Source organism: Asterias rubens, chromosome 5 (genome assembly GCF_902459465.1).
Source record: "Asterias rubens chromosome 5, eAstRub1.3, whole genome shotgun sequence".
Classification (NCBI taxonomy): Eukaryota; Metazoa; Echinodermata; class Asteroidea; order Forcipulatida; family Asteriidae; genus Asterias; species Asterias rubens.
In genome coordinates, this window is record NC_047066.1 from 2460792 (window position 1) to 2604970 (window position 144179).

At 39.0% G+C, this 144179-nt stretch overlaps 6 protein-coding genes across 8 annotated transcripts; 3 read left to right on the plus strand and 3 right to left on the minus strand.

Annotated features, from left to right (window-relative positions):
* The first annotated feature begins 34197 nt into the window (after positions 1–34197).
* Positions 34198–42938, plus strand: LOC117290653 (ketosamine-3-kinase-like). Its single transcript, XM_033772171.1, has 7 exons — positions 34198–34303; positions 35380–35568; positions 36297–36484; positions 37974–38133; positions 38732–38927; positions 39937–40111; positions 40610–42938. Exons 2-7 carry the CDS (start codon positions 35428–35430, stop codon positions 40671–40673), a joined length of 924 nt encoding a protein of 307 aa, XP_033628062.1. The 5' UTR covers positions 34198–34303; positions 35380–35427; the 3' UTR covers positions 40674–42938.
* Positions 42939–48738: 5800 nt separating this feature from the next.
* LOC117290539 lies at positions 48739–76197 on the plus strand. The gene is made up of 4 exons (XM_033771971.1): positions 48739–48904; positions 51515–51661; positions 71953–74526; positions 75681–76197. The coding sequence occupies exons 2-4, from the start codon at positions 51559–51561 to the stop codon at positions 75965–75967; spliced, it is 2964 nt and encodes a 987-aa protein (XP_033627862.1). The 5' UTR covers positions 48739–48904; positions 51515–51558; the 3' UTR covers positions 75968–76197.
* Positions 75854–94609, minus strand: LOC117290540 (microprocessor complex subunit DGCR8-like). Of its 3 annotated transcripts, XR_004519049.1 has the most exons (17): positions 93910–94609; positions 92791–92933; positions 92046–92217; positions 91370–91462; positions 90447–90516; positions 89875–89947; positions 89460–89520; positions 88122–88223; positions 87615–87713; positions 86973–87064; positions 85819–85919; positions 84508–84607; positions 82497–82553; positions 81173–81256; positions 79759–79872; positions 78417–78541; positions 75854–75941 (listed from the first exon to the last, which is right to left on the minus strand). XR_004519049.1 is itself a non-coding variant. In XM_033771974.1 (16 exons), the coding sequence occupies exons 1-16, from the start codon at positions 94433–94435 to the stop codon at positions 78518–78520; spliced, it is 1908 nt and encodes a 635-aa protein (XP_033627865.1). In that variant the 5' UTR covers positions 94436–94609; the 3' UTR covers positions 77527–78517. The 3 variants fall into 3 exon arrangements, 2 of the variants coding, with proteins under 2 accessions (XP_033627865.1, XP_033627864.1); XM_033771974.1 differs by lacking the exon at positions 75854–75941 and having other exon boundaries at positions 77527–78541; positions 91370–91459; XM_033771973.1 differs by lacking the exon at positions 75854–75941 and having other exon boundaries at positions 77527–78541.
* Positions 94610–99182: 4573 nt separating this feature from the next.
* Positions 99183–101974, minus strand: LOC117290831. Its single transcript, XM_033772389.1, has 2 exons — positions 101825–101974; positions 99183–100834 (listed from the first exon to the last, which is right to left on the minus strand). The coding sequence occupies exons 1-2, from the start codon at positions 101850–101852 to the stop codon at positions 99285–99287; spliced, it is 1578 nt and encodes a 525-aa protein (XP_033628280.1). The 5' UTR covers positions 101853–101974; the 3' UTR covers positions 99183–99284.
* Positions 101975–104137: 2163 nt separating this feature from the next.
* Positions 104138–105340, minus strand: LOC117290073 (ryncolin-1-like). The gene is made up of 2 exons (XM_033771321.1): positions 105289–105340; positions 104138–104925 (listed from the first exon to the last, which is right to left on the minus strand). The coding sequence occupies exons 1-2, from the start codon at positions 105338–105340 to the stop codon at positions 104138–104140; spliced, it is 840 nt and encodes a 279-aa protein (XP_033627212.1).
* A 2635-nt stretch (positions 105341–107975) lies between these two features.
* LOC117289879 (39S ribosomal protein L50, mitochondrial-like) lies at positions 107976–114311 on the plus strand. The gene is made up of 4 exons (XM_033771068.1): positions 107976–108074; positions 110785–110972; positions 111644–111785; positions 113594–114311. Exons 1-4 carry the CDS (start codon positions 107997–107999, stop codon positions 113876–113878), a joined length of 693 nt encoding a protein of 230 aa, XP_033626959.1. The 5' UTR covers positions 107976–107996; the 3' UTR covers positions 113879–114311.
* The last annotated feature ends 29868 nt before the right edge of the window (positions 114312–144179 follow it).

Sequence of the window (144179 nt, forward strand, 5' to 3'; positions counted from 1 at the left end):
AGTGCTAAGTTTATATTCTCATAAATGTCGGATGGGTTATGTCTATGTTTGAATTAATTGTTATTCCATAACTCATTCATTATGCAAGCCGTCTACCCACTTTAACACGTCGGCTGGGGATAAACCGCGGCGCGATGAAGTGCGGGGACGAGATGCTCGAGTGGGACTCTTTTAAAGGCAGTGGACATTGGTTATTACTCAAAATAATTGTTAGGATACAAACTTACTGGGTGACGAGCAATGGCGAGCTGTTGATAGTAAACGACATTGTGAAAAACACCCCCCCCCCCCACCCTGAAGTAGCGTAGTTTTTGAGAAAGAGGTATATTCTCATTCAAATAATAAAATACCTCGACTAAAGCCTTTTACTATGCTCCCGAAAAAAACACAAAGGGTGTTTTCTCTAACATTATTCTCTTGCAAATTCGGTAATCAATATGAGCCAATATTTTCACAGATTTGTTATTTTATGCATAATGTAGGGATACACCAAGTGAGAATATTGGTTTTTGAAAACTACCAGACGGGTCCAGTGCCTTTAACAGTAGAATGTCACGAATATAAAAGATTATCTCGAGAGAATCAGTTTATATCCATCCTTTATCTTTCAAAAATCCCAAAACATATTCGTATAGGTGTGGTCACATTTGAACCCGAAAAATAAGGAAATGGATAATGTTTTCCTGTTATTTAGTCAAAACATTTATGAGTTTAGATTGCATTGATAATTGGGTCTAGAAATAATCTTGGTGCCGGGACAGTTCGTCAGACAGAATAATTTCTCCTAAAGATTGGCACTGATATGAACTTAATCTATTTCAATAATCATTGTCTCAAATGTTCAAATGTACTCTCTATTTAATTCTCAAGACTTTGTTTAGCGCTGTGTTAAAGACACTGAACACTATTCGTAATTGTCAAAGACCAGTCTTCTCATTTGGTGTATCTAAACATATGCACACAAAAAAACCTGTGAAAAAGCGAACTCGTTGGTCGTCGAAGTTACGAGATAATAACGGAAGAAAAATCACCCTTGCGGAGTTGTGCTTTCAGATGCTTGATTTCGGGACCTCCAAATCTAATTCTGAGGTCTCGAAATCAAATTCAAAGATTTTAGTGGAAAATTACATTTTTTTTTCGAGAACTACGTTACTTCAGAGGGAGCCGTTTCTCACAATGTTTTATACTATCAACAGCTCGCCATTGCTTGTTACCAAGTAAGTTTTTATGCTAACAATTGTTTTGAGTAATTACCATTAGTGTCCACTGCCTTTAATCGTTATCGACGAGTAATAATGCTCTGTATTCGTATTGCATTGTTTTGTACCGGCGAGCTTTCAGATAAAAACTAAACATTCATATCTCCACACCAATCAAGTCCTTTGTCTTGTCAAAGATTTTTCAATTATTTTGAAAAAATAGTTGCCAAAACATCAAATAACCTAATCACACACATCACAAAATGAAGCAACACCACAGTGTCAGACCATGGAGGTATCTGTTTGTATAATAGCTCCATGGATGTTCAGACCTTGATGCAACTTGTACCGTTGGGTATTTCGACACCTTTACAAATTAGAAATATTGGATGGCGTTATAGCATCATTGAAAACTGTCAGACACTCGCCATCTACATTGATTGTGCTATACTTGTTGAGAACATTTTTGTCGCCATAATACACACGTGCAATTCACTCTCCAATTGTTTTCCATGCTGTTTCTTCTTTCTTTCTTAAAGGGTGTATGAGTACTTATAGGACACAAAACACAATGTCCACACATTTACACAGTTTGAAGATAATGATGGTAGAAACTTTCTCTTAGAATATTGCTTGCTGATTGCTGAGGCGCTGCCGGTTTTGAGATGTTTTCTCGCCTAAGGAGACGAAGATTATTATATCATGTACAACGTATTTACGAGACTCTCCTAAAAAAATGCTTTGTGATTGTCATGTTTCTTTCTCAAAAACTTGACGACTTATGAAGCTGAAACTTCTACAGGTAATTCAAACTTGATCTACAGAAGGTATCAAATCCATTTAAAGGGTGTGTATACCTTTGGTAACTACTCAAAAAATGAAAGACCATGGACTCTTTCGTGGTATAGAAGCACTGCGGCTGTTGATAGAACATTTTGAGAAATGCTTTCCCGTCAAAGGAATGCGGATTTTGAGAAAGGAATTAAAAACGTGTTCATTCTGGAAAACGTTTCATGCAGAAATGTTTGTCCGATTGTGTATAACGTTAACGATTATTATTTCATGCGTGGACATAACCGTTTCAGTTTTTCGGCGTAATAAAAAAAAAACGCTACAAACTTTTAAAATGAAATGTTCACAGATTAGTATATTTCTACATTCATATGAGGATTAAAACTCTCGAAGGATTCTAAAAAACACACAAACGTATTTGTTGCCTTTAAAGGGAAGGTAGCATTGGCAATTGAAAAAGACCTGTGTTCTCGCTTGGTGTATCCCAAACACAAGCATACAATAACAAGCCTGTGAAAATTTGGCCTAAATTGGTCATCGAATTTGCGAGAATATGATGAGAGAAAAAAAACACCCTTGTTGGAGGAATTTGTGTGCCTTCAGTAAAGAATAAAAGACGTCTGGCTAGAAGTCTTTTATTATTTTAGTGAGAAATTCCCTCTTTCTAAAACTCTATGCTACTTCAGAGGGAGCCGTTTCTCACAATGTTTTGTATCAACAGCTCTCCAACGCTCGTTACCAAGTCAGTTTTTAAGTTAATATTAATTTGTTGTGAGTAATTACCAAACATCTTCCCTTTAACGTCGGCAGTCCTAACAGTAATAAGAAACAAGACATACATATACATTCGTCTCGGATTTTCAATTGCGGTTGCATCTTCATTGACGATACCGTCTTTGTTTCTATGCGGTATGACAGACCAATCTTGACAGTTTGAGGTCAATTTCTGTCCACTATTATAAAGGATGGGTTTGTATGACACATCGCAAACGTCCACAGTTTTACGTTTGACTTACACGGTTTGAGGATATTGATGGTAGAAAGCTTCCTTTTAAATGTTACTTGCTGAGGGGATGTAGTTTTTGAGAAATGAGTAAAACAGTTTTACGAAAATTGTTTTAGAATGTACAACGCGTTTACGTGACTCTGCTGAAAACATTGCTATGTTTTTTTTCCTTCACTTTTGTGATTAAAAACATGAAAATATTTCGGGCGTCTTACATAATATTCGTATTCGTGTAATATTTTTTGACATTCACGTTGTAATCTGGGCCCAGTTCCATAGAGCTGCTATTCGCTTAGCATGAATTTACTTCCTTGATAAAAACAGGGTAACCAACCAATTAATTTCCATTTGTTGCATATTACTTGTTACTGGTATTCAGCTGTTGCTTGCTTAGTCTGAAAATCACGTAGAAATTAGGTTGATAATCTTGTTCAGGCACTGAACACTATTGGTAATTGTTAAAGACCAGTCTTCTCACTTGGTGTATCTCAAACTATGGATAAATTAACAAATCTGTGAAAATCTGGACTCAATGGTTATCGAATTTGCAAAATAATAAATAGAAAAACACCCTTGTTGCACAAAATTATGTGACCGTGTGCTTTTCAGATGCATAATAAAAGGGTTCACAGGCCTGACGTATTTTAATATTTGAGTGAGAAATCTCTTTCTCAAAAACTATAATACTTCAGAGGGAGCCGTTTCACACAATGTTTTATATTATCAACAGCTTTCCATTGCTCGATTAATTTTTATTTTAACAATTACATTGAGCAATTACCAATAGTTTCCAGCCGTCGATTTCACCAAACTCTTCCTAACTTAAGACTAATCTTAGGACTTAGGACGAGTCCCAACCCTGCACTGTAGCATGCGGACCTTAAGATTAATCCTAAGTTAATAAGACGAGTTACTCGTCCTAACTCGAGATAAGACGAGTCCTAACTCGTTGTGAAATCAACCCCTGTGCCTTTAAGATGCATGTCAAGAAAACTATTTAATACGTTGCGGATCATCGAGTTAATTTTTAAGAACAAACCACCACTTTATCAATTCCTCATCCCGGGGCCGCAAGAAATGCAAAAAAGGAAGACAAGTAATTGTTTTGCCTCCCCATCTGCTCTCCGACCTCCTCGCAATCAAGCCACTAATTACAGTCGTTTGTCCAACAACATTACACTACTAATCCGTCAAATGGTGAAGGACTTTTTTTGTTTTGCTTGCTTGAAAAGCTTCGATGTGTAATCCCACCCCCAATGGGAACCATCGCACTGTAATATTAGTCATGCTTGACTACAAGTGACGAACGACAAATAAACTACTGAATAATACACATATCTCACTGGTGACACACTGAAAGGGGGCAGGAGGTGTGAGTTACATGTCATTTTTAGTCCTTAAAGGGGAAGTATACCACATTTTAAAAAGAAAATTATTAGTAAAAAAAAAGAAACAAACAAATCTTTAAATCAACAAATCAATTAGTCAATAAAACAATCAATACATCAATCAATCAATCGATTAATAAACCAATCACTCAATAAAATGATGGTATTGGCCAAATGACCAGGCACTAATGTATAGAGCATTATTGATGTGTTAAACAATAATGGAGTTAAACAATTAACGAATATCTACATACTAAATAAGTAAAGCAAATTAAATGTGTGTAGCATGAGGTTTATTGTAAAACCATCTATCTGTGAAACATTTCCCTCTGAAATTAAGTCATATTCGATAAAACTTGTCTGAAAACCATAAAACAACGCAACAGCTGATTCTGTTTGTTAAAACCAAAATTAAGGACATTGTGTTCGCAGTCTGAAAATGTGAATTGAAAGTTACACACATCAGATAATTACTAACGAAAGCATAATGTGTTGTTTATGGAAGGATCTAAGGTCTTATTTGAAAACACTATTTAAAATACACATTTTGAACAAATTAAAAAGTAAGAACGTGTATTTTTTAGGACGCCATGTGGTAATACGTACCAATAAGCCCTAACCTGTGGAAAAATGCAGCGTAGCTTTGACATAACTCAAAAATGAGTGTCAATCTGCTGAAGCCAATTCAGCAATTGGCACTTGCTAGTTCTAAACATCGATCCAAAAAAGATGGATTGTACATGACGTCATTGACCACAATCTTTGGAAAAATGCCGGCAATGCGAGGGTTTACTAAATGAGTTCCAACTTTGGTTTGAGTCGCGTCAAGTCTTTTACATTTGTCCAATGATGCACGAACTCCTTCGTGCAGCACGTGTTATTGTCGGAAAACGCCTTTTGTTGTGGTCCAAAAAATGATTGGTGTGCACGAACAGAGTGACGTAAGGCTGTGCGACGTCATGTGCTATACCAACCTGCGACTCTCTCCACCCTTTGCCATTGTGTGTTGTATTGCCTACGATAATTCCCACGTGGGTTAATGATGTTTTCAAATTGCATGACGTGACGTCATGTGCTATCTATACCCATGACCTCGCGCCTCTCCACGCTATGCCACTGTGGGCAAATAAGATTTCCTAGTTCCCACGTGAGTATATCTTGTTTTTCAAATTGAAGTCTTGGCGGTTATTGAAGAAAATATTATTTAAAAAAAATCCAATAAATAGACATGAACAAACCAGTCATCAAAGTGGGCGAAATTTTTTGGTTGCGAAGGTAAAATTTAGGTTATCACTCAAAATTGTAATTGCAATACAAAATATACTTGGGTAAAAGTACAAGCTAATTGACAGTACAAAGCATTTTGAGACTCATTTCATTTTGAAGTCATGTGGTTATGGAAAAAGATATCAGTTGTTATCCCCCTTAATTTGAATCTGAGAAGCGTTACTGACAGGAACGTATCTTAGGCACGTTGTGTATTCCGATTACGGATTATAAGTCTGCGTGGACATAATCTCTCCGGATTTTTTGCGATATCTTCAAAACGCAACCACAACACGTAATTAAAATAATCAAAGGCATACTTTCCCTTTAAGTTGCAACAGTAGCATTGTCAAATTGCATTGATAAACATCAGACAATAGAAGCTCTGAATCACTTTCAAAGACAATCGGCGAAGGACATTTTGAGAGGCAAAGTGTAAACCATTTTGCGAAAGTTCACTCAAATCTAACATTTTGATAAAAAAGGCTTTCGTTGAAGGACCAAAGTGTTGTCTTCCTGAGTGCTGTTAGAAAAATTGGTAGTCGGGTGGACGCGGTGGTAGCTTTCTTCGCCTTCCACCTCTAGGACCCCGGTTCAAAAACCGCCAATGGCTCTATAATATATGTAGAATAGGTTTTCAGTCCCTACTGCGTGGGTTTTCATTTGAATAATTCTCTGGTGTTTCCTCCAACTTATAAAACTAAAACTAAAACTTCACTGTAAACAATATATTAGTCAAAACAACACTAATTAGTCGTATGAGACATGATTTTGACTAACTTACATCAAAATCATGTCTCATATGACTAATTAGCGTTGTTTTGACTAATATGTTTTTACAGTGTTCCTTCTTTGTTTCCTCTCAATTTGGGTTATTGGTTCGACTGTTCGCCTGTTCGCATGTGATTGTTAAACCAAGAGTCATTGGTTTCACAACCAGAATTAATGAAATTGAAACGAGATTGGAGTTGAATCCCCCCCCCATCTCCCACCCCATCCCGACAATGGAGGAAATGAGGATTTCTATAACTTGGAAAACCAGTCTGTATTCAAAACGAAACATTGTTGTCAATCACTGTACTCCTGAATCATAGCTATTTAAAAATAGATGGTGACGTGATACTGTGAAAGACAAAAGTTATTTCGGTCGGAACAAAAATACCTTTTAATTTGCCACCACTCTACGTCTTCCCTCCTTCATTTTCTCACCTTTATTTTTTTAATCATCAGTTGTTTGGCTCTGTCTGGTGTGAAAATCCCTATTACGTTCCCACCCATCCAATGGAACAATTACACAACTAGAACCGTATATGGGATGGTGATTTGCTAATGGGCAGCCCGCCTCGGGTAGTGTGGGGGACACTGCTTGTTATCAATTTTTGATGTCAGTTTCCGGCACCCGCGTAATGAATTTATTACTCCTTTGTAAAAGAGGCAACCCTTTCATCGGTTCACGAACCTTCCCTGCTAAAGGGGTTTCGGGAATTATGCGAATTACCGCATCGTTTTGAAAATGTGTATGGACGACACGCGCGATCCGCCCACCCACTGCTGGAGCACAATCACGGGGGGCTCCAGAGGCCTAACACCTTTCTGGTCCACAATTTGCCTTCTTCTGTTAAGCTTCAGGAATATCTAGCTTTCAGATCCACCTTTTTACCAAATCAATCAATCAAAGTTACAAATATGAAATATTGTAATAAAACACAAAATATGTGTATATTATTAGTAGTGAATTTTGAAAATGTTCCGGTCATTGAATTTTACGTCAGAACCTTTGTTCAGATTCGCCAAAACTCAACCCGTTCTTTGAAGTTTTTTTAAAGCTTTGGAAGACGTTGTGTGCTTTCGGCCAATCAGATTCATGGATTTGCTGACAATATTTGGACGAACAAAAACCACTACGTTGACAAAAGACAAGTCAATCGAATTAACAAATGGGAAATAATGGTAATTAACAGGTTGAACATTTATTTATCGAGTTTGGAAATGTTTCGGTTAATGAGTTTTATGTCAGTAGCTTGTTTATAGTCAGGTTTGCCAAACACACCCGCCGGATAAACTTTGTTATTATTATTATTATTATTTTTTTTTTAGCTTTGGGATTCTTTGGGTGACAGCTGTCGAAGAAGTTGGACGATTAAAATACGTGGAAGCAACAAAAGTTGATCTCAAATTTACATACAATTTAGACGGTCTAATGATGATGATAGTAGAAAACATCCCTTGGAATATTTCTGTCTTAAATGTCATATTGATAAGAAATAAATAATGTTCTTTCGCGTTTGGAGTTTATCGCTCATTTATCGTTTCATTCTTTTTGGGGGGAATCGATGTCATGCACAAAAATGTGTAATCATTTTTTTTTTCTCGTGACCCAGATGCCCGATGGATCTCAAACTTCTACAGGTTTGTCAGTTGATGTAAATGGTGGATTACATGAAGTGCTTACACTGCCAGAAACTTTTTTTTTTTTTTTTTTTTTAAAGTTAATATCAGTTACTGTATTGTTCAAATTATTCTACCAGGTCATGCTCTGATGCTTTCCCAAACTAATACAATTCAATCATTTTACAGAAAAATCCTTACAATGGCCCAAATTCATCCAGCCAGAACCGATTCCGTCATGTTCCTTGAATATATGAATTCCATTTTAGCTTTGGTGTACTTTGAATGCACAGCTATTGACCAATCAGATTCACGGATTCACTGAGAAGTGGGACGCGGTCAACATATACGTGGAAAGATGATAAGTCAATCAAAATGACAATAATGGGAAATAAATGGCAATAAACTATAGATATAATTGATGTGTATATTTAAATAATACTTTCAGAAAATGTTTCAGTCAATTATTTGTACGTCAGAAGCTTGTTTCTAGTCTAAACAAACATAGTTGTCACTCACTCACTCAGCCGGTCGCCCACTACAGTCGGGCTCGAGTCTGGCTTTTCAAAGTAACACTAATAACAACGATATTTGTAAAGCGCCTAATGCAAAAAGCCTTCAAGCGCATAAAGAAAAAAAATAATATTACAATGAGAGAAAGATACATATTACAAATAGGCACAGATTACAAATAAGTTTTTAACAGAGACTAAAATACACTGTACATTATTAGTAATTGTCAGTCTTCTCAGTTGGTGTATCTCAATATATGCATAAAATAAAAAATTTGAGCTCAATCGGTCGTCGAAGTTGAAAGATAATAATAAAAGAAAAAAACACCCTTGTCACACGAAGTTGTGTGCTTTCAGATGTTTGATTTCGAGACCTCACATTCTAAATCTGAAGTATCGAGATCAAATTCGTGGAATTCTTGCTCGATAACTACTTCACTTCAGAGGGAGCCGTTTCTCACAATGTTTTATACTACCAACCTCTCCCCATTACTCGCTACCAAGTAAGGTTTTATGATAATAATTATTTTTAGTAATTACCAGTAGTGTCCACTGCCTTGTTAGAGTAATACAACTAGCTTGGCAAATATGCATGGAAAGCCTATTCCAACGAAAAGGTGTGTCATATGAAAAAGAAGCTCTAGTTGATAACATGACTGTTGAGATGATCGTGAAGTCCACGATAAATAAGATAAATAAGCAGGAGATTGACATGTTTGTCAAGCAATTCGGTCCTTCTCCAGAAGACGATCAGAGCATACTGATCGAAACGTCGAGTTGAAACCAACGGTCTTTTTAGAACCACCCCAACACATTTAGAGATAGTAATTACATGGTGTTACCGCAATCCTTTCCACATCGTATTCCCACCATGCAAAGTTTCAAATCATACTATTTCGGTCTTGATTCTGCACCGGTCCTTTAGCCGCACCCCGGCGCGCCTTGGATACCTCTTGGGACGCCAAATCGACAATGGTTTCAATTTGTTGAGGTAAACAAGGGGAAAGTGTCCCACCCTTCAAAAAAGGGGGCCGTGTTCCCGTCCCCCCTTAGAATTTGATGCCCGTTACGGGACACATGGTTTGGTGTCACACAGTGCGATACTTGACGCCCATGATGCATGTGTCCTCGGTATGCAGGTCGACAAACGTGGTATGAAGGCAGTGGACACTATTGGTTTACTCAAAGTTAGCATAAAAATTACTTGGTATTGAGTATTGGGGAGAGGTCGATATATAGTATGAAACATTGTGAGAAAGGGCTCCCTCTGACGTAACGTAGTTTTAGAGAAAGAAGTTATTTTCAACGAATTTAAGTTTTCGTTATTATTAACGAATTTGATTTCGAGACCTCAGATTTAGATTTTTGGGATGAGGTCCCGAAATCAAGCATCTGAAAGCACACAACTTGCGTGACAAGGGTGTTTTTTTTCTTCCATTATTTTCTCGCAACTTCGATGACCAATTGCGTTAAAACTTTCACAGGTTTGTAATTTTATGCATGTTGTTAATTAATAAATGATATCTGTATTTATAAAGGGGCCAAATTGCCAAAGGATGCACATATTAGGGCCTTTTCAGTTTACAGTAGCTAATTATGTGATTTTTATTTTCGAGAAAGACTCTGCTATAGGGTCAAAACGTAAGACCAAATCCAAAGCATGACGATGATGTGCAATGTGATACACATTCTATTCATAATATTTTTACCAAATATAACAAGATAATTTCTTATGTGTTCAGGTATAGTGAATACACACTGTGATAACATACTTTCATAGGTAACTATAATAAGTGTTCCAGCACATAGGTAAGCAGAGCCATGAAATTAGATCCATGGGCGCCGCCATTTTGATTAAGAAGGAAAACACGCTGCCGACCAGCTACAGAATAGGGGAAAAAGAATCGCATCATCTTCAAGATAAACATTGTATAGTTTAACACATCACGGATGGATGTCTACATAATGTCACTAGACTCAGCAATGTATGCCGTTTCAGATCTGTACTTAGCAAGTAATGCTCGCTCAGACAACGCGATACGTGTATAGACCAAGGTTGCAGAAGGTACATACCCACTCAAAAACTACACCCCATCCCAGCGATGAAGTGGGCTCAGTCACCATCCAAACCCACGCATTCGACACCCTTAAAGAATTCCTTCATCCCACTTGAGTAAAAATCAATATTAGTTTTACTTATAACATTGCATGAGCTTAAAGGAACGTTACATAATTGGTAAGACAAAAAAAAACGTCAAGATCACAGATTTACGTAAAACTTACACGGTCTAACGATGTTGATAGTAGAAAGCATCCCTTGTAATATTTATGACTGAAATGTCATATTTGATGAGATATTATAATTTCCCGAATGGAGTTTATCGTTTACTGGGCGTTTTATTAATTTTTTTGGCATCGATGTCACGCAAAAATGTAATCATGTTTTTTTTAAACTACTTTTCGTGACCCAAATGGCCGATCGGTCTCCAACTTGTACAGGTTTGTCAGTTTACGTGTATATGGTGGATTACACAAAGTGCGTACACTGCAAGCTTACTGTTCGGTTAGCAAAAACCAATTCTGTAATGTTCCTTTAAGGTGTCCTTTCACTTGAACGCGAGATGCGTGCCTTCCTGATCGACAATGGGGTGTTGCGGGGGATAAGGGGTCCCCAAGAGCATTGAGAGAGAATCAACTGCATTCAGTTATATTTAGCGTAAGATACATACGTATAATAATATTCGACCCCAAAAAGGCTAAAGTCCACAATTGGTATAGGGCTACAAGACGAACAAATTATTATTTAATGTGAATTGAACTCAGGGGAGCTGAAGGTAAAAAAAAAACAGTCAGGATTGTAGGATGGAAAACATGCACCGGGCAAGGAGTTCCACAGAGATGCAGTACGTGGAATAAAGCTGTTGGATGACTCATTGTTCTACATCTCAGCAAATCAAGAGTGATTGGTAAATGACAACTTCAAGTCCCAACGTAGATTACAACTCTTTATATTTAAATGTTTTATTACATGATTGGGTGGAGCTGACCGGATAGTCGCAGGCAGTGTTCATGTAGCGTGTGATCAACTAATACATGCAATAATAAAGTTGTGAAGTTTTGAGTTTAAGGGCACTGGACACTATTGGTAATTATTTAAAAGTGGCATATAAACTGACTTAACAACAAGCAGTGGAGAGCTGTTGGTAGTGAAACACATTGTGGGAAACAGCTCCCTCTGAAGTAACGTAGTTTTCGAGAAAGAAGTCATTGTCAACTAATATGTTTGGTTTTGATTTCGAGACCTCAGACTTAGATTTTGAGGTCCAGAATTCAAGCATCTGAAAGCACCGACTTACTGTGACAAGGGTGTTACTTTTCCATTATCTCGCAACTTCGACAACCTAATTGAGTTCAAATTTTCACAGGTTTGTTATTTTGTGTGGAGAGATACACCAAATGAGAGGACTGGTCTACTATGACAATTACTGAAGGTGTCCAGTGTCTTTAAGACGGTGATTCGGGAGAAAATGGTTAAGAAAACCATGAACAATTTGCAGCAAAAAACACACATAATATCCGTTATTTTGGAACCGAAATCAGCTGTTGGGTTGTTTTAAGTTTTCAGGAAGAGCTTTCTCAAATATGAATACAATTCAGAAGGAAATATTTAACAATCAGTGAGCTTTCAGACTAAAATTAAACATTGATGTTTTTAATCTAGACCAATTACCAAGACATAGCATGAAACGAGCAGGAGTAAATATTGACACAAATCAATTCTGTTTCATTACATGCATTCCAATTAACCCATATTTCCCTAATTGATTTAGTTTTAGCTGTTATTAAAGGCAGTGGACACTATTGGTAATTACTCAAAATAATTATTAGCATAAAACCTTACTTGGTAACGAGTAATGGGGAGAGGTTGATAGTAAAACACTCTGAAGGGACATAGTTTTCGAGACAAAAAAAAAGTAATTTTCCACGAATTTGATTTTCAAGACCTCAAGATTTAGAATTTGAGGCTCGAAATCATTCATCTAAAAGCACACAACTTTGTGTGACAAGGGTGTTTTTCCCCCGTTATTATTTCGCAACTTCGACGACCAATTGAGCTCAAATGTTCACAGGTTGGTTTGCATAATGTTAAGATACACCAAGTGAGAAGACTGGTCTTTGACAACCCCAAAGGTGACCAGTGTCTTTAAACCAAAATTCGTTTTCGTTTGAGCATGATTTCCCTTTTCTCACTCAGGTTTGTGTCAGTCATTATGACATTTCATTCAAGACTAAATTCGATTGATAACCTTTCTTCAGTTAAATATTTACTACCTTTGTATACCTATTTATAATTCATGAAATGGAATGATCATCCATCTTTCTGTTGTATGTTTTTTTCCGAAATTGATAGATTTTTGCGGCTTAATGAATTTGAGTGATATTTTGATCAGTGAATGCTAAAATGCTGACATTGAAATCCTCCTTTTGACAAATGAATGCTAATGCAGTGTAACATTTTTCAAACGAAAATGATTGAGCTTGTGTCATGTTTGTTGAAATAGTCAGGGTAATATATTTACATGCTCTATTTTCTTTGTACTTTGATCTCACCGTTCCTCCCCAAATTGGCCCCAATTACTTAAGCATTTATTTATTTATTTATTTCAACAAAACCTCCAAAAATTGAGAAGTTAAAAATACATTTACAATTAAAGGTACATCCACACATGACCCCCAGACCGTCTTGACAAAGTATGAAACAAAGGGAGTGTCAGAACGATCTGAGTAGCCGACCGATAGTACCAAGAACATCACATTCAAGAAACTGATTACGAAACAAAAATATTTTTTGACCCTATCACAAATACCATGATCGACAGAGTCTACATTTTTATATTATCAGAGTTAAAAGGGGAGTTACCTTAATCCCAATTCACGTTTAATTATACAATTAGTCATACGGTGTCGATTCGACCATCAGATTGGACGCCGGGCCGAAGCTGCCGCCTGTTTTATCACAAACACTGATTGCCTAGTGGAAGGTTTTTATTCCTATGTTTTTCAATTCAATAGGGGACTTTCGAGACACTTACCAGGACAAATCCATTTTCTCGGTAATGTGCGCGTGCTCAGAACAATTAAACAATGGAAGTTTACCTGGTAAGTCTGCTGCCACCTAGCGTTCCAAAGTCTCCCAATGGAAACTTTTGGAGACTCTAGGTGGCCGCAATTTTTTCAGGTCAACCCATTGCTCTTAGAAATGTAAGCATGCTCAGAATAACGTAAACAAAAGTTTGTTTACACCTAGCGTTCAAAAGTCCCCCTTTCATACCATTTCCTTTACAACTTCACATCCCATTCTATAACGATTAACAAATGCAAATGGCGTCATTTTATTTGAGCATGCACCCTCGCCTACAGGTAAAAATGAGTTTGTTCCTTTGTTAATCCCGTACGTATTGCGTCTACATCTGCGCGTTTCGATTGTTTCATAACGCTTTACTTGTAATTTTCCGAAGAATATCCAATTTAAACTTTTTTTTAAAGAAGTGGTTTGTAATTGTTTCGCGAAAGAAATAATAGTAGTTGTAGACAGTTTCATAAAGTCGCAAATAAAACTCACGAAGTGTTCTCAAATAAAAATACCGTCGCGACGACATCGTGAGAAAAATTTACCAACCGGGTCGATGTCCCTTTAGGGTATCCGTAGTCTAATAACTAGCGACAAGTGCACAATAAAGTAATAATTATATCGTGAAGATTATCAGTTTCTCTGATGTACTCCCCTCCCTTCTGGTCTAAGAATTATGTATGCAAGATAATAAGTGAAAGTGCTTCTACATCACAGAGAGGTATACGTGCACGGAATAGCCAGAGCAAAAACCTACACGATATTAGCTTGTGCTCGTATATCAAAGTTGCCACTGTCGTAGTAGTGCTTTTCAATAAGGGAATCAATGTGTGGTAAAGAGGTTTTCAACTAGTGGTTTAAAGGCAGTGGACACTATTGGTAATTACTGAAAATAATTATCAGCATAAAACCTCACTTGGTAACGTGTAATGGGGAGAGGTTGATACTATAAACATTGTGAGAAACGGCTCCCTCTGAAGTGACATAGTTTTTGAGAAAGAAGTAATTTTCAGTAATTTGATTTCGAGACCTCAAGTTTAGAATTTGGGGTCTGCATCAAAAAGCACACAACTTTGTGTGACAAGGGTATTTTTTATTTAATTCATATCTCGCAATTTCAATGACCAATTGAGCTCAAATTTGCACAGGTTTGTTATTTTATGCATATGTTGAGATACACCAAGTGAGAAGACTGGTCATTGACAATTACCAATAGTGTCCACTGTCTTTAAACCCGCCAAGGCCTGGTTCTTGATAATTTTACCGAGACGAAATACCTTTTTGGTCAAAAAGTAAAATAAATGCAAAAATTATAATTGTTCAATGATTTCTTTCAACACAACACCCCTCCAGCTATGAAATGGTAAGGCCCTCAGGTAAACAACTCCTTATAAGGAGATTGCATTGCGCGTCGCGCGTATCGCGTGATGTTGCACATCATTCTGCTCCAGCCGTTGCTCTCGCGACCAATAGGAATGAAGAAACTGTCTTACAAGCACAGGTGCAAGCTTGCATGTCACGCCCATGTTTCAACACTTTATACTGGTGTGATATCACCCGTTTAAACACACCCACGTGACGCCCTCTCTACCAATCAGAGTGGATCAAATGTCTTAAGTAATTATGAATGGGAAATTGCTTCTAAATCTATTTAAAAAAAGGGAATCCTTTAAGGCACTGGACACGTTTGGTATAAATTTGTCACTTGGCTCTTCTCACTTGGCTATCCCAACATATGCATACAATAACCATCTGTAAAAATTTGGGCTCACTTAGTCAGAATAATGGAAGAAAAAACACCCTTGTTGCACAACTTTGTGCGCTTTCAGATACACCACAAAAGCTTCAGCTGATATTTTACCTCTTTCTTAAGAACTGTTACTTCAGAGGGAGGCGTTTCCCACAAGGTGTTAGTCCTACTATCAACGCCTCTACTCTCAATTGCGCGTTACCAAGTTAGTTTGTATGCTTTACAGTTGTTTTGAGTATTATAACTTATAGTGTCCAGGAACATGTTTGAGGATGGCAATTCTTATGTGCAAAAAAAAAAAAATTGCCTACGGGTTTTGTCTTCTGCGAAACACCTACACACTTTAATAAGCTGAAAGCTGAGCCACTTTTACCGCCTTTCATGTTGAGTACCTACACGTCGACTTTGCTTAGTCGGGGCAGACTCTGGCTGCCTTATGCACCATCAAGAACAGATCCGGTCAAATTGACAATTCTAGGAATTTGTTTCAAAGTGCCGAAAGGGGAAACAAGGGGCAAGGAGCAGTAACCCCTATACCTGGGTACAAGTCGTTACAGGGCAGGACTAATGAAGACATAGATTAATATTTCAGTACAACATTTAATTGTGTTTAATGTGTGCATTAATGGGTTTCTGTGAAAGCTGTTACATGGTAAACTTTTCAATTTCTGATTGCATGCTGTTTTTCTAAACTATTTATTCTCATTCAGGACAAATTAATGCAATTTATAAAAGCAAATCTGCCGGAAATGTAGATGTAAATTAGCCATTGACAAGGGAACAAGGAGAGTTCATTGAGCAGACGTACACAGTGCCTCGTTGAAACAAAGGCTTTGACTTCTCAGAACTCGACCGTAATGTGTATAGCACATATTTTTAAAGGGGCTAACGGAGCCTAGCCCTAAGCCAAAACACAAAGTCGTGGTTTCGAAAAGGGACATGTCCTGGATTATGTTATCTACGTTGTCCTAGGACACCGTGTTTGATTTAGTAGGTTTGACAGCGAGCTGCTCGTAGTACGAAACATTGCAAGGAACGGCTCCATTTGAACGTAGTTTTTGAGAAAGATGTATTTTCTCAGTAAAATATCAAAGGATTTCAGGCTTAAAGGCAGTGGACACTATTGGTTATTACTCAAAAAAATTATCAGCAAAAAAACCCACTTTGTAACGAGTAATGAGGAGAGGTTGATGGTATAAAACATTGTGAGAAACGGCTCCCTCTGAAGTGACGGAGTTATTGAGAAAGAAGTTTTTTCCACGAATTTGATTTCGAGACCTCAAGTTTAGAATTTGAGGTCTTGAAACCAAGCATCTGAAAGCACACAACTTCGTGTGACAAGGGTGTTTTTTCTTTCACAGTTATCTCGCAACTCCGACAACCAATCGAGCTAAAATTTTCACAGGTTTGTTATTTTATGCATAATGTTGAGATACACCAAGTAAGAAGACTAGTCTTTGACAATTACTAATAGTGTCCATGTCTTTAAAGCCCTTTAAGCTATCTGAAGGTACACATTGTGCAACAATAGTATTTCTTCTTTTATTGCAACTTTGATGACAAATAGTCCTCATGTTAACAGAGTTGTTATTTAATGCATATTTTGGGGTACACCGTGTGAGTACGGGTATTTGACAATTTACCAAATGTGCCCACAGGGCCTTTAAAACAAAGTATTTGTGCACCTAAGTTAGTTTTATTCATACATTAAAGGGAAGGTACGTTTGGCAACTACTCAAAACAAATATTAACTTAAAAACTGATTTGGTAACAAGCATTGGAGAGCTGTTGATAGTATAAAACATTGTGGGAAACGACTACTAACGTAGTTTTTGAGTAAGGGGTAATTTCTCCCTAAAATAATACTAGAAGTCTTTTATTCTTATCTGAAACCACACAATTTCGTACAACAAGAGGAGTTTTTTCTTTCATCATTTTCTTGCAACTTCGATGACCAATTGAGCCCAAATTTTCACAGGCTTGTTATTTTATGGTTGTGATGGGATACACCAAGTTAGAAGACTGGTCTTTGACAATTACCAAACGTATACCTTCCCTTTAACGCAATCAAGAATCAACTCGTCTGAAAGTCAATGTCCTTAAGAGCCTAAGTCCCATTAGCTTCGCTCATGAGTTAGTCTGACAGGGCACTAAGATCATCCCAACCTAGTCTATTACATACCCGGAAACCTTGTGGGCGGTAAGGATAGGTGAAGAACCTTTATAGTTTACATAAGAAAGATGAATTATTCTTAGCAATCTGACTCTTAGCGAATCAATTATAACCCTTCACATCAAACATCCACTTCCATTCACTCTTTCAAAACATCTCTCAAAACATACCTCATGTCGAAAGATCCGTTATTTGTGTTTAATCTGTATTTTTTTTAAACAATTTTTAAAAGTTTATTTTCTATTAGCATTTTTGTGAATATAGTGCGCTTTATAGAACGTCGTTTTTATAAAAGTTCACATAAGATTAGCGCAGTATAGTTTTAACTAGCATTAATAAATACCTTGGACGGTTTCAAGTGTCTGATTGGTCAAAACCCGGTCACGTGTGGGAGTGTTAACGGTGGTATAAAGACCGGCTTTGGAAAATAGCGAATAAGTGGCCACTAAATCAGCATACATTGTGTAAACCTTGCGCGTTGAACCTTGCGCGTTGCACTGTATCGCACGCTTATTTATCACCCCTGTAAGTTTCATTGCAACTTCGCGCACTTACGCGTACGCGCGCTGAAAATGTATCAATTTTGAGTACGCGGGTGTTACATTTGCGCGCGTATAAACTTACGCCGAGCTCATGCGCGCGTCTTAATGCACAAGGAACAGCTATCGTCCAATCATTTGCCTCAGTTGACCCCAGTGAAGGCGCTGAACAGATCATTATTTAAAAGAGTAACTGGTCTCAAAGATCAGTAATGTGATTAACGCACGAAAGAGATGGGAACCATCAAAAGCTCAAATATGGCCCCTGAACATGTCTGGAAGTACCGCTGAGAGAAAAAGTCACACAATTTAATTCGCTAAAAAGGGTATTTATTAATGGGAATAACAGTGTTCGTACCCGGTCTTCACTGCGTGGTAATGACCTTGGTTGGTGGTTGGCGCTGTTAACGGACCTCGCCTCCGGCTCGGTCCGTTAACAGCGCCCGCCTCCGGCTCGGTCCGTTAACAGCGCCAGCCACCAACCCGGTCATTACCACGCAGTGAAGACCGGGTACTCGCACTGTTATTCCCTAATTGGTGGCCTTTCATAAACAAAAATGTTGTATATACCGCCATTCCATCACAATGACACGGAATCCGGGACACATTGACACGGATTCCGGGTCAAACTGACCCAGAAATGGGTCTGGCCCACTGAGACCAAGATCCGGGTCAATTCTGACCCGGGTGTAGTTAGAGATGCACTGCAGTTGCCTCCAGGTTGCTTGTAAAAGTTACCTCATATGACAAGGCCCCTATATAGCAATACAGAAACTTTCGATTGTATAAAGCATTTTTGAGAATCATTTCATTTCGAAGTAAGCAATACGGAAACACCTTTTGAAATGACATTTTCACAGGTTAGTTTTGTCGTATAATAATATTACATTGCTTTACAAAAATAGAATGGTGAACAAAAAACAGGTTTCCTTCCCTTTAGTGCACGATATATACAATACTTAATGAAGATGAAGAGGTAAGAACCTCTGTCGTTTCGGGTGGAAAATCTTTCTCTGACCGGACGGGGGGCAATGTGTGTGTAATTGGGCAAGTGGTGACATTTCAAATTGGGGGCACTCGGGTCATTACGTACAGGGGCGCTGCGCCAGTAAGCATCACTGAAAAAGGAACCCTAACGTCTTTGGACATCTGCTGACTGGAGAAAATGTTAAACAGTAAACTTTATCTTGTCGTCACACACACAATCTATTTGTGCATCCCTGTTTATACTTCTTTTGTTCAACTCCTTCACCGTGTTTTGGTGAACCATTTAAAGATTTTTCTTCCTGACAAATTTATACCATTAGTCTGAATTTCTTGGACACAAACCAAGCGATACCCCAAACCTTTCGATAAGTGTGATGGTTGGTCAACCTAATTGTTTATGGTCAGTTGTTGATTGATGTGTGGATTAATTTGTGGGTGGACACCTATCGTTGTTTCTAGTCGTATAGGCTCCTTCGGTTTGTTTTACCTCTTGATCTGTAGCGCATCGTTTTCAAATTCTGTCCATGGGGTCATTAGCCAGAGGCCGATTTCATAGAGCTACTCATAGGCAAATAATACCGCACAATTAATTGTTATGACCGGGATTCGAACCAACCCTCAACTGCTTACAAAACCAGTGGATAGACAACTGTTGGTAAGGAATGGCCAACGGGTTTTGTTTCACAGTTGACAATAAATAAATAGTTCACGGAAAAATTTACTCACAATTGCTTAGTTCGTCATACAAAAAAAACTTAGTCAATAAATAATCATCGTAATTATTCAGAACTTTATAAGAAGTGGAATAAATCATTGCCTACAAATGTAGGTTGCAAAGTTGTTGATATTTTAAATTTATAATAAATATATGTATATGATTACATATCATTTGCACCTCTAAAAACACTTGCTTAATTGTAAAAGCAAAATAAACCCTGGTCAGCAGAATACACTGTCACTATAACCAACGTAGGTAATCAATCCAAGGCCCAATTGACTGCAAAGCTGCAATTGTACACATTCATGATAGAAATAAAGTCATGGTTGATCGGTTAATGTGGACATAGCTTCCGCCGCTAGCATGAGGTAATACTTCCATTATAAATACATCATCTTAAACCTTTGAGTTGATTAGAAAAACAATTGATATTGTATGTTGCATGGTTAATGACCGGAACAAGTGTACTTCTCATTTTTCAATCGAGGTTTGCTGTGCAGTTGCAGACTGACAAGTGTCAAAACGATTGGCTTGGACATTAAAAATTTACATTGTATTGCTGAATTCGTCATTTATCTCTAAGTCAATATGCAAAATCATACCCATCCATTTAATTCTTCAGTGTTATTGACAACAAATAAGAGTTCGTCCTCCACTATAATGTTTTAAATTTGATTTCACCGTGATGTTTATAATAAGTTGAGATTGAAACTCATTGACACCATGCACATAAATCTCTTTTGTATGTAGTGGTGGATACGAAATGAACTTTTGTTGACAATTTTACAGTTGTCAAACCACAGGTTCTTCTCATCGGGTATATGGATGTCACCGCTAACATCATTTGATTGCATTCCCACCGTACACAGTTTTAAATCCTATTATGTTACTTTGTCATTACAAGCCTTTTCAGTCGAATAACATGTTCTACATAATTTCTTTAAAGACACTGTAATTGTCAAAGACCAGTCTTCTCACTTGGTGTATCTTAATCTATGCACAAAATATTGATCGTCGAAGTTGGGAGATAATAATAAAAGAAAAAACACCCCTGTCACACGAAGTTGTGTGCGTTCAAAGTGCTTGATTTCGAGACCTCAAAATCTAATTCTGAGGTATCGAAATCAAATTTGTGGAAAATTACTTCTTTCTCAAAAACGACATTACTGCTTCAGAGGGAGCCATTCTCACAATGTTTTATACTATCAGCTCCCCATTGCCTGTATAGTTTTTATGCTAACAATTATTATGAGTAATTACCAATAGTGTCCACTCGGAATTCAGAGTGATTGGCATCAAACATTAGGATTCGAACCCGTGCAGTCTCAGTAATGTAGCTAAAGACATAAAATGCAGTCTGAACCTAATGTAGCTTCAACCTTGTTCCTAAATTTACCCCAGACTTAGTATGTATATGCCTTGTGCATAAGAATGTAGGTTTGACCAAAAGTAGCCTCAACAGTATACCTTAATGTATAGCCCTGACAACACGGACAGCCTTAACCTTGTACCCAAATGTAGCCCTGACAAATTGTAGCCTCAACCTTGTAACCTTAATGTAGCTCTGGCCTATAGCCTCGACCTCGTACCTTAATGTAGCCTGGTCTAATGTAGGCTCATCATTGTATGTAGCCATGATAGGGTAGCCTCAACCTTGTACCTTAATGTAGCCCTGGCCTAATGTAGCCTCAACCTTGTACCTTAATGTAGCATTGGCCTAATGTAGACTCAAACCCGTACCTTAATGTGGCCTGGCCTAATGTAGGCTCATCATTGTATGTAGCCTCGACAGTGTAACCTCAACCTTGTGCCTTAATGTAGCCCTGGCCTAATGTAGCCTCAACCTCGTACCTTAATGTAGCCCTGGTCTAATGTAGCCTCAACCTCGTACCTTAATGTGACCTGGCCTAATGTACGCTCATCATTGTATGTAGCCCCGACAGTGTAGCCTCAACCTTGTACCTTAATGTAGCCCTGGCCTAATGTAGCCTCAACCTCGTACCTTAATGTAACATTGGCCTAATGTAGACTCAACCTCGTACCTTAATGTGACCTGGCCTAATGTAGGCTCATCATTGTATGTAGCCCCGACAGTGTAACCTCAACCTTGTACCTTAATGTAGCCCTGGCCTAAAGTAGCCTCAACCTCGTACCTTAATGTAGCCCTGGTCTAATGTAGCCTCAACCTCGTACCTTAATGTGACCTGGCCTAATGTAGGCTCATCATTGTATGTAGCCCCGACAGTGTAACCTCAACCTTGTACCTTAATGTAGCCCTGGCCTTATGTAGCCTCAACCTCGTACCTTAATGTAGCCCTGGTATAATGTAGGCTCATCATTGTACGTAGCCCTGGCAGTGTAACCTCAACCTTGTGCCTAAATGTAGACCAGACCTGTGATAGGCTCAACCTTGTACCTAATAGGGTAGACCTAAATGTAGCCCCAATTATGTACATCGAATTGCAGAGTCGGGGCTGCATTTAGCTACATGGTCCGACAACCCAAAGTGGCTGTTGAACAAGTTATACAGTGCAATCAACATACAACAAAATAAGATTTTATGTTTTTCTTTCATTGAGCTGTCTACAAATCATGCATGCAGGAAGTCAAGGATTAAGTGGCTCTTTGTGATAGAGTAGACACAGAGAACAATTAATTAGCTAATTAATCCGGTCAAGTGGAGTGTGTTTGACCACTAGGGACACAAATGAATGATTGCTCATCGGTTGGCGAATAGCTTGGGCAACAAGTGATCTTTGCCGCTCCCCAATATTTTTTCAATTATTAAGGAAATTGAGTTTACAGGAGAGTCAACAGATTTTAATTGCAAAAAAAAAACAATCAGTTTGAATATCCTTATATATTTATGGTGATTTTCACAATGATTCCCCAAAAGCCCCAATTCGTCATCACTTACGTTACATCTTTTGTGAGAGCTCCGTTTTGCATAGCCGCTTTGTTACAATAACGGAGCATTATCCAACAGATGACGTCAGAGTATTGTTTGACGCACGCCGTCAACGGCAGATATTTGCCAAGGGTTTCAAAAATATGAGTTTGAAATTTGACTTGTTAACGATAATTAATAAGGGAATCAATGTGTGGTGAAGAGGTTTTCAACTAGTGGTTTAATCCCAACGAGGCCTGGTTTTAATTGCTAGTTTTACCGAGACGAAGTCGAGGTAAATTATCAAGAACCAGGCCTCGGTGGGTTTAAACCATCTAGTTGAAAACTGATTCAACACACTTTGATTCCCATTCATAAATACCTTTTCGGTAAAAAACATCAACATTTTTTAATCAAAAAGTAAAATAAACGCAGAAATTATAATTGTTCAATGATTTCTTTCAACACAACATCCCTCCAGCTATGAAATGGTAATAAGGCCCTCGGGTAAACAACTCCTTATAAGGGAATGCTGTGCGCGTCGCGCGTATCGCGTGATGTGGCACAACTGTCTCGGCCGTTGCTCTCGACCAATAGGAATGAAGAAACTGTCCTATAAGCACAGGTGCAAGCTCGCGTGTCACGCCCATGTCTCACCACTTTTTGCTGGTCATAAACAAAGGTTTATACACCCTCACGTGACGCACTGTCCACCAATAGGAATAGCGAAACTGTCTGAGGTATTTATGAATACTAATTTATTTAGGTGGAAGAATGTGAAAGTTACAATTAAATAGTGCTCCCATATTCGGTACCTTTTGGAGCGGAGGACAAAACTAAAATGGAAAATAAAAGGACTCCTAAGAGAAACTCTTATAACTTGGGTGCTCCACAAGTAATTTTGTGTAGAAAGTCTACGGAAACTTTTTAAACTTTAGTGACAATGGAAAGAACAAAAGATGTTTTATAGGGATGCATATTTGAGAATGTGACTGCAGCTGTTTAAAAGTCTCCTCATAGTCGGTGGTGATTTAAAAAGAGATCTTTATCTCATTTATTTATATAGGTTGCCCCCCCCCTCCATTTTCGGCAAATAAAGGGTCACTTTATACCAGTCCTGTTTTGTTTTCCTCATTTAAAAAAAAAAAAAAAATCACGCGGAATCGAAATCTATCAAAACGGTCCTTTAATTAATTTTTGATTGGTTTGATGTTTTTTGCTTTTTTCATTTGTAAACATCTTATGCTGATTTTTATATGTTGTGCACTTTTATCAATGTTTCTTTTTTTCTTTTTTCTTTTTTTTCTTTTTTACAAAAACAATTTTTTATTAAATAGGCCACAAAATTAAATATTAAGTTAGTCGATAAGTAAATATACGATATAATATAATAAATACAAAATCTTGAAAAAATATTTTTGATTCTTGATAACGAAAGAGCTTTGTTAACGAAAGCAATATTTTGTTGCGGTAGTTTCAGTTATGTTGTTGTTGTTGATAGTTACGACCATCAAAACATCTTAAAAATGCAATTTAATTGTTACATAACCCAGTGATTGATTTTTACGTACTTGTTAAGTTACCTCAAGAGAACTGGCCTTATAGCGACATCATTAAAAATAGGATTAAGGTGAATGAAATGGGATTAAAGGCAAATGGCAAATCATCTTGTTTATGTCACAAACATTTCCAGGGTTATGTTTAAGTCAACATCCTCGCTCCCGTACTTTGCATTCGACCCCTTAAGGGTACTAGGGCATCTTTGGTAATTGTCAAGGACCAGTATTCTCACTTGGTGTATCCCAACATATGCAGGAAATAACAGACCTGTGAAAATTTTGGCTCAAATGGTCTTTGAAGTTGCAAGAGAACAATGTAAGGAAAAAAAACCACCCTTATTGCACAGATTAAAAGGCTTCATCAAGGCCTAACTCTGAATTGAGTGAGGATAAGCCCATTTCTCAAAAACTAGAATTTACTTCAGAGAGAGCCATTTTTCACAATGTTGAATAATATCAATAGCTCTTCACTGCTCGTTACCAAGTGAGTTTTTATGCTAACAATTATTTTGAGTAATTACCAATAGTGTTCAGTGCCTGTAATGCTCGATAAAGAGTCATTGAAAGTATACACACGTATTATTAAAATACTCAATCATAGGAAATGTGGGAGGGGGAAGCGGTGCCGCATTATTGACGGATGATAAAGCAGTCGGCTTTTAAAGCTCTTGTCAATAACACTTATTGACGAGTATCTGTATAACTGGGAGCATTAAAGCTCATTATTCTAAAAGCCACAAAATAAATTACCACTTTCTCCCCGATGAACTGACAAAACAGTAACACCTTGTTCAATCAGTAGGTCCATTAGCAATTGTGCTCCTAGATAATTAATTTCCACGCTGTAAGTAGACAACCGTTTACACGACATTCAAAGCTGATACTTGATGTGAGTTATTACCAATATAAATTCAATTCTGTAAGTCAATGAAAAATTTATTTTTTACAGAAATAAGTCATGGTATGTTTTTTGTTTGTTCATGACGGTTGTGTTTATGGACCGCATGGTAGCATGCAGACCTTGTACCTTGGGGTGGTCAGCTTCAAGGGCTTCGGAAACCCTATTGGTTAAACTTATTTTAAGTCTTGTAAGAATACCATCAACTGGTGACCAGTCATAGGAGTACGATCCGGGGTTTGGGGGGGGGGGGGCAGAAGCCTTTGCAGGGGCTACCTGCCCTTCTAAATTCGGTCAAAAAGGGGGGGGGGATTAATTAGATAAAGCAAGCAGGAGAAATCGGTACCTATGTTTTGTGTGGGAAATCGACCCCTCTGCCCTCCCCTTACCACCCCCCCCCCTTTAACCGAAGAGTCACCATGCTCAAAGCCACGAAATTAAAGTCATCAATGCCCAAGCAAGATTTTGTTTTCGATGCAACTTCGGTGCTGCATTTCATCATTTATTCATGGCCCTAAATGTTTAAATTTATTCAACACATTTTCAGAGTCACATAAATTCAATAGTCATATTTTCCCCTTCGAAACAATAGTAGGGGTTCACATGTTATATCAAAAAGTGTTTAAATGGTGTTTGAATCTTTGCATGGTGTGAAGAACAAGAGGTACCTATACATACAACCAGGTACAATATCTCCTTTGGAGCGTTGGCCCTGAGTTCTCGAATTCAATTCAAATATTTGAGTGAGAAATTACTTTTTTCCCAAAAACTACGTTGAGACGGAGAGCCGTTTCTCAAAATGTTTTATACTATCAACAGCTCTACATTGCCCGTACCAAGTAAGTTTTTATGCTTAACAATTATTTTGATTAATTACCAATAGTGTCCTGCCGTCGATTTCACAAAGAGTTAGGACTCGGCTTATCTCGAATTAGGACGAGTAACTCGTCCTAACTTAGGATTAATCTTAAGGTCTGCATGCTACAGTGCAGGGTTGGGACTCGTCCACAGGGTTGAGACTCGTCCAAAGATTAATCCTAAGTTAGGAAGAGTTTTGTGAAATCAACGGCAGTGCCTTTAGGCCTAAAGCGGGGTATCTGTATCTCTTTTGAAAATCTATTGATATCGGGGAAAACTCATACAAATGGGATATTGCCAAGTTTCCAACCCACCAAAGTCCACTACCAATTTATAAATAAAACATAATTACTCGAGTAAAGACATATACATTACGTTATTAATTCAGTAGTTTCCGCATGAAATTAATTACTGACGGTGATATGTATGACATGACATAAACAAAAGCTTAAATATTGTTGTCATTCTGTAACAATTAACAATGAAAGATATTAAGATATTGTTTTTAAACAAAAAAATTATGATATTGAAACAGTATTCTGACGCAAGCTCAATATTTCTAAATATAAACAGGTTATGAGATCGCATTCAAATTTATCAGAATCCGTTGCCCTTATAACCAAAATGATTAGATTTACAGTTTATAAAAAGGACAATATTAGCCTAACACTGAGTGTAACTTGAAACTGCAGAAATTTGGGTTGTGGGGGTGTGGGGGCGGGAACACAATGTCTATATCTGGTTGCGACAACCGATATAATCGGATTTGAATCAAATCTTGGCACTCGTTCATTTTATGAATGACTTATTTTACGCAACTTACTCCGAATTGGCATTTCTCCAAGATGTCTTTGACTATCACTTAATTTTCATACAGGCCTACATATTTTGTTATGAATGACTTTCGAGTAGACCTTGGACGGGAACGGGGCTGTTTGTCGTACGGCACTCGTCCATGTTCATTTTATGAATGACTTATTTTACGCTACTTACTCCGACTTGGCATTTCTCCAAGATTTGCTTGATTAACACTTATACTTTTAGGCCTACATATTTTTTATGAATGACATTTCGAGTAGACCTTGGACGGGCCTGTGTTTTTATGAATGGACGCAGTCCGTATTGATTTGTCACGCCGTGTTGCTGTCGACGTTTCCCCGTCATGTGTTTATTAAAGCAAATTGGAAGGCCTAACGCGAAGCGAGAGAAATCGATGGCGTTGTAACCCAGTTTGCTCCAACGGCTAAAACGCCAAGAGCTTATTTGTCTTAAACAGAGAAGCGCATGACATGAAAGGGTCTGCTGAGGGAAGAATCAAAACATCTTAGACTCATCCATGAGGGATAAGACATCAATACAGTCTGAAGATTCTGAGCTTCTTCGGAGATTCGTGGAATTTGGGTTCATGTAAGGGGCAGACATGTTTTCATCACGTGCGTTGACGGGGAAGAATATGCACAGACAGTTGCGGTGAAACTATGGACACTTTTCAGAGAGGAACAATGAGTTTGAAACTTAATTTCTATTTAAAGGCAGTGGACACTATTGGTAATTACTCAAAATAATTATTAGCATAAAACCTTACTTGGTAACGAGTAATGGGGAGAGGTTGATCGTGTAAAACATTGTGAGAAACGGCTCCCTCTGAAGTAACGTTGTTTTCTAAAAAAGAAGTCCACGAATTTAATTTCGAGACCTCAGTTTTAGAATCTGAGGTCTCGAAATCAAGCATCTAAAAGCACCCAACTTTGTGTGACAAGGGTGTTTTTTCTGTCATTATTATCTCGTTACTTTGACGACTGATTGAGCTCAAATTTCCACATTATTGTTGTTTTATGCATATGTTGAGATACACCGAGTAAGAAGACTGGTCTTTGACAATTACCAAAAATGTCCAGTGTTTTAAAAGGTGGGGGAGGCCCTGGTCAATTAACACGTCCGTTCTCATTTGCATTTATAACTGACATACAGATCCTTGTCATTTGATTGGTGGAGCTTACTTTACGTGACATTCACTATTAGTAATTACTCCCATCCGCACCGCCGATCAAATAGACCTATTCGCCCACGGGGAATAGCATTTCCCATTCAACAGTTAGGATCATCCTTGTTCCCAATGTTTTTGAGCAGTACAGCGCCGCCGCGCCACTGCTAAAACAAAGGAGCACCTGTGCAAAAGGTTGTGATCCGATTTGTGCATTGTTGCCGCTACCGCGGCGCTATATGATTTTTGGTTGTCAATAATTTGTGTGATTTTTCATAATGTTATACTTTTAAAATACATCAAATGACAAGGATCTATATGTTAGTTATATAAAACTTCGCCTCGTGAAATGGAACAGTCCAAATTTTACCTTGCGATAATATTCCTCCCATTCCACTCTGAGCCACTCAATATTGTATATTAGTGCTCTTGATATGTCATTTACTGTTTCTGTAATTTACTCTTAACCGAAGAGGAAAACAAGTAATACTGTATGCGTTTTTTTAGAACAAAGTGGTTTTCAAAACATATAAAAGTTACTGCTCCCCTTGTACCTTTTATGTCTTAAATTTTGAATGGGTGACTTTGGGAGGCACGGACATCAACTTTGATGACCGATTATGCTCAACTATTCACAGGTTTGTTATGTTATGCATTATGTTGAGATACACCAAGTGAGAAGACTGGTCTTTGACAATTACCAATAGTGTCCGGTGTCTTTAAATATAAACAAACCAGAATATAGTCACATTGTTTTATAATATCAACAGCTATCCATTGCTCGTAATACCAAGCAAGTTGCCAGAATGCTAACAATAAATTTTGTAAGTAATTACGATAGTGTCCAGTGCCTTTAATGGCACAAAAAGAATGAACACCTTTTTTGACTCGTACTTTGGAAGGTCAAGGGGAATGTAATTTAAATTGATGAGCGCGGAGGAGAATCTTGAGGTTCAATTCAGTTTCTTCTCGGTCAGCTCATAGACACTAATGACTGTACGGTCGAATACACACAGGTTTAAGGGCCTTAGTGTCCGGAGTGGTCAGTCAAAGGGTCATTATTGTTAGATTACTCCCTTCCAATGAGTATCAGGAAATATTATACTTCATTATTGTCATCTTAATGGTTTATCAGAGGATTATTTTGAGGTTTTGTGTCTGGGTTAATGAAGTAATCCACTCCCAATCAGATTTTGTTAAGATCTTTTGTCTCTTGAGGTTTACGTTTGGGTTCAGAATGAAGAATTTGATACATTGATGATTTCCGGAAGCGAGTTCCGAAAGAGCAAAGCCACTTCTAATCATACAAGTAGGCCTATACTCAATATTGTGCACGAGTTGTTATTGGGTGCAACGTTCGTACACCTTTAAGAATAAGAAAGGAACTTTATTATGACGACTTTTCAGAGGAAGATATTTCACAGGTGTTTTTTATATCCATTTCAATCATGTATAAAGGTCATGTCACATAAGGCAATTTACAAGCAATCGGTTAAAGGCAGTCTTCAATAAAAAAAAATACAAAAAAACACAAAAAAAAACATTCACATTTCAGCTTTCTCGTCATTTTCTTGGGGATAATAGTGAGTTACAGCTATAGAAGATTTGGTCTCTTGTGCTACCGAAGTATTGATTTTGCGTACAGCGCAAGTGGTTGTCTGAAAATGATCGTGTATTTTACCTTTGCAGGCGCTGGACACCTTTGACAATTGTCAAAGAACAGTCTTTTCAATTGTTGTACCACAGCATAAATATGCATAAATTAACAATTTAATTATTTATGAAAACTTTGACTCAATCGGTCATCGCAGTTGCAAGCTTAAAGAAAAAACACCCTTGTTGCACAATGAATTTAGATGTGTGCTTTCAGATGCCTAAAAAGGGCTTCAGGCTTGAGTGAGCCGTTTCTCACAATGTTTTAATCTACTGTCCATTGCTCGTTTCCAAGTTAGTTTCTACGATAACAATTATTATTAGTAATTACTAATAGTGTCGAGTGTCTTTAACAGTGCAGTTGGTTGCCCCCAAGTTGCCTGAACAAAATTGTGTGAGATGGCCATCAATACTTTGAAAGATTGTTTCCAACATCCAACTTGCATACAAGAACACGGAACCGCTTCAACCTCGGTTGAAAATTTACATGATGACAGTATTACACGTACTTTCCAATCAATTATTATTCCCATGGGAAATGTACACGAGCTATGTATGATGCAAAATGAAGTTTGTGCGCAAAGGCGCGGGCCTTTGGGAAATGATACCTAATTGGTAGCATGTAGAGTTTTTATAAGGAGGATGGGCGGGGTGGGGTACGACATCATCATCGTTGACAGTACCGGTAATGATTGCTAGTTGTCAGTACCGTTTCTGAATAATTGTTGTTTAATTACTTGGAAATGTTTTCTAGTCATGATAGCCAAAGAGCCATTGAAACTACATTTCCCTGTAACCCATACTTAGGGCTGGAAACAAAACAAAGACAGACGATGAAAAATAAGTGCCCCCCCCCCCCATCCCAACCCCCTCCTTTCAAGTATCGCCAATGGGGGCACACCCACGTATATAGCAATTACAAAATCACATTCTTAATTATTTTTGACAAGTTGCTCCTGGTGGCGATTAAAGGAACACGTTGCCTTGGATCGGTCGAGTTGGTCTTTGAAAAGCGTTTGTAACCGTTTGATATAAAATGCATATGGTTAGAAAGATGTTTTAAAACTTTGACTCCCATAAATGGCCGACCGTGTTTGTCGACAAAGTAAAAGGAAACCACGCAATTTCGAGTGATACTTGTGTGGATCATTATATTCTACTTTTAAAAGAATCAACTTTTTTTCAAAGACCAACTCGACCGATCCAAGGCAACATGTTCCTTTAAACCATTTCTTAATATTAAAACTGCTCATTGTTCGAATGGTCTACACATTTTGAGAGCCCGTTGTCAAAGCTTTCTGACGTGAAATATCCGGCAAATTCAACGCTAGCCGTCGGCGTAAATAAGGTGAGGTTGAATTTCTTTGATTGTTTGGGAATTCACTGAAGGACTTATTGCAATAATGACCTTTCAATGGCAAGGAGGCCTATTTCTGACAATAATGGTTATTTTAAAATGGCCTAACTGGCTGTGTGTGAAAACAGGTTTGTTTTTTACGTTGTGGCATTGTGTGTTCTATTACTATATATTATAAATTCGTAAAGTTATTATACAGTACAGGATTTGTAACTGTAAAAAAAGGCCATCATTGTTCCTTTATAGTCTGCAAGCTGACTGATTGTGAAGTTCTTATAATTCCTATTATGTTATGTGAAATATTCCCTAAAATTAGGTCATATTCGAGAAAACTTAACCTGAAAAAGGAATCCTTTAAACAAAATCGTAAAATGTTTGTTTTGAGGATGGCAATTCAAGAAAGAAAAATTCATGTCGGCCAAGTCATTCACTCCATCTGATGTGGATTTATGACCGCCTATTCAAAGTCAAACAAAAGTATAAAATGTATTATATACGTGATATATGAGTCAATTATGTGGTCATCACACTACAAATGAGAATATAAAAAAAAAAAATAAAAAAAAAAAAGAAAAGAATGGATAACGTTTATGTTGATGGATTTAGTTTCTGACAACCTGTGGCAAATGTGATCAGATATCTTTGTATTATTCATCCGGTCTAATTTCCTAGAAGTTTGTTCACTGTTTTTCAGAAAGTACATCATATAAAATTATAAATACAGCGGGAGGTAATTATTATTATTATTAAAAAAAAAAAATACAACTAAATAAACAACGCTTAAAAAAAAGAAGAAGTAAGAACTGTAAAGGTTAATGTGTAGCAGCCATGTGTGTTCAATCATCTTGCATAGAATTGCACTGACATAATAGGTTACTGCCCTATCTTAAAGACACTGGACACCTTTGGTATTGTCAAGACCAGTCTTCTCACTTGGTGTCTCATGCAAATGCATAAAATAAACCTGTGAAAATTAGAGCTCAATTGGTCGTCGAAGTTGCGAGATAGTAATGGAAGAAAAATCACCATTGTCACACGAAGTTGTGTGCTTTCAGATGTTTGATTTCGGGACCTCAAAATTTAATTCCGAGGTCTCGAAATCAAATTCAAATATTTTAGTGGAAAATAATACTTCTTTCTCGAAAACTACGTTACTTCAGAGAGAGCCGTTTCTCACAATGTTTTATACTATCAAAACCTCTCCATTGCTCATTACCAAGAAAGTTGTTATGCTAACAGGTTTTTTGGAGGAATTACCAATAGAGTCCAGTGCCTTTAAAGATACCGTCGCAAAATCCTACTAAAAGACACAAAACAATCCAAGTTTCTGCCGTGAAGTGGGGAGGGGAGGGGATATCACCACGCCCCACTCAATACTCCACTGAGTGTCACAGAAAGTTCACACAAATTAATTCACTGCGGGTTTTACAAAATTTTCTACGATGCGCCTTGTCTACCCTAGGATTGATAGCATCCTCTAAACAAATTTAGACCTATTTGTATAGAAAGGTAATTTATTAATGAAGTTGTCAGCCTCACCGGAAATTTAATTTGGTGAAATGAAGCGAAGTGGAAACAATAACGATTTGCGTTACATTAAATATAACACCATTTCATGTTTTTTTATGGATGGCTTCGTTGATTATTCCTGGTAATGGCGATAGATTGATTTACTGACAAAAGTGTGATGAGAGGGGCACTCAACAAGTCAGTCGGCAAGCGCCTTACATTTCAACCCTCTTTAGAAAAAAATCCCGTTGAGATCATATTTAAAAAAACGTTTTTGCTGACGACGAAAAATCTAGACTTATACCTCAACCACGCTCTTCTCAAAATATTGTTTTTTGTAACGATATAAAATCAAGGTCACCAGAAACACAGTTACACAATCTTTCTGAAGACACACCGTTCGAAACGTCGAGACGAAACCTTGTGCCCACCCCAGCCTTCATTAAATTTGTATCGTAGAATATTATAAGGCCACCAGAGATAATATAGTTACACAATCTTTCTGAAGACATACCGTTCGAAACGTCGAGACGAAACCTTGTACCCCCCCCCCAGCCTTCATTAAATTTGTATTATAGAAAATTATATGGTTATCAGAGATATAGTTACACAAACTTTCTGAAGACGTACCGTTAACGTCAAGGCGAAACCTTGGACCCACCCCAGCCTTTATTTATTTTTTATCGTAGAATATTATACGGTCATCAGAAATAATATGGTTACACAATCTTTCTGAAGATATACCGTGCGAAACGCAGCCTTCATTAGCTAGACGAAATTGGTTTCACACGGTTTTCACCTGCGCGCAAACCATTTTTACCTGTTACGTAATATTGTGATTTGCGATCAAATCATTTTTAACACCCACCCACTCTTCCTTCCTGTAAAATGAGGAGAAAATAATTGTACAGAACTGTAAATCCATGTTGGAAACGACGTTATCCCCAGGGCTTCGAAAACTGTTTCGGTTGTTGGTCGTTGGTCCGGTTCTGCTGTTCAGACTGAACGATTGTGAGCTCGGTTACGACGTCAGAAACAATTATTGGTTACAGTCGCCAAAACGCATCCCATTCTAGTCTGGATTGGCGACCCTGTAGTATTGTATTAATCACCGATAGAGGGCGCTACATCGCAAATAAGATACGCGGATGACGCGCGATTATTTTTAAGCGTGTGGGGGATGAGGTGTATGCTGGTCTAGCTATATACTTGAATGCTACGGTATCACCATAGTGGAAATTGGTACTAAGTACGCTGTTTATCGACTCCTTCGCTGTGTGATAATGACGTCAAGGACGTGGGATATTCCTGTAGGCTCACATAACGGAGATAAGAAGACTTTGTTGTCAGTTAATTATAAAATATTGGCAGGTAGCCTTCAGTTTCCAAGTTGTTTTGTGTCTATGTTATATAGCTACTTTTCAACAGGGCCAAAATTGGAGCAGAAATTGACCCAGGGACCAAAATGTTACTTGCACTTATAAAGACGATTCACTCCACATTCCACATAGAGACTAGACTGAAAAACAGTTATTGTGGTATTACGGGCGTCTTTCCAATCCTTTGTTGAGCCTTTGTATTATTATCGTAGGCCTATAACTTGAATTGTAATGTTATTTCGTCAACAGAGGGCGCTGCAGGCGTTTGTTGACATTCGTGTCAAAAGTCAGTCAAAGCCGGCCCGGTGGCTCGGTCTACACGGATGAATGGGGATCGGTTCTACCTCCGCATCCGCAAATCCTGCGGGGTGTAAGTTTCTGACCTTTTTATTTATGAGTTGTCAAGCAGTCATGACCCATGACCCATGGGGACAAGTTGTCGTTATGTTGTCGTTGTCGTATAGGTTCGATCGCTCACGTCACGTTCGTAGGCCTATCCAATAAATAATTATAAATACGGCGGATCAGTAATTATTATATTCATAACTACTTATATACATGTATGATGTAGTACTGTTCATAAAAGTTGCGATAACGTACCCTGCTGCCGTCGGCAGGAGGGTACGTTATCACAACTATGTTCATATTCATAACATCCATTGGGGGTTGGAGGGGGAGGGGGTTAAGTTACAATAACACTATGTAAAAAATGGTATGGTGTAACTGGGAAGGCATGCACTGTACTCCTCTATTTGAAATTTGACTTCTTTGGCTATGGTCATTTAAACTTGCTCTGTAGTATGTTGTATTCATGGAGGTTTGGGATAATTTTCCGTATGGCGCATTTTTACAAAAAGGGATATCTCATTGAGGTAAATCAGATACTATATTATTTTATATCGCATGAAAAAGTGGTGGCGCCATACGGAAACTTTTCCGAGGTTTGTTTCTTTAGCTTATGTGCCCCTCTTTACTGCATTGGGTTCGCGTTGATAAGGGCAGTATTTCAGCGGGTGGCGCTTCCAATGGCAATGATTGTCAAGTTCCGACTTGAACTTGTTTATTGATGAGGCATTAATGGCGATTTCAGAAAGGTCATTCCAAAGTTCGTTCCGCTATATCGTCTCCCCGAACGATAGGGGAACGAACCTCCTCATACTGTTTGTCACAGTCACACTCAAAGTCAAAATGTGTATATTTATTATAAAACTAAAAAGAAAGTGCAGCGCACCAGTTACAACACTTGGCACTCTGGGTCTGGTATGGAACCAAGTCAGTCATTCCGCTATCGTCTCCACATGGATGGGGAAGGTAGCTGTTTGAACCTTGTAGTAACTACAGTTCTAGGAGTACCCCTGCCCCACCCTGTCCCCCTCTAGGTACTTAGTGGATTACGCCACTGAGATTTAACTTTGAAACTTTGTCGATCAAATTGTTTACAACTAGACATGAGTTAGTGCTTCCTCCGTGAAGAGAAACAATCCACAAGAAAGCATGGAAGATCTCCTCAAGAAAGAACTGGGTCTGAGTTTTGTCAAGAAGAGCGGAAGTTCAGCAGGGGGATGTATAAACAGCGGCCAAGGGTACGAGACAGATCAAGGAAAGATCTTTGTTAAGATGAATGAAAAGAAAGAGGTATTTATTTATATTTTGTGTGAATGAAACCAAGGATGCCTTATATTAAGTGAACTTAATCACTGAACAAGTAGCTCGCTAGCCTGAAGAACCCGTAAAAAAGGTTGCTTCGATTAGCTTCCCTGTGTCGACCCTGCGGTGCTCACTCGGGTGAGCCCCTGACAAGAGCTAATCGAACGATCACACTTGCCCTCTCGTGGTGACGTCCATGTACCTGGGGCCAGCCCCCAATTCTAGTGACCCACTCCACAAGCAGGGCACTTGGGGCTGACCCGGGTGAGCCCCTGGGAAGCTAATCGAACACACCCTATGTGAACCAGAAACAATGGGGTTAATCTCTACTCTTCCAAGATAGTTGTTCCAGGTTCATTTACATGCATGCACTACCAATCCTATTACACGGGACCTGCAGGTTTAATGGTGAGGCAGATATACATGGTAAAGCATCTTGCTCAAGGACACAAGTGCCACGACCGAGACTCAAACCCAGACTCTGCTGATCAGAAAAACACCATAGCTTGAGTCCTGTTCTCTTAATCGCTCGACCACAACATGCCACAATGTGGGGAATGAACATCGGGGATAAAGAATACTATTTGGTTTTACCCTCTCTGTATACTCAGTACTTTCCAGAGTTCTGTGAGAAAAAAAATCACAGGCATTTTACTTGTAACATTGTTTAATGTTACTGAAGTGGTTGCCTTACCGTTGTTTTTCTATCCTTGCAGACAAGACGTATGTTCGACGGTGAGCTTGCAAGCTTAAAGGCAATCCTAGCTTCTTCCACCGTTAAAGCCCCTAAGCCCATGAAGGTTCTCCCTCACCCAACATCAGAGGGCGCTATACTAGTCACGGAATACCTAGACATGACAGGGTTGAGTTCTCAGGCTGCAAAGCTGGGTGAGCAACTCGCCAGGTTCGCTCTATACAAGTCAGCTTTCCTTTAAGACCCTGGACACTATTGGTAAGGTCAAAGACCAGTCTTCCCACTGGGGTATCTCAACATGCATAAAATGAAAAGCCTGTGAAAGTTTGAGCTCAATTGGTCGTCAAAGTTGCGAGATAATAGTGGAAGAAAAAACACCCTTGTCACTTGAAGTTGTGTGCTTTCAGATGCTTGATTTCGAGACCTCAAAATCTAATTCTGAGGTCTCGAAATCAAATTTGTGGAAAATTACTTCTTTCTCGAAAACTATGTTTCTTCAGAGGGAGCTATTTCTCACAATGTTTTATACTATCAACAGGCAGCTCTCCATTACTCGTACCAAGTAAGTTTTATTTTTGCTATCAATAAATATATTTTGGAGTAATTACCAATAGTGTCCACTGCCTTTCCAATTGACTAATACAGTAGGGAGTGAGGATGCCAATACCAATCCTCTTGATGAAATAATACCATCGGGAAATACAGTCTAAGTAGTTTGGGGTAGCATTTTAAAATCACTCTTAGTTTCTGTCAGGGTCTGTCACATTTGGAGCACCATAGTTTCAGTTGACCTGTGACCTGTGTGTCTTTATAAACGACACTCTCAATTCCCGCACATGACTCTCCCCTGTTTTGGGGGGACATGGCTTCTGTTGCCCTGTCATAAAAAATGGCAAAATGGCCTTGCACTCTCCAAGCTGAAATTGCAGGCCTGCTAGTACATATTGCGAATGCGGCGATCAAAATATGTACATTAGACAAATATGACAGCATCCTTAACAGCAAAATGTAACTAATTCATTGATGAGATTTACACGCTTAGGCTGTATTTATAATATGTTTTTTTTACCCATACACTGATTTGAGTTAAGCACTGTATACTCAAGTTCCGAGTTCTTTGAAAAAAATCGACAGGCAAATCACTCAGGTGGGACTCGGACCCGCACCTTTTGCATTGCTAGAGTAGTTGTCTTGCCATTAAACCACCAAGCTAGCTCGATGGCTGTATTGTTTTAAGTGAAAACAAGAATGGGAAGGAAATTACTCTTCCGAAAAACAGTCTTAGGTATTAAAGGATTTGGGTACTTTTTCAAAATGTCCATAGATTTACATTAAACTTACAGGGTTTGAAGAAAATGATAGTGGAAAGCTTCCCTTCAAATCTTACTAACTGAGGTGCTGTAGTTTTTGAGAAATGAGTAAAACATCGTCATGAAAATACGTTTGTAAATGATTAAAAAGAAATTCGTCTCATGAGACAAAAATTATTTTCATTACGTTGTTTTACTCATTTCCCCAAAACTACAGCACCTCAGCACGTAATATTTTCAGGGAAGCTTTCTACTATCATTATCTTCAAACTGTGTAAGTTTAGTGTAAATCTGTGGACATTGTGTTTTTTGTCCTACAAAAGTTACATAGACCCTTTTAACATTTAAAATATTGCTTGGTAACGGGCACTCCATTGTTTTTTGTATAGGATGCATCTGTTCAATGGAGAACTCATAAGGCAGAAGGGAATGACAGAGCAGCGAGTCGGAGTGGGGTCTGACGAGGGTTGCGTCACCCAGTTTGGTTTCCCTATCACCACCTGCTGTGGATTCATCCCACAGGACAATGAATGGAGCAGTGATTGGGTGGTAGGTTTATATCATTACAACAACAATTTGTGAGGCATTCGAAAGGGTTTTTCCCGGGCCCCCTCGCAGAGACATTTTCTTGTATGTGGCCTGTCGTAGCCGAGCGGTCTATTCCACGAACTCAAACTCTGGTGATTTTGATCAGCAAATTACATCATATTGTTAGAAATGTAAAACACAAACTCCCTCTGGACATCTGTGTGGGCGGGCAGTGGGCGGATCCATTTTTGTTTCACACCTGATGTTAAAGCTTGAAATTTCATACTGCAACTGTATGGCCATTTGCACATCAATGCTGCTATTCTTTTTGTTTCACGTTAAAGAATCTGTTAAATGCATACTTTCAGCATAATGCGCACTTTTGTTCATGTGTTCTGTAACACACAAACCATCATTTGCACAATGTGCAAGTTTTAGTTGAAAACTTAAACTGGGGAAACCCACAGAATTTTAGGGAGAAACAACCAACCACATGTTTTTTCAGTTTCCTCGATTCTTGCATGTATTCGCTCTTAAAAGGCAGAGAGGGAACCACTAAGACAACCTGATTAAGGATAAACTTAACATGTTTTTGATTTTGTTTGTTAACTTGTTCAAGAGCTTCTTCACAAGGTCTCGTCTGAAGCTCCAAGTAGACTTGATTGAGACTGAGTACCACGACCGGGAAGTCAGGGAGTTATGGCCTCAACTGGAAAGGAAGATTGCAGGATTGTTTGAAGGGATTGAAATCCAGCCTGCTTTGCTCCATGGTGATTTATGGAGCGGCAACGTGGCACAAACATCAACTGAACCAGGTATTGGTTGGTGTTCTTTACTTTGTTCAGGAATCGTTATATAACTAATAGTACAGAGGAGTGTAGTGCAGGGCTCTCTTTCGCAAAGCACTAACATTCATCGTAAGATGAGTTGTCAGTATCGCCATTGAGACTCGTATTGTGACATCACACTTTACTAAGCAACTACGATTGATTTGCAGTTAAAGACACTGGACACTATTGGTAATAGTTAAAGACTAGTCTTCTCACTTGGTGTATCTCAGTAATACATAAAATAACAAACCTGTGAAAATTTGAGCTCAATTGGTCGTCGAAGTTGCGAGATAATAATGAAAGAAAAATCACCCTTGTCACATGAAGTTGTGTGGTTTCAGATGCTTGATTTTGAGACCTAAAAATCTAAATCTTGACGTCTTAAAATCAAATTTGTGGAAAATTACTTCTTTTCTCGAAAACTATGTTACTTCAGAGGGAGCCGTTTCTCACAATGTTTTATACTATCAACCTCTCCCCTTTACTTGTCACCAAGTAAGGTTTTATGCTAACAAATATTTTGAGTAATTACCAATAGTGTCCACTGCCTTTAACGGTAAGAAATTTGCTTGCATAAGGGAATAGAAAAATTTGCTAAGGTGTAAGCATATTTCACAGGTTAGCAAGAAAATAAAGCAACCATCTTGCGCATTTACCATTCAATTCAATTCAGTTTAACTCAATAAACTTTATTCATCTTCATAAATAGGCAATTACAGCAATTGGACAGCTCCATATAAAAACAATAGTAGCTAGGGCTAGAAATTGATTATATACAATTATTAAAAAATATATGGATTTGCGTTGTGACGTCATTAATTTTTTGGGCAGTAAGCACCGGAAGGTTTAGCATGCCTTTTCTTTTGCTTATGGTTAGTAGCGCTATGAAATGGAAATCAAGCAGTAAGCACAAAATCGGCCGCTAAGCAGCTCTATGAAATTGCTTTTGGGCTCATGTAACTCACATTAATCGAAGCTTTCCTTCTCTTTGCAGTGATATTTGATCCAGCAAGTTTCTTTGGTCATTCAGAGTTTGATTTGGCTATAGCTGGTATGTTTGGCGGATTTGATAGGGGTTTCTACACAGCGTACCATAACCTAATACCCAAGGCATCGGGATTCGACAAGAGACAAGAACTCTACAAGCTCTTCCATTATCTTAATCATTGGTAAGCAGAATTAAGACATCAATTATTCTTATCGATTGATTTATTTAATATGTGTAATATTGTATTGAATATTGCTGGCTAGTGTTGCAGTTGAGTACAACTCAAAGTCATAGTTATGAGGTATATGCGAGATGTTTTGTTGACAAGCAACTAGCCACTGTTGTCTTCGAGTTTGAATCTAGGTCTGAATTATGAATTTGAGTCTTAGCTTGACGAGTTACTAGGGTTTAGACTCACAAATCTTTCGAGCCAGCTCAGACTCATAAGTCTTCATGTTCATCTTGAGGCGTCTTTAGGTTCAAACTCCTTGTCTTTGTTTACATACTTACAATTCTTTAGGTTTTGACTCAAGCAAAGTCCATATCCAAGGGGTACATGGTTTGAAGTGAAGTCACAACGACACAAGTACTGTTTGGGTTTTTCCTTTATGCAAGCATACTTCTTTAATAAAAAAAAAAACTTAAACAATGTATTTTGTTGTTCTTTTCTGGTTGGCAGGAATCATTTTGGAACTGGGTACAAAGGATCGTCGATTTCAATAATGCAATCGTTGCTACGATGAAAGTGCTGATGGTGACGTCGTCATCCAATTTTTGCAATGCAGCAATGGATATAACTTTAGTTTCCATCTTATGTCTTACTCCCAGAACACAGAGGGTTTGTAACCATACATTGTTCACTGAGGTAACCAGACTATTTTTGCAGATTGCACAGGGGCAACCTCCCATTGCCTCGTTAATGAGTTTTGTTGATTTGTAATCACCAGAACTGCATTCAGTTTTTAACTTCTTTTTGCCAAGACTGAAATTATTGTGCTGCATTGTACAGGGCCCATTTTCGTCACGCTGAAAACGATACTAAGCACAACAAAATTGCTGTTTATTAAAGGCACTGGATACTATGGTAGTTACTCAAAATAGTTGTTCGCAGAAAACCGTACTTGGTGACGAGCAATTGAGAGCTGTTGATAGTATAACACATTCTGAAAACCGGCTCTCTCTGCAGTACCTTGAGAAAGAGGTTTCTTCTCTCTCAATAATACTTTAAATTCATCTGAAAGTACACAATTTTACAATTTTTTTTTTCATTATTCTCTTCACACTTGGATTACCAATAAAGGTTTGTTACTCTATGCATATATTGGGATGCACTAAAACGTGTCCAGTGCCCTTAAATGCATGCAGCCGTTATCCGATCTTCCACATCCTCTTACCTTCAACTGATGCCTGGTCCTCGTGTGAAAACACGCTACGGTGACAGAGCTTTCTCTGTTGCAGCTCCAAAATTATGGAACACTCTCCCTCCCAAAATTCAAAATGCTTCTTCCTTACAGACATTTAAAACGATGTTGAAAACTCACTCGTTCAAATCTTTGTAGTTACCCCATTCTGCAGCTTGTTGTTATCTGTTAACTGTGTTTATTTCTCATGTTTATTCTGCCTTTGTTATATGCTTCTTTTGTTTATACATGTTTATTGTTCTTTATATTTTGGTGCTGTTGCCCTGGTTTACTATAGTCTTCACCAGGACACCAGCACCATGCGCTTAGAAACGTAGTATTAAGCGCGGTATAAATTTGTTGTATTATGTTAATGGTAATTTACAGATGCATTATCATTTCTGTTTTGCAAATCCATCCTGCTCTAAACAATTATAAATAGTCCCCAACAAGCCAGAGGGGATGTCAATGTAAAAAGCTTTTAAAATGTATCGCATTTCCTGAAGTGTGGGGGTAAGTTTAATTGGTTCATCTTTTAACCAAGAGGCAAGTTTTGATCTGTTTTCCCCCAACTCAATTTGTTTAGCTTTGACCATATTTGACCAGCAGTCATTGTTGTGATGAATATACATTGTAGAAGGTCTTATAGGGGATTTAGTCTCCGGTGAACTGAATATGTGCCCCACACGGTAAAATAGGCTGGGAGACATTGATTCAAAAGAGGGCGCTATCAGATGAAATTTTAACGCAGTTCGTCGTATAGGTGAATTGTGCTATTACACAGTTGAAAGCCCCAAAATAGGTACAGTGTTGCCCAGTGGTCTAGGGGTTATTGACTTTCGACTTGAGGCATTTTGGATGACATAGGGCCCTGATGGTCCTTTTTGCCGGGAGGTGTAGGGACATTTTTCAAGAATGAAGTTTGGACGATTGGAAAATTAAACTGATGTGGGGTGTTTTTGTTTTGAGGTCACCAGAGTAAATGGCCCAGGGACTCCCCCCATATCAAATCCAGCAGTGGAGAAAAGAGCAAGAATCAATTGATCATTTTCCCTTCACTGTAAAAAGATGTGAGACTTATAAATTATTTGTGTAGTATTTTGTTCCTTTTGTTTTAACTTGGCATTTTGTACTGAATTTAGTGGGCTGCACCTGTGAAACAGACTCACCTGGCCCATCTTGGCCACACCGGTGTCACAGGGATTTCTGTTGACCGCCGGAAATTCGGTCCCCAATGGGAAATAAACATGGGCTTAGAGGAGGATGATTCAAAAGAGGCCGCTATCAGAAGTAGTTCGTTCACAGTTTGCCATGTGGGGGACCGAATCTCCGGGGGACAGAATCCCATGCCACACCGGCTCCTACGTAAGCTGACAAACAGGTTTTATAATTGAAATGTTTTAAATGGATGAGCATTTTACACCCTGGGGTGAAAATTACCCTTTATACATCTCGCCCATTGTTATTGTTGTTTCTCGCTGCTTGCTATAAACAGCTTTAAACAAAAAAGTAAGCATCTGTTTCTTGTCAACTGTGAAATATTTTTTTGCAAATCCCTGGAGCACAGGAAATAAATTGAAGTCGTAAAGAGCTGTCTATGGAACGACATTCTTGTTTACACAATCTTTATTCTGAATGTTGACTTGATGGCCTGAAGAAAGTGTTGCACTTAACTCTGACATTCAATACTAGTTTGGGTTTGGATGTAGAAAGTTCACTCAGAGTGAATGGGTAGAAAATGGATAATGTTAAAAAATGAAAAATTATCTCAATAACGTTTTTCGTTTTGGTTTCAAAATATATTTTTTAATTATATTTTTTTCTGTTAAAACATCAGTATTCGTGGCCTATGGTTCAAATTGTATAGAATCTTTATACATCAACAAGATTTAATAAAAATCTGCACTGGCCAGCTATTTGCATAAAAGGAAGACGTTCTCTAAATCTTTCTTTGAAATCTTTTTTTGTTTGTTTCTCCTCTTTTTTGTATCCTGTTTGTGCGCTAATTGTGCTGTTCAAGACGGGGAAACCAGCCGAAGACAGACAAAAACGTGATGGGTTTGAATACAATTTCCCAAATTTTTAGACTGATTTTGTTTTTGTTTTTACACCAGCAGTAGGCTACACGAGGCATGCAGTTTAAGGAACACGTTACCTTTTGGATCGGTCGAGTTGGTGTTTGAAAAGCGTTTGCAACCGTTTGTTATAATATGGTTAGAAAGATGTTTTAAAAGTAGAATGCAATGATCCACACACATTTGCCTCGAAATTGCGCGGTTTTCCTTTTACTTTGCGAACTGACACGGTCGGCCATTTATGGGAGTCTAAAATTTGACTCCCATAAATGGCCGACCGTGTTTGTCGACGAGGTAAAAGGAAAACTACGCAATTTCAAGTGATACTTGTGTGGATCATTATATTCTACTTTTAATTTTTTTTTCTCTATCATATGCATTTTATAACAAACGGTGACAAACGCTTTTCAAAGACCAACTCGACCGATCCAAGGCAACGTGTTCCTTTAAAGCACTTTTGTCTAGAATTCAATACTGCTCTGTGTGTGTTCAGTGGCGTTTCTAGGGGGAGGCGTGAGTGTCCGATTCCCAAAATAATGCTTAGTTAAAAAAAAAAATGTTTTTAATTGCGGGGAATCTTCATTTAAATTGACAATGTCACCATTATCATTATTAGACAAGCTATTAAAAAGAAATTGCAATTGCGCCAGTTTTGCGCCCTCAATTTTCCCAGAAATAATCTCATAATAAAAGAAAATCGGGTTGGGCTGTTTTACTTTGAAAGGATCATACTGCCCTCTTGTGAAATATTGCTGCAATGGTTTTTGGATGAACCAGTGAGTGTGGGTGTCTATTTCTGAAAAAGATTTAGCTTGAACATCTGACGTCACACTTCAAGGCTCGTGAAAAACGCCAGAGAACCGGCATCAAAAACTGGCATGTGGTTTAACCTTTGACCTCATTAATTTCACATAGAGATACGCAGTCAAACTCTATTGTGAACTTGAGAGCAGTGTACTGTTTGGGCATGTTGGGTGCACGTTTACCCAATATCATTGTGTCCAATTAAATCACTGGGTCTGAGAAGTTAATGGGATCTGGTTTTATCCTTTTATCCTTGCGGATAAAGACAGGGGCGCAGTCTAAAAAGGATTCACCCTTTCAATTGCCAAACTGAGTGATAAGGATTGAGGGCTGTTTAAGTCCAAACAGTTTGGTTCTGAGAGTGACATAGGATATGGGTGAAGGAGGATTGAGTTATACGCTTGCAAACATACCTTATTTTAAGGGTTTCTTAAACAAAAGGAAAACAAAATGTAGGCCTAGGTGAATGTTTCATCATGAAGAAATTCGTTAACTTGACACCATGGTACTGATTGCCAAACTCCTGAATTCACATGATACCAACGTTGTGTGGTTAGGACGTAATTAAAGGAACACGTTGCCTTGGATCGGACGAGTTGGTCTATAAAAAGCGTTTGAAACCGTTTGTTATACAATGCATATGGTTAGAAAGATGTTGTAAAAGTATAATGATCCACACAAACATGCCTCGAAACTGCACGGTTTTCCTTTTACCTCGTCGACTAACACGGTCGGCCATTTATGGATAAATGGCCGACCGTGTTAGTTCGCACAGTAAAAGGAAAACCACGCAATTTAAAAGCAAATTTGTGTGGATCATTGTATTCTACTTTTGAAAACACTTTTCATAGACCATCTCGTCCAATCCAAGGCAACGTGTTCCTTTGAATTAGAACAAACTTGTGTGTGCACAGAGATTTCACTGACAAAAACAATGTTCTTCGTTGTGTTTTTATTCTCACAAGCGAGAACCAAACATTTATTTGATCTAGAAAATGTCACAAGTTAGATCTTAGAGCAGGGAACAATATCCATTCAAACTTCAGGCTGTACAATTACAACAACAAAAAAGTATTCAAAACAACGATTGGAGTGTAATTAAAAAACAAATGAAAAAGCTAATTGTATTGGTTTCATGACAGGATTATAATGTACCTTGAAGTTAGGGACAATATCGTGTTTTGTGACTAGAGATTTGGAATGTACAAAAAAAACACTAACTAAGTTAGCACATCATAATTGCATCTAATGTGCTGATCCGTTTGGAATTGCCAAACTAAAAGCTGTAATGGCAGTGGGCTGTTTTTCGCTACATTTCAGTAATTGTATTAGGGAGGAAATTGCACCTTCTTAGCAGATGGATTGTAGCTTTTTTTTAAAGACTGTGGTGGTGAGATGTCTTTCACCTCAGTGACCTGGTTTGACCCCGGTTTGAATCCGGGACTAAGGACCAAGTTCACAGAGTTGCTTATGCACAAAAGGCAGCTAAGCATAACAAAATTGTGCTCACCAGAATAACCGGGACTGGTTTCACGAACCCTGTGACTCGTGTGATTTTTGTTTTTCAGTCCCCGCATGGGATGTACATGATTGCGTGGGTTTTCATTTAGGCCTATTTAAGGCACTGGACACTATTGGTAATTGTCGAAGATTATCACTTGGTATATCTCAACATATGCATAAAATAACAAACCTCTGAACATTCGGACGCAATTGGTCATCACAGTTGCGAGATATAATGGAAGAAAAAAACACCGTTGTCACCCGAAGTTGTGTGCTTTCAGATGCTTCATTTCGGGACGTACCTCCAAAACCTAATTCTGAGGTCTCGAAATCAAAATCTTGGAAAATTACTTCCTTCTCGAAAACTACGTTCCTGCAGAGGGAGCCGTTTCTCACAATGTTTCATACTATCAAGCTCTCCATTGCTTGTTACAAAGTAAGTTTGTATGCTATAAATTATTTTGAGTAATTACCAAAAGTGTATATATAATAGTGCCTTTAAAGTGTTCTTTTTCATTTCACATCTTAAACGTACATTGATCTTTCTGGACACATCTTCATGTCAACATCAGGTCACTCGTACTGTTTCCCTTTTCAGTATTCCTTTTGATTTTTAAAAAACATATCAGTAAAAAGTTCTTTCAGTATGAACTTTATACCTCAATCATAATCAGAAAAGCTTTCACACTAAAAATCTAACAAAATTAATGTGTTTTTTATTTCCAGCTGAAGAGCGGAGCATACTGATCGAAACTTTGAGTTGTCAACCACTTCTTTTCAGAAAACTCAGTACTCAAAAGAGATTACACATGGTGTTAATGCAAACCTCACCTAATTACACTTTCACAATGCTAAGTCTCAAATCCTGACGTTTTAATCCTTTTGCAAAATGCTTTCGAGTTTGCGATTCTAAACCTACCAGGACATTGCCCCCCTACTCTACATTCTCGTGTGTATAATACCCACATCCCAAATGCATCCAGACAGCTCCATCACATTACGGTTAAACTGAATTAAAATACTCCCCACAAACAAAACAGCTTCACTTTCATGTTTGTGTGAAATAAAATAGTAATGTACGGTGCAGAAAAGACCAATCGTAGCGTGGTTAACGCGCGGCGTTGTGGGCACCTGCGCCTCGCATCACGGCATGCTGACGAGAGATTGAGAGGGGTTTTTAAAAGTTGCTGAAAAAGCAATTGATTTTTGAGTTGTTTTCTCAAGTGGATTTTGTTTTCTTCGATCAGTGGTGTTTATTTCATTTACTATGCTTGCTAGCGTGCTGACTTTCGGATGCTGAGCCAACACAACCCAAATGAGTTATTGAACAATATACATAGCAAAACATGAGCGATCTAGTTCACCAGACCCGAGCTGTTAAGTGTGTGGGTTCGAATCCAAGACATGACACCTGTGCCCTTGCGCTAGCACTTCAAACCATGAAACCCGCGCCTCCTTACGGACTGTAAAGGTGGTACCACGTTTCAGCCCCAGTGGCTGGTGGCAATGTGTCCTTGTTGGTAGTTGATTTTGGGTCGATACCACAGATCATCATGGTGTAACATCCAGTTTGAAATGGCCGTCTGGCCTTCTGGTGTTAGGCGATCTCTCACTAACACAATTTTTGTAAAAGATCTATGTTTACATTTCGGTGTACACGCCAAGGTTTGATGAAAGGTAGAAAGTGCGTTGTTTTTGACCTCCAGTCAACCAAATTAGCACAATACGGCTAATACTTTAAGGTTGATTGTGATTTTACAAATCCTCTTTAAGGAACTACGGGTTTAACCATGGTTTAACATACGTGGGACGTGTCCTTGAAGGGGCAGTAAGTCAATCTTAATCCTGCCAAACAAAGCTTTCTTTTGTTGGTGTGTTACGCTTGAGTGAACTGATCTATGATTGAGTTAACTTTCCGGGAAGGATAAACATTATATGAAACACGGAAATGGGAGATTGTGTTTTGTAATGGTCAATTGTAGATGTTTTATTCAAATAATGTTTATCAAGACTTTCCAAAGTTCCTGGAAAGTATTTATCCCCAAGCCAAACCACACCAAGAAATCTGGACACAGATGTCGTGTAAACAGAATAAACCCAGTTTATAACACTTATTTCATAGCCAAGAGTTTACCTGGTGTTCCTGGCAGTGGGTGCTGCTTGCGCAGCAGCAGCTAGTAAACCCATGTAAGGTGCTATCATAAATTAGTCCCATAAATTCAAAATAGTTCAAAAACCTGCCATGCTGTGTTTGTTCACGCACCTTGTTCATAGTGTGTCTGCTATAAAACCTTAATGTAATGTTTTTAAAATTATTTTGCAGACTATGCCCAACTACGGAGAAAAAAATGGATTCATATTGCTGTGTTTTTATATCTTTTAATATAACTTTATGAATTTTTTTTTATAGTTTGCTGTTGCAAACTGCTTACAAACCAAATCGCAAAAAGTTTTGCCTGACGTTTCGACCATAGCAGAGTCTTTCTCAAAGGCTGAAAATATCCCTTTTTAATATACAAACAAGATAAATGGTCTGACTGAATAGTATGTCGATGACTGAGAATCAGTCAGTTTCACGCGGTTTATTCTATATTTTCGCTGATGCCAGCATTCATGTCTAGCCGGAATTTTTTTTATCAGAACTTGTCAATAAACTACAATGGGAGTATTACAAGTCTAATCACATCATTATTCAAAACCTAGTTCCCGTTATTTGCTCTTGTCGTATGCTTTGACCTTCGCTGCATGGATCACTTTTGTCCATCGACACGCGAGTGGGCGTGGCTTCACTTCCAACTACACGCATTGTGAGTGGATGATCGTCATGACGTCAGATCATGTTGCCTCTCTTGATTGGTCAATTCTTTTCCACTGACTGGGTGGGTTTTGCATATCAAGCGAGAGACCGTATACGTCGTACTGTGTGTGGTGTGTGGTGCACATGTACATGTACATGTTTAATGGTATGAAACCAATACTAGTGGGAAATTAACAATGAGCGTGTTCAATTCCTGCGATATCATCAGTGGAACTAAGAAAATGTTCCTTCATCATTTGACGCTGTAGGATATCCATGTATTCCGTGTCATTGACCGGCCTTGGAACAGCGCTGGACGGACAGGGTTTCTTGGACACATTTTGAGCGACATTTAATACTATGCGACTAGATACAAAACTCAGTTTGTGAAACAGGTAAGTTATTTCCAACATGGTTTTAAACAAAATTACCCTTGCTTTGGGGCTTGAGATGTGTATTCAGCTTGCGGTAACTACTTTGCTGTGCATGTTTTTTTTCTTGAGAACTTGTCTTGGAATTTATCATACTCCGCGGCTGCAGTTGTTGGCAATGCAAGTTCTCAAGAACAACAACACAGTAGTACAGGCTATAGGCCTAGACCTACTAGATGGCAATTTGCATCGGCGATCAAGAATCATTAATTTTGGTTTTACCCATATACACCAATGTGTGACAGTGTTAGCACTGCATACTCTGTGAAGGCACAGGCATGTTACTCGGTGGGATTCGAACCCACGACCTTTGAATTTTCTGGAGAAGTGTCTTTAACACGTATACGCATGGTTTTACTACTGCTAATTGATGCAATATAAACCTTCACAAAGACTTCTGGTTCTCTGTAATATGGGGTCCTACTACTTGCCGTCAACTCGCCGTCAACTCACTTGTGCCGTCAACTCGCCGTCAACTCCTCCAATATACATTTAAAATCCACAAAAGAAGCATAGAACGGTGACGTATCAGCTAAAAGAGAATTTGCGTAAGTTTTAGGTCATATTTCGAAATAAAAATTGAGGTTTTTTTCTTGAGAAAAAATTATCTCGAAGCAGCAAAACCGTCGGCCGCCATCTTGCTTTTTCATATGGATTAATCTTGGCCCAAGATATCAATGATTGGTACTTTTTTTATCAACACAAAGTCGTTTTTGTGAATGAATTTGTACCGAAAACCATGAGAAATATGTAGTTTAGCCCAGACTTAACACTTCCGTGCCCCATTTATAAATTTTTCAAGTAAATTTAATGAGTTGACGGCACGAAAATGATTTGACGGCGAGTTGACGGCAAGTCGGCGAGTTGACGGCAAGTAGTAGGACCGGTAATATGCACTAAGAACATTTTGGTTAATTGATGGGCGTGGGTGATAGACTAGAGAACTCGGCTGAATGACTGTACTGTTATATATCAGTTGAGCATGCCTGTGAAGATGTCAAAAGCCGTTTACAAGAAAGTGTATATAAAAATATGCTTAACAAAGTGTAAACACAAATAATTAACAGGAAACATTAATCACCATACATGATATGTTGTCAGTTACGCAAGAATTACGAATGCTTTCATAATAAATTGATGTAGCGCACTGCTCTGACATAATAGTGATTTACTACAAGCTTTGAGTTAGTGGGTTGAACCATAATTGAACTGCAGTTCATGCCGGGTGCGAGATTGTGAGTTCAACCGATAAACCAAGAAGTGCCCCCTTCTGACCGCATCGTCGCCAGCGTGTCGCTCTGCAAGAAGTTTGACACTTCTTCCCAGGCAGGAGGGGGGGTTTGGGTATTTAGGGAAAGGCATGCTCCTAAAGTCATACTTATAAATAATAGTAACTATTTAAAGGCACTGGACACTATTGGTAATTGCTCAAAATAATGTTTAGCATCTAAACTGGTAACGAGCAAACGGGAGAGCTGTTGATGGTATGAAACATTGTGAGAAACGGCTCCCTCTGAAGTAACATAGTTTTTGAAAAAGAGGTAATTTCTCACTCAGATAAAAAAATACTTCAGGCCTGAAGCCTTTTATTAGGCAACTGAAAGTGAAATCACACAAATTTGTGCAACAAGGGTGTTTTTTCTTTCAGTATTCTTTTGCAAATTCGATGACCAATTGAGTCAACATTTTCACAGGCTAGTTATTTTGTGCATATTATATTGTGATACACCGAGTGAGATACTGGTCTTTGACAATTACCAATGGTGTCCAGTGCCTTTAAGGGAGATGACATGCTAATAAAAAAAGAACTTTCTATAAGTGCATATGGGTGAGAGTTCAAACTCAGCATAAATGTTTAAGACTACCCGTTCTCAGCAAGTCTTTGCTAGGGTAGTCTTGGTTCAAGACTCTCCTGGATTTGTCACAACAGGGCGCGCTATCACCCCCAACGCGCTATCAACCACGAACCGCTATCACCCGAGAACCGCTATCACAGGAGAGTCTTGGCACATTCGTTAAATCTCCCCCCCCAAAAAGGGGCGGGCTCTGCGGGAAACCTACGCACGCGCATTATGTTTCCCCCCGATTTTGGGGGGAGATTTAACGAATGTTCCAAGACTCTCCTGTGATAGTCGTGGTTGATAGCGCGTTGGGGGTGATAGCGCGCTTTCTTGTTACAAATCCAGGAGAGTCCTGAACCAAGACTATTGCTAGGGTCGAAAGCTCATGTTGGGTCAGATAATACACTCCCACTGTTATAGTTTGCCACAGAGTTATAAAAATACAACTGGAAGTCGAGGTGTGAAAACTGTATTGTCATTTATTGGTAATAAAACTACGGGGTCTACAAAAGTGCCTTGTACTTTGGGAAAACCACCTGCAGGCCAAAAAAAAAATTGTGATTACCAATCACAATTCACCCTGCCCTTATTCTCGTCGTTATAAATCACAACCATTACTGGGCTGTAAAACGAAAACAAACCAAAACACGTATATAATTAAGATTGGGTGTATTCCAACAGGCTCTGCAACGATTTACGTAAAAACGGGGGATATTTTCATTTTGATTTGCAGTTTAATAATAGAGACATAACCCTCAAGGCCGTGACGTAGCAACCATGTTCAAGTTTGTAAACAAACGGGGCGAGTTGGTCCCCAGTTATTCTACCACTCAAGATGCCACACTCAGGGGACCAGTTACCGACCGCGCAAGACCAAAGGGTGAGTAATGGAGTTGTTATGGAGTTAGGGTGAGATTAAAATATGAATACAAATATTGACAGAATTATCCCACGCGCGCGACTTCTCAACAAAATATTTAAACCGATGTGCAAATATTTGCTGTGGACATATGACTTTTACTTATGACTTTAACCTAGTGAACCTAAGATGAACTCTGCTCTGGAGTGAACTGAGGGTGGTACGAGTGAGAGTTTATTGAATCTGTTCAGACATTGGACACTTTCGGAACTCTGATGGAAATGTCACTTGGTTGTGACGGTCTCTTGACGATAAAAAGCGCGGGTTTTTTGAATCACGGATACCCAAGTTGAGGGCACGCAATACACAAACTCAGCTTGCTTGGTTTGACCACAAAGTGAACATAAATAGCAGATTTCAAAAACACAGCCTGTTTGAAACAGTCATTAGGAAATGTATAAATGGGGTAGGCCGGCCATAAGGAAGAAAGGGACATTTAATGACATCATTGCTAAACAGAACCTTCTGCCTGAAAGACCGAAGAGCACCCTCTGAGACATTGATTGGAATATTTATCTTCTTATTCACAACGATTTTTAAACGAAAATTTTAATAAACCAAAACCGAGACTATAGTAAAGGTTTGCCCTACACCGACTGGCTTCGGAGTAAAGTAAAACATTATACATAGTTACACGTTTGAAGGTTTATAACTTGTTTTTAGATGAATGACATCCTCTTAAATGTACTACTATTTAATATTAACAAATGACCAAACATTGAAAGTTGATATAGCATAGGGGGTAACTATTCCGCATTTAAATCATATTTCATGACCTTTGAAGTACCGGGAACCCTCTCCACTCTTCCCACGGGTTCGGGATCCGCAGACCGGGATGTTTAACCCGAGTAGGAGGGGGGTCTTCGCTTACCCCCACGGTGTTATTGTCTGTCTCGACCACCAAACAGAAGGTCATTCATTCATGATAAACAAAAAAACATCATAACCCAGACCCAGAACAAAAGTAGGATCAAGCTTGTCATACCCTACTAAACCATGGGGGCAATTTCAGTTGATTTGACCCGTATACCCTGACGGATGGTAACGTCTGGCGTGTACAATGAACGCTAAATGAACCGTGTTTGAACAGTTTAACCCATACTTTTACACCCAGTAGAGGACGCGCACAACCATCCCACCCACTGCTCATTTTTATAGGTCATCCTTGGTGCTTTTGTGACCCGTAACAAGAAATAAAAGCACACTCCAGTTGATTCTTTCTTACATTGTTTATAAAGACACGTTTTAATTTGTTATAATCTGCCATATAGCGTAAAAGTGCTCTGAACACGTTTGGTGATTGTCCATGCTTGTATCCTCACTTGGTGTATCCCAACATGCATATAATAAGACCAGTATCCTCACTCTTTGTGTATCCCACAGTATGCATACAATAACTAACCTGTGAAACTTTGGGCTAAACTGGTCATCGAAGTTGCAAGAGAATAGTGAAAGAAAAAAAAAACAACATTGTTGCACAAATTTGTGCGCTTCCAGATGCCCGAGAAATGCATCAGGCCTGAAGTCTTTCACAGGTTTAAATATTTTATTGAGGAATTACCTTTTTCTAAAAAACTACGTTACTTCGGAAGGAGTCGTTTCTCGCAACGTTGTATCAACAGCTCTCCGTTGCTCGTTACCAATTAAGTTTTTATGCTCAAATGTATTATAGGTATACAATATTTGAGATCACAATCATTTTAGTGATAAATAACCTCTTTCTAAAAAAAAACCTGCATTACTTCAGAGGAAGTGGTTTCTATCAAAAGCTCTCCGTTGCCAAATACCAAGTAAGTCTGTATGTTTTTTTTCTTCTTGAGTAATTACCAAACGCAGTGCCTTTACGTTTGAAACATCAAACACAGTTTGCCGTGAAGTTTTGAGATCACAATAATTTTCTGTGCCGTCACAGCCATCTTTCCACAACTCAACCATAAACCATAACCCAGCATCATCTATCTTCAACTGTCTACAGTCTCTCACACAAACCACAGCTGCCTGCCTTACCCCACAAATCTCCTAAAATCTTTGTTAGGATTTATTTTCTCGAGAAAACCGTTATGTGTGTGTGCTGGAGTCGTGACCTTGATAATCCCTATAATCAATCAGCAGGGAGAGGGATTTATTTGACTGTTTGCTCCTGCCTCGATGTTTGTGCAGGTTTTTGAGGGAGGGTTGGGCTGGGGATTCCGTCTGAGTGTCGATGTCCTTATTACGATTTTGACAAGTATAGGTTGCACACAATAACAAATCTTTGAAAATTGGGATCAGTTTGTCATCGAATTTGCAAGAGAATAATTAAAGAAAAAAACACCCTCGTTGCACAAGTTTATGTGCCTTCAGATGCCTAAAAAGGCTGCAGGCCTGAGACTTTGAATATTTTAGTGAGAAGTTACCTCTTCCTCAAAAACTACGTTACTTTGATACTTTGAGAGGGAGCCGTTTCTCACAATGTTGTCAACAGCTCTCCATTACTCGTTACCAAATAAGTTTTTGTGCCAACAATTAATTATTGTGAGTAATTACCAATAGTGTGTACAGTGCCTTAAACATCCCTCTGTTTAGAGGGCACTTGCTGGAGGGGCCACCCAATGTATTGCCATTTCGTGTGTATGGTGGTGGTTGGGGGGGGGGGGGGTGAGCACTACAGAGGACCGCTTAAATGAGGGGAGTGGTGGGTGAGCGTGTACTTTTGGTACTGTACAGGTTAATAGTCATAAAAACGTTGCAAAAGAGCGCTGGAGAGCTGTTGATAAAAAACATGGAAAACGACTCCATTGAAGTACTGCAATTTTAGAGAAAGAGGTAATACACCAAACTATTTGAATCCGAAAAAGGCTTCAGACATGAAGCTTTTCTCAGTCATCTGATGAAAACACACGCTACAAAGGGTGTTGTTATGTCATTATCATATTGCAGCTTCGATGACCAATTGAGCTCAACTTTTTCACATGTTTGTTTTTGCACTTACACAGGCATGTTATTGGATACACCAAGCGGTGACACTGGTCTTTGACAAAAATGTGTACCCTGCATTTAAGTTTTGATGCATTGCATTGTGGAGCCAATTCGCCTTAGAACATGACTGTGTTACCATTGATTGGCCAGGATTCGACAATGACCCCTCTTGATTTCGGCAATGGGTTTTGAAGGGGGGGGGGGAGGGGCTCAATCTTTCATCTCCCATGAGTAAGTGTTTTTCTAGCAAACCGACACCGGCCTTTTCCGACTGTTTGTAAAATGCCGCCCTTCAACTCCAAACTAATCCCGCCGCAATGAGTTCCGAACGATCCGACAGTGGAGATGTTTTTCGTTTTAGTGTAAACTACGTGTAAATCATCCACAGGGATAGATCGTTGTGTGTATATCGGATACCGCCTTCTACAAAGCGGTGTGTTTGGATACGGTGACCCATGAGTTTCCCCATTATTGGGGTCAAGAAAGGGAGAGGGATTTTTGGAAGAGACAAGGCCGATGGAAACTTTAAATTATAACAAATGTCTGCAATAATATCACGGTAGTTCAAACATAGAGCTAAATCAAAACAGTGGAATTTTAAGACGTGGAGATAAACGTTTATCAACAAAGGTTTTGAAAACGTAAGCACCATGCAGCGGCCTATGCCCGTCAATAATTGTGAACAATAATTAATATTTTCAACCAAACGGCATCTTAATATAGGCCTATTCAATTGCAGCAAAGGGCCACCCAATACAACCTTATAATAGACACATTTTAAATTAAGCGAAATCAGTTAGGTATGATTCTTAAATGCAAGATGGTCATACTTATGATGAAAGTATAATATCAACAAAAGCTACTGTATATGCATTCTACCTCCATGGCATAACTATCAGGAATATATTATTTTGTAATCCATATCCATTGTTCCCACAACAAACTTATACACGCAAGTTTCACCTTTCGTTAGGTATGTAATGAATGTACTTTCATGATCGGTTGTTAGACAATACGACTCTTTATAGATCCCATTCCCACCTTGTTTACAAACCAAAAACCAAGCGGCTTTTCTCAGACTAGTCTTTCCCCCAGGCGCAATGACTGATATCTCGATCCAGATCACTTTCAAGACGGTCATTAGTCGACCTGTGTCCCTATTATTACTACTGAGTGTTTCGCCTGAGGCATAAGACCGCGACAGGATCACTTCCGAGCTTCTTAACCTTTTGACATCCTTGGAATGATGGAATTTGCTAAAGTACATGTTCGCTTAAAAAAAAAGCAAACTTTATAGGCCTACCATTCAGGAATGCTGCATCATAACTCACAAAAAGTGTCTTGTACTTTGTGTTCATCTGAGAGCGCTCAAAGTGCTACTTCTACCAGTTTCACAATGACTAATCGTCTATAGTTACTGAATCACAATTTACTGATTTTGCAAATCACGTGCAATATTCATAAACGAGGCTGGAGTGGAAAAATGGTCTGGTTCCTTTTTGTGCAATGAATATGTGCATCCATTCCCGATGCAAGCTTGTATTAAACGTTGATACACGGGGTCAATGATTTGGAAGGTATAATAATACATAATGAAACTTGACCCATTTATGTCCATGACGGTTTGGGATAAAAATCACAATGCAGTAAAATTAAGCTTCTATTTAATGTATACCAACAATTGTTTTTCCATCAAAATGTTGAACTGTAAGTTAGGAGGGTCCCGAGGGGGTGGCTCTCCAGTTCGGCTTTTAACCCTTCCGGTTGTGGCACCTTTATTTCCGGGACTTATTTTTGCATGCCCTTTGAATCTATTTTATTGACTCCGTTGACTATCGTTTTTCTACTATAAAAATACAAATGATGCCGCCCGTGGTCAGAAAACTTCAAATTTGCCAGAAGGAGTTTCTATTCTGTTGATGATTTAGTGATAGCTGTTATTGTTCAGAGATGCTGATGTATGGAGTGCTGTGTGGCTTGTGGTTTACATGGGCCGTGTAGGCAATTTACAGACAACAATTTATAGGCAATCTCCAGGAAGAAAAGGCATTCACATTTCAGTTCCCACATGATTTTCTAGGGTTTTTGGAAGACAACATTTGTTATAAATCTAAATCTTGCCTATCAATGGTGCCTTCTGGGTGCAGTGCAGTTGATTGCCGCCTCCAATCCAAAACTATACCCAAGCCAAATTGCCCTGTGTGAGGAGGGCCCCATTGTGGGGTTATTTCAGCCCATCCCTTTTATCCCCCGACGGGCCAGCCCTAACATTGCTACAGCCGAATACCTGGGCCCATAGATTTGCTAAGGAACACTCATGCCTTGGATCGGTCGAGTTGGTCTATAAAAAGGGTGTGTAACCGTTTGTTATAAAATGCATATGGGTAGAAAGATGTTGTACATTCCAAGTAGAATACAATGAGGCATGTGTGTGTGGATCATTGTATTCCACTTTTACAACTTACCCATGATAAAAAACGGTTACAAACGCTTTTCAAAGACCAACTCGACCGATTCAAGGCAACGTGTTCCTTTAAGCAGAATATTTTACTTTATAGATATGTTTCTACGCTGATTCAAACGTTGCTGGGTAAAAATTATCAAAACCATTTTTTTTAAGGAATCATTTCTCAAAACAGTTTTTATTATAACAGATGCAGCGCTTCTCACCAAGTTTCGATGGTCAGTAATTAATTTTTTTGCACGAATAATTTCTCAGATTTAAAATTATTGGCTAAAAATTGTCCAAACCATTATTTCTTCAGGGAAATACTTTCTCAAAAATCAGAATATACTATCAACAGCTGCAATACTTCTCACCAAGTTTTGTTTATGGTCAATATTGTTGAGCATTTTAATACCAACCGATGACCTAACACTTTCGGTACAACACCACTAATAATAAAAATGTGTCTTTTTGACCTGTTTTCAGTTTTCTGTTTATAAGATGTTTTTCATTTGTTTTCATGCTTTCTCGGGAAGTTGTTCTTCCACAAAAATACACGGTTATAGTCTCATTAAATGGCTGGACAAATTACACCAACCATTGCACTAAATTCCCCCTAGAGTTCACCTTGAAAAGTTGTTGGTGTAAGACAAATTATACTTTTTTTTATTTGTATTTTGTATTTTTTATTTTTTATAAATAAGCAGTTTTTTACGACGTTATGGTGCACCACTAAATTATACCAATATTGCGCAAATTGTGGTTGGCCATTACATTATATAAACGCCACGAAACGCTAAATACCGGATGGGGAAGTAAAGACCAGTAGGGATTGCACAAAGGAACGTGGGCAGAATTGTACAAAGGGCTCAATCTTGCGATTAATTCGCCAACTTTACACGTCGGTGCGTCAAAATAGGCGATTAGGGTGAATTACCGTGTAATATGGGTTATGGGTTATCCAGTGGTCTCTATTCTGGTATATAAACGACGTCATTGCCAGGTATACATGTTGTTTTATTTCATTTCATTTCATTTATCCACGGTTGTGATGCCAAGGACTCTCAGAAAAGCAAACTCAATCGAATATACTTAGAGCCAAATAATTCAATGGAGAGGAGACAAGGAAGGAAGTTTCAGTTTTAGATGGGGGAGGAAATTCGCAGATTATGATTTCATGGAAAACCTACGCAGTCAGGTGGACGTGGACCGAAACCCAATCTACATTTGAAGTGCCCCGGTGGCGATTTTTGTTCCCCCCAAACGACATTGCAATGATTTGGTGAAAGAGCAGGCCAATTTCATGATGACGTAATCTGACGGAAAGAGCCAATCACAGAGGCAGGGGGAACAAATATTGCAATGTCGTTTGGGAAAAAACAAAATCGCGGCCCGGTGTGATTCGAACCGGGGTCCGAGAGGTGGTAGGTGTAGGCGCCGATTACGGGATTGGTAAAGATAAACAACACAAGTGCTTCCTGATTATGAAGTTCACACTATATAACCCCTTTTTCTGTGAAATATTTCTCTCTGAAAAGAAGCCATACTCGAGAAAGCTGTAAACCAACAAAAAAACTTTTAAAAAACGCGAAAGTTGATTTCAGTTTCAACAATAAGGACAATGTGTTCACATGCTGAAAATTGTGCTTGTTTTATTCACTATTTTCTCCTGAATTACAAAACGGATAAAGCCACAATTTTTGGTTGATCGCACAACACATGAGAACAATCTGCTCTACCAATCATGCACTGGATGTCTACATATACACGTATTGCATTTAAAGACAATGGACACTATTGGTAATTGTCAAAGACTAGCCTTCACAGTTGGTGTATCTCAACATTATGCATAAAACAACAAACCTGTGAAAATTTGAGCTCAATCGGTCGTCGTAGTTGCGAGATAACAATGAAAGAAAAAACACCCTTGTCGCACAAAGTTGTGTGCTTTCAGATGCTTGATTTCGAGACCTCAAATTCTAAATCTGAGGTCTCGAAATCAAATTCGTGAAAAGTTACTTCTTTCTTGAAAACTACATTACTTCAGAGGGAGCCGTTTCTCACAATGTTTTTATACTACCAACCTCTCCCCATTACTCGTTACCAAGCGAGGTTTTGTGCTAATAATTATTTTGAGTAATTACCAATAGTGTCCACTCACTGCCTCACCAATCACTTCATCAGCCTTCCAAGGATAAACTTGTTGAGTGGGCAATAACGGCAGTTTTACATTATACCCCAAGGATAAAAAGCAACACACTCAGGTGTTTAATTAAATCAGATAAAATTACAACAAAGCACTTCTTTATCATCCAAAAGAGCTTAAAATGAAATTCCGTGGGCAATTCATCCACACACCACACACTTTCCAAGGATACGTTTGGAAAAAAAGGAGAGAAAATGTAATTCCTCATTGAGATCTTTTGTTCGCTGAGTAGTTTTATTAATCGAGATAAATGTAAAGTGGCTTTTATTGGGGAGCGGCAGGTGTAAAGTGAGCGGCTGTAAAGGCTGAACATGTTGCATAGTTCAAGGACTTTGAATTGCGGATTTTTAAGAACAAAATCGTGGATTTTCGACTGAGGTTATTGTCACCATATTGACTTCGGTTTTTCTCTTTCTTGCATGGTTCAAGACGTATAGTACGGGTTTTCACATAATTGCCAGATTGGTAAAAGAAAATGCACTATGTAGACTGTTTGTTTAAAAAGCAACTTGAATCATTCGTGTTGCTATCCTTGGTGTACGAAGTTGTAATCACCGTACCCATTATGACTCTGGGTACGGTAGAAAGTGCCATGGCATACTGTTCTATGCACGTTGGTTCCAGTTGGACGCCGTGGACGAAGCTACAGTATAGTCAGGCCTTATCTACTATTTGAAATGTAGAATATGAAGAATTGTTGAGAGTGTTCCCGAACATCTGGAGCAATGACCACGCAGAATTAAATTATATACTTTGAATTCACAATCTGAGACACAACTCATGCAAAAACTTTTCTCAGATCGAGGTGTTTTCGAGAGCCTCTCTGCCTGGAAGCCAACTTTCTTAAAGGGGAACTGTTTCTCAAAATGCTATATTATTATCAACAGCTGCATTGCTTCTTACCAAGAAGGCCTAAGTTGTTATGATAATATATTTTTGGAGTAATTGCCAAATGTATACCCTCCCATTAAGAGATTTTCAATAAACGGGCATCGAGCAGCCATTTTTAATTGGACTCACTCGCCTCTTAGCAATTTTTCATTAGTACACTGTAAATCATCAGCGACGTCATCCATTGATTAGACTTGCAAACAAGTGCATCACCGCTCTACAACTGCTCAACATTTTGTGTTTATCTTAACGTCACAAACCCAGGTCCATTCGTCTCTAATGTTTGTTATGAATCAACAATCTAAATCCGGAGTACTAGCGCTCCACTCTTTGATCCTTCCCGACTGTTGTATCAGTACTCTTCTAATTACAAAAGTAGCTCGCGGTCCGGCAGTAATGGTCTCGATATTTAAAGGCACTGGGCACGTTTTGTAATTGTCAAAGACCAGTACTCTCGCTGAAGCCTTTTATTATTTGAGTAAGTAAATTACCCCTTTCTCAAAAACTACGTTACTCTCAATGTTTTACACTATCAACAGCTCTCCACTGCTCTTTACCAATTATTTTTTGTTTTTTGAGTAATTACCAATAGTTCCCAGTGCCTTTAACCTGAGATTAAAGCGGTATTTGATCGGGGGCCCGGAATTCTATACTTTGACTATTTTGATTGAGGTGAAAGTTAAAGAATTGGGACTTAGGAGTGGTCGATGATATGGGTCCAATTTCATGGCCCTGGCTTACAGTTCACCATTAACCATTATGACAGGGTGTGGTCCGTGTGCGAGTTATAGATTTGAGTCACGGTTTTAATTCATCAGACTCAAGAGCAAGATGCTTTGTCAAATGGTTCGGGGCAAGCTTTTGTTGTGCTATCTTCAGGCCCAATTTCAAAGAGCTGCTTAATTGGAAATTATTGCTAAACATTTGTCTGCTAAGCAGGAATGAGCGGGATACCAGTCACAGATTGTACATGTGGAATGATAGTTTGGCTGGTAACCTTTGTGGTGTGCTTCACTACTTTTTATGCTTATTACAAGCTGCTCTATGAAATTGGTCCCCGACCCAGATGAGCAAATCCATGGTACCACTGTGCCGTACACATTCATTCAGAATTGTGCATGGTGTTCACCGTTTCTATAGACCTTTATCACGGTGTGGCCATCTTGATTTTACTCCATTCGAACTCATTGTAACCAAACTGAGGCTGGACGAAATAATAGTCTGTTGCCATTTTTGCGCAATGAATGTTAGCACTCATTACTATAGGGAAACAGGGAACATGACCAAGATGGTGACAGTGTGATAAAGTTCTATAATGTAAACACGCAAAGCTTCAGGTACAGTTGGAAATTATTTTGCCCAAAGAATCGTCATGTGCCTCAATTAAGCCGAATATATCACTTGTAAATCAATGAACAAAATATCAAAAAAGCTTTGGTCACAGTTTTGCACCTTTTATAGTCTTTTAGTCCCCCACCACAAATTTCTATTCTGATTTTATGTCAACTTTAAAGGGGGAAATCTGTAGTAACATTTGAAAATGAAAACAAAATATCCATAATTATCTGCACGCGAACGCATTGCGTAACATCACCGATTAGTTGCGTATTTCAAGGTTGTTTGTGTGTGTGGTCGTTGTGCTTCCCTCAACAATTTCACCAAGAGATCTTATGTCCCGTGTTTCCTTTGTGTATTCTGAAATACCGTACAGCTGTTATTAAATTCCTTGCTTTTCACTCTAATCCAAGTTCCTCCATCCAACATAACCAACCAAGGCCGGCTGAGGACACTTCTCGAACCCACCATGTCGCATGTCCCGCCGCTAGACCACACGCTGAGAGTACATTTTTATTTCAAGTTACATCTCTCTTTATACAGAAATGATCATTCATTCGTAGTTATGTAAATTGCCAAACACTTATTAAGCCCTCTTTTGTTTGCCTGTATCACCCACGGTGTCAAACAGCGACAACCACGTGGATGTTGTTTCTTTTGTCAGTGCAAACAAACATGGACCCCTGGAGTTGCAATGCGCAGCATGAATATTATATCAAATTTGTGCTACTTCGCGCTCTATCGTTAGAGGATCAAACAATGTTGTGGTATCGTATAAGATATTTTGATGGTGCAGCCATCTTGAATTTATCCCATTGATATCAATGAAACCAAAGAACAAAATAGTCTGGTATCCTATTAGCAAAGTTTTTGTTAGTTGGTCATGACCAAGATGGAAGCAGCATGATACAAGTCTATTGCATGAAAACTTTCATGCATTATTTGAAATTTGTGTTCTTAACCTTTCCCGCCCATCCCAAAAGCTGATCATACTTTCTGTATGACTCATGATGCATTGTGCATATCGAGCACTAATTAAATTTTCCAAATCATGTTGTATTTTGGGTATCGGTTAATCAGTATTACACCGCTACAATGCGCCACAACAACCAATCTCATTTAGATACGAGAGAGCCAACGCCTAAATACTCGGACCGTCGCAACGGGCGGTCACTAAATTACATTTTAAATATAGAGAGGGGACGAATGGAGGTAGAGGGGAATGCAATCTAATAATTTCAATAGCTCAGATAGCGAACAATTTGATGTAATTACTACTTGTATGTAGTGTAGGGTTTCATCTTCAGCTCCAGAGACGAACTCGAGAAATCTGATAAATTGTGAGTTGACGAATTTTGCCAAGTCTGCACTGCATCAAAATTCGACTCGCAACGAGATAAAGCAAATTCATGTCAACTACTTCGGCGTGTTGTGGTCGAGCAGTTTAGAGCACCCAAACCCAAGCTCTCTTTTGCTTCTGATTAGCAGAGTGTTGGTTTGAGTTCCTGTCGTGGCATTTGTGTTCTTGGTCAAGAAGGTATTATCCGGCTCTAGTCCTTCGGATGGGACATCAAGCCTTGGGTCCCGTGTACTAGGATTGGTAGTGCATGTAAGAGCAATCTAGAACACTTATCGTGGAATAGTAGGGGGTTAACCCCCATGTTTCTGGTTCACATAGCAGGCACCCTTGTTTACAGTTCACAGGCTTGTTCACAGGCTTGCGAGCTACAGTGTGTCAAAGACCAGTCTTCTCACTTGGTGCATCTCAACATAATGCATAAAATAACAAACTTGTGGAAATTTGAGCTCAATCGGTCGTCGAAGTTGCGAGATATTAATGAAAGATTTGTTTTAACACCCTTATCACACGAAGTTGTGTGCTTTCAGATGCTTGATTTCGAGACCTCATATTTTAAATCTGAGGTCTCGAAATCAAATTCATGGAAAAATACTTCTTTCTCGAAAACTATATACGTTACTTCAGAGGGAGCCGTTTCTCACAATGTTTAATCCTATCAACCTCTCCCCATTATTCGTTTCCAAGTAAGTTATGTTAATAATTATTTTGAGTAATTACCAATAGTGTCCACTGCATCGTCTGTTCCATATTATAACCCTAAATTCGGGGTTAAACCTTGAACATTTGAACCAACGACCTCCGGAATAAGGTGCCGTGGTTGGTTCAAATCCCGGTCTAATCAATTATTCTCTGTTCAACACCACGGTATTACAAATGTACCCAGTGAGTTTCGCTCGTGTTTTATTATTGTTTAAAAATAAATTTAAGGCCTACTTTTCATAAAACGTCTCAGAATTGTACCACGCCACCATTTTAGGGTCGATGAAACAAGCTTAGAATACCGACGCGAGGGTGACACTTTGACAACCAATAAATCCAAGTCAGTTTGTCAATTTTGTATATTGATTTAATTCTCACTGCATTTATTATTTTGATGCGGTTCGTTGGAGGCGTGGATTGAGCTTGTTCGATGGATAGTAGTGGAGGTGTTATGATGGAAAGAGCGTCAAAGGCCGGCAAAGTGACCTTGAGTACCAAGGTGTAGAATTATATCGGTTGCCTATCGCCTAGCGGATTCTCTGCCAAATCCGATCGCAGATAAATAGCAAGCAAAACTTGTGCGTATAAAAATCACACTGACTTTTTGTTGCGCTGTATTCGCTTTATTTTCAAAGACAATCCTATAATAGAGATGAGATAAGAATAATCTTATTCGAACAATTCGGTAAAAGCTCATCCATTTGTTCTCCCAATTTTATTTTGTTAGCGTTCACAATCGTCCAGATTTTTCTCAGGCGTATAATAATTCAGTATCCCCGCATTGCCTTTGAAGTGCCGAGAAAAAAAAATATAGAAATTCCTTCAACTGGATCGATGCTCAAGTTCAATGCAAAATTATTAACCCAATAGCAAATTAGGAGCTTGGGAGAAAGGGTGTGGTGCTCAAGCCTCCGTCGTCTCCCCGCCCTATACAGTGAGTCACGGTATATCACTGACGCACAGATCGAATCCCCAAGAGGTTTGTACAATCGGTCACACAAATCCTTGGATTATGGGTAAGGTTGACAAATTCCTGGGTCAGTTTGACACAGACTCCGGGTCATATTGGCCCTCAAATGGGTCAGTCCCCTCAGAACTTGGATCCAGGTCGAGTCTGACCCGGTATTGTTTACATTAACGTTGTGCGGTGCGCATTACTGAACCCATTCCTGGTAGACGATCACAACAGGTACGTATTAATTATACACTAACGACTACACTAAATTTTGAGCAAAAAGGTTCATGAAACAAAAAGCGGTTGGCAAAAAGACACATCAGCTGACACCGACATATTATATTTGAATGATTAAATTTCAACTTGGGAATCCGTAAAATTGGCAATAAAACATCATGCATGATGAGATTGGTTTATAAGCTACGATCGAAAAGAACAAAGCTCATCAACTGCGTTCTGCGCTTGGACCAGCCCCCTGCAACCTTGAAACCTAGATTAATTCAATCAATCCATCCACCAGGAAAATCTTCCCTTACGCACCCCACCCTAGAACTGAAGATCAACCACTTCATCAGCAATGATTCTTGGCCCAACGTCCGTATTGATGGACAAAGCCAGCCTGTATAAACAGTAATGTTTTCTTACAAACCGATGTTGTAATTCTTCCACCCGCTGCCTAAACTAATCCTGAATTTGGCGCAAATGCAAGTTCCATACAACACATTGTTACTATTGAGCTTTAGTAATGGGGACGTTGATTTATACGACGTTCAGAGTCATTACCAACCAACGGCAGCAACATCAATCTTGTAGCTTTAACAAACAGCTGCCATGTGTTTAATAATTATCATCAGCGAAGGGAGGACGGCCCTATATACAAATTTATTTTGTAAATAAACAGTAATTTTTTTCTGTCCAGAGTTAGACGGCCAGTTGGCAGCCCAGTGCTGTAGAACTGCGTAGCTCCATCATGGGCAATATAGTGACAATGGTGCAGGTATTTCAGTAGTGTTTTTGTCATTCCGCGAGTAAATGGTTACGAGATTGGTAGAGCTGGCAAGCCACTGTCATAGACAGTGGTCATGTTTTGTGTGGATACCTTTATACATGGAATGACAAACCATATAAACGTAGACCTGTAAAATTTTGGGGCTTAATTAATCTATTGTGTGGGTCAGGAGAAAATATTGCAAAACCATGCACATTTTTTTTTTAGTCGTAACACCTTGTCCTCAATCAACTGAATTCAGCTGGGTTTTCTATAGTTTTCTCGAATATACGACTTCATTTCAGAGGAAAACATATCACATGAGCAGTTAAAAACTTCATCATTAGTCAAGCTTTCGGACTAAACTTAAACGATCATGTTTTTATCCGCACAAATCCTGTACAACCTCTAATGTAAATGCACATCATTGATCAACCTTTATCACTTTAGCCAGTAATTAGGGGCGTTACTGATATAATTCCCGCTAGAGTTGGAGCAATTTAAATTTAGACAGGCTTTTACCCATTGTGATGAAAACTAATATGCTTTTCATTCATCGTGCTTTAATTTGATGTTTCTTGAACAAAGGCAAATTACGTTATCACAACAGTGTTTTGTCCATCAACCCGTCTGAATCCAATTTAGTCTTGAATAACGGAAGGAGCGTCTTCCGTGTAACACGAGATGGGTGGCGTCTATGATGCACCTGTGACTCGCCGGACACAATTGGCGCGTTTAAAGGGAATGTGTACTTTTGATAATCGCCCTTAAAATTAATTGAAATACACACTTTCGGTTTGAAGCCTACAGCAGTTTTCGATTGAATAAAGCATTTTGAAATGGCAATATAAACTTTCGGTTTGAAGCCTACAGCAGCTTTCGGCGATAAAAAGCATTTGAGAAACATTCTACTTCGAAGTAAAGTGGCTATGTAAAAAGACATGTTGAGATCCCCCAAGTTTGAATGTACTGTCCGTCGGGTTAGTCTTGCTTGAGGACACAAATTGCCTTTAAAGGCGTTATACATGTGATTGATAAGGATACCGAACATTGTTAAATTTTAGTCTGAGAGAAAATGAAGATCATTATAACAAAACAATTTCTGTGAAACATTTCCGTCTGAAATTTGGATATATCCGAGAAAACTCTATCACATAACAAACACGCATTTAAGGCAGTGGCCACTATTGGTAATTACTAAAAAATGTTATTAGCACAAAACCTTGCTTGGTATCAAGTAATAGAGAGCTGTTGATGGTATAAAACACTGTGGGAAACGGCTCTCGCTGAAGTGGAATAGTTTTCGAGAAAGAAGTAATTTTCCACGATTTCAATTTGATTTCGGTACCTCAAGTTTAGAATTTGAGGTCTCGATCAAGCATCTGAAAGCACACATCTCCGTGTGACAAGGGTCTTTTATCTTTCATTATTATCTCGCAACTTCGACTACCGATTGAGCTCAATTTTTCTCAGGTTTGGTATTTTATGCATATGATGAGATACACCAAGTGAGAAGTCTGGTCTTTGACAATTACCAATAGTGTCAACTGTCTTTAAGGACAATGGACGACAATTACATTTTCGGGATTAGTTAAGCGGATAAAAAACATCATTGTTTGATGTTAGTCTGAAAGCTTCCTGTGCTATGTGAAGTTGGTACCTAAACAATTTTGTATGTTAACTATTTCCCCCTGAATTAAATTTATCGAGAAAAATTTATCTGAAAAAAATTAAATATAAGAGAAACAGTTGAATTCAATTGGTATAACACAAATTAAGAACAACGACTTTATATAACTCTGAAAATTGTGCGTGGTTTACCTTTATTTTCTACGGACGCACACAGTTGATTTAAATGAAGGTCGTTGATGAAGAATCTATAAATAAATAGTAAACTTGCGGGTACAACCATTGTGTAAATCTCTTTTGAATTTTGTGGGAGAGCCGATGGAAGGTCATTAATCACTCTTAAAATTAATTGAAATTCAAAATCACAGTTGGTTTGAAGCCTGTGCAGAGTATAAAACAGCATTTTGAGAAACATTTCACTTTGAAGTAATATGCCCCAAAATTTAAAACCTGAGAAGGCGATATCTAAAACAAAAATGTGACCTGCTCTGTGAAAATGAGTCAGATGTAGGCAATTTCAGGAATTGAGTTGAGAACACATCAACAGCAGTAATTTGGTATGTGTCTAAGCTTTGGGGTGTATCGCGTTGCTGAGTTACTCCCGTTTGAAATTAGCCACTACACCATTTTTTGTGAAAAACGAATTACAAGTAAAATGATATTTTGTGTGCAAAAGGATACAAATTAGACATAAGTAAGATCACAAAATTGTTGTATTCATTTTTTTTTTCACATAAACTGTCCATAGCTCAATGGGTTGCATTGGGCGACATGCGACTCATTTTCACAGAGTGGGTCACACATTGTTCCTATGGTACCCATATTTATTTTTTATATTGGATTAAAATAATCGAAAGGTTAAAACAAAATAAAAACTTTACACTTGCCTTTCAGCTCAAATTTTCACAGGTTTGTTGTGTCAGTATCCGTTGATCGCGCAAGACGCAATTGTCTGCGACTGTTTTCAAGCTATGCTACGATACCTTTAAATTGACTCCCGCTCGACCAATTACCCGATGGTTCAACCGTAGTTCCCTGCTGGATTGTGTTTGATTAGTCCAATGACTTGGGAAATAATAACAAGGTAAAATGCTGCCGACTAAGCGGTTGGCACTTTCTGCATCATAAAATGTGGCATTTTTATTTGGTTCAATTTGAAACAGAGATCAAACTAGTACTACACCATTGACAATGACCAGTGATGGATCTGATGCAAGACCAATTCGCTTTAAATGTTCGATGGTCTTATTTCAAATTTCAAAAATTTTACGAAAATAAAAAAATATAATTTTTTAGTGACATAGGCCTATAGACTAGACATGCATTTACCCCCCCCCCCCCCAATTTACATAAGGACTCATTGTCAAAGGACAATGGTGCATCACAAAACTCAATTTGCCTTGAAGCCCCACTTTAATATTCACTGGCTGGTTCAACTTTTTAAATCAATCTTTTAAATCTGTTCCCATGCCACGCTTCGTGTAATTCAGAATTACATAACACAAGAGCAAAATAGCCCGCAATATGGTTTACCCTTCACAACCAATTTCAATCAAATAATATTCCCCTCGAGTAAAGTGGTTTTTATAAACCTTGAAGGACTTCTTCTCTATTTTTGCTCCAACTGTAACAATAGGCTCTCTAAGAAATTAGGTCACTTTAAAAGACCATTCCTATGGGACGTTTATAACTGGCACAATTTGGCAAGAGTGTGACTTGTGTAATAAACACAGAACGCACTTAAGACCGCCTGTTCTTCTTTCATGGAGTGCCCGATTTCATATAGAGCTGCTCATGCATAAAACAAAATAAATAAGCATCGAATATGCTTCCATCTGTGCCCAATTTCATGAGCTGTTTAAGTGGACAATTTTGCGCTCCAGTTGTGTGCTGAGCGCAACGTTAATTAGCAGGATACCAGTCAGAAAAGACTAGTAAATGGTATTGATTTTGGCTGGTAATCTTACTCTAAAGCCTAAATTTGTTGTTCCTATAGACGATGTGATGTGACATCACATGATTACAAAAGAGCCACAGAGCCTGGACTTCCTGCAGGCAGGATTTGTACACAGCCTTAATGGAAGGAATCATAAAATCTTTTATCATGTTTATGGAGACTGCACTGTCTATAATTCCTACCAACTTTTGATATGATGAAAGGGGGCACATCTCAAAACTTGACCAGCTTTTACTTTATAATTCTTTGATTTGTGTGGAAATTATGACACAAAATGTCGAATTTCCCATGTGCCTGCCAGAATACTGAAAGAATGTACAAGGTCACACTTATTATAAACAAAGTTCACATGGTCTATAACTACTAGTGTTTATGCTTTGAACTTGGGCCCTGGGCGCATGATTACCAAACCAACAAAAACATTAACTTCCTTGAAAGCACAAACAAAACTTTCTCAGCAAAAAAATGAACTTGCCAGAATACAGTAGGCCTACACTTGCCATTGCTGCGAGTGGTACCCCACTCATTGCTTGCTAGCAAACTTGGCTCAGCAGAATATGAAATGGCGAGTGGGCCTATATTATTTCATAAAGCATGTATCTATATCACAAAAAACTTCACATAAACAGGTTACCAGGCAAAATGTCATTAAGTTTGCATAGTTTTCACCTGTGCTCCACCGATTCACGTTTTGCTAAGCAAAGAAAAGTGTCCCGCAATATTTTCCGATTAACAGCTTTATGAAATTATTTGGCCTCGTTTACTTGTGAAGCGCTATTGTCTGTTTGTGCAGCTCAGGATATGCATCAGCACTGTTGTCAGTGGCCGCTCTCGCTTGTTTTCATCAAGAGGAGCCCTCTATTGTTGACGTGCTCCAATAATAATTCACTATCAAGGTCACACCAGCATTTAATGGACTCGGAGTCGGACAGATGAGACAAAATATTACAATAATAAAAGAGAAGATCTTGCCCCGTGCAGCCCCATCCCTAGTTGCAACTATGGTAAGGAGACATCCGCCATGTTAATTTAGCTCCAGTGATTTTCAAAGCAAGTTGATACCCCCTTTGTTACAGAAAGTCATGCTGTTAAATCACGTTGCTTACTTTCACCACTGATTTTGTTTTTCCTAGTCCGGACGGCACTTCGCTACAATAAGTTCTGATAAACATCTTTTAAATCTCTTTTTCTCACGTGAAAGAATGAACAAATCTTTCCCAGTTTGATAAGGTTTATTTTAAAGGGGGCTGATTCTTTGTAAGGTTTGTTTGGAATCGCTGTTCTTTGTAAAGCGCGGTAGAAAATAGGGGAAACGTAAGCAGTGTCTATTCTGCGCTTCCGTTTTGCGACTCGAGAGATTTACTTAAAGGCAGTGGACACTATTGGTAATTGTCAAAGACTAGCCTCCACAGTTGGTGTATCTCAACATATGCATAAAATAACAAACCTGTGAAAATTTGAGCTCAATCGGTCATCGAAGTTGCGAGATAATAATGACAGAAAAATAACCCTTGTCACACGAAGTTGTGTGCGTTCAGATGGTTGATTTCGAGACCTCAAGTTCTAAATCTGAGGTCTCGAAATCAAATTCGTGGAAAATTACTTCTCTCTCGAAAACCATGTTACTTCAGGGGGAGCCGTTTCTCACAATGTTTTATACCATCAACCTCTCTCCATTTAATACTCGTCACCAAGAAAGATTTTATGGCAATAATTATTTTGAATAATTACCAATAGTGTCCACTGCCTTTAAGGGTCGATAAAGTGTGGTTCCGGTTTGCGGCCAAGTCAAGACCGCGCTCATTAATATCTCATTAAGCATTGTCCTGCATTTGTTGAAAAAGTTAATTTACTGTTGAATATTCAACACTATCGGGTTGGGGACGCGTTGTGCGCCCAGACCACTACATGCCAACATTCAGCCCACAGTAATGTTGGTAATTATCAAACATTATAGAACAATAATTAGGGAGCAAGTATGAAAACAAACAACTTCGGCGTTGTATTTTCGAAGACGGCAATTTCATTCAGCACTTATCTCCCTTTGTCGGTACCGAAGGGTCAATAAATTTATTGATTATTTAAAACCCAGACGGGTTTTTCCCAAGTATTTGTTATTCTTTGAGCGCTGTTGGCTGTGGTCAAGCAGTCAAAAGTACATTACACTGTGTTCAAGCTCTAGCGTTGGCAGCAGAGTGATGTTGTTGCTGGACGTGGGGTTGTTCTTTCATGTTTTTTTTTCTCTTTGGACTGTTGTATTGCTTTTTCATACAGGGTCCCCGTGGAGAACAGTGTTTTCACAATGATGGGACAACCGTACAAACAATATTAATAATAAGTGTGGGTTTGAATCCCTGCCTGGTTGATTATGGTTCTGGTGTCGTTTCAACAAAATACCTTGCCATTAATTTGCTTTAGATGCATCATTGGTTTCATGTATTACAAAATGCGCTTTGGTAAATTTTAGGAAAGTGCAATATAAAATTAATGCACTTGAACTGTAGTGTTCTCCATAACCCTGCAATTGTTTTTGTTAAACTGTGTTTTTTTAGAAAACAGTTTAGTTTTTTAGATAGTCAGGGGGCGTTCAAGTTCTTTTGTCCAAAGCCTGTAAGCACAAAAAGGTACTAAGCACAGACGAATCTTGCTTAGCAGAAACTGGGTATATCGGCCAAAATTCCATAAAATTTATTTTTTTGCAACCGTGCCCCACTCAATTTTTGCTTAGCAAAGAAAATGCTGAAGCAGTATACTATTTTAAGGGCAGAATTCTTCAAATATAGAACTTAACTTAACAATTTGATGATTTTGATTGTTTTATTATACAGATCGAACCGACAACTGCACCGTCTGCAAGACCCGTCGGCGTAGCCTGGACAGACAGAAGGCCCAGGTTCTACGTAGGTCTCAATCACGAGAAACGCTTCAATCCAGCAGCACTGACACCAGCGAGCGATCACAACCTGACACGACCAATGAGATGGCAACACCAGGAGTATGGAGTGCCAAAGCTGACAAATATCGCAGACTGTCTCGATCATGTGAGGTGTTGTCCTCTAGGAGAAAGTCAACCCACAGACAAAGTGATGACAAAGAAGGCAATACAATGAGTCATTCCAAGGAAATGTATGAAAACGGAGCAATGAATCCAGCGGGGTATATTGATTTGTGTAATGTAAACCCATCAAAGATGGACAGATTGAAGATAGAAGAGAAACAGTCACTGAGGCGTAAATCTACCACTACCAAGAAATTTACACCTCAAAGTGACTGTAAAATGAGACACCTGGAGACGAGTAAAGGGGCTGACTACACGGATGGAGAATGCCGGCGTGGTAATGACGGGAGCAGGGACCGCCTCTCAAGGTCATCAGGAAGTATGCCCGAGAGAGGAGCATCATCATCATCATCATCCTCCTCCTCCTCGGGGAAACAGGTGCAATTTGCTGCCCGCGTTGAGTACGAGAGATCCAAAGAAGACTCGGTCATAGAAAAACTCAGGAACGCTGTCAATAACAGCAGGAGGAAATTGCGCTCGAGGTCTTTAGAGAGAATCGATCGGAGACAGGAGTGGAGCCGTGAATGGGAGGCGGGTAGGGCCGAGAGGGCGTCGTGGATGAGCAGACTGCGGATGTCTAAGTCAAATACTTCAAGTGTGAAGAATGATGATATCGTGAGATCAGACGAGACTGACAGGAACTTAGTCAGAGAAACTTTGCAAGATGGTAATTTAAACCGGCAGCTGAATACGCATTGGGTTGAGAGAACATCTCGATCGAGGTCTAAGGAGAACAGAGACTGGAGACAAGACTACTGTGAAACCAAACCTCATGAAAACCAGATGTACTCATGCGATGAAAACAACCGTAGTCTAGTCTCCTCTCAAGCATCTGATAAGGAAATCTTAGTCAGAGAAACTTTGCGAGATGGTAATAACCGGCAGCTGAATACGCATTGTAATGAGAGACACTCTCGATCGAGGTCGAGGGAGAACAGAGACTGGAGACAAGACTACTGTTTAACCAAACCTCATGAAAACAAGATTTACTCATGCGATGATAACCACCAAAAACTAGTCTCCTCTCAAGCATCTGATGAGGAAATCTTTAACAGGACCAGAAAAGCAGCAAGTGGTGATTACAAGCAGAGAGTTACAAGGGACAATGATCCATTGCATGAGCGATATGAGGAGATGAGATATAACAGCCAAAATACAGCTGGAGCTAAGACTAACCGCTCCACCAGACACCATCGTTCCCAAATTGAACAAGTATCCAATGGTCTTATATCACCCCAGTATGTAGCACCGCATGGTCACTATGGTAAAGCAGTAGTCCGGAAATGTCATGGCGAGCAAAGACAACCTACAGACTTAACTCAAACATCGAAGAACGTAAAAGTAAAGTCACTGAGCCTAGCTTCCTCAACACGGGAGGATTCAGTTGCGTCATCGGCTAAAAACTTGTATCAGCCTAAAGGAACTGCTGGTAGAGGTTCTGTGACCTCTGTGAAGAAAATGGCAAAGTTAGACTCGCGACTACAATCCAATGCCCCCAATGTCCGCCCTGATGTACCCAACGCACTGAACATTCCCAACAAACATTCAATGGATGCTAACAGAGTTTCAAACTGTTCAGTACCTTGCAACATTGAAGCAAAACCAGCAAATGTGTCTAGGGATAAACAGGATGGAAGTGGGGACGTTAATGTGACTCAAAACCATTCGCCCAATTCATCAGGTTTTGTGTACAACTGTACAACTGCCAAGATAACAAAACTTGGCAAGTCAGCCACACACAAACAGCAAAACTTGAAACAAGAGCAACCTCAAGAACAAAGCATCCCTCAGTTGACATCCTCAGTGACACAGAGGAACAGAACTGACAATCTCAATCTTCAAGACATCTCACAAAATGATACAAGGAAAATTAAACCAGCAGCAAATAACTTAACAAGGCATGCCTCAGTGGTCTCCTTATCTCTCATCTCAGTCGACTCTGTAGACTCCGGTACAAGCTGTCACGAGGACAGTACGACAGACTCATCTGATCGAGAACTAGAAGCCTTTGCGTACTTACAGAAGCCCAAGCCTATCACAACAAGCAGACAGTCTGGGATCGAGACTAGATATACCACCAACAGACAGCCTGGAAACGAGACTAGACAATCTTCCAGAGAGCTTGAGAATTTGATTCTGGGGAGCTGTTTTGGAGTGGATAAACATGGTTCCAGTCTGGTGACTAGTGACTATGAGTCCGATACGGGACCAGATACGGTGAGGAGTAGCCTTGTCGAGGACACGAAGAGGAAGAAGGGAGGGGCATCTCGAGTCGTCCGATTTGTGGGAGCTGAAGATCTAACTAAGGAGCTTCACAACAAAAATCAACAATTAAAAATACAAGGTACATGTAAGCATGAGCTGGGTTGTCTCTGTGTATAGTACACTTCTTCTTTTATTTGCACTCTGGACCAAGGAGAACACTGAGTGTACAGTTGACTCTTAATACAACCAGGTCACTGGAACTGGCAAAATTACCTCTTTGTAACAGGAATGTTGTTATAAGAGGACAGCAACACAAAGCAACACAAAGCTGAAATGAGATTCAGAACTTCAGAATGTACTCATAAGCAGAATCTCTTCTTAAAGCCATTGGACACTTTCGGTAAACAGTATTGTCCAAGGCCCACACTTTGTGTATCACAAACCTGTGAAAATTTAGGCTCAATCGGTTATCGGAGTCGGGAGAAAATAACGGGAAAACCCACCCTTGTTTCCGCACGTTTCGCTGTTTCATGACATGTGTTTAAAATAAATCCGTAATTCTCGATATCGAGAATTGATATTGTTTAACTGTTTTCTCAAAAAGTAAAGCATTTCATGGAATAATATTTCAAGAGAAGTCTTTCACCACTACCTTCTGTAAACCCTGTAAGTTATTTGTAAATCTGTGAATGTTTTTTTTTTTTCTGTACCGAAAAGTAAAGCTATAGTGACTTCATAGATATGTAACTTGGTTAAACTTCAAGCTACTTTTTGGTGCCCTCATTGAGGTCTATGAGTCCATGCTCGCCCTTTGGTTGTCTGAAGTCAGGGCAGTCATGAATGATGGGGATAATGGTTCGTGTTGCTATATACTAAAGGTTGGCGACAAGAAAAAAAATGAAATACAAACACCGTAACACTGTCTCTCAAAGAGAATCATTGCCATTCATTATATAAAATGGCTACAAAGTATGTTCAACATGTACTGGCACATGTTTAGCTGGTTTAACAAAAACTTAACAGTGGGTTACTTTGTAATACCAACTTGAACAATAATGTGTGTTGACAAACACAAATGCCCCTCTGAGATTAATTTCAGTCCTTGACCAGTCTAAATAAAGATTGCAAAGTTCGGAGTTAATATCCAAAAACAAAAGGCTTCCGAGTTCTGGTGGGTCCAATGACCAATTAACAAAGTTCGGAGTTGGTATGCAAAATCCAAAAGTTATTGCATGGACATTTCTTTTGTTATAACCACAATGACCTTTGGCCTTTTGTTCCTTCTGTCGCCAGGTCCAAAGGCCCTCAACCAACCAGCTGCAGCTGCCAAACATTCCAACCAATCAACGAGCAGCAACCATCTCCTCACAAAGTTGACAACCCCAGCTAGGGTTCTTCATAACCACAAGGCTCTTTCTAAAGCGGAGATGTCTGTTTATCGAGGGGATGTTGTCTACTTGTCCCGTGAGGACTTTGAACAGCGCCCTCCATGGGTTGTTACATATTCAAGTTCCAGTAAGCAAGTGGGTTTAGTACCATCCATGTATCTAGCACCTGGAAAGATGGAAGAGGTCCTATAAACCTTCATGATTCAGACGACTATAAAGAAACAACTTTACATTAAATTAATGCCATGAAGAAATTTCACAATAACTTTTGACAAGCTATCATTAAAATTACAAGTATTGAACAGGGAGTTCATTACATGTTCGAAGGCTGAGTAACGGGTGATCTAAAGGGATATGTTTGGTCACTCTTAAAATTAAAGGCAATAACAACGTCCTTGGTCGGAAGTACAGCAGCTTTCAATAGTAATAAAACATTTTGAGAATCATTTCAGTTTGAGGTAATAATAATATAATATTAATATCGAAGTCTTATATAGCGCACGTATCTACCAAACAAGGTACTCAAGGCGCTGAGTATATACAAACTTTCAGAAAGATAGGTTATTGCAGTGATGAATTTTGAGACCCAATTAGTTAGCACCTTATAAGGGTTTACAAGGTGCTACGGTGCATTAAGCAGCCACCGCCAGGAACACCGGGGCGAACCCCTTCTCTTTCGATAAGTGCACTGTGAGTTCTTTTACATGCGTTACACAACACATGGGACCAACGGCTTTACGTCCCATCCGAAGGACAAAGCAATGGTCAAGTGTCTTGCTTAAGGACACAAGTGTCACGGCTGGGGATTCGAACCTGTACTCTGATGATCAGAATGTGCTAAATGGCAACAACAACAAAAATCAGTTTTTATCCCCCAAAATTTAAATATGAGAAGAGTTACTAAAGTGTCTCTCACATTGTGTATTTCAATTACGGATTATTTTTCCTGCGTGGACTAAACCGCTCCGGATTTATGGCGATATCTCAAAAACTCTACCTCCTTTGAAATAAAACATTCACATCTCATCAGTTAAATTGTATAAGACCGACATTTATATGGGTATTTAAAGAATCGAACGGTTCAAAGAACCAAAGGAAACGTTCTATGCAGCTTTACATAATATGTCTAATTGTGTCACCATTTTAAAATGTTGTACCAATAGTCCTTTGGTGGTCATCTCACATGTGGCAGTAATTCAGACAGAATTATTTCTAAGGACAATTGATAGTATTAAGATTTAAAAAGTAGAATTTCCGATTAACAATCTTTTCAATCATTTGTATTTATTACATTTCATATTTATTAAAGGCAGTGGACACTATTGGTAATTACTCAAAATAGTTATTGGCATAAAACCTTTCTTGGTGACGAGTAATGGGGAGAGGTTGATGGTATAAAACATTGTAAAGTGCCATAGTTTTCGAGAAAGAATAATTTTCCAGGAATTTGATATCGAGACCTCAGATTTTGAACTTGAGGTCTCGAAATCAACCAAGTTGCGAGATAACAATGAAAGAAAAATCACCCTTGTCACACGAAGTTGTGTGCGTTTAGATGGTTGATTTTGAGACCTCAAGTTCTAAATCTGAGGTCTCGAAATCAAATTCGTGGAAAATTACTTCTTTCTCGAAAACTGTCACTTCAGAGGGAGCCGTTTCTCACAATGTTTGATACCATCAACCTCTCCCCATTACTCGTCACCAAGAAAGGTTTTATGGCAATAAATATTTTGAGTAATTACCAATAGTGTCCACTGCCTTTAAGCAACAAAATTAACAGGTTTGTTATTTCATGTATATGGGTGATCACACAAAACATTAACACTGTATGGGCTTTTTTGTAAGCTCTGCCAATCCTGTATAACACCTTTAAAGGATCAGTCTCTTCTCAACCAACTAGAATTAAAAACAGTCCAATAAAGTATTCATTAGGCCTTCATTACTTACACTGTATCTTGCCATTAGTAAGTAAAAATATGGTTGTTATAACAACCTATATAAAAATAATAATTTTTGTATATTATTGCAGATATTTTCAAATGGGAAAAATATTTGTAAGCCTACAATAAAACTGGCTTGAAGAGTGTTAGCATTTGAAGTATAGTTCATTGTTTACTGTTTCTTTGAAAAGCTGTGCAGGGTTCGAAGGCATGCTTTTAATTCAGTTTCGATAACTTGAATTCTTCTTTTAAATTATACAAATTGTAAAGAGAAATAATAAATAGGATACATTCCTTCGTAGACATATTGTCTCAAGATATTCATTTTCTCGGGTCAGGGCACATGCCCATTCCAGGCAACCCCCCAAGTGCCAACCCCCCCCCATGAACAATCTAGATACATGCAGTGCCGTCAAAAGCCGACAACATGGCCCCTGCCCACCTCCTGGAAAGCAATGCCTCCCTTCACTTTTTCTTTGACCACCTCAAAGGGTTGTTGGAACAGAGAGTTATTGGAACATAAGGGTGTCGGAACATAAGTTTATCGGAACATAGGTTTGTCAGAACATAGAGTTGTCTGAACATAAGTTTATCCGAACATGGGGTTGTCGGAACAGAGGGTTTTCGGAACATAGGGTTTTCGAACTTTAGGAACATAGCCTACAGGGCAGTCACCTCCCATTCCAACAGAAATCACTCACTTCACATTCCAGCATTGGTCAGCATTAGCCTGATTACCCTGCATCAATGAACTTCCTTCTAAGGACTGTTCCTTCTGAAGACACGGGGCTGGAGTATTTCTTCAACCATCTTCAGCATCATCATCCTATGAGGAAATGAAGAGAAATAATCATTAAAGGGGCGGTGTCTTCATGATCAAAGCAGGACTTTTCTTAGCTGTAAGAATGAACGCTCATCCAGTCACTGCACACATCACCCTCCCTCTGTGTCATACCTACATGTACATGGAGATTGGAGAGTACATAATGTAACTGGGTGATAGTTAGCAATTCCATGTACAGCCATAGGCCTGCTTTGATCATGGTGACACAGGCCCCTTTAACCTAAGCCTCTGGACTGTAAGATTGGAGTGAAACGTCATTAGAATTTCAACAGACAAAACAAAGACGCACTTAAGAATGCGGACATAAATAATACTGTAATCATATTATTATAATAAGATACAATCTACGCCCCTTATATGAAAATGATCAAAAGAATAACATGTTTTAAAATTTCACAAAGGGTTAGGACTAGTCCTCACTTATGACTAGTCCTAGGAGATATTAAAAACGTTTGGCTAGTCCTAAGTTAGGACGAGTACCTCATCCTAACTCGAGATAAGACTAGTCTTAACTCTTTGTGAAATCCATTGCAGGACAACCATCAGGACAAGGTGTTTTACCCAACATGTCAGGGAACAACAAGGGAGAAGTTCACAGTGCCCGGGGTTAGATTTTTTTGCAAACGGCATAGACTTAGATAGCTGTCTATTGGAAAACAAGCAGGGGTCTCCTTATATGTCTCACTTAAAAGTCACACTACACATCTTTAGTTACATCTAATGACTGCTAAACCCTTCAGATTCTCCAAAAAAAGACGCAAGTCTATTTATACTACATTTAAGCAGCTAGTCAAACCCCAGAGCGCTGAGCGGGTTGCATTGGCAAGCAGAAAACAAGCAGGGGTCTCCTTATATGTCTCACTTAAAAGTCACACTACACATCTTTAGTTACATCTAATGACTGCCAAACCCTTCAGATTCTCCAAAAAAACGCAAGTCTATATTACTACATTTAAGCAGCTAGTCAAACCCCAGAGCGCTGAGTGGGTTGCATTGGCATGAGGGCATGTCTTAAGTGCATCAGAGAACTGTGTGCCTGTCAACGAGTAAAACCATGTCTCTCTTAAAAATACAGTCCAACAGAAATCCAACAAAAATTGGACATCAAAGAATTGTCATCTGACTACATGTACCCGTTCTGGATTAATTTTGACAAGATCCCTCAATAGTAGGGAAATCTTGCAACAAGCTTGACTTACCTGTTTCACTTTGTCATAGAATGCCAGCATCTCATCTCTGAGTTTCTTTAAGATTGCTTCATTTGGAGCATTTTCACATTTAGCTTGAAGTCTGATTATGCTCTGCTCTGCTTCCTGGAAGAGACCACATTAAGAATCCACAATCATTGCATCCAGAATCCATCCCTCGTTAGAAAGATTATTTCACCACCGAGAAAAAGGAAAGATCTTTGTTGTGGCTGGAAATAATATAAGTCTGATATAGCCCTCCTACTATAAGTTATCACACAAGCGCGAGTGGAATACAAAAAAATATAGCACGCCTGCGTCCCATATCCAACTCGGCCTTCGGCCTATGCAAAGTGCATGCAAAGAGCAAACTAGTTGTACACAATGTAAACTGGTTTAGGGGCCATTATGTTTCCAAAGCCGGTCCTTTATTATCCGTCAATACATCCCCATGTGATTGGGTTTTGACCAATTAGGATCTGAAAAGGTACTTGTTAATAAGGTACTCAAGGCGCTTGGACATACAGAAACATTCTAAGACGGGTTTTAAATTAGTTTAAAGACACTGGACACTATTGGTAATTGTCAAAGATCAGTTTTCTCACTTGGTGTAAATAACAAACCTGTGAAAATTTGAGCTCAACTGGTCGTCGAAAGTGCGAGATAATAATAAAAGAAAAAAACACCCTTGTCATTCGAAGTTGTGTGCTTTTAGTTGGTTGATTTCGAGACCTCAAATGCTAGAATATGAGGTCTTAAATAAAATTCGTGGAAAATTACTTATTTCTCAAAAACTATGTCACTTCAGAGGTACAGTGTAGCCGTTTCTTGCAATGATTTTAACTATCAACCTCTCCCCATTACTCGTCACCAAGAAAGGTTTTATGCTAATAATTATTTTGAGTAATTACCAATAGACTGTCCACTTCCTTTAATTACAGGATCAAATTAAAGTTTACAAGGTGATGCGGCGCATTTAGCAGCCACTGCCATAAACACTGCGAGAAAAACATTTTTTTTTCTTAGCGAAAAAGTTTAACTGGTATTTTTTTCACTTTGGCTTGGATCGGTCCACACAAATTTGCCTCGACATTGCGAGGTTTTCCTTTTACTTTGCGAACTAACACGGTCGGCTATTTATGGGACTCCCATAAATGGCCGACCGTGTTAGTCGACGAGGTAAAAGGAAAACCACGCCATTTCGAGTGATACTTGTGGTAATCATTATATTCTACTTTTAAAATATCTTTCTAATCATATGCATTTTATAACAAACGGTTACAAAAGCTTTTCAAAGACCAACTCGACCGATCCAAGGCAACGTGTTCCTTTAAGGACACAAGTGTACCTTTGTGTACCTTCCCTTTCAATACAATATGGCAAACATTATGGAAAGACAGCTTTAATACAAAGTTTGCTGGCTTACTTTCTTCTTCATGTTTCTTGAGACAGTCCCTTTGCCGTATATTTTGATGATTCCTCCCCAGTTATCAACATGTGGATGAAGAAGCTGCAAGACAAAATGGCGATCAACATTTAAATATGTTGACTTATAAACTTAAACATTTGATTGCCTCATAATAAGTTAATCTCTCTAGAATTTTAATTCAATTCATTCTTTATTAGTCCAAAAGAGGAAAATTGATTTGTGAAATGCAACAAGATAAAAAAAAAATGTATAAAAGTCTACAATACATACATGCATACAAACAGGCGATGTTAAAGATGCTATGTCAGATTTTTGGCCGATTTGACCCAAAATTTTTGATGGGGGGTCGAGAAAGTTACAAGCTTTCATTTGAGCCATTGCTCAAAACAGTCCGCCAATTATTAGTAGCAGTGAAATAAAGTGCTCAAAGTACAATGTATCACGTGACAATGTATCACGTGACAATGTATCACGTGACAAATTCTTATGCATTTTATAAGAAATGTTTTAAATGTTTGTCATGGTTCCTGACCATTAAAAGTAAAAGTTAAACTTTTTTTCGTTAGAGCAGGTGATACATCTTGAAATACCATTCACTCCAAAAAATCTATTTTTTAATGGCTGGGAAAAAAAGTTTAACTTTTACTTTGAATGGTCAGGAACCATGACAAAAATTTAAAACGTTTCTTTTAAAACACATAAGAATTGGTCACGTGATATATTGTCGGGATCCCGGCAAAGTCTAATTTTGAGCACTTTATTTCCCTGCTACTAATAATTGGTAATAATCGAGCAATGGCTCAAATGAAAGCTTGTAACTTTCTCGACCCCCATCAATTTACCTATTGAATTTTAAATCAAAACTTTTGGGTCAAATCGGCCAAAAATGTGACATAGCATCTTTAAATGTCCATCAATTAAACAAAATTAAAAACAGTGTGAAATGTTTGATGGTTGTACAAGTTCAATATTTCAAAACAGTAGGGAGAAATACGAAAGTGCAATGTATATTGAAATGAATAAACAGTGGTGTTAAATTTTTTTTTAAAGCTTCTCAGGAACGCAAGATGGTAGGTCATTACACGTTTGTGGTCCACCAAGTAGGTGGTTTATAAAAGGGGTTTAAAATGGCACAGATTCCGTATAAATTTGTTTAAATATGCAACATAAAATTTGCACCCCTGGGAACGAGGTTGACTAAAACTTCATCGTCAATCTCTTGGTCTTTGATACAGCGGGTAACTTCAATAGAAACTCCTGTTGATATTCCACACCTTATTGATGGAAATGGGGTATTCTTTGCTACACAAAGTCACCTTACCTGAAGTAACTGCTGGGCCCCTTGCTGCTTGCCAACCTTTTTATTCTTGCAAAAACCCTGGAAGACAAACATACTTATTGTTATTTTCTTATCTATTTCTGATTTATGAAACCAAGGATGCCTTAAAAGTGAACTTAATCATTGTAGCTCACAAGCACAAGGGTGCTTGCTATGTGAACCAGAAACACCAGGACACTATTGGTAATTGTCAAAGATCAGTCTTGTCACTTGGTGTCAACATTATCTCAACATAATGTATGCATAAAATAACAAACCTGTGAAAATTTGAGCTCCATTGGTCGTTGAAGTTGCGACATAACTACGAAAGAAAAAACACCCTTGTCACACGACGTTGTGTGCTTTCAGATGTTTGATTTTGAGACCTCAAATTCTAAATCTGAGGTTGCGAAATCAAATTCAAGGAAAAATACTTCTTTCTCGAAAATGATGTACGTCACTTCAGAGGGAGTCAATTCTCACAATGTTTTATACTATCAACCTCTCCCCATTACTCGTTACCAAGTAAGGTTTTATGCGAAAAAATTGTTTTTGAGTAATTACCAATAGTGTCCACTGCCTTTAACCCCAAAAAGTGTTCTGGGTTCTTTTACATGCACTACCAATGCTAATACACGGAGCCTACGGCTTACTGTCCCATCTGAAGGACAAAGTAATGAAGGGGTGGATTTCACAAAGAGTTAGGACTAGTCTTATCTCGAGTTAGGACCAGTTACTCGTCCTAACTTAGGACTATCCATGCAATTTGTATATCTCCTAGGACAAGTCCTAAGTTAGGACTAGTCCTAACTCTTTGTGAAATCGACCCATGGTAAAGTATCAAGAACAAAAGTGTCAAGACCAGAACTGGAACCTACACTCTGTTGATCAGGAACACCAGAGCTTAAGTCAGTGCTCTTAACCTCTTGGCAACAATTATGTTTGTTATACCTCGGTAACAAATTATAAAGTTTGATTGGTCGAGAACCAATCATGTGGCGTGCACCAAATACGCATGAACCATGGCTGTACAGCGCGGCGGGTATCATGAGTGATGTTAACTGGTGTACGTCAACTTGATCGTTCTTACCGTTGGTCGACTTCCAGCGCTTAGTACGAAACGGCCGAGAGTTCGAGGGAACAGTGAAGAATGGTTTCTTATTTGGACAACTGTTCGTCTGCTTATTAAACTATGCATACTCTGTCGTTATAATGTTTGAGGATGACAACATAACTTAGAGAAGACGAATAATCATGTTACCAAGGTACATGTATAACAAAACAATTGTTGCACGCTGTGATTTGGGGTCCATGGTTTTTGTACACCCTCGAGTGAAAATGGCACCCTCGGCTTCGCCTCGGATGCCATTTTCCTCCTCGGGTGTACAAAACGCCATGGACCCCGTCACAGCGTGCAACAATTATATACTGGCCATGAACAAATCACATGTTTTATTCAACAGAGGATCTCAGGAGCTTGCTTTGTCAATCTTTGGTTATGAAGGCTGCATCCGAAATAGCGGCTACAAATGTACTTACTGTGGAAGTGTTGTGGCCGAGCGGTTAAGCGCACTGAATTCAAACTCTGGTGTTTCTGATCAGCAGAGTGTGGGTTCGAATCCCCAGCCATGACACTTGTGACACTTGTGACACTACCATTGCTTCGTCCTTCGGATGGGACGTAAAGCCGTTGGTTCCATGTGTTGCGTATTGCATGTAAAAGAACCCAGTGCACTTCGAAACGAGAAGGGTTTTGCCCCGGTCTTACTGGCTGTGGCTGCTATTAAATGCACCCTAGCACCTTGATAACCCTTATAATGTGCAACATAATTGGGTCTCAGAATTTACAACTTTCAATAACCTCTCTTTCTGTGTATACTAAGCGCCTTGAGTACCTTGTTGGTAGATACAAGCGCTATATAAGACTTCAATATTATTATTATTATTATCATCACAGCTAAACTAGCCCGAGCTGTAGCCGCCAGTCTGGATACAACCATAGAAATACACTTACTGTGACTATGTGCTCTCCAAGTGTCATTGTATACTCTCTCTTATGGTGATTGGTTATCTTGACTTCATAGTTGAAGTTCATCGCCTCCATGCCGTGATTCCTAACAAATTAAGAGCAATAACAATAAAAAATCCAAAGAAGAATTACGGTGTGGTGAGCTTCATTACCTTGTAGCCGACACAAATAAAGGACTTCCAAAATTCCTTAGTTTCCCTCTCTTAGCCTATCCATTACTACCAATCACGCTAAACCTTTTGACATGGGTGTGGTTACAGTATACAAAATTGAAAAACTCTGGAAGAATCTTGTGCGTCAACTAAGGCCCAGTGTTGCCAACTTGCTTGCCGTTCCATCTTCCACATTGAAAGCTTAGTGGGATAGAAGTTTCTCGGTTGCAGCCCCCCGCCTGTGGAACGACTTGCCTCCCACCCTTAGATCACAACCTGACATTTCTTCATTCAATCCAATCTCAAAACTTACCTCTTCAGTCAAGCCTACCATTCATTTTTCCCTTGGTCATATTTTAGCGCAGTGAATAGTTTTTTCAAGCCTACCATTCATTTTTCCCTTGGTCATATTTAAGCACAGTGAATAGTTTTTTTCTAGATACCAGAGCTTTATAAGATTTGTTATCATTACTATTAGTGGTCCGATCTTGATCTGAAGATGCGAGGCAAGCACTAAGTTCCACAAAGAGGCAAGATTCATCTTAAGATAATCCTCAATCATACTTGCTAAGCAAAGTGTGAAGTCACAATACAAATCACTATGGCAAAATCATCGTCGTTAACATGAATCTTAGTGCTTTTGTATCGAGCTCTTGTTACGATTCACAAAGAGCTAAGATTGATCATATAAGATGTACACGTATTAATCTTAATTGCTACGCAGAGTGTGATGTACCAATATAAAGATCTATGGCAAAATCATCGTCTTTGTGGAATCAAACCATGGGCTGAATTTCACAAAGAAGCAAGATTCATCATGAGATGCATAATTCTCATAGAGTTATATATAAGAACTAGAGGGCGCACTGGTGATGCTGCTTGCACAAACGCGACGGGACCTCAAAATGACAAGCGCGCCATTCTGTACGCGCGTTGAATATGAAATAAACGTTTGAGTTTTTTTTATTGAACGCTCACGCGATGCTGTTTGTTCAACTTACAAAATGGCCGCACAAACACACGCTGTAAGATGGCTGTTTTGTTAAGTTAGAAAATGGCCGCCTGCGCGCATGCCGGGGCAGGTATATAGGCCAGTGCGCCCTCTAGTTCTTATATATAACTCTATGATAATTCTCAAACAAACCTTTGTCTGTATTCACCAAGGACTTGGAAGGGAGTCAGTTGACCAGACTTGGTGCACAGATCATACACCCTGCTGTCAGTGATAGCTATATGGTCAAAATACTACAGAATGAAAGAAGGTACAGAAATCAAATATTCCCGTCAGTGACAGCTATGATCTAAATACTACAGAATTAATGCAAGGAGACAAGGAGACAAAAAACTGATAGCTCTATTATCAAATGACAACAGAATAAATGGATAGTTATAATATGGTCAATACACTACAGAATTGAAAACACAACAAGAAGAGGGGTCAGTTCACTATACTTCATATAGCTCATACACTCTGCTGTCAGTGATACCAATGTATATGGTCAAAATACTACATAAGTCAATGATGGCATTATGAGGAAATTACTTCAGAATGAAAGGAAACAAATGGACAGACAGAACGGCTGACTAGACACTGCTCTAGAATTGCAAGGGTCGTGGGTTCGAATCCCACCCGAGTAATATGCCTGTGATAATTTTTCACTGGACTCGGGAAAGTACTGAGTATATTCTTTATCCCCGATGCAAAATTAACATCTATTATAGACTTTATACACAGAACATACGCTCTGCCCTCTGGCCAAATAGAATAAAAATGAGCGAATTTAAAAAAAAGTCAGTCTGTACACAGATCACAGACTCTGCTGTCAGTGATAGCTCATAGCCAAAACACTACAGAATAAAAGCAGAGAGACACACGAGAAAGAGGTCAGAGATAATGTAACAAATACTACATAATAAAATCAGACACAGATCACACACTTCACTGTCAGTGATAGGATGATCAAAATACTACAGAATAAAAGCAGGGAGACAAATAAGAAATGAGTCAAACTACTACATAATAAAGACAGAAAAGTAAAAAACGGTTCTGTTAACTACATTTTGTGCACAGATCAGGCACCCCACTGTCAGTGACTGATGTGTATATTTGATAAAACACTACATAAGAGCCAACAGACAAATGACAAAGGAGTCAGTTGCCAACGGCTTCGTGGTTAAAACACTACAGAATTAAAGAAGACAAACACTAGTCAACCGAATACTAGTACCAGCAGCACACTACAAACATTGCAGAATGATTGGTCAAAGGATTTGAAATAACAACCAATCAAAGCTTACCTCAAGTTGCTCCGAGTCTTGCTCTTTACCGGTCTTCTTACTGCCTTCATTCAACACAACACCAGGAATCAAGATTTCTAGTGTCGCCCTTGCTGTGAGTAAACAGTGGTAAATAGAAAGTTAACTAAGGCGTGATGGAAACTACTCCAAAAATTAAAAACCAGAAGAACTGCGGCTGTTGGTGGATATTATTTTCAGAATGGATTCCCTTCTGAAGTAATATGGTTTGGAAAATATTTCACCCAAAATCTACACAGCATGTCACGATTAAACTGTTTTTTGTATGTACAACTTTCATAAATTAATATTCAACATAATTGTTAAGTGTTTTTCCGACTCAAGCAACATTTGAACATAACTAAAAAAAAAAGAATATGTGCAGTAAGTACTTTTTAGGCCTATTATAATCCAGACATGAGTTTACTGGCCCGATGCTAAAACACTGGCCCGGGGCTTGCAGTACAGTGTTAAATTAAAGCCCTATTATAATCCGGACATGAGTTTACTGGCCCGATGCTTAAACACTGGCCCGGGGCTTGCAGTACAGTGTTAAATTAAAGCCCTGCTCCTACCGTCTGACCATTTAATATAGATAAACGATAAACGATAAACGATTACACTTCCATTACTAGATGAACTAACCTGCTTCCATTTTTGCCTCCTTCTTGCTCTTGGCTTGCCCCTTGCCATACTTGGTGCCGTGAATCATTACATAAGCTTGAAATGGACAATTGGCATTCCCTGAAAATGTTCAACAGATAAAAACACCATTGTTTAATTTTCTTGTCCGGAGCGATAATGGGAGATACATGAGACATTGAGACAACCATCTACTTCACTATGCCTTCAATTTGAAAAGAGTTCCATAATCACATTCAACCCCTTTATTTAAAGGTACTATACAGAATTGGTGAGGATAAAAAAACATCACTCTTTAATTTTTGTCCGAAAGCTTATGATTAATGAAGTTCATACTAGTCAAATTCAAGAAAACTGTCTCTGAAAACCATTAGTATTTGTTTAGAAAAACACATCAGCTGATTTTAGTTGTTACAATTAAAATTAAGGACAACGGTAAAGTTCTTCAGCATTGTCTCCGACCAATGGACATAGCCATGGCCAAAGTCAAATGATTCTGACAAAACTCACCGCTATCATCAAAGGTGTACGTTGGTTGAGTCTTCAGAACAATCTGTGAATACTCATGAAGGATGCACACCGGAGTCTTGTTAGTTGTATTCAAAACAAACTCTGAAATAAAATATTTTGATATTTTATTATTACATATCAAAGTCGCAGAAAAACAGCTGAATTCAAATGATGTTATCCGGATAACAAGATGAATAAAACCACTTACAAAACACAATCAATACTCTAATCATTACAAAAGATAAAGTGACCCCCCAAAATACATGTACACATTTAAAAAGAGACACACAGATAAAAATAGGGGAAAATATTTAGCAATGCTTGGACAATTTGTTAGGACAATTGTACAAAACAATTCCTTTAAAGATGCGTTGTCAGATTTTTGCCCGATTTGACCCAAAAATTTTTGATTTAAAATTCAATAGGTATTTTGATAGGGGTCGAGAAAGTTACAAGCTTTCATTTGAGCCATTGCTCGAAAACGTCCACCAATTATTAGTAGCAGTGAAATAAAGTGCTCAAAATTATTTTTTGTCGGGATCCCGACAATATATCACGTGACCAATTCTTATGTGTTTTATAAGAAACGTTTTAAATTTTTGTCATAGTCCCGTTAGAGCGGATGATACTCTTTGAAATACCATTCACTCAAAAAAATTTTTTTTTTTCAATGTTTGGGGCCAAAAATCTGACATAGCATCTTTAAAACTTTGAAGTGATTGTGGTTTCTTCCTTGTAGTCAGTGCTTTCCCGACTCCTGTGGGAAAAATCAATCTTCAGGCTGTTGGAGTGTGATTCAAACCCACAACCAATCCCACTCTCAATTAAAGACACTGGACACTAAGACTAGTCTTCACAGTCGGTGTATCTCAACATATGCATAAAATAACAAACCTGTGAAAATTCGAGCTCAATTGGTCATCGAAGTTGTGTGCTTTCAGATGCTTGATTACGAGACCTCAAAATCTAATTCCAAGGTCTTAAAATCAAATTCGTGAAAAATTATTTCGTTCTCGAAAACTATGCTACTTCAGAGGGAGCCGTTTCTCACACTGTTTTATACTATCAACCTCTCCCCATTATTTGTTACCAAGTAAGGTTTTATGCTAATAATTATTTTGAGCAATTACCAATAGTGTCCAGTGCCTTTATAGAAGAGATGTTCTACCACCAAGGGTAGGGTTTGGGAATTCAGGTTCAAACTTGTGTACTAAGCCACACCTTAATGGTACTCATCAAGCTTCTTCCCACAACCTGCCTTCAGTTATAGCCGCCCCCCCCCCTCTAAAAAAAATGAAGGTACCATGTTCATCTCTGAGCAATTGGATCTGATCTTACCTCGTTTGGTATCCTTTTGATTACCAGCTATCCTACAGGTTATTACAGCAGGGTGACCAGGCTGCAATTGATAGAAATAGTCATCAATACCACCAATGTGTCAAATGTTTCTTGTGTCAAACTTTATACTTTTAGAAATGTTTGTGACAAACTTTTTAAGTTTTTTTTTTCCAGTTTCCCATGGCAATAATATTCAAAATGAATAAAAAATGGCGGACATCAGCTTGGCCCATTTGCATGACTCTGCTTATCAAGGACATTTTGTGCTTGCTGCCCATAAAACTAGATGTGCTTTTTAGGAGGTCTAAAGCTCAGATTTCGGCAATAAGCAGAGCCATGAAATTGGACTGTGATCAGCTGAATTATTACAATCCTGATAATAAAATCAACTTGTAAGTTTTATCTGACTACTCACAAACTGTGGTCGATTCAAGACTTCATGCTTTGCTTTGACTTCTTTGGTGTATTTCCTTCTGTCAGCCCAGGTCCTGTGGAATCCCAAACAATTAAATAATTACTCAACAACATGAATTCCGAGTTAAAACGTCGAGTTGAAACCAACGGTTCTTTTCGGAACCACCCCAACTCATTTAGAGATACATGTAGTCATTACATTATGCACATGGTGTTACCGCAAACCTTTATTCCAACAAAATCGCTACAAGACCTCTACAGGTCTTGTAAATTTCAGCTCGGGTCTTTCCAAGTGCATGGGCAGTTTGGGACCTTTAAATGGCCGACATGAATATGAAAAAGGTTCACCAGCCTCACAAAAAAAATTACCTTGCTGCTTTGCAAACAATGAACAGCAGGCAATAAGGACAAAAAAACGTTCCACCTTTTCACGATCCCCTTCGCTTGGTCCCAGCACCTCCTGAGATCGGTGGGGACACTGTGAAAATGGCTGTGGAAAAGCAACTACAGAGGGCGCTCTATTGCAGACTCCCTGTGTTACTGAATATTATTATTTTCAACATTTGTACTTACTTGAATTTGTTTATTGAGACGACCTCAAAGTCAAACAGCTGCTCAAGGTAACTTCTCAATTCAGTGTCACCTGCCAAAAAAATGTATCAAAATAAATACTTCAAAATATTTCCCCCATGCTGTACCAGGCTCCTCTTTGGCGGGAAAAATATTTTTTTTAAATAATTAAAAAAGAACAAACTCCAAACACCATAGGCCCCCACACCCAAATAGTTGAACCCTATGGTGGTATGCCTGATCCCATGCAAAGCAAACTAGTCTCAGTCCAACACCATTCAGTAACTCAACACCCAAACTGTTGGATTCTGATTATGGTGGTATGCCGGATCCCATGTAAAGCATGATCAGTTTTACTAGTTCAGTTCTCGATCCAATACCATTCAGTAAATCAACAGCCAAATTGTTGGACTCTGATTGTGGTGGTATGCCTGATCCCAAGCATAATCAGTTTACTGGTGCAGTCCTCAGTCCAACACCATTCAGTAACTCAACACCCAAACTGTCAGACTCTGATTATGGTGGTAGGCATGATCACATGTAAAGTGTAATCAGTTTTACTAGTGTAGTCTTTTTACTAGACAATGTACGCCGCCAGGCTAGCGTTATTTCAGGGTGAGCCCTGGGCAACTCTTTGCTGAAAATGTCAAATTCTACTAGAATATTATAAGGGGGATCAAGACATTGACCAAGGGCAAGTGCCTTCAATGCCTCTGTGAGGTATCAGGCCAATTGTTGTTAGCAAGATTTACATGCAGAACTTTTGAAACATGAAATTGTTGCACACCCTATTTATCTCGTCTTGTAAAGGCCGAGTTATAGTCGGTCGCGCGATGGAAAACTTGACGCGCAAAAAAAAAAAAGACACAGTTTTTAGGCCATTTCTACGATAGAAGCTTTACAATCAAACAAGGCACTTGACTTACTGACAGACTCATCCTTGCATATACGGATGTTGTGGCTCTGTAGAGGATCTTGTTTTGCCGTGTCCGGGGCACTGTTCCCTTCAGCTTTATCTTCTGATCAGATAATCAAGAATGACACAATATCAACAAAGTTCAAAGACAACATAAAGGATCGAAAACTATGAACAATAATAGTAGCCTGTATTTGTATAGCGCAATTTCACTGCTAAGTTCCTATGCGCTTGTAGGAATAAAAAATAGAAAAAATAGTTAGAAAATAAAATACCAACAGACGAACAGATAACCTCTCTATTCTCTTTATGATAAGTGCACTGGGTTCTTCTCAAACAATACCAACGCACAAGACCTGGCTTTACGTTCCATCCGAAGGACACATGCATTAGTACACAAGTTTCATGCCTGGGACTCGAGCCCACACTCTGCTGATCAGAAAAGCAAAGCTCGAGTCCGGTGTTCTTATCTGCTCGGCCCTGACAAGCCCCAACACGCTCTCTTACCATACCCGTCTTAAACTAAACAAGCGCTTTGAGTCGCCGGTCTGTCAAAAGTGTTGTATACAACGTTATTATTACTTTTACTGTTTCTAATCTTCTAGAGAAATACTGTCAAGTTGAGAAAATAGTATTTGGAGATCTCACTAATTACTGTTGCTTATTTTGATTGGGACATAGCTCACCTTGTTTGGCAGACAGATCACCGTCTTTGGGTACATCTTTGTTGGCCTCCTGAGATACCTCTGCATCTTGAAGCGAGGATCCTTCTTGCTCGACTTCTTTAGGAGCAGCTTCTTTGTCCTTTTCTCTTTGGTAATGAAGACAGGGTATGCTGGCAAGAGGTGGTCTGTGTTTCTGATAGGAGTGACAAACATAATATTGTATTTTTTAAGAACGGCTTAAAAATAATCTGTTAATAGTGTTAAAAGAGGTAGTCTAATAAATGAAAAAAATGTTACATTTCATAGAATCCTGAAACTCGGAGGTGATAACGTTTCCTCCATTTGGCTCTCAAAAATGTAGATTGCTTGGCCCAATGCAGATGTGGGGGATGGGGGTGCCCAGCTAAAATACAAAATTAAACACTTAAAAAGAACAGAGGGTTTTGTAGACTTGACCTATGATCGACTTTCTTTGGGTCCTTGTCTGTCTAAAAATACATGCACCGCATGCACTCCACTAAACATTTCAGATTCGCAGTAAAGGCGCGCATTGCAAAATGCTCATTACTGACACGATCAGCATGAACCAAGTACATAATAGGACTAGGGGGGTTGGAGTGCGCCATCTCTTATGATGCCCTTGATGCTCCTTTTGGAAACCCGTTTCTTTTCCCTTTTTTTTCACTCTCAAAAAAATAATAACAATATTGTGAGGCCCTAAGAGAGGGCTTAAGTCTCCCCTTAGGTTGAATGCGCCACTGCTTACCCTTGCGCTTCCAGCACCAAGTAGATACGGTCGAGACCACGTACACACCCTGCTTGGTCGATGGAGATACAACGGCATACCGCACTCATGAACGATTGATATCCATCCGTCTGGAAGGCCTTCTAGTGGCATCTGACCTCTCTCTGGTGGAAAAGGAAACAAAAGTTTGGGCAATTATGAATAATCTGAAGAAAAAAAATGTTCTTGAATTTTGGCATTAAATCTGTAATAATCATCAACATAATTGATCGACTACAATTTGCTTGTGTCAGGAACGGTGACAAATGCGCATCAAGGCCTTGACCATCACCACAATTTGATCGTCTTTTATTTTGTGTGGTACACTTCCTTTGAAATCCAAAGTTTTCATTGTTTTTTTTTAAAGCAAGTTTATCCCCAACAAGGCTTGAAAGCCACTCTTGGTAAGGGGCTACAAGAAGAAAACATTTAAGATGAAAATAACTCAGGGGAGCTGGAGGTAGGAATTGATATTCCTTTTAAGTCTTTCAGTGCCAAGGTCGTACATGTACAATCTGAATCGGCATCTACAGTTACGGCTACGGCTGTTTGTCAGGGTGTTGCTAAGGACATCCTACATGTATACCTCAACGTATGATGACACTGAAGTCTAGCTGTAGCCCTAGCTGTAGCCGCCAATTCGGACACGCCCTTTTGTATTTTGAAATGCCATTATTGTACCTGTACAAATTTGTTAAAGGAAAACGTTGCCTTGGATCGGACGAGTTGGTCTAGAAAAAGCGTTTGAAACCGTTTGTTATGAAACCATATGGTCAGAAAGATGTTTTAATAGTAGAATATAATGATCCACACAAGTATCACTCAAAATTGCACGGTTTCCCTTTTGCGCCGCAAACTAACACGGTCAAAAATTTGACTCCCATAAATGGCCGATCGCGCAATTTCGAGGCATATTTGTGTAGATCATTGTATTCTACTTTTACAACATCTTTCTACCCATATGCATTTTATAACAAACGGTTAGGCCTACAGAACGCTTTTCAAAGACCAAATCGACCGATCCAAGGCAACGTGTTGCTTTAATGTACTTCAAAAGTGTCACCAATGCAATGACACATTATAACGAGAGGGCATACTTACTCCTTAAGATGGTCTTAGTTCTTACTCCAACCACACCATCTGGTAACGATTCATCCGTCTCTCTGCTTGCCCCCGCCTCCGTCTCAAGCAACGCTCCTCCTCGTTTCCTCTTCGGTTCCTTGTTGTACATCTCAGGCAATCCCTCATCAAGAAGGGCGTCAATCTCGCTGCCGAGGCTATCCATGTCATCTTCATCGTCTTCCTCATCTTCCTCATAATCATCATTACAACCATCCTCATCCCTCAGGGATGAGAGACTGAACTCTCCAAATTCCTCCTCATCATCTGCAAACTCATCCAGCACCCTGAAGTCCTCCCCAAAATTTGACCCTTCACTCTTATGATTCTTGGCAGAATGGTGATGATGAAAATCACTCAAGTCGCCTGACGGGACGGCGTGAAACTTATCCGCTTCGGTTAACCCCAAAATATGTTTATCAAGTTTACATTTTTTGCTCGGTGGTCCGTCTAATCTTTTTTCTAATACATTATCCATCTCAGTAAACTCTGGAGAGGTGTCTTCCATCTTTACCAGTCCTCAATCAGACGACTTCTTGTTTAACTCTTGAATCGGGAAAAAAACTCATGAGCTCCTGTAGATGATTTTCAAGTTTCCACAGTTACCACAGTTTCTGACCACCTCAAGCATTGTCCACAGGCAGTTGCCATGGTAACTTTGGAAACAACTTATAAGTCAAGATTCTAGATTGATTTATTGAGAGTAGCGAATGAAGATAGTTGAGGGGGGAAACTGTGCTGCTCTTGGCGATACCAGAGACAGGATCATCAAAAATAATAACTCCTGACTCTGCCATTGGAAATAACAGCACAGTTTTGAAATGTCTCCAAGCGATGATCTAGAACTAGAAGTAAACTTTGACAAATTTACAATTAAAATTATTCCAGCCTGCAAACTAACTTTAGGGGCCCTATAAAAATACAAGTTAATTTGACCGAATCAACATTCCATTCTTATGTGCAATGCAAATTAACATCCTAGAAAAAAAACCTTCTTCATGTTTACAGTAAATTACACCAAACATAGAGGAAGGAATCACAATAAAATAACATCAAATAATACCCACTCCCCATACATACACATGTACATGTCATGACATAGACCTTATCGCAAATACCAATGCGCACGCGCAGACTGTTGAATGAGGTGCATTGTGGGATATATATGGATCAAATTTGGATACCAGCAAGACCACAATGCACCTAATTCCTAGCTTTACGCGCGCGCCCCGGTATTTGCGAAAAGGTCTATAAAAGAAAAACATAAGTAAAACAGCGCCCTCATTTGACCCCAAGAATGAACAGATGAAGAATGAAGAATGAATAGGCTGTCGAAAAAAAGAACAAACTAACCGACTAAGCTATAATTTTAATAATAATAAAACAAACCCTTCAAAATTAATTGTAACGAATATGTATATGCAATGCTAACAACATGAACATGTATATAGGCATGTCACTATATTAAGTAGTAGAAAGACACCCTTAAAAATGGCAAGTTTAATTCCAATGGAAAACCCAAATTTATTATCACACTGCATAGAGGCGGCAGCACTTTTCACTTGCAAATCGCCCATCATCATGCATATGCATGGGCGATTTCTTGCGAGGGGAAAGTGGCGTTTATTTATAATTCACCAATAAATTTACTCGCCCTTTTCATCACTCCCTAACCTCACTTACCAACGACCACATTCCACAGTCGACATAATGAAAGCTGACATGGCCGGCTGCAGGCTGGTTCTCAAACGTTTGGGGAGGCAAAAAGAAAACCGTGCTAGACCGACCGCCGGCCGAGGACAATACAAGCCCCAAACAACCTCTTCCCGAATTTCCCTCGTCCCCACGTTTATCGTAGTATTAGATTGAAAACGTCCCGTCTGCAGGCTGCAGGTGTCTGTAAAGAATAACTAGCTCAACAAGTTTGGAAACAAGGTTGAAACCGCCCTCAATCGCTCAGTCAGAGCCATCACAAACCAATTTTGACAGTGTTTTATTTTGACTTTTGAAAAATTCAGTTCTTTTTGTAAATTGTAGCCCTCCTTGTCAATGTCTGTCGGTTCTTGCAGCAGCTGTGCATCGGTCTTCATATTCTTCTGACGCTATCAGTCTTAGCTAGAGCCATGACAGCCCACACAGAAAACTAGAAAGTGTTGTCTTAATAATCATGAGGGGGAGGGGGAACCGGGGGGGGGGGGGGGCTATCTATGTATTGAACTTTTTCCATTTGTTTGCATCTTTCTATCTCATGGGATGTGGGAAATATTTGAGCTGTTACCAAACCTAGGCGGGGGTTGGAGAGGCAGGGGTTGGAGTGGAGGGGGCTCCTGGTCCTGCTGCAGCTTGCACAGTGACTCACTCAAACGGATCCCGTTAGTCAGGAGCCGTAGCCTTTGGCTGCATCAGAGTCAAGTGACTTGGTCTCTGGCAAAAACAAATGCATTACGAAAGTGTAGACGGGCCAATATCATGGCTCCGCTTATCGCCGAATTCTGCGCTTGCGATCATTGTTCTTAATTGCTTAATATGGGGCAAGCACAGAATTTCTGTGGTAGCTATGTAGACAGAATGCCTAAAATGTTGAATACGCATGCTATGGTGTTACAAGCAGAAATTGCCTGTATGAAAATGTTTCAATGAAAGGCTATTTGTATTTGAAGACATTGGAACCCGTCAGGTTTTCAACCCTGGAAAATAATCTTAAACATCAACCGTGCCTACAAAATTTAAACATCATGCTAAAACTTGTCCTCAACACATTAAAAATGGAGAAAACACATGTATATCATTTGTTTGTGGGTAAACTTTGGGTTCGAATTCTGATTGTGACAATTGTGCTCTTGGGCAAGACACTTTACTATAATTGCTTATTATCACACAGGAGCAAAGATTATAGAGCATCAAAGGTGCAAGATGCGGAACTCTGGCTGAAATGTGAAATCCCACTGGACAGGACGCCATTTCAGCAAGTACGTGTAACTCTTTTGATACAACAATAGATCAGTGCAGACAATGACCATTTCTATCAATGGAAAACAAAACATTCACTTGCTGAAATGGCGCCCATGCGTTTTTGACGTTCAACAATAGATAAACCTTCAGTTCCGCATCTTGCGCTTTCGGAGCTCTATAGACTTTACCCAAGAGTGAATGGCAACCCGATAGGGTAGAGATTGTTGAAGTGAAAGATTAACAACCTGTATACATGTACCCAATTGGCTGCCGGTGCTGCATACTCCACAGGAGTTGACAAAGCGTAAGTTTAGGTATGCTTTTAGGCCCAATGAACACGGGTAGTAGTGCAAGGCGCTTTGGTACAATGTTTAAAAGTGCTTAATAAATAAAATCAAAATCAAATTCACACCAATCTCTTAAGAAATCGCCTCAAGGTTAGCCAAGTAGCTTCATCCAAAATAACTTAATTTTAATTCCCACTCTCAAATTATTATTGAAACGTAAATGTGTACTATACAAAGTCTTTAGGAAATAAGAAGTAACCAAAAAGGTGTACCCGCAAGTTTACTACCGGTAATTATTATCTTCTTACAATAATAAACATCCCTGCATTCAGATAGTTTTTTTTCTATTTTGACCGAGTTTGATCAAAGTTGGTGAACAAATAGTGAACCAGAGTAAATTTTAACTCGGTCACTGTCTGTCATGTCTAAACATTCAAAGTATCAAAATTGCATCTGGGGTAAAGAATAATCCAATTTTGGTTTTACCCATACGCATCGATATGTGCAAGGCACTGCAAATTCAGGTATGTCGCGTGACCACTCCATGGTCTAGTGGTGAGCCATCTGCTCTAGAGTTGGTAAAGGTTATGGGTATGAATCGCACCCGAGTAAAGCCCTGTTCGCATTGGACTTAATTTGGGTAAACTAACCGAGCCAATGGGTAACTTAGCCGTTTTAAGTCCAATGTGAACAGCCCAGGAAGTCTTCCTCCCAGGTAACTAACCCGACCGTCCGTGACCCGAAGAAGCTTACAAGTTTTGTCATGGAAGAATAAGATTTTTGTGATTATCGAACTATTCAATGTTACGCAGGGGGCCAGCTCGGTTAGTTTACCCACGGGCTCGGTTAGTTTACTCGAGTCAAATAATAATCCAAGTGCGGATGGTGGGAAAGTTAACCCGTCGGAATGTTACCCAGCGTCATGGTTAAGTTACACAAAATATTAATCCAGTACGCCTGTAGAACTTGTTCACAGGACTCAGAATACAGTGCTTTACACACATTGGGCAAAATCAAACTATATAAAATCATTTCATTTGGCATTTCATTTGAAAACTTCAGCTTTCCTTTTTGAAATAAACAGTGGACGACTGGCCCAATCAATGCCAGTGATTTATGCATCGGGCCCTTGTGTTTTTAGATTAATAACATATCAATGCAGTTTAAAATTAAACGTAATTTAAGCTACATGTAATAAATACAAATGTTCTTCAATTCCATTGAGTATTGATTGAATTATTACCTATGAGAAAATGAGATAAATCTTCCCTAGTCAGCCTACCCAAAAACAGATGAAAAGTGAAACTGTGCCGATACCCTTCTTGTAACAAATTCTCTGGTCCAGTAAAAAATCTTGAGCTATACAAGCCCTGCAGTCTTTTGTTTTTTTTTATTCCCAAATTTGAGCCCTGGTGCCATGGTTTGGGACCCAAATTGGGTTACAGGCATTTATCATGGGATTGATAAAACATTGATGTCTACAGCTGACAAAGAGGGCGTGAACACGTGATTCAGACGACAATTGAGCCAGATATTCTCTACGTACACTACATGTAAAAAAATGTATAAATTTGACAAACCAATAAATAGAAATGTTTGTGAAATTCCAACCACATTAATTTCATTTTTCACAACTGTAATGAAGGAGAACACAACCTCTATCTTATTGATGGATGTAGTGTACATTATTCTGGGTGGTGTAAAAAAGGAAATTCTAAGACATTCAAGTTTTGGTGCCTTCGACGTATGCAACTGAGAATTTAACTTTTAAAAAGGGAAACTGTCTCATACGTGATCATTTGTACAGTGTATTTCAATTTACAAAATGAACAGACAGTATGCAAAATCTAGATTTTCCTAAAGAACAACCTCCTTTGAGATGAAACTTAGTTTTGACCCCAAAATAAACTGTTCAATTGACAATATCTGTGGGACTACTGCAGGCCTGGAGTTTCATCTTTGAGAGGGCAAGGTCATTTTCATTTTGCAAAGGGCTCTTCCACTGGAAAATCTTAAAGTCTATGGGGAACTTTTGAAGGGGCACGAAGGCCAAGACCAGGGGCAACAGAGGTTGTAGCCTTAGTGTCCTGCGTGTAATTCTAGGCTTCTACTGGTGAACTATTGTGAAATAATAACTAATTCATCATCAGACAACCCTCTTCTTTCATTTAAAAGTTCTTCTTCTTCATCTTCCTCCGCAAGAATCTCATCCAAGTCATCGCTCGATATAGAATGTGCCTCCTCGTCTTCAAGTATCTGAACTGGTTCAAGCTGTCCCGAGGTACTGATCCCCATATCGATGATCTGATCAATAATGATGACCTCATTGCTGTCCTCGTCGTTGACGACCATCTCAATAATCTCATCATCTTGACCCCGAATGGGTTCAGGCACTTCAGAGACCATGACGGCCAGCTGAGCCACTGGGGTCTGCTCGTTGATTTCAACTTCAGTCCCTGGGTCCACCTCGATGATGTCGGATTTCCTCGCCTCGATTGCGATCCGGTCTGGATCCCAGGGACAGAGCCCAGTCTTCTTAAACCCCTTCTTGATGGTATGTTTGGACATTGCATTATCGAACGGCTCCCTGAAAACCCAGGCAAAGTTCAAGCGAGTGATGACAGGACCCGGACTGTTCTTGAACTCATGCAAATCAGTTACGGCCTTTTTCAACTGCTCTTTAAGCGGCTCCATGACGCTGACTTCAAGGGGTTGAAGGATGCGCGAGGTTCCCATCGGAATGCAATACAAAGCGACTTTGTTCTGCTGCGCGCACTCGACGATCTCTGGCGTCATGTGACAGCTAGTACCTTCCTGGATTAAGACGACTGGACGGTCAGTGATGTGTTTGAGAAAGATCTTCTTGAACCACAGAAGATAAAGTTCAGAGTTCAAGAAGCCCGTCTTTGAGGTTGCATAGAGTGCCCCTACGGGACCTCCCTGAATGGCTCTGCCCTTGGGAGATTTCTTCCCTTTGTATATAAGCATTGGGGGTAGTGACTCTCCCGATGCAGTAACACACAACTGGATGCTGATGTGTTCCTTGGTTTCTACGTTCTCTGCGCCTGGTCCTTGTCTCGTGTCGTGGTAGCCTGGTTGCCGGGACGCAATGTCAACCTCAACCCCGGACTCCCCACAGTTGAAGATCCTCCTTCTATCATCTTTAATACCGTTCTCCTCAAGGACTCTATCGAGTGCCTTAAAATGTCGTTTCAGCTTGTTTTTCATTGTAACGTTCGCTTGCGTAAGGGGAAGGCACTTCCGTGGTTTCCAGACACTCACTTCGGGGTGGCGTTGACGAAATCCCGACCACCACTGCTTCCCCGGACCCATTGCCCCGTTGAACTTGACGTGTGTGCCTTCTTTCTTGGCCATCAACCAGGCAAAATCATTTATTACTTTGCGATGAAGCATGAAGCCATGTTTCTCCAAGTAGACTATGAAGTTTGCGAGATGCTCTTCACTATTGCGACTCAGGGCAGTGATGGGCCCTCTCTGGATGTGTTTTAGTTCTTTGATGGGAATGTCATTGTCGATCCGATATCTCAGTGTGTTTCTTGGCACTTTGAACTTTGTGGCAGCTCGTTGTAAAGGGACTTTGTCTTCCCGTACTGCCTTCACAGCCCTCGCCATGTCTTGTAGGCTCCATTTCATTTTCATGGTGTTTTCTGATTTTTCAGTGGGAGAAAAATAAAAATAAAACTTACATGTTGTTGTTTGAGTGACAATTTGTTATAAAGGAAAAACATCAATGTATTATTTTTTAAAACAAACCAAAAAATCGGTGGTGGGGCGGGGGAGTGAAGACAGGGTACATGTACATTGATCTATAAATTGTATTTCTCAACCTCTTTTTTAATGGTTTAACCAGTAAATGTGTTAGCTAAACGGAAACCTCTTTGCCTCCTTGGGAGTGATGTTGCCAGCTGTTGAAGTTACTAACTAACATTTAAAAAAAGGTATAACAAATATTATTTTTCAACTTGCTCAGAAATACTTCACTGATCCTGGCCATTTTGGAATAACTGGTTTACATTAAAAAAAAACATAGAGGCTTTCGTTACTCCTATTGTTGTCTAGAAGAACTATGAAGTTCGTTCCGCTATCTATTCTATCGTCTCCACGTTTGTGGAGACGAAAGCGAGATAAAATACATGCTTTTGTTCATGGAGACAATAGCAGAACGAACTTCATAGTTAGGATAACTTTCCGTATGGCGCCACCACTTTTTCACTCATTTTTACAAAAAGGGATATCTCATTGAGGTAAATTAGATACTATATTATTTCATTTTGAATGACAAAGTGATGGCGCCATACGGAAACTTTTCCCATAGTTCTTTAGACCAACCCAGTATAAAACTGAGGCTGTATTTCTTTTTCGAAATTTTGACACTATCGGTCAGATAATGTCCAAATTTCGAAAAAAGGAATACAGCGCCCCAGTTACGTTAGCTACTTCATCATTAGAATAAGACACTCAGTCTGAGTATGCATGCAATCGCTATCATCGTATGGAGGAAGGAAATATCATCATTGACTCAACGATTGAGAGGAAGGAATTATTGAATTGAATTGAAGAACTTGATTGAAACTACTTGAAAAAAAATTGAACAAACAAACTTACAAAGTGATAAACATTATTCTAATCTAACTTACTCTTCTGCTTCTTCTGCTTTGCCTTCATCACTCACACCTAACATCGATTTATTCATCAATCATTGCAATTCAAAATATAGTAAATAAAGGCGAACAAATGCATGAAATTTACACCTCCTGCAGTCGTGAAAATTTGCTGGTTTTACTTGTTTTAAAACCGGTTTGGTTTTGAGACCCTGTTTGGAGAAACTAGTTACTGGTTTGATATTCAAGTTTACGAACAAAACAACCTGAAAGCTAGACTTGTGGACAAGTCGTTAAATCGGCCCCACGCGCTGAGATAGTGCCCCCGACAACACTGCTCTCGCGCGAACTCACTGCTCTCGCGCGAACTGATGGCTCCCCGATTTCGACTGAGTCGAAATCGGGGAGCCATCAGTTCGCGCGAGAGCAGTGAGTTCGCGCGAGAGCAGCGTTGTCGGGGGAGCACTATCTCAGCGCGTGGGGCCGATTTAACGACTTGTCCACAAGTCTACCTGAAAGCAAAAGTGTGCGTGTGAGAGCAACGTGTGATAGCACCCTCTGTTGAGCTTAGACGTAGCACCACCTTTTCTGTATACTTGCATGGCAATGACATTATTATTGGTATGATGGTCTATGTTTGAAAGCAGTGGTTAAAACATACTTTCCTTTGATGATCGCATGCAACTAAACAAGAAAGGGGATAGTTTTGGATGGGGAGATTAAAAAGAATTTTGTGTGCGTTTTACAAGCTGCACTTCAATTCACCAGTCACCGGTTTTTATTTGTTGTATAAAAAAATTGTCTTTCTTTATAGTTTTTTTTTTTGCAAAGTGGTGTGATCAGGTCCGTATTTATCTATTTATTTATTTTGTTTGCGGGGGGGGGGCAATTTGAAATAAGAATTGGTACTTCGGCGTTAGCACTGCTCTTCGCTCAGTGACGGGGGGGGGGGGGGGTCTGAGGTGATATTTACACCTAATTCAGAAGTTGGCTTTTGATTTATTGAAGGCTTAATCCAGCCCATTTGGAGCACCATTTTGTGCTGTGATATTGGTTTTTATAATCTGGAAAACAGCTTTATCAATATTATTGTGTCTGCATCTTTAATTCTCAGCAGACGGCATATCATCATCTCCATCATCCCGAGGGCAGATCGTAAATGTGGGGGCGTTGGGTAGAATTCTTTTGGGGCGGGGGGGGGGGTACTTTGGTAATGGGTCTTGGCCGGGTGTGATCCGAGTATAAATTTAGCAGGCATGAATTGATGACCAAGAGAGACTATGTGTTCTTCAATTATTTATAAACTTCCATAATCTTGTCTGGACCCTACCCTGTAACGGTTCTTTAGTTATATAATAAATGTGATGTATTTGCGTGGGGAGATTAAAGTCATCACAGCACTTCAATAGCTACCAACTTTGGAAAGTGATTTTATTTACATAAACACAGCGTGAACTTTAACCTATATACATGGACTGTGCACTACAATTATATTCATGAGCAGTTTTAAGAAAGTAGTCACGTGCCACAGTGGTTTAATCAATACATCACAATATAAACAAAACAAAAAATAGTAAATGAAACAACAAGGAGCGATGAAAAGGGTATTATTCAAGCGGAAAAAACAACGGAAACTAGTTTAATTCGGCGTGATGACCGCAATCTCAGACTTGCAAGTCTACCTCTATTCATGTCTGTGGTCTCTTCTTACAATACTACGCATATTTCATTGCCCGTCATCGCACAATTATTTCTCAGGGTGAGCAGAACCATGACGTTCCATGTCGTCCATTCTAATTTAAAAGGATATGTACTTTATTCACGCACAACTCACTTGTTTTTAAGGCACTGGACACCTTTTGGTAATATTGTCAAAGACCAGTCTTCTCACTTGGTGTATCTCAACATGCATTTCAACCTGTGTGAAATTTGAACTAAATTAGTCATCGAAGTTGCGAGAGAATAATGGAAGATAAAAACATCCTTGTCGCGCAAGTTGTGTGCTTTCAGATGCTTGAATTTGAGACATCTGCTGATGAGGTATCGAATTCAATTCAAATATTTTAGTGAAAAATTACTTCTTTCTTAAAAACTACGTTTACTTCAGAGGGAACCGTTTCTCACAATGTTTTATTATAATATCATCTGCTCTCCATTGCTCGTTACCATATACATAGGAACTCTGCCACTAACTTGTTTCTGTGCAATATTTTGGATCTCTCCTGTTTTGACAAACCACGCGCGGTAAAGTGCATGCGACAATTACAAATCAACCAAGCAAGTTCGCAGTGGTTATTTTCAAAAACATGCCCTTGATTTGAAATAATATCGACCATTTTTTTTTACACTTTATACACGGCGAATTTTCATGCTACATTTTTTTACTGTGTCATAACTGTTCTTCCATCTGTACAGTACGATACCATCTTCAGCTTCCATTGGTCCGTCATAATACACACCGTTTAAGTTAGAAATCCAGCACGTGGCATACCACCAACCTCCTTTGTATCGTTGGGCGCAGTGTCCATCCGCTCTGATGTCATTGTCCCTGTCCCTTGTGCTGAACGACATTTCGTTATCTAGAAAAATACGTAGTTCGTTAGTGTTATCTGACCTGCTATCGGTTTGTACATCGAAAAAGAGCGCGAAGTTCTCTCCGTGAACTCGAAAAACACCATACTCTGACCAAACTTTTTCGCCATTCCAATCTTCCGCTTCAGCACGGAACTGCCATGTTCCTTCCGACTCGGTCAAGGCGCGTAGGTTATCGTTTCCAAGCCAAAATTCACCCGTCAAGTTGCCAAAACCTGCCCGGTAGTCCGCCCAGTCCCGGTAGAAGTCAAAGCTTCCATCTAGGCGCCTTTGAATGACGATCCATCCTCCTCCAGTGGTTGTCATGTCACAGTAGACTGAGAGACCCTCCGGGAACCCACCACTGGGAAAGATAGTGTAGATACCGCTCTCAAAACCTGCCTCAAGGAGCTCGTTACAAGTACTTCCTACGAACAGGGAGGAGTGAGGGGTGTTCACATCATCGTCATAGTATACCTTGCCATACTCGTCGACAAAGTTATCAGGATACTGGTCTTTGGTGGCATTATTTAGCTCACATCGTTGATCTTTCAGACGGTAGTTCACTGATTTGCAATCATGTTCAGAGTGACAGTAACTCACACAGAGCACAGCTGAACTGAACTTCTTTACTAAGAAATTGACATTCTCAAGAGCCCGATGGTTAGCTGCGAAAAATGTACGGTCGAGATGGGCTTGGCAGCCGTTCAGTGAAACCAATCCAAGAAGTAAAGTAAGAAAGATTTTAAATTTAAATCTTTCTATGTGGGCGAGAACGTTCCTTACTTTCTCAATGCTTGGGTATGTTGTGATCTCGAGGCGCTCATCATAAACCAGTGTGGAAAGTATCCATTGTCACTGCAAGATGAGTGCCGCCGCGGTGCGCCTTTGGGCGACTATAATAGACAGAAATCGACTCACGTGTGTACACGCCTTCAACACGTTTAGACCAATCACAGACGGAGCTCTGATCCACGTCATAACTATGCCGTACGGGATTTTCGTGTGTCTTTATTTATTGTGTGTGATGAAATAAAAATACTATAAGATAGTTTTGTCTACAAACAAATTAAACAGAAAACAGTTTATGAACTGGATGATTTGATGAAGTTTTAAGTTTATCCATCAAAACTTCACTCTTGTTCATAATTAAACTGATTTCAATTCGAAATCAATAAGAGATGCACAACTTCACATCAGCCGTTGTCTTGACGACTCTCAGCTTATCTTTTATTTTATTTTTTGTATTTAAAGGCAGTGGACACTATTGGTAATTACTCAAAATAATTATTGGCATAAAACCTTTCTTGGTGGCGAGTAATGGGGAGAGGTTGATGGTATAAAACATTGTAAGAAACGGCTCCCTCAAAGTGACATAGTTTTCGAGAAAGAAGTAATTTTCCACGAATTTGATTTCGAGACCTCAGATTTAGAACTTGAGGTCTCGAAATCAACCATCTATACGCACACAACTTCGTTTGACAAGTGTTATTTTTCTTTCATTATTATCTCGCAACTTTGATGACCGATTGAGCTCAAATTTTCACAGGTTAGTTATTTTATGATTATGTTGAGGTACACCAACTGTGAAGGCTAGTCTTTGACATTTACCAATAGTGTCCACTGCCTTTAATGGTTATTAACAATCTATTCAATTCGCTGCCAGCAGCAGAATTACATAATTAAAATGGCTTATGGCGAGAGAATTCACTCACTCAATAATTATAATATCAACAACAACAACGACGGCGACGGCGACGACGACGACGACGACGGCGGCGGCGCCGGCTCAGCGACGGCGACGGTGACGGCGAGGACGATTACGACGACGACGACGGCGACGACAGCAACGACAGCAACAGCAACAGCAAGAAGAACAACACAATTAACAGCATTTTGAACTTGACCAACTTATAAATTGATATGTCTTTGGTTTTCATGAATATTTGCAAAAGTTGACTTAAATAGACCAACGTTATGGGAGAATATTGCTTTGTATGTTTTTTTTTTTAAGGCCTGTGGTCATTGAATATCTAACGTAATAATACTCGTATTGATGTTACCATGGCTTCGTTATAACAAAATAAACTTGAACAACACGCCTGGCTACTTCTCAGGTGAATAATTACAATATTCACTGCGCCTTGGGCAGCCCCCACCCCCCTCCAACACCAAAAAAAAAAAACAAGGGCTGATTAACATTTTTATGAAGATTGATAGAGAAGGGCGTAGCAGCGGTTGCGTTGAAAAAGCTATACCATGTGGTTGTTTGTGTTCACGTCAGTCAGTGTATCGCATAGACAGACCGAAGGCTGAATCCGACAATAACAACAACCATGCTCTATTCTACCTCCATGCTCTATGCAACAACCAAATGGCTTATTATTCAGTAAATTCGAGAGAAGGGCGTATGCGTTGAAAAAGCTATACCATGTGGTTGTTCGTGTTCCACATCAGTCAGTGTATCACAGAGACAGACCGATGGCTGAATCCAACATTAATTTAACGACAACCAAATGGCATATTATTCAGTAAATTCGTGTCGCCTGTTGCAGAAGTATCATCGTATTAAAGCAATATCGTGGCCAAACTGTCCATTATTCATTTACCACCATTTTAACGGTGGAATCATTCAGACGTAAACATGCGTATTCTTTTGCACACTTTTGTCTCTTGTAGTGTGTGTTCTCGAAGTTTTCATGTTTTTAATAATTATTTCATTTTTTTACCTCGCTCCGTGGGGAATTTTGTGTTCTTCTTATTACACACTGGTCAGCCCATTGATGTCCTAAGCTGGACCACTACATGTCCTAGAGGGGTGTCAATCATCATCATTATGGGACAGTGATGTATTAAGATGGGGCAAGACAAAATCTGCAAGAATCTTTTGTGTACAACATTGCCAATGTCACATTGCGATGGTAGATGAAACCAAATTATACAACTTTTTAAAATTTACCCAGGTATAGGCATCATGTGGACATGTTAACAACACGTTTTGTGAGTTGATATATGGCTCAGACAGATTTTCTTTTATACATGTATTATGTGATAGGATAGTTTATCCCCCCCCCTTTTTTTTATAGATTATATCGGCCCAATTTAGGATCCTCTGATTGGTCATTAGATAATTGATTACTCGATACCATCTCCCTGGAGGATTTTAAAAGCCAATCAGAAAAAAAAAATATTATTGAGATCATTGTACGGGTGTGAGGGGGAAAAGTATTTTCTACTTTATTAGGCAGGGTACTATTATTAATGTGGATGATTATGAATGTCAAACCAGTATCTGGTATTCGTGTTGGTTATAAACGTTATTGGTGGGTTTTGACATTTTTTAGGGGGAGAAATAAGCACCGCATAGCAATGTCTTAATACATCAAAGTTACAAATTATTGCAAAGTAGAGAGATTAGTCAAAGTTTAAGAATAACAACTGGTGATTGTATAATCTATTTTAATTAACATCTTGTACAAAACTGTCATTGTTTTCATTTTAGATAGATGCTCTACCCTCTGTACGTAGAAATGGTTTCAACCAAGCCTTCGACGACTGGTCTGGTACCTCAAATAAGGCAGTAATTATAAGTGATTTAACGTACGGGATTCTAGGTACATTTCAGCCAAAATCCATCATGGCGGCGCACATCAGAAGATGTTTGCCGAGAATTGCTCGTTTATCGTCTTTATTTAATGTAATTGTCCATCGGCAGGTAAGTAAATAACGGTGTGTTTAGTCATGGAGGTAGAAGTTTGTATATTGTTATTGAGCTTGCTAATTTAGCATTTTATTTTATTTTTACTATTTGTTAGGCCTACCGCCACTATTTTTCAATTTGTTGCAATGATGAATTGAAATGAAGTGAGTGCCATGTGATGTAGTGGACCCCCCCCCCCCAAACACTCTACAGGAATATTTTTTTTGTTTTTTGATTTACACAATATGTTTTAGTCAATCGATTTCAAAACAAGTGTAAAAGAAAACGGAATAAATAACAATAATAATATAAATAATAACAACTGCATTTCTATAACCATGGAGGAAGGAAGAGAAGGAGCTCGAACGAAGGGACTTCAAAAGTCGAACCTGCGGTACCGCGGTCGTTTAACAACACCTCGTAATCACTGACATACCTTATACAGACAATGGGCGAACTGGCGTATGTGAGTTTGCGCGTGCGCACTTGGTTCTTCACTCAACCATGGTGTCGTATATCGTATGGATATAATACAGAAAAACAACTTTTTTGAGACCTGATAAAAATTGTGTACACTTGTGCTCACCAAATCGAAAAACCCAATTGAATACCAACCACCCTCGTGTGCTAATACCCAAATTTTGAACCACCGCTAGTGACCGGAAAGTTAAAAAAAATAAAAAAATATGCCATGATGTTTCAGTGAAACACCACAAACGGTAAATGAAAACGTGTATATTCACAATTCTTGTCTCCAATGATTCAACTTTACACGAAGGCAACGGTGCAGAGCGGCAGTACCTCACGTTCTGTACAAAGAAATCTAATCCTGTTGTTAATCGGCCGTCCAGCTGGAGGTCTCCTATCTTTTTCCACTGGTTAGACGGGGGCATTGTCAGGGTATTCTTTTGTTACTCTGCGGTTTTGCGGGTCGTTCGAGCTCCTTCTATTCCTTCCTCTATTCACAGATTTACAAATCACTTACAGGGTTTACAGAAGGTAATGGTAAAATACTTCTCTTGAAATATTATTCCATGAAATGCTTTACTTTTTGAGAAAACATAAAACAATTACCAATTCTCGACAACGAGAATTACGGATTTATAGTAAACACATGTAATGACCAGCGAAACAAGGGTGGGTTTTCCCGTTATTTTCTCCCGACTCCAATGACCGATTGAGCCTAAATTTTCACAGGTGTATTGTTTTATACACTAGTTGTGATACACGAAGTGTGGGCCTCGGACAACACTGTTTACTGAAAGTGTCCACTGGCTTTAATATATTATTAAAAAGTAAAACAGTACTTTGATTGAGACCATTGATTTATATTGTGTGGCTCGGATACAAGGGAACTTGAAGAAAAACTGGATGGGTGCTATACAAAACTGCGGAAATGTTTCAACGTTTACTGGAGTTAACACATGACAAATACAGAACTGAGGAACCAAAACTATCCACCAAAATACAACAGCATCGTCTGAGATTAGCAGGGCATTCATACAGAAGCACCAAAGAACCTGTCTCTCAGCTTATCACCTGGTCACCGAAACATGGAAGGAGAAACAGGGTGAGACAAAGGCTCAGCTATACAGATGTAGTTGCTATGGACATCGGGGTGCTTCCAGCTGATCTTCCCAACCTAATGAGAGATAGACAGGGATGGGCGAGCCTCAACAAGATTCCGACCTCGGTCGACTAGAGAGAGAGAGAATGAGAGAAAATAGTATTGTAGATAGTGCTTTTTAAACTAAAGGCAGTGGACACTATTGATTTGTAATAACTCAAAATAATTATATATTAGCACAAAACCTTACTTGGTAACGGGTAATGGGGAGAGGTTGATAGTATAAAACATTGTGAGAAGCGGCTCCATCTGATGTGACATAGTTTTCGAGAAATAATTTTTGCAAATTATTTCGAGACCTCAGACTTAGAATTTGAAATCTGGAAATCAAGCATCTAAACGCACACAACTTCGTGTAACAAGGTATTTTTTTCTTTCATCATCATTGTCTCGCAACTTCGACGACCAATTGAGCTTAATTTTCACAGGTTTGTTATTTTATGCATATGTTGAGATACACCTAGTGAGAAGACTGGTCTTTGACAATTACCAATAGTGTCCAGGGTCTTTAAGTTAAAAATACTCAAACTAGAGGGTCGTTCTGCTTATCTTCTCCACGTGTGTTGAGATGATAGCAGAATGAACCTCTTAGCTCTAGGAGTAAGCGCTTAATACCTCCAAAAGAAAGTCTCTATAAGCGCATTGGTATTGCTCGCCCCACCAAATGATTAATAAATTAAACTTTCAATTTTTTTATTTGTTGAAGTACTTAAAAATAAACATGATAAATGTAATTGTAAGTGTGGTTACCTTTTAATGCCTCCCCATATTGAACATCTTGCATTTTACATTTTTAGCTGAAATCTGAATATTGTGCATGGACAGCTTCAGATCGAAAATTCCTTCCAAAACATAGGGTTATCTAGGAAAAGATTACTCAATATGCTCAAGGCCAAAGGGGGGTTGAACCAACAACCTCCAGTTTAACGTGCCGGGGTCTACCAAACTAACCCTATAAATTATATCTGGTCTTCCTTACTTTGTCAATTACGGTATTACTTCTGGGGTGCTTGATTTATTTGTAAATAAATATCATTTTAATGACGTTAACTATACTCTTGTGCGTAAGGTTACTTGTACGTTCTTGTTTCTTTGTAGGTAAGCACAAGTAGCATCCTTGCCATTGACAATCTCCGGAGCACTGAGCAGTCATGGGTCAAGAAGATCTTAAAAGGGAGTGGTCCGAGCCAAGACGTGGAAGATGAGCTCATGGAGGAAGAGATCGTTGAGATTGAGCCTCAGTACATGGACATCATTCACACGCCGAAAGCTACATTCATCGACAGGTAGATAGCTAGATGAAAATAATATAATAACTTGGGGTTGAATGAAGTGGGATTTAAAGCTAAGACTTTCGGATTAACGGCCGGCGCTCTACCAACCGAGTTATCCATCCCATTATTTTTCTTGTGTATTTAAAAAAGAATTGTGAAAGATGTTTCAATGCTGGGCACCTTTGACAATCAGTGTTCTCTCTGAAAGGTTTCCCCAAAGTTACCCCAGAGTATTCAAGAAAGAAATAAATAAATAAAAATAATCCCTTATGTTGGTGGTCACTGGTCTCCCTATTAAATCCCTCTTCATTCTACTTTGTTCCGTACTTGACCGATCATAAGTTTACTGGCCAGACAATAAAATCTTGGGCATGCTGTCAAGTTTTACGGTACACTTAAATACACTAGATGGTTAGGTACACGTACCTAGCTCATATGTGTATAAGTTCGTCCTGTTCTGTTCTTGCATCTTTCTAGTAAATAATACAATTAATTTTTGGACATACTCTAAATCAAGTAAGACAAACGGAACCGAACCGAATAAGACAAATTAATCTACATTTAACATTAATTATGTACCCGTTTTGGTTGTTTTTACTTGTTTTTCTTTTATTCACAGTAATAATTTCAACAAATTGTTATTGCATCTGTTTTTTGTTATCCCATCAAAATCATTCTTTTAGACCCAAAACCCGTAAGAGAGTGTATAACCCACCTGAGGATTTGATGGAGAAATTACAAGCTGTCACTCTGGAGGTCCTTCCAGACAAAGCCGAGGGTGACTGGACGGAAGTAGACCTAAAAGACAATCTCATCAAATATCAGGTCGGTCGTTTGTTCTTACTTCAGATGTACTTCATACACATTTTGCAATGACTACAATATTTTTGTAATGGCCTAAGGTTTCGACCCCACTAATAGCACTATAGCAGTGTCTTTCCTCGAAACACCAGGCCATTAACTGTTTTATTGGTGCATTGTCCTTTTGGTTGGTAAGCAGTTTGCAATGAGCTAATAAATGTTTTCTCATTGATATATCTTTTAATTCACTTTTACTGATAAATATTACATCCTTGAGTATTATGAGTGTATTTGTTAACCTTGTACAGGTATGAATTTTTAGTGTTTCTTGAATGTGATTTTGGTTTCATGTTTTTGTAAATTGCTTGCCCAAATCAGTTTACAGTCTCAAATCCCTCCAACAATCACCAAAGCGAAGGATAAAGGAGGACTCTTCTTGAGCATGTGATCAATGTTTTCTTGTACTTTTCGATGTGATGTGATGTGTTTTCTGTGTTCTCCTGTACGGCATGTTGATCACCTTTTTGGTGGAGTTGTGCTTGTTGTAAATCACCCCTTTTTATCTTGACTATATTAATGCACTTACAATACTCCTCTTACATTAAATTGTGACTGATTTAATAATGTAAATTGCAATGCTAAACTGTGTTCGATCACAGGCAGATCACAGAGGCCCAATTTGCTATCTCTTGTTAATCCACGTTCTAATGATTCCCCTACTATATCTCAACTGATCTGGCCACAATTCCCTGTCCAGTATCCCATCTCCTCTGAAGGCCCGGTCACACAGGCCTTGTGAAGGGGAGCGAAAACGAGAGCGTCAAAAATACACACCCTTGATTGGTTGAACAAGGCGAGGGCGTATTCTGCGTGGAGCAAAGCAAACAAAAGAATGCGTTTTCTTTGTGTCATTTATCGTTATCATATTTGTTAGCGATGCAGTGTGACTCGGCCTTTTCTGTTTAATCCATTTTTAGTCCATTTCTCCTCTCCCATTACCTCCTCATCTCCTTTCCCATTACTTCCACAACTTGTCACCAGACTAATCCTTCCCATTTTTATTCTAGCTTCTACCCTCGTGACATTCCACTATATCAGGGCTCGACATTTACACTGGAACGCAGACCTGAGGCCAGTGATTTTAGCCTCAGGCCAGTAAACTCATGACCTTACAAGTCCAGTGGGCTTGTGTTTTTCAATAGAATATCAATACCTAACTGCATTATCATTTTCATTATTTTGAAATGTTGACTATGAGTCTGATAAATATCTTTGAATTCTGTTGAGAATTATAATACTGTTAGAATGTAGAACCCATATTAAGACAAATGAGACAAATCTTTTCTTCAAAATATAGGTGTAATGTTTCGACTGAAGAAATTTTTTCTCATTTAGATTCATCTTGTAAACTTGATTCTGGCTCAGTAACCATGTTATCCCAAGTTCAAGCCATACGTATATATATATGTTGCTTTATTAAAAACCTGTTTCTTTATGTCTCACATGTTTCATTTTCCTTTAGTGTAGCTACAGATTCAGTATAGGCTTAAACTTCCACTTAAATTTTGTAACTTTACATTGACTTTTTGTTCATTGATAACGGCTTTTGTTTATTTAAATTGGCTTTTGTTTTAAATCTTGCATTTCGTTTATAAATTATTGTGTTTTTTGTGTTCATTGAAGTTGATCATTTTACACTTTTTGTACAATTGCAAATTATTTAATATATTTAATATTTATATAATAAAACAGTAATAATACAGTAAACAGTTCTAATTCTGTTTTACAGTATTTATCCTTTTAAGAAACATCTCAATATTTTCTATCCTCAGATCTTATCAAAATGTCATACAGTCTTCAAACACGACGTCCCAAGTTTCCTCCTGAGCAAGATGCGCACCATGGACGACGTGGTGGCATTCTACCAGACGGAGGTGAAAGACACGACGGTTTTCAGCGACATGAGCAACGTGGAACTCCCTCCCAATCTCAAGATTCATTGGGATTACAAAGATGATTCTGTCTTAGAGCTTTATCAAGAACATTTAGATTACGTCAAACCGAGAGAGAGGCAGAGACCACCGGAGTGGAAGTTTAAACCATCATCGGGCACCTAGATTTAATTGCAGAAGAAAAAAAATTGCATCTATCATAGAATAACGGTGTATTCCATTGGGTGGAATAACTTTGGACACCACTCACCCATTGGGTCAGTGGTGTATTCCTGGGATGTCTCTAGCAATTTTGTTAGTGCCGGTGTGGCAGGGAATTCCCTTCCCCTGAGATTCTGTCCCCCATATGGGAAATTCACAAGGGCTGGAGGAGTTTGTACATAGTTCGCCATATGGGGGCACAGAATCTTATGCCACACCGGCTAATTTTCTGATCATCGATGTGGCAAACATCATGTAATTAACACATCGAGTTTACATGGTTAAATCTCCCTTTTTTCAGAAATAGTTGGGCTTTTATATTATTATCAGATTTCATGTGTGGAAAGCACCCTATCATATGGACAAATAAAACAACAAACTTAATTTCTTTACTTGATGATTGTTTAGTTGGTTTGAGTTTTTTTTTTATCGGCTGGATTCTTGACTTTAGTGGTAGGACTGAAGTGCGCCCTCTGTCGACAAATGTACAAATACTTTCTTTTAGGCTAGTCTTTGGTCGAGGCTCATTCAGTAATTTTCAATGGACACTACAATATGAATGAAGCAATGTAATGTTTCATCAATCTTCGGTGATTTCAGTAGGCTTTTGATTTCCATTGATTCTGTAGATGAACTATTTTGGGTCACAAATCCTCATTGTTTGACATGTCATAAAAAAATGTGGATTGGAAGTTTATGTGACGATGCCTTCACTAACGGATAAACATTGGAACGTGTGTCCAAATACTGGGGCGCCCTCTACTTACTATTAATATATTTCTGTATCCCAGCCCCGGCCGGTTGTATCATTGCGATAAACCTGTGTTCTGCCATTTAGAAACAGTCACAGCTGCCATAAAACAAAATACCAGTCGAAAACTATCGGCTGTGGCTATGTCAATGGCTGCAGAGCGACAGCAGCATTGACGAATTCAGTGATCTGGCCATGAGCCGCAGCCATTAATAATTAGGACACTGCCTAAGACAACAACGCATCAAAGAAGTCTATTTTTGGCTGTCGATTTACGATGCCGTCTCATTTATGCTTGATCGATCCCACAGCAAATAATATTGTTAGCCAAGTGCATGAACTGTATGTACTTTATTATGCGCTTGTTCCCAGAGATTAATCCTTAATATTTGAATTAGGCGCAAAATGTGCCCCAGGCCATGGATTAGAGTCTGTATGCTGCGGTGAAGTGGTTGAGAAATATTTACACTGTACGCCGTGATGCCAGCGCCTTTAGAAAAGTTTAAAAGGGCCACTAATGGATGGTTGATCCCATAATGTTTAATGTCTGGAAACTATGACATTTCGATTCTCCTAATGTTTGAATATTTTTCTCAGGTAGGAGTAGACCTTGGTCACGCCATGTTTTACTGAGTTCATGATTCACACAACCCCAAATCGTCTTTCCCGTGCCATCGAGGTTAAAACCATACACTATAGTGTATGGTTTTAAATAATTCTCGGCAAGCATTATGTATAAAAGGTGATTTTCCTGGAGACAGTTTTATGTACCTTCAAAGCCGACATGTTTCTTCTGATCTGTTTAAAGACACTGGACACTATTGGTAATTGTCAAAGACTAGTCTTCTTACTTGGTGTATCTCAACATATGCATAAAATAACAAACCTGTGAAAATTTTAGCTTAATCGGTCGTCGAAGTTGCGAGATAATAATGAAAGAAAAACGCCCTTGTCACCCGAAGTTTTGTGCTTTCAGATGCTTGGTTTCGAAACCTCAAATTATAAATCTGAGGTCTCTAAATCAAATTCGTGGAAAATTACATCTTTCTCGAAAACTACGTTACTTCAGAGGGAGCCGTTTCTCACAATGTTTTATACTATCAACCTCTCCCCACTACTCATGACAAAGTAATGTTTTATGATAATTATTTTGAGTAATTACCAATAGTGTCCACTGCCTTTAAATAAAGCCAATTCATTTGCACTCGCAGGTCCGTGTGTTTCGAAAAGCCAGATAACATAATAGTCGTACAGACATTTACAATCGCCATCTGGTCCAGCAAAACAGGCGCATAGTCTAGGTTTGCAAGCCGGTCAGACTAGGACATGTTCAAACTTCTCAAATAAGTACAAATAGTTTGTTCACAAGAACCTTTTTACCGTTTGTATATCGAACGAATTGCCTTCTTGCCGCGTTGTCACTTTAAAATCAAAGTCTCGTGAGAGTGAGAGTGGCTCTGTGGTGATGAGAGACGTAAAGGTTGGTGTACGAAGAACTGCCTCAAACTATTATTAAAGGCAGTGTATGGACACTATTGGTAATTACTCAAAAAGAAACAGCTCCCTCTGAAGTGACGTGGTTTTCAAGAAAGAAGTAATTTTCCACGAATTTGATTTCGAGACCTCAAGTTTAGAATTTGAGGTCTCGAAATCACGCATCAGAAAGCACACAACTTCGTGATACAAGGTTTTTTTTCTTTCATTATCATCTCGCAAATTCGACGACCGATTGAGCTCAAATTTTCACAGGTTTGTTATTGTATGAGATACACCAACTGTGAAGACTAGTCTTTGACAATTACCAATAGTGTACACTGTCTTTAAGTGGCAAACAGACACCTTTATCACAATTTTGTTCGTACTTCACGGGAAGCCAGATGGACAAGTCTTCAGAAAATGTATGTGTGTATAATACGTATCTATATATATTGGATAATACTGACAATTCCATAACGCACGGTTCTTGTGGGGTTTGATGTTCATACTGAGAGTAGAGAAAAGAAAATAACAAGTATCGATTATGCTTAATACATCTCATAAAAGGTCAAAACTATTTGCTGACTATAGTGAGAGTTTTTAGATATTTCTCGTAACTGGCATAAGCCGTAATTGTGACTTATATATAGGCCTAATGAAATATCAGATGACTATGACTTGTGAAAAAAATATATATATATGTCAACGCCATTGGCTCATCAACCCGGTGTTTCATTGGCAATAAACGACTGAGATATTCCCCCGGACAGGATGCCAGTCTATCGGTTACTCCCAGCTCTCACTGGTACCATTTGTACTCCTGCGTGGAGAGAAGAATTTATGATAGTGAGTGTCGCGATTGACCATACCAGGATTCGAATCCACTTTCTGGTATTATGACTTGCGCTAAGTCAAAATTAAGAGATACAAATTATTTATCATGATTATTTAGTAATAACCATGTATTCATGTTTCATCAATGTCACTTTAACGCATCCGTATTGGACTGTGTGTGATGAACTTTATACGGGTAGTCTGACCCCCGGCCCCAAAAAGAGGCAACAGAGCTTTCGCGGCTTGCATATCAAACAACCCGCGCTTAATAAAACAGCAACCAAATGGATATTTATTTTCCACTTATTATTTTAAAATCTAGGCCATTAAATATGATATGGAGGTGACGCCGGTAATGCTGGACCACCCCGCCAGCAAAAATCACTACAGTCCACTTCATCTGTGATATTAGATGCCGAGGCGAATCAGGGCAAGTTATTTAAGCCACCAAAAATAGAAACACGTATCCAGTTTTCTCGCAGATAATGGATTTGTAAAAGGGAATCTGCGAGTTTTTTAAGTGTGGGATGTGTTTGTTCTTCATGGTGCTGACACCGATCACAGCGTCTCGAGACCCATGGCGTTTATGGTCAGACCCGTTGACGTTCGTTGATGTCACGGACACGGCCTGTGCCATCAGCTGATAGGTGGCAGGGTTGCTCACAGCAATGGGAAGTATTGAAAACCGAGGCTGCTGTTGTTTCAGTCAATCTGAGGCATGGACTGAACAACTCTGAAAGTTTAGATGTATTTACATTTTTATCAATATAAACCACATTGTTACATCTTCTGTAAGAACACTCACAAGGCATTTTGAATTGCTGCAGGGCATTTTAAAAGGACATAATGTGAAAAAAATACCGCTTTAAGGGATTTTTTATGGATTTTGTTTTTAAATGTTTCTCGTATATAAGCGCCATGGAGCATTGCTTTCGATGGATTTGGCGCTATATTTTTATTTTTTTTTACTATTATTATTATTATTATTATTTAAGGCTTTTCTGTTTTATTTAAGATAGGGCCTTACAGGATCGGAAATTTCAGACTTTCATCTGAATTCAAACTTTTTTATATTTCCCTGGTGAGAAAAGTGGCTTTTATTTTCTTGAGATATAACAAAATCATACCCTTTTGATATATATTTCTTTAGCACCGAGACTGTTCCCATCAGAAGCTCATCGATATCGATTAACTACTAGGGTTACCAGACGGGAGATGCCATAAAATCAGCATGCCTCATGTAATTGTATTCCTTATTTTTGACCTTTTTGTCAGCAATGACTCTCACCCCTGGATACAGTATTGTATATTATAGATACGTAGAACAGCCCCTCTCAAATTAAGTCTACCTACTATCCCCCAATTCAACTTGCCCCCGTCCCCAACAACCACACCCACCTTAACATCATCCCCCAAAATGAAGATGACTCTAGTATTAACGCCACAAGCATATCTGTATACCTTAGCCCTCTATAGGACTCTTCCTCTGAACACAGATTATACGAAAGTGTAAGACCGCCAGGGCCATCCAAACCTTAACATTGCATGTACGTGGCAAGTTTCTTGTCAAGTAAAACCCAATGGCAATAGAGGGATGGTCGGTTAATTTGGTTTAGTAATTTTTTGATGAAGTGCTACTAATGGCTGTAAGGAGTCGTACCATGCAGGTCAGTGGATTCATTTGGCTACGGCTGTAACCGTTGGCAACAGCGACGATGTTGGAAACATGATGGGTCAATCAACACGAAGGCCGTATCCGAACATAGCAACTGTGGCTACGGCTACGAGATGTTGGAAAAAAATTGATATTGGATATCTGTGCGTCCTGCCATGCGGGTCAGTGGATTCATTTGGATACGGCTGTAGCTTTGGCAACAAGGATCAATATTGAAGTATAATGCCTTTTCTGACGTGTCCGAACTTTCAGCTGTGGCTACGGCTACGGTTGAGACTATAACGGCTTCGACTATGCTAAACATCCATGGTCTGTAATTCATCTCGAGGGGATGAGCCACTTTAGTGCAGATGGTTTCGAGGCACGATGGACCACAGACTCCTACTCAGGGGGTCTCGCATGCTGAGCCGAGGAGATCACGCTTGAAGCCGTGGGGGATTTCTTCATCACACTAGGCGGTCAAGGGAGGATGCTGGCCGGTCGGCCATCCCCTGAAAGTGCTAAAAGGGTTTCCTTTTAAGATCTCCTGATGACTGGATAATGTCCTGTTCAGAAGCATCTACATCTGCGATTCTTAGAAACTGTATCCACTCTCTGAGGAAGATTTCCAGACGCAGCGAAGGGCTGGCCAGGAGAACGGTTTTCTTGCCGTTGGGGGTCATGTAAGGTCAGCAACCAGCCTGTGAAAGGGCCCGGTGGGCAGTAGCTCGGGTCTTACGTGGAGCTCTTCACTTTGCTGAGGTGTTATTTTAGCTCATCTTAAACCACAGTGTGCTTGGGAAACAAAAACACGAACGAACTAAGACGCGTTGGTCGAGTGGATGCAAACACTGCCTCGTTTGACTTCGCCGGTCGAAATGACCAAAATAACTTAAATAATGTTACCCCAAAGTTCATACCCCAGCATTTTAATTGAAAACGAGTATATAATTATAATTGAATGAAACTATGCATACATTAACATGAGACAGAGGGAGTACCCCAATTGTTTTTAATGAAAAATAAACAAATTACAAAACTGTTATACTCAAACGAACTCCTTTGTCCCCTCTTTTCAGGCATGCCGCTTTTATTGGACGCCAAATCGACTTCTCTAAATTTGAATTCCTGCGATTAGCGGAGTGCAATGGCGACACAATCTGACCCATCAAGCAAATTCTCCTGATGCAGTGGGGCTTGCCATTCAAACCTTCGAGAAAAACTCTGATATAGGTTTGAAACCTTGGGCCATTAATTTGTGTTCATTTATACCGTAAGTTATTTTGGTTGGTAAGCAGTTTGCAAAAGCTAACACAATTTTCGCATGTATTTATGTACTAATCAACGACAGACTTAAAGGAACACGTTGCCTTGGATCGGGCGAGTTGGTCTATAAAAAGCATTTGTATAACCGTTTGTTATGAAATGCATATGGTAGAAAGATGTTTTAAAAGTAGAATACAACCATATATTTATGTACTAATCAACAAACTTAAAGGAACACGTTGCCTTGGATCGGGCGAGTTGGTCTATAAAAAACATTTGTAACCGTTTGTTATGAAATGCACATGGTAGAAAGATGTTTTAAAAGTAGAATACAACCATGTATTTATGTACTAATCAACAAACTTTAAGGAACACGTTGCCTTGGATCGGGCGAGTTGGTCTATAAAAAACATTTGTAACCGTTTGTTATGAAATGCATATGGTAGAAAGATGTTTTAAAAGTAGAATACAACCATGTATTTATGTACTAATCAACAAACTTAAAGGAACACGTTGCCTTGGATCGGGCGAGTTGGTCTATAAAAAGCATTTGTAACCGTTTGTTATGAAATGCATATGGTAGAAAGATGTTTTAAAAGTAAAATACAACCATGTATTTATGTACTAATCAACAAACTTAAAGGAACACGTTGCCTTGGATCGGGCGAGTTGGTCTATAAAAAGCATTTGTAACCGTTTGCTATGAAATGCATATGGTAGAAAGATGTTTTAAAAGTAGAATACAACCATGTATTTATGTACTAATCAACAAACTTAAAGGAACACGTTGCCTTGGATCGGGCGAGTTGGTCTATAAAAAGCATTTGTAACCGCTTGTTATGAAATGCATATGGTAGAAAGATGTTTTAAAAGTAGAATACAACCATGTATTTATGTACTAATCAACAAACTTAAAGGAACACGTTGCCTTGGATCGGGCGAGTTGGTCTATAAAAAACATTTGTAACCGTTTGTTATAACATTCATATGGTTATAGAAAGATGTTTTAAAAGTAGAATACAATGATCTACACAATTTTGCCTCGAAATTGCGTGGTTTTCCTTTTACTTTGCGAACTAACACGGTCGGCCATTTATGGGAGTTAAACATTTGACTCCCATAAATGGCCGACCGTGTTAGTCGACGAGATAAAAAAAAGAACCGAGGCATGCTATTTTGTGTAGATCATTGTATTCTACTTTCACAACATCTTTCCACCCATATGCATTTTATAACAAACGGTTACACATGCTTTTTATAGACCAACTCGTCCGATCCAAGGCAACGTGTTCCTTTAAACTTTTGGATGATTTTGACTTGAAAACAATCGTCACAAGCACTGACTCCCTGACTAAACAGGAGCAACGTCTTTGTGGCATTTTCTCAAGAGAAAAACATTGGCATATCTCGATGGGTGGAATCTGTCACTGGCTAATTGCATGGGTGATTAGAGAGTATACAAATACTATAGTATTTTATATATAGTACCCCTATAATAATAGATCACTAAGACTCTGTTGCATCTTTAATAATATCCGAACTTCATCAGACACGCCTCCGGGAGCTCCGTACATTCCGTCAATATTAATTTCCATAAACATCCAGGAAAAAAGGCTTAAATACTTTCATTAAAACTGTTGAAATTGACCGGAGTTTTTTGGTCTCGTTTACTTTTCTTTTAAATCAAGAGCTTTACAGATGTACTTGTCGGCAGGTGATTATCCTGAAGGGATATTTCGGGTAAAGTCGGTGTCTGAGACTTCCGTTTGTGGACAGGTTGTCAGACTACCTCCACGGAAGGGTCTGATGTACTTTGATCATGGTGCGGCCATCTTTGATTTTCTCCCATTCACATCAACGTAACCAAACCGAGGCTGGAAGGAGAAATACTCTGGTACCTTTTTGTACAATGACTATAAGCAACCATTACCTGTTTTTGGATACAGGGAACATGACCAAAATGGTAGCAGCATAATAAAGGCTTTGGTCCAATTTTATAGATATGTTTTAGATGGAAATACTGCTCAAACATTTGCTGCTAAGCAAATAAAAGCAGGACACCAGTCACAGATTGTACATGTGGCATGGTTTTTCTCGCTGGTAACCCTATTCTGGTTAGTATGATTGTATTATTAATTTTGGTTTTTACCCGTACACCGATATGTGTTAGCACCGTATACCCAGTACTTTCCCGAGTCCTGTGAAAAAAATATCGCAGGCATATTACTCGGGTTGAATTCAAACCCACGACCTTTGTTATTTTAGGGCAGTGTCTTACCAACTAGACCACTGAGATTGCCTGGTAGCTAGAGGCAGTTCAAATCCTACGGAGTTTTTTTTTTCTTAATCAGGATACCAATCATAGGTTACATGTGACATGGGACCAATTTCATAAAGCCTGTAAGCACAAAAGTTTGCTTAGCATGAAATTTCTTCCTTAATAAAAACAGGATTACCAACCAAATGTCCACTTGATTTTTAGGAAAAGCGAACAACAGCTGAATGCCAGTAACAAGCAATATGTAACAAACTAAAATGTGGTTGGTAATATTGTTTTTTATCTGAGGAAGAAATGTCATGCTAAGCAGATTTGTGTGCCTACAGGCTTTATGAAATTGAGCCCTGGTATTTCTTGCTGCGTTGTATAATTTTGTTGTGCTTAGCTACTTTTTGTGCTTAAGCAGCTCTTTGAAACTTGGCCCTGTATAATCTGGGAGTGGGCAAGAACGTAAATCGCACTTTTTACAACCCGTTCTGCATTTTCCTAACGTGGCGCCAGCATTTCGTCTATTTGCCGACTTGTATGTTTGATGTGCAAATTGAAAAGTGCTTTTTTTTTTTTCAGTTGTGTACCTTGGGCAATTTTTTAAAGGTTCTGGGTACTTTTTACACAATGACAACAGATTTACATTACACTTACACAGTTTGAAGATAATGCTAGTAGAAAGCTTCCCTGAAAATATTACTTACTGAGGTGCTGCAGTTTTTGAGAAATGAGTAAAAATTATTTTAGCATGTAAAACGTATTTACCAGTTATTTTTGTGACATTTCTTTACTCATTTCTCAAAAAGTACAGCACATCGGCAAGTCATATTTTAAGGTCAGCTTTCTACTATCATTATCTTCAAACGGTGTAAGTTTAATGTATATCTGTGTACATTGTGTTTTGTTATACATAAAGTACCTAAATCCTTTAACCTGCCACTTCTAACGTGTAACGCATATCAACACCGAACGTGGGCCGATTTGGCGCTTTAGAAGTAGCGCTAGCCGTCGGCAAGATGTCGCAATGGTTTATCTCATGCTAAATTCCTCGTAAGAGTAAAATTCAAACTGACATGTTTTAATTAAAGAAAATGAAGTCCATTTCCTCGAACCTTCCTCAGCTGCCGAGTAATATCAGCGTTTAGGGAGACGTAAACATATGGATATTCAAGCAGATGTCTGAAATGATAAATTAAATAAAATATTGTTTTAATATTTATTATTTGATTTATAAGGCATTATATTGAATTGGTAGAGCTGTCAAAACAGTCTCAGACAGTTTTCATGTTTTTTCATCAAGCATATAAAATAACAACATATGGAAATTATATGGCTTTACTTTTATTAGTCAGGAGGAAATAGTGTAAAACCTTGTATGCACAAATTTCAACATAAATACATTGTCCTTAATTTTGTTTGAAGCAACCGAAATCAGCTGTTGCGTTTTTTTTCTTCTTCTAGGTTTTCAGATACCGTTTTCTCGAGTAGGCCTCTGACTTCATTTCAAAGGGAGCTATTTCATAAAAAAATATGGTTCTAATTTGAACTTCATAATCAGACCGTGGGAATGCTCTCAGTATAGTTTATCCATCGGTATGTTGTTTTTTGAGATAAGCATATAGTTGTTAAATGGGTAACCGTTTATTATAACGTCCCAAACGGACTCTTGCTCACTTAAAGGGTGTATGTACTTTTTGTAGGACAAAAAACACAATGTCCTCAGATTTACACTAAACTTACACAGTTTGAAGATGATAGTAGAAAGCTTCCCTGAAAATATTTCGTGCTGAGGTGCTGTAGTTTTGGGGAAATGAGTAAAACAATGTCATGAAAATAATTTTGGTCTCATGAGTGCAAAATTATTTTAAGCATTTACAAACGTATTTTTATGACATTGTGATACTCATTTCTCAAAAACTACAGCACCTCAGTAAGTAATATTTGAAGGGAAGCTTTCCACTATCATTATCTTCAAACCCTGTAAGTTTAATGTAAATCTATGGACATTTAAAAAAAGTACCCAAATCATTTTAAACACCAAGTTGGCAACTGCCAATCTCTCTCCTCATTTGCCTTACGTTTATGATTATGAAATGCACAAGTTGTGATTCAGTATTAACTAGACGACACTAATTGATAGTCATTGTGAAATCAGCGGTTCTGACAAGTGGACCACATTGACCTTGATCTTAAGACCGGTGCTGCTCGTAACCATTCGGGTGCTTTAACCGAATCGTCTGAGTTCGTTTTGAAGTGTTGGCGCCTGTGTTCAGAGCCTGTTAGTCTATTCTCAAGGCGCCGATGTATAAAACACCACTGTGACCGTCTGTGGATACAAGTGTATCCTTGATCGAGTTGACAGGTACCACCTTTAAACACATCGCACCGCTGCAAAAGAGGCTAACTGTAACACAATAACTCGCCTTACCTGGTCGGCTCCATGTAATACAATCAAAGCTCGCAATACCCAACTTGCCTCTTAGAGTAAAACCGTTCCACAAAAAGAGGAGCATTTCACACTACACTCATTGGTCCCAGTCCTTCCCGCTCGATCCAACACCTCACACAATTCAATAAGAAACTCTAATTATCTCGCCAGCTCACGTCTCTGGAGATATTTGGCCTCATGGCTCCACTATACCCGATCGCTTTGATACGATCCCATAATTGCTTCCCTTCCGACTCGGTGAAATCCACAAGGGGGTTACATAATTTGATAGTGGAGGTATTTTTGTACAAGGTCTTTCCTCAATCTTCTCCATTTCGCGGCCTGCTGGTCCCAAACGGATTGAGAATGAGACTAAAGAAAGGTGCACTCATCAAAGCCACATCTCGGTGTCCTTTCTCTCTATGCCATTTTGATTAAATTCCTTGCAGTTATTACCGTTGGGGATTCCTTGGTGTAGGGTCAGGGTTAGCGATCGTGTTTCCGTATTTATAAACCCTTATTTGATAAGCTGTAAGACGCGTCATTTATAGCTCGGTTTTTGTTTGTGTTTTGTGCTTTTGGGAGTAAAGTTATGACGGGAAGCTCACTGTGATGAAAAGTTTGGTCGTTTTCACTGAAAATATATTGTAGTTGATGTAATATTTGCATCGGGGATAAAGAACATTAATTTTTGGTTTTACCCATACACCGATGTGTGTTAGCACTGTATCCAGTACTTTCCCGCAACGATATAGGATTCGAACTGCCTCTAGCTGCCGGGCAATCTCGGTAGTCTAGTTGGTAAGACACTGCTCTAGAATTGCAAGGGTCGTGGGTTCGAATCCCACCCGAGTAACATGCCTGTGATATTTTTTCACAGGACTCGGGAAAGTACTGAGTATACAGTGCTAACACACATCGGTGTTATATGGGTTAAAACCAAAAATTAACATATTGTTCCGTGCATTAGGCTGCAGTCATAGGCCTTGTCTCGAAAACTATACGTTACTTCAGAGGGAGCCGTTTCTCACAACGTTTTATTCTATCAACAGCTCTCCATTTCTCGTTACCAAGTAAGTTTTATGCTAACAATTAATTAGAGCATTTTACCAATAGTGTACAGTGCCTTTAAAGAATGTGGATGAAGCCCGTAGGGCTGTACATTAGAATTAATCATCATGAGTTCAACGAGACACTGCATTCTCATGATTGTGTACCGTCATACCTCGGGGACGGGAAGAACCTCGATCTCATAAATGATGTATTTGACCTACACTGTATCAAGCCCATATCCAATGACAATGATAGGTTCGTATTATTCACGACACACACATGCCACTACTCCATGCATGCTTTAGCACTCCACATTGCCTCATTTGCACCTTATGTTAAATTGAATGAGTCGCAGTTGCTCATGTCACCATATCACCTGTCATACCCCTGGGGACGGGAAGAAACCTCGTTCTCGCGTTCGATGACCTAATGAAGCCGAACTTAATGTTTTGGTAAAAGAACGAGTAAAGCTCCCAACGGCGTATTTTTTCATCATTGCCGCTATATTCAACCGGCCATATAACCATAGCTGAAGTGGTTCAAGTCGGTCACAACCATATTAAAAAGTAAATGTTGTATAATTAGGGTTGTTTTAAAGGGTCTTCGAACAATGATCATCATCATCATCTAAGCTGTGTTCATCCAGTGTAAGATGTAGCCATCCTCATGTAAATGCCATTCATTTCTATTTCTTGCAGTTCTGGTTCATGTTGTACCTACATAATACCCTGATGTCATCTCTCCATCTTCTTCTCTGTCTACCTCTTTTCCTTTTCCCTGTCCTTGGTTGCCAATCCATTATTCTTGTTGTACATCTGTTGTCATTTCTTCGGGCAGTGTGTTCAGCCCATCTCCCTTTAGCTTGTTTTATTGTCCTTATGATGTCTCTTACTCCAGTTTTCTTGCGTATTTCTGTGCAGTTAATCCTTGTCTCTCCATTTGTCTTTGTGCTGTGCGGAGTTTAACGTAAATCGTTAACGTAAATATTTAACTTACAAATGATTACGATTCGTGCCCATTATTGTAAATATTCACGTTTTACGTTGGCCCTACATATGCGTTTAATTACATTTACGTATTTACGTGAGTAATTTCCATTATTGTGACACAATTCGTAACTATTATTTACTTAAATATTTACGAGAATACTTGCAATTGGGACACAAATCGTGAGCAGTTACGTACATGTACAACGTAAATACATGTTGGATGTCCCTTTAAAGCCAACACTAGTGACTACTAAGTACGCCCAGGTGCAGTCGGCTTGTGAGAGGTGTGTGTTTGATCAGCAGGTAACATGACCTAGTTTGGTCGCATGCTCCGTACTATTCATGCACCTCATACTATTCACATTCGATAAACTCAGAAATAGTAATTCAGCAGTCAGGTTTTAACAACCAGAGCAAGCTGATGGTTCGCAAATTTTTTCATTGTGAGAATAAGGGAATAAATATGTGCTTGGCTGTTTTTAAACACTCTGTTTAATACCGGTTGCAGTCTGGTTGCGATAATTACCCGAGCCGGAGGCGAGGGTTTATCAGCATCCAGACTGCAACCGGTTTTAAACAGAGTGTTTAATACCGGCCAAGCACATTTTTATTCCCATTCATAAGTACCTTTTCAGTCAAAATACTTTTTTGGTCCAAAAGTAAAAAATTAAAAAAACCTCCAGCTATCCAGCTATGAAATGGTAAGGCCCTCTGGTAAAAACTCCTCGTGTCACGCCCATGTTTAAACACTTCTTGCTGTGGTTATATCATCCGTTTAAACACCCCCACGTGATGTCCTCTCAACCAATCAAAATGGAGAAACTGTCTGGGGTATTTATGAATCAGAAATTCTTGCAAGAAAGACGGAGCATTGTGTGTGTTTGATGCTGTTCACCCTCTTAATTGTTCACCCCTCGTTTTTTCTGATGCTTTCTGCCGCTTCTTTCTTCTGCCGCTTCATCTCGTTCCACTGGGCTGAATCTGTTACACAAGTATATACCTGTAAAATAATTACACACGAAGTGTTAACATGAGAACAAAAGAGGTCCACATAATGATTGTTGTGCAGTGATTTGAAACAATACTGGGACTTAAAGGCAGTGGACACTATTGGTAATTACTCACAATAATTTTTAGCATCGAGAAAGAAGTAATTTTCCACGAATTTGATTTCGAGACCTCAAATTTAGAACTTGAGGTCTCGAAATCAACCATCTAAACGCACATAACTTCGTGTGACAAGGGTTATTTTTCTTTCATTATTATCTCGCAACTTCGATGACTGATTGAGCTCAAATTTTCACGGGTTTGTTATTTTATGCATAATATGTTGAGATACACCAACTGTGAAGGCTAGTCTTTGACAATTACCAATAGTGTCCACTGCCTTTTAGTGTTATTTACAGTGTTAAAGATTTTACATTATTTTCTTTAAGTGAACATCAGAACAAAGGAATATCAGAAAAGTGACTTCAACACAGAGATCTTGTGAGATCTTTACTCAATGGACCCCATAAGGAGATCTTTGTTCAACGTGGACCCCCGAAATGTCATTTTGTAGTTAATAGGATGGACCATGTCCTTCGTTGAAATCGCTGGACAATCATTAAGTGTATTTCATTTTGAGACTGCTGTCGTCATTCAGTATTCAATCGTGGAGACGGTAAACTTAAAAACTAATTAAAGACCTTACCTCAGGTTAAATTCTTTAGTTGACCCGTAAACGCTTTGAAATTCCCTTTCATAATTATTGGCGAACATCCTCTTGCGGCTTTTTAAGGTAATTATGTGTGGGTAAATATGATAGGCATACAGTGAAATGTATCATATATTATTAGTGATACTTCATATAGTATGATGTTCTAATTATTAGGTATTAAATATGATACGAGGGCTTCGGTTGTTTCCCCTGAATGTAGCCCGATATCTGGTTTTAGCCCAGACCTAACTGCGGCCACAACCTGAAGCCTTAATGTAGCCCAAACAATGTACCCAAATATTGGCAGATTTCAGCCCGGGCAACATTTGGGTAGCAAATTGTTGCTACGTTAGGCTCGAGTAACATTTGGGTAGCAGATTGTTTTAACAGGCCTGGGCTACTTGCAATTGTGTTTTAGGCCTTAACTTCATGTAGGTACTAGGTTGGGGCTACATTAAGATACAGACAACATCTCGGAATCAGATGTTTTCTATAAAGGCCCAGACTATTATATCAGAATGTTACTACATTTAGGTCTATGGGTACACGTAGATAACAGATTTGAGTTAACATTTAGGCCTGGGCAACATTCGGGTATCAGATTCATTTTGCTACAGGCTTGGGCTTCATGTATCAGTTTTGGCTACATTTAGGACAGGGCAATATTTTGGGTAAAACATTGGTGGTGCTTCCACTTTGGCCTAGCTTCAATTTAGGTTCGGTTTCCTTTAAGATCTTGGCCTTTATTTAGAGGTCGCTCAGCCTCACATTTATATTGGATTTTAGTTTCTATACCTGTCTGATGTTTTTAAGAATGTCTTTGTTTCATTTCATCACTAATGAGTTTTAGAGTTGTAATAACAAATGACTGACAGCTTAAGTCATTATAAATTACACCCCCAAAAAACATTAAAGAAGAATTGGTAATCCAATTTTTATTTATCTTGAATCGTCAATAAACCATGACATTTATTACTTTTCAGATGGCCAATAAGTCATACATTGATTCAATTTGTATTGGCATTTTCAGTCAATCCAAGTCACGTCATCGACCCCTCTTATCCCATACGTTCTGCGTCTCCTCAACACACTTAGTCCAAGTCCAGGCGTCGCGTATCCTGCATTCTCCTTGGCTTTAATGATCCTCATCTAACGCCTCAGGTCATAGATCCCGACTACTGATGAGTTTCTCACCATTAATCATGATTGTGATCACATCGGTTATAGTCCATCTTTAAAATGTCCCTCTTTTTTTCTTCGTAAATTAATTATTTCCCGTTTTGTGCACAGTGTGTAATTCTCATAAATTGATGCTTGCGGGGCCGGTATAGTAGAATCGTGAGAAGTTGTTATAAAATGGACTGCTCTGAAATTGTACGCTGCTCAATCAGTCCATCACAAAAAGGTGAGAATTAAAGGCACTCGACACCTTTGGTAACTGTCAAAGATCAGTATTCATACTTGGTGTATCCCCACCCCCACCCCCCCAAAAAAAAAACTGCAACAATTTGTGCTCATTGGTCGCCGAAGTTGCAAGAGAATGAAAGAAGAAACACCCTTGATGCACAAATGTGTGTGCTTTCAGATGCATTAAAAGGTTTCAGCTACATAAAGCGTTGTATTGTTTGAGTGAGAAATAACTACGTTACTTCAGAGGGAGCCGTTTCTGACAATGTTTTATATTATCAACAGCTCTCCATTACTCGTCACCAAGTCAGTTGTTATGCTGACAATGACATTTTGAGTAAACACCAATAGTGTCCACTGCCTTTAATTCTGGTCGACGTATACAAGAAAATACAGTTACTGCCTCTACCGCTTGGATTTTATGTATTAAGTAACAAAGATATTTATTTCTTTATTTATTTATTCATTTGGGTTTTGTAAAAAGTAGAATACGTACAGAAGTCAGTGAATAACAAGCGGACGAAAAAGTATAGTAATAAGAAGAATATATGAAAAGCGAAAAAACAAAGAACAGCGTTGGGATTAAAGGAACACGTTGCCATGGATCGGTCGAGTTGGTCTTTGAAGGCGTTTGTATTCGTTTGTTATAAAATGCATATGGTTAGAAAGATATTTTAAAATTAGAATATAATGATCCACACAAGTATCACTCGAAATTGCGTGATTTTCCATTTACCTCGTAGATAAACACGGTCAGCCGTTTATGGGAGTCAAATGTTTGACTCCCATAAATGGCCGACTGTGTTAGTTCGCAAAGTAAAAGGAAAACCACGCAACTTAAAACATCTTTCTAATCATATGCATTTTATAACAAACGGTTACAAACGTTTTTCAAAGACTAACTAGACCGATCCATGGCAACGTGTTTCTTTAAGCAAAGAACAATTTAAATGAAGAAAGTTCTCAATTTGGTCGGCTAGAGTGTTTCTGGCTGTTTATAGGTGTCTGTTTGTTGCTTGTTGTTGGGGTGTTTGTGTGTTTGTCTCTTAGCTTGTTGACCCTACTTTGATTTAGTTGATTAGTTGTATGGAAATATTGTTTTTTAGAATTCATTGATAATGCACAGATTTAACAGTATGTTGTTATAATTCGAGGGAACAAAACATGCAAAGAAAAAACTACGAACACTAAAGTTCGCGACTATAGTACCGAAAAAAACACACACATTTTCGATGGAACTGGTGTCAATCATTACATTCTACCTAATATAAAAAACATCTTTACCGGTACACCAAACAACAAACATTTAGTCCGAAATTCCCAGCCAAAAGACAATGTGCCCTTTAAACATGGCGCATACATGCACGGTGAGCCAGTAAATACTATTGAACATTCCAATCTCTGCGGCTTTGAACTGCGACGTGCTCAAACAACCCGCATAAATATAGTGAAATCGATGATCTTGTAAAGCTTTGATTTGGGTTTAAAGCCATTGGACACTTTCGGTAAACAGTGTTGTCCAAGGCCCACACTTCGTGTACCACAACTTATATACAAAATAACAAACCTGTGAAAATTTAGGCTCAATCGGTCATCGGAGTCGGGAGAAAATAACGGGAAAACCCACCCTTGTTTCCCCACGTTTCGCCGTATCATGAAATGTGTTTAAAATAAATCCTTAATTCTCGCTATCGAGAAAAGCAAAGCATTTCATGGAATAATATTTCAAGATAAGTCTTTCACCATTACCTCCTGTAAATTATTTGTATATCTGTGAACTTTAAAAAAGAATTCTGTACCGAAAGTGTATAATGGCTTTAAAGACATTGGACACTATTGGTAATTGTCAAAGACCAGTGTTCTCACTTTGTGCATCTCAACATATGCATAAAATAACACACCTGTGAAAATTTGAGCTCAATTGGTCGTCGAAGTTGCGAGATAATTATGAAGGAAAAAAAACCCACCCCGGTCACACGAAGTTATGTGCTTTCAGATGCTTGATTTCGAGACCTCAAGTTCTAAACTTGAGGTCTCGAAATCAAATTCGTGGAAAATTACTTCTTTCTCGAAAACTACGATATAAAACATTGTGAGAAACGGCACTCTCTGAAGTGACGTAGTTTTTCAGAAAGTTTCTCATTAAAATCATAAAATACGTCAGGCCTGAAGCCTTTTGTTATGCAATCGAAAGCGCACACATTGTGCAACAATGGTGTTTTTTCTTTCATTGTTCTCTTTCACCTTTAATGACCAATGGAGTCAAAAATATATGTTCACATGTTTGTTATTTCATGCATATGTTGGGATACACCAAGTAGGAATACTGGTCTTTGACATTTACCAAAGGTGTCCAGTGCCTTTAATACGAAAGATCGGCCGTGGTAAGTGGGCGTCTCGAATGAAAAGATTTCCATAAACAGGCGCGTTTCCATCTATTTACATTCGCGTCTTCCCTTTCTTCCACTCTTTTCATCTCTGTCACTATTTGAAAGGTCAGACAGGTAGAGAAGGAGGTTGACCGATAAACTGTTAAATTAAGAAACTGTCGAATTCGGTTATGGCGGGAAAACGGGCACATGTCAACGTCATACAAAGAGATTGACGTCATTGGTGCCGTTTGTGTAAGGCTGGCCTGAAAATCCAGAACCACAGAGCCAATAAGAGTGAAACCTAACTTACCAAGTCTGCTCAGAACTATTTAGGTCATTAAAGGGACTTTTATGTATACGTAATGATCAAAAGGTCAATGAAAAAATTTAGAAATGTGAAAAAGGTATTACTTTTTTTAAAGAATGATAACATAGAAAATGTATGTTTCTTTTGGCCAAAACTTTGAAGTCTTCCACTCTTGATCAACAAAACCCTTCACCAGGAGCTCCAAGGTATGCACAAGCATTTTACAAAATCCATACAATTTGCAGTAAGGACCTTATAGTTCTGAATATGATTTCAATAAATCATAGTATGATTACAAAAAATGAAAAAAAATTTCAAACGAATATTATTTTAACTATAAGCTGTTCATACAAAAAAAAAACATTAACAACAATCGAAATCATTAACACCAACATCAATACTATATTGTCGTTTCATGAACCCTGTCCCCGTTGTTTAATTTTGAATAAACTGAAAAGCTGCAGATGTTGTGGTGATGCTTGTTTTGAAAATCAACTTCAAGAAAATTTGAATCTCAAAGGAAATGACAAAACAATTGAGTAATAGTTATTTCACCTGCTCACTGTGCTCTAGAAGCCTTGAAGTCTGTTGAATGAAGTACCAACATATAATCTTTAGTGGAAAGCTCATCTGCTTTGTGAACAGTTGCTACAGTCAGAGTTATACGGCACCATGACCTGAGACCGTGCCCTAGTTTCTTAGAGCAGGAAACAGTGTTGAAAATCGTCTGCTATTAAAGCGTGGGTGGGACACGGGACATGCTATTTTGACTGACCTTAGTCTGGTTAAACAGTTTGTCGGTTATGCTGTCATTTTTATTCTGTCATATGCTGTCATATGCTGTCATATGCGAGAAAATAGCAATGGGAAACCGCGTAAACCATCGTTGCAAAAAGAAATTACTGAATTTTACCTTTGATGTACTTTTCCCTTAAAGTGCGTCATTCAACACCACCGCCCTCCCTCTATACGGTTAATCCTACACAGTGACCATCTTCTTGACAGGCTGGATGCAGCGATTTTAGTCCGGTTTCTTAAAGAGAGACTTACATGCCAAATCTAAGTTTTGTGATGCCTTAATTTTTCAAAAGGTAGAGTCGTCATGAAAGTTTCAACCCTCTGACCTCATGTTAAATTGGTATAAAAAGTCATTATCTAATACTCTTTCATAGCAAAAGATGAAAAATTACGCCATCGAGCATCAAGAACAACTGTGTCTGTACAGTACATTCAAAACAAATTTCTGCCATCAGTTAAAAGGTCAAATTAGGTGGCGTTTTGATTGAACTAAAAATTATCCGTACGAAAGTGTTAAGACCTTTGATTTGAAATGTGACGTCATCGAACGTTTTTGAATGTTGTCAAAGGATACTTGAAGGGTATCAAACACAATGGTATTTTACAATATTTTAAAGTGAGGTGACTTGTTGTAACTGTTCCCCCACTTTCATAGGGAATCTTTCTATTAAAAAAAATGAGCGGATCACAAAATTTAACCTCTCTAAAGGCACTGGACACTATTGGTAATTACTCAAAATAATTATGAGCATGAAACCTTACTTGGTAACGACTGTTGGGGAGCTGTTGATAATATAAAACATTGTGATAAACGGCTCCCCCTGAAGTGACGTAGTTTTAGAGAAAGAAGTAGTTTACCACGCATTTGATTTCGAGACCTCAGATTTAGAATTTGAGGTCTCGAAATCAAGCATCTGAAAGCATACAACTTCGTGTGACAAGGGTGTTTTTTCTTTCATTATTATCTCGCAACTTTGATGACCGATCGAGCTCAAATTTTCACAGGTTTGTTATTATATGCATATACTGAGATACAGCAAGTGAGAAGACTGGTCTTTAACAATTGCCAACAGTGTCCAGTGTCTTTAAACCACTTGCCATCAAACTGCGATCACTACCCTTTTATAAAAGCAAATGGTAAGTTCATAGAAATTCAATGTTTTCCCACTCATCGAAGAACAATATTTATAATACCTCCCCTCCCCTTATTGGAAATGATATTGCATGGAATTGTTTACTACCACTTCTCTTCCAATAAATACAGCAACTTGTTTTGCTAATTACACTTGACTGGGCTTTTTGATTTAGACGATAAATCAGTGTGTGTTGAAAGAGGATTATTATTGAGGCAGACACCGAACGACCATTAGATGCCGCCAGCCAGGATTACTGCGGGTGGTTTACGTGCTGAAATCGAAGGCTCCTCGAAACAAGAACTCTGCTGGGGCCTAATTTCATAGCTTTGCTTACCGCTGAATTCTGCACTTACGGTCAACATTCTACGTTTACGTGCAAGCGCTGACTTTCTGCGCTAGTGACGTGGAGTATGCACGCGCACAAGCCAAAGTTCCTTGCTAACCGGTGAAATATGCTTGACGTAAGCGCGGAATTAACTTTTTCCGAAAACGCCGATTCTTTGCTTGCGGTAACCAGAGCCTTGAAATTAGGCCCTGGTTCAAAATGTAAGCTGCAAATGTAGTAATGCAAGGCAGTTGTATACACACGCTGAATGCAATGTGCGTTCTTCATATCCATGTGTGACTGTTTTTCGTGAAGTTACTGAGATTGCGCTGACAGAAATCAGCTTGTCGTTTAATAGCTTGTTTTCTTCTTCTTGCCGTGAATTGTGGTGGAACCACACAATCAAGGCCATATGTAGACCAAAATTTTCGGGGAGGGAGCAAATATCCAAGATTGAGCGCACGAGCGCGGGGCGCAAAGTCTTTACGGAAATTGGGATCAAGGGCCCGCTTAAGGTCCCCGGAAGATTAGATGCCGCCGGCCAGGATTAACTTGGAGGGTTGTTTACGTGCTGAACTCAGCTGGTTCATCCGTAATCTTTAACCCACATTTTAAGCTGCCAATAAGTGTATATAAACACTGTATTGCACGTAGGCCCCCTATATACGTGATCTTTATCAACATGTTTAGTGTTCTCCATAAAACACAAGTGGTGTTTGATTCTTGGCTGAGAGGGCTGTTGGGTGTGAAATATTTTTTTCAAGAAGCGGTCATGATCGCGAATCAATGGCACTACATGGCCCAATTTCATAGAGTTGCTACAGCGCTTAAACATTTTCTGCTGAGCAGAAATGAGCAGGATACCAGTCACAAGTTGTACTCTTGACATGGTGGCTTAGCTAGTAACCTTAAAGACAATGGACACTATTGGTAATTGTCAAAAACCAGTCTTCTCACTTGGTGTATCTCAATATATGCATTAAGTAACAAACCTGTGAAAATTTGAGCTCGATTGGTCATCGGAGTTGCGAGATAACTCTGAAAGAAAAAACACCCTTGTCACACGAAGTTGTGTGCTTTCAGATGCTTGATTTCGAGACCTCAAATTCTAAACTTGAGGTCTCAAAATCAAATTCGTGGAAAGTTACTTCTTTCTCGAAAACTACGTCACTTCAGAGAGAGCCGTTTCTCACATAGCCTTGCTCAAGGCAGTCGAGTTATTCACTCCGAAAAAAGACCGCCGCTGTATAAAAACCCACCCGTATTCACTGTGCGTAACATCGCACGACACGATGCCCCCGTACTATATAGCTCTATGCCCCGTACACTATCCGCATGCGGAGGCCGTCAGGGCTCCGCATGTAGTTAGTGGTACGAGTGCGGATGACTTGTGTGCACAGTAGTCGTACGATGTGACAGTGTGTATACGGGTGGGTCATGCGGTGTGATCGCACGCACCACATACAGGGCATACGGATGGGTTCACAGTTGCGTCTTTTGGAGCGAATAATGCGACTGCCTTGAGCAAGGCTACTTCTCACAATGTTTTATACTATCAACCTCTCCCACTACTCGTTACCAAGTGAGGTTTTATGCCGATAATTATTTTGAGTAATTACCAATAGTGTCCACTGCCTTTAAGCATAATTTTGTTGTGCTAAGCTAGACTTGCGCTTCTTCTGGTCTGGGGTAACTGATTTTAGGGAGATGGCCCGAACGATCTAAATCACCTATTGGTGGTTTACTTGTTAAAGATGATTAGACGAGGTTCCCGTGATGTTGTAAATGGGTAATATTGGAAAATGGTTCGGGGACGGGGGGGGGGGGGGGGGGGGGGGGTCCAACCCATACCCCCTTCTGCTTACGATTTGCAATGACGTTGATTGTTTATCGATTCTTTGGAATTTATGTTCGACCGTCTTTGATTTCATTTATGACGGGGTAAATCTTAATTGCAACGTTCAGATTTGAACAGGCATCCTTGCGGATGATCAGGACTTGATGTAATCACATTCAAGACGTCGTGAAATAAGAGTCGTTGATTATGACCACTTTATACTCCGACAGTTTCTTCCTTTAAACGCATGGTATACTTTTGGTAATTGTCAAAGACCAATATTTTCACTTGGTGTGTCCAATCATTGACATAAAGTAACAAACCTGTGAAATTTTTAGCCAAATTGGTCGTTTAATTTGCGAGATGAAAGAAAACACACCCTTGTCACTCGAGTTGCGTGCTTCAGATGCTTAATTTCGATATCTCAAAGTCTAATTCTGAGGTCTCGAAATCAAATTCGTGGAAAATTACCCCTTTCTCGAAAACTACGTTACTTCAGAGGGAGCTGTTTCTCACAATGTTTTATACTATGGGTGCGTTCGATTAGCTTCCCCGGGTCGACCCCGGTGTGTGGCGTTTTCTTTTTCCATGAGGTGCAGATAATTACCCACGTTCGTCCTGGGAAAAAAACACGCCACACACCGGGGTCGACCCAGGTAAGCTAAACGAACGCACCCTATTATCAACAGCTCTCCATTGCTTGTTACCGAGTAAGTTTTTATGCTAAAAATTATTTGTTAGTAGTTTCCAATAGTGCCCATGCCTTTAAAGGCATGGTTTACTTTTGGTCATTGGCAAATTGAATAGGAGACTTTCCAACGCTAGGTGGCAGCAGACATACCGGGTAAATTTCCATAGACCTTTTCGCAAATACCGGGGCGCGCGCGTAAAGCTTGGAATTAGGTGCATTGTGGTCTAGCTGGTATCCAAATTTGATCTATATATATCCCACAATGCACCTCATTCAACAGTCTGCGCTTGCGCATTGGTATTTGCGATAAGGTCTATTGTTTACGTAGTTCTTAACATGCGCATAATTCTGAGAACAATGGATTTACCCGGTAAGTATGCTGCCCTCTATCGTCCCAGAAAGTCTCCCATTGCCTCCTTTCAGATGCCTGGGAAACGCTTCATGTGGGAAGTCTTTTTCAGAATCGTAACTTTTATAACAAAATTACTTTTTACTCTAAAAACTCTAAAACTAAGTTAATTCAAGGTGTCGTTTCTATCGTTTAGCTCTCCTCACTTATTACCGAATAAGTTTTTATGACCATTCACTTGTAGAGCAACTACCAAAGGTACACCGTAGTTAGGCCTACTTATATTATTTATTCGGCCTTATTCGGCATAACCAATTTAATCAATAATGTATGTGACCAATTTAATCAATGATCCTTACTACTGATTATAGTACCTTTAAATGGATGACAACCTTCAGAATACCTTTTGTCACTCCATGCAGTTTTATTTCTATCTCTCTCTCCCAACTGTGCTTGATCCTATCATAAGCAAAAGTCCTCTCGAACCCACCCAAACAAAAATGCTGGCCAACAATGGAAACAAAAATGAAACTGATTTTCATTGTCGCGGCTTTCTTCCGTGAGTGCGAATCGTTTATCCATGATGACGAGATAGCGCGCGCAAAAACGTAACATACGGTAACTAGCCTGGGGGAAATTTGAAAAAAAAACCATGAAAATGTGAAGCGCGCGGGAAAACCAATGTGACTGATATCGGGTGTGTTTTATTGGCAGAATGCTTACTCGTGCACGCTCGAATGTGACCTTATCGCACGGCGGTGCAGTTACTGGTTTACGTTATGCTAGACTTGGTTAATGCGCCTGGTTAGACCTATTATGGTTTCAATACCAAAGTAGTGATAGAATGTTTAACTGTATATATAAAGGGTTTGCATACGTTTGGGGATGACTCTGAAAACTAATGGCAATAACAACTTACTTATAATAGATGTTAAATTTGCATCGGGGATAAAGAATATTAATTTTGGTTTTTACACATACACCGATGTGTGTTAGCACTGTATACTCAGTACTTTCCCGAGTCCTGTGAAAACAACTTACTTGCTGAGATGTGTAGAAGGTTTGGATAGTTATGCATTTTGAGAAACATCTTACTTTGAAGTAAGGTTATGAAAAAAATATATGACTTTTTATTCCCAACAAATTGAATATGAGAGCCTGTCCGAGGTGGCGATTTACTTGAGTTTTGGCGGTATCTTGAAAGCGCGACCACCTATTTTTTATTTTTTTTTGCCATACCATAAAAAAAAGGTTTCTGGCCGTTTAATCTCTTTTAAAAGATCAATATAATGCAGGGAGTGGGTAAACTTAACTTCACAATTGGCATCTATAGTGTATACACTCTTTGGATTAATATAGGACGCACAAACAAATAGAGGATTCTGACTGGCACCCCCGAACATAGGGCTAGATAGCTTAGTTGGTATGAGCACCGGCACGATAAACCGCGGAGGTCGTTGGTTCAAATCCCGCTCTCGCCATGGTTTCTTTGTTTAACCCCAATCCTTACCCAGTCTGTTCTCCTAGGGGTTTATTATTTGATATCAAATATTTAAGGAATTACTTTGTTCTAAATTATTTTCCAAAATGTTTCTTAAAGCCATTGGACACTTTCGGAACAGAAAACAAATTAAAAGTAAAAGATTTACAAATGACTTACAGGGTTTACAGAAGGTAAAAGTGAAAGACTTCTCTTGAAATATTATTCCATGAAAGACTTTACTTTTTGAGAAAACATTAAAACAATATCAATTCTCGATATCGAGAATTACGGATTTATTTGAAAACACATGTCATGACACGGCAAAACGTGCGGAAACAAGGCTGGGTTTTCCCGTTATTTTCTCCCGACTCCGACGACCAATTGAGCCTAAATTTTCACACGTTTGTGATTTTATATGTAAGTTGTGATACACGAAGTGTGGGCCTTTGGGCAATACTGTTTACCGAAAGTGTCCAATGGCTTTAACGGCACACAAGACAAACGAAGCATATACAAACCGCACATTCATATTTTTAATTAATTTTTCTCAATTGTCTGTTTGGCAAGACAACCTTGAAAAACATGCATTTGGAAATAAAATGTACGCTGTCTTTATCTATACAAACCTGGGCAAAACCTGCACAAAGAATTAAAATCTATGCTGTCTTTCGAAACCTTGCAACATTTGACGCTCTTTGGTGGTGACAAAACAAAATCCAGGGCAGAGAAGAAACGAAACACCGCGATAAACATTGTGTAATGTAATTATTGTTGGCGTTGTGTAAATGTTATTTCCGACTTCCATTCAATCTGACTCGCCGTCCTTGTGTATAAAGATGAAACTGAAGAACACCTGAACTGTTTTTTCTGCTTCGAGGAAATGTCTATTCTTGTCACGTAAATGAGTTTTGTAAACTAGTGGTGTTGGTGTGTTTGGAGGTCGAGTTGACTCTAGGAAATGTCACATAAAATGAGGTCTGTATGAAGAGTCGGTTGCATGGACTCTTCATGGTCTAATTCCCTGCCAGAGTTGTTGAAAGTTGCATTAACTCTTCGAAGTTTTCACTGATTGGAAGCTTAATTGACTCCCCGTGGTCTAATTCACTGTCGATGGTACGAAGTTGCATAGAGTTCTGAGGGTTTCGGCTGATGCTGTGACTACTGCTTTTGATGTGACTACAGCCACTTCCGACAAGGCTTATAGGGAGTTACTTTAAAAGTCACGTGTTACAGTGGTGAGGATGTTATAAACAATGCATAGGTTATGAGAGAAAATACCCTTATAACAAACCCTTTCGGATACAGGCAATATACCTCATTTGACACTGTAATAAAAAAAAACAATGCCGTTAAAAAAATGATCGAACAACATGCCATCTGTAGTAAATGCAATTCACATGTCACATCTTCATCGTGGAATTTGGGGATCTTCAAGACTTTGGATGGCATCTCCAGGCCTCGGTAGAATTCCAGTGATTTCTTGTCGAATACCTCTAAAGCGGATATTGCCTGCAAAAATTATAGGAAAGCAGCGCGCATAACCGGCACAACATCGTCAACTATCCGTTAATAATTAATAAGCGGCTCAGCCCGAAAAACAGAGCCGTCCACTGGTGTGATTTAAGGCAAAATCGAGGCGGCAGCCCCGGTCAACAAGCCAAGAGTGCCGGAGACTTTAATAATCACAAGTTTAACCAAGCTTTGCAGTCATTCACAAATATTAGGCGGTTATTTACTCTCGGTGTTTTTTCGGTTGCCTGTATAAATAGGCCATAAGCCTACACCGTCAGTCGTTCGCTAATCAGGCGACGATTGCGGAAACACAATCAAGTGGGAACTTGTCTATGGTTCAATGAGGATAATATATTCCAGCAAGAAACCCTTAAGCACATCGGAGCTCGATCCGCGAGAAGTTCGAATTGAAAATATACGATTAAACTTACAAGATTTAATGGAAAGAGAGACCAGTAACTACGGTGATTATTATGGTGATACGAAATGTTTGTTTGTTTGTTTTCGTGGGGATGGGAAGGAGACCGTTGAACAAAAGTATGATTTTATATGTCAAGTGATTTAATGTACCGATAATGCCGTCATGGGCTGTTTAAAACACATCCATTTGTAAAGGTACAAATACAAGATTTTTTCGTATTCCTTTTCCTACCAATCCGGTACAGACACCTTTAAGCATATTGCAAAACCAACCATATTAATACTTTGTATAGATTTAAAGGCAGTGGAAACTATTGGTAATTACTCAAAATAATTATTAGCATAAAACCTCACTTGGTAACGAGTAATGGGGAGAGGTTGATGGTATAAAACATTGTGAGAAACGGCTCCCTCTAAAGTGACGTAGTTTTCAAGAAAGAAGTAATTTTCCACGAATTTGATTTCGATACCTCGGATTTAGAATTTGAGGTCTCGAAATCAAGCATCTGAAAGCACACAACTTCGTGTGACAAGGGTGTTTTTTTCTTTTATTAATATCTCGCAACTCCGACGACCAAGCTCAAATTTTCACAGGTTGAGATACACCAAGCGAGAAGACTGGTCATTGTCAATTACCAATAGTGTCCAGTGTCTTTAAGCATATTGCAAAACCAACCATTAATATTTTGTATATAGGTTTAAGTCAACTGTAACTCACAGTGAATACGTTGCTTGGGATTAATTGAACATAAACTAGTTACGACTAAAGTTTAAACCTGATGTCTCCGGCGCAACTGGGGAAAGGAAATGTTCGAAAGGAATATCTACTCCGCGGCAGTAGAATAAAGCAAGACAGTTCCCTAAGAACAACTCTACCTGGCAAGTACATGATATACACACATGGTGTTACCGCAAACAAAATATATATTGATACCGAAGCATGCAATGCCTCAAATCCTATATGAATATACCTTGTTTATTAAAACACCATCACTTGGGCGAACGCTAGAGAGCTGTTGATAGTTTAAAACATTTGCTTCCCAAAATTCAAAATACGGTCTTATCAGACACGGAAGTATAGACCTTTATCACCATCTTGGTCATGTTCCTTGTTCCCAATAACAGTAATGAATTAATGCTAACATTAATTGCGCATGGCACCAGACTATTATTGCGTCTAGCCTCAGTTTGGTTGCAATGAGTTGGAATGGAGTCAAATCAAGATGACCACACCGTGATAAAGGTGTATGATAAAATTCTCTCGAAAATATTCGAGCAACTGCCTCATCAGTGGCTGCAAAAACAATACCCAATAGAATGGCCTTTCTTGAAGGCTACTTACTATTTTGTGCATTCTAAGCAGTTTGCAACAGCTACATTATATTTTCTCGTCATAAATGAATGTGTGATTTTGTTATGACGATTTAACAAGTGGAATGACCGGTTGATTTGTGTATATCTCTATTAAAATGGCAGACTTGATGTCTCTCCTTTTTCTCTTTCTCTCTTAAAGGCATTGGACACTATTAGTAATTACTCAAAATAATGGTTAGCATAAAACCTTACTTGGTAACGAGTAATGGGGAGAGATTGATAATATAAAACATTCTGAGAAACGGCTCCCTCTGAAGTAACGTAGTTTTGGATTCAGGAAAGGAGTAATTTTCCACGCACTTGATTTTTATACCTCAGATTTAGAACTAGAGGTCTCGATATCAAGCATCTGACAGCACACAACTTTGTGTGACAAGGGTGTTTTTTCTTTCATAGTTATCTCGCAACTTCGAAGACCAATTGAGCTCAAATTTTCACAGGTTTGTTATTTTATGCATACGTTGAGATACACCAAGTGAGAAGACTGGTCTTTGACAACCACCAATAGTCATGTTCACTGTTCAGTGTCTTTAAGTGAAAAGATATCTCAGAGTTTATCAGATCATGGAGGAATTGCTTTATGATCTGATGGAAGTTTGTTTTCTAGGAGTGGAATGACCGAATGTCTTGGTCTTTTATCTCGCATGTTATCACACTATCAAGCGGCTATATACAAAGACAAATTGCCTTCTGCTGACGATCTATGACGTCAATTCTTGCATCAATTCAAAATAGTCTAAAAACACATTCTATAAATAGCACGCCAATCTGCGAATTGTGAAAAGTGGACTCCACTAAATAAACTCCAATAACATACAGTGCAAAATGCTTAATATTCAAAGACACTTTTAACTACTTCGAAGTCTCACATTTCTTTATATAGCAAAGGGGAAATTACATCAATTTGGGATTTTACCCATACACCGATGTATATTAGCACCAAATATTCAGTAATTTCCCGAGTTCTTCGAAAAAAATAATCACTGGCATATCACTTGGGTGGTATTCGAACCCGCGACCTTTGTAACTCTAGAGCAGTGTCTTTCCAATTGTAAATATAATCTTGACGTTATTCTCTGTTCAATTTTGATATGGGGAGTCCCAGAGCCCGGCGAAAAATTCCCCCTCCAAATAAAAACAGCCTACACCTTTGTTATTTTACAAAATGTCCGAGCAAGAATCAATCTATAAAAAATAAAATAAAATAAAAAAACATGGTCTCTACACCTCTCGGCAAGTAGGACCATTTCGGGGCAATATATCACCCCAAAATTCCCCAAGTTGGAAGTCAACAACTCCCCGTCGCAATTCGGCAACATGTTTACACTTTATATTCATTTTATTGGGCTCTCAAATCTGTCTAATATGACTGATGTCTACGCTAGATTTTCTTCCTATTTACTTGGGTGCACCCCAAAGGGATAAAGGTTTGAAAGTGAAACCCAATGCAGTCAAACATCTGAAATAGAGTCGTCAGTTGTCTTGGCGGGAAAAAGCAGACGACAATACACGAAGAGTTTAAGTATGTAATCTGAACTGCTATAGGAATACCTGATGTGTCACAATGACCGGGTAGAGTTTCATTTTATAGTGACTATTTTATTGGACTATTTTGATCTGTCAGTGTGTTTATCGCGATATACATGACTTGATAACTAAAGTTTTTTATTTGTTTTTAGTGTTTGGTTACTGTAATGTTGTTTATGTAAAAGGCAGTGGACACTTTTGGTAATAACTCAAAATAATTATTGGCATAAAACCTCACGTGGTAACGAGTAATGGGGAGAGGTTGGCGGTATAAAACACTGTGTGAAATGGCTCCCTCTGAAGTGACGTAG

Coding starts and splice junctions, on each gene's coding strand:
- LOC117290653 (XM_033772171.1), top strand. CDS start 35,428: ATGGAAGATCTCCTCAAGAAAGAACTGGGTCTGAGTTTTGTCAAGAAG. Junction 36,485..37,973: donor CTGGGTGAGCAACTCGCCAG/GTTCGCTCTATA, acceptor TTTTTTGTATAG/GATGCATCTGTTCAATGGAG. Junction 38,134..38,731: donor AATGGAGCAGTGATTGGGTG/GTAGGTTTATAT, acceptor AACTTGTTCAAG/AGCTTCTTCACAAGGTCTCG.
- LOC117290539 (XM_033771971.1), top strand. CDS start 51,559: ATGTTCAAGTTTGTAAACAAACGGGGCGAGTTGGTCCCCAGTTATTCT. Junction 51,662..71,952: donor CGACCGCGCAAGACCAAAGG/GTGAGTAATGGA, acceptor TTTATTATACAG/ATCGAACCGACAACTGCACC. Junction 74,527..75,680: donor TCAACAATTAAAAATACAAG/GTACATGTAAGC, acceptor TTCTGTCGCCAG/GTCCAAAGGCCCTCAACCAA.
- LOC117290540 (XM_033771973.1), bottom strand. CDS start 94,435: ATGGAAGACACCTCTCCAGAGTTTACTGAGATGGATAATGTATTAGAA. Junction 92,218..92,790: donor TTGGTGCTGGAAGCGCAAGG/GTAAGCAGTGGC, acceptor CACTCCTATCAG/AAACACAGACCACCTCTTGC. Junction 84,608..85,818: donor CTTGGTGAATACAGACAAAG/GTTTGTTTGAGA, acceptor TTAATTTGTTAG/GAATCACGGCATGGAGGCGA.
- LOC117290831 (XM_033772389.1), bottom strand. CDS start 101,852: ATGAAGGCAAAGCAGAAGAAGCAGAAGA. Junction 100,835..101,824: donor AAAGCAGAAGAAGCAGAAGA/GTAAGTTAGATT, acceptor CTGAAAAATCAG/AAAACACCATGAAAATGAAA.
- LOC117290073 (XM_033771321.1), bottom strand. CDS start 105,340: ATGACGTGGATCAGAGCTCCGTCTGTGATTGGTCTAAACGTGTTGAAG. Junction 104,926..105,288: donor TCTAAACGTGTTGAAGGCGT/GTACACACGTGA, acceptor ATTGCAAATCAG/TGAACTACCGTCTGAAAGAT.
- LOC117289879 (XM_033771068.1), top strand. CDS start 107,997: ATGGCGGCGCACATCAGAAGATGTTTGCCGAGAATTGCTCGTTTATCG. Junction 110,973..111,643: donor AAAGCTACATTCATCGACAG/GTAGATAGCTAG, acceptor TCATTCTTTTAG/ACCCAAAACCCGTAAGAGAG. Junction 111,786..113,593: donor ACAATCTCATCAAATATCAG/GTCGGTCGTTTG, acceptor TTCTATCCTCAG/ATCTTATCAAAATGTCATAC.